The 144,179-nt window shown below is 41.2% G+C and overlaps 1 protein-coding gene across 3 annotated transcripts; it reads right to left on the reverse strand.

Moving 5' to 3' along the window:
- Positions 1-5,419: 5,419 nt before the first annotated feature.
- sncaip (synuclein, alpha interacting protein) lies at positions 5,420-116,755 on the reverse strand. 3 transcript variants are annotated; one of them, XM_069893597.1, is made up of 11 exons: positions 116,563-116,755; positions 114,790-114,912; positions 67,654-67,754; positions 50,421-50,493; positions 41,062-41,915; positions 39,571-39,750; positions 39,163-39,276; positions 33,609-33,734; positions 20,292-20,461; positions 19,243-19,332; positions 5,420-11,738 (listed from the first exon to the last, which is right to left on the reverse strand). In XM_069893597.1, the coding sequence occupies exons 3-11, from the start codon at positions 67,705-67,707 to the stop codon at positions 10,658-10,660; spliced, it is 2,742 nt and encodes a 913-aa protein (XP_069749698.1). In that variant the 5' UTR covers positions 67,708-67,754; positions 114,790-114,912; positions 116,563-116,755; the 3' UTR covers positions 5,420-10,657. The 3 variants fall into 3 exon arrangements, with proteins under 3 accessions (XP_069749698.1, XP_069749706.1, XP_069749716.1); XM_069893605.1 differs by lacking the exon at positions 114,790-114,912; XM_069893615.1 differs by lacking the exons at positions 114,790-114,912; positions 116,563-116,755 and having other exon boundaries at positions 41,062-41,187; positions 67,654-67,740.
- Positions 116,756-144,179: the final 27,424 nt, after the last annotated feature.

A 144,179-nucleotide genomic window follows, 5' to 3' on the forward strand; every position in this document is an offset into this window, starting at 1 on the left:
GAAATTCTCCTCTCACAATTCTTGAAAAATAAGCAGCTTCCCTGAATTTCTAAACATGATTATTTTTAACCAACAAAATGAGCAAGAATCAAATGTGTGATGTTTTCCAAAGAATTTACCTTAAACGTAACATATAATTCATGTAAAATTTATGAAGCTTCACCCCAGAAATGCAAAAACTCTCACTTATTAAAATTCAGGCTGTTGATTACTAACAGTATTCCAGCTTCAAATATATATTTTATCCATAAAATCGAGCACAAGTTGCAGTTAATAGCTCTCAGAAAATTCCATTACCAAGGTTCAAAAAATTTTTCTACACAAGAATGAAATAGATTTCTTTGCCTAAAACATATTTGTGGACCACTTCTCTACCACCAATGTTCAAGTGTTTTCCGGATTTTTTTTGAATCACCACAGATCTATGAACTATTTGGCCATAATAGGTACTGCAACAATTGATTTCTATTTTTTAAAAACTTTTATTCAAGGTAGCACTGTTGTTTTATTCTCTTCCAGGTTTTCCTCCTTTTTAACCCCTCTTCCCTTGCATTTGAAGTTATGGTTATTGTTAAGACAGATTAAAAACAAACATGCTATTTTAGGTTAAAAGTGGTGGAATAGTGCATGCCGATGCTCCTCCAGTGAATAGAATTGGAATTAAGGCTGCCAGAATATACTAGCATCTTGTAACCATCTCCTCCATGCTTTTAACCAAATGCATTCTTCAGCTTAGAATTCTCGAGTTGGTCATTAAAGTGATTAAAGCAATTAGATATCATCGCTAACAAAAATGGCTTGTGAGCAAACTCTAAACAAGATGCATTGCAAACAAAGGAAATCATCTCAGCGATAACACCCTGAAATTAGAGGTTCGATTTTCCCTTCTTTACTCTTTTTATCCCATTCTCCTTGAAGATGCATCATCCACTGTAACCCAGTAAGACAGAGAAGGCAAACTGGCAGCATATTTTCAAAGGTGACCTATTGCTGTGAAAATTTTTAATCTTTGTCTATTAGATGACTCTGTTTCGTGTTTCATGAAAAATAAACAGGCTTGTTATGTGGCTTTAGTTGTTTGCTCTTTCATTATTGATCCAATCCCCCACCCCCCGCCCAAGATATGCCAGCAAGTCTCTGCATTCCATTGTAGATAAACGCAGACACTGAAGTCCAGATTTTCCTGTCAGCTGCTCACCAGGATTTTGAGACCACTCTCTTAGGACGGACTCCAGCATCTACAATGGGGAATCTCCCCAAATATCTGCACCAGGTTAGTCCCGGTACAGCAAAAGTTTCTCTATTTGAATAGAGGCAAGCAGCTGAGGGAGAGCTTTAATCCAAATATTGTTATTGCATCTTAGATGGTATAGAGAGGTTTCTTCCTTTATTTTTATATGTAATACTTTTCAATTTTTCTTAACTTTATAGTAATTTGAATGCGTGAATGGTCAGAACCACTTAAAATATAAATTTTTGTCAACCATTGAAGCTGCGATTTCTTCCTCAGCATTTCAGCGGGCACAGTTGTATTGTGTCTTCAATGTAATGGGATGTTTAAAACCACCTCCTTGCAATGCCTTCCCATTAAAGATCCAAGCCACGTTATGCTACAAGTGAACTCGGGAAATACATGCAAGGTAGGTGTGGACTTTGTCAAAAAGGACTTTCTCAAGCTCAGGTAGCTCTATGCTGACAAAATAACCAAGTACTGTAATTAAAAGTAACACCCCCCCCCCTCACCCCTTCCCAAGTGATTCCTGTTCTGAATGCACACAGAAACATGGCTAAACACGGACATTCTGGATTGGTGTCCAAGGGCTAAACCCTCCAACACATTGACCGAACTGGAAAAATCAGAGGAAGCTGTGTTTATGTCATCATCAATTCATTTTGGTGCGCAGATGTGACGATTATGTCCCAGTCCTGCTCCCCCAACCTTGAACAAGTGTCACCCATTCTACCTGCTGAGGGAGTTCACCGCCATCATCCTGGTCATAGTGTACACTCCACAGCAGGGCTGGCACTGGAGGGGCTGAGCACTGTGATTAGCAGCCACGAGGCAGCACATCCTGATGCCTTCCCCATCTTTGTGGGGGACTTCAACCAGGCCAACCTGAAGACGTCTCTGACAAACTACCACCAACACGTCACATTCACGACCAGAGGAACCAACACACTCAACCACTAATACACTATGAAGAATGCTTATCGAGCCATACCATGACCACACTCTGGCAAGTCTGATCACCTGACTGTTCTTCGACTCCCAGCATACAAGCAAAGACCGAGGACCACAGCACCAGTGGTAAAGATGGTGAAAGTAAATTCGAGGGAGGTAGAGGAGCATCTGCAGGACTGCTTGGAATTGGTGGATGCAAACATATTCAAGAACTCATCCATAGACTTGAATGAATAAGCAACAGGTGTCATTGACTTCATCAAGTCCTGGGTGGATGAGTGTGTGCCTACACGCACATACTGGGTGTTCCCCAACTAGAGCCCTGGATGAATCATAGAATTCGCAACCTACTAAGGGTGAGAACAAGGGCGTTTAAGGCCAGGATTGAGATCTTTCTAAGAAGTCCAGGTACGACCTGTGGATGGCCACCTCCGAAGCAACATGCTAATTCTGGAGGAAGCTAGAGACAATTCATGCCAGCTATGGCAGGGAGTGCAGGCCATTATAGCCTACAAAGTAAGGGCAAACACTCTAGATGGCTGTGATGCTTCACTACCTGATAAGCTGAACACTTTCTATGCCTGTTTTGAGAAGAACCAAACAATGCCTACAGGAATCCCTGAAAAGGCTGAGAATTGTGTGATATCTGAATCTGAGGTCAAAGTCAGAACATCAAGAGGGTGAACCCTCGCAAGGCATCAGGCCCTGATGGCGTACCTGGCAAGGGACTGAAAATCTGCATCAACCAACTAGCCGGAGTGTCCACTGACATTTTCAACCTCTCATTGCTGCAGTTAGATGTTCCCACCTGCTTCAAAAGGGCATCAATCATCCTGGTGCTGAAGAATAGTGTGAGCTGCCTCAACGACTACCGCCCAGTAGCACTAACTTCGACTGTGATGAAATCCTTCTAGAGGCTGGTTAGGGCCAGAATCAACATGTATCTAAACAAAGACCTGGACCCACTGAATAATCAATGAACCAAAGATACTGCCTTACTTTTCATGCACTACTTTTTAAAAAATCTTATTTATAGTAATGTTGTAAGACGGTTATAATATGAATGTTTGCATATGATGCTGTCGCAAAACACTGAATTTCATGAGTTGTTCATGACAATAAATTCTGATTAGGTTTAATTATACTCTCTAATCCTTTATTAAAAAGTAATAGAGACTCAAGTGCAGCTTGATTTTTGCACAAAATACCACATCAGAAATCTTAAAAATGGGGGAAAATTAAGTCAGAGGGAAAGAATACAACAACAGTTTGCAACTTAAAATAAATTTTCCAAATGTTCCACATGATATGTCAATATTAATTTATTATGTCAATATTCACTATAAATATAAATGTCAGAATGGGTTAAAAGATTGTTAATGTATATTTTCTACATTAATATAGTATTTACTTATGAAATAAAAAGTATTCTTCAAAATTGCTAGAAAAAGATTCAATTCAAATTATCGCCCAAATCAAGCTGAAGTGGAGTTTTGTGGGATTGATTATTATATATTGCCATTGAGAGAGACTTTATGATGGAGATGAAAAGATTAGTTCAGAATAGGCATTTTATTGCAAAGTTAATCAAGAATCTACACATTTATGCACTTACACTGGAATCAAATTCCCAAGGTGCCTTTGAAACACACCATACCACAATTTACTTAGTCAGGAACTATAGACTAGAAATATCACTGGTTCTAGAGACCCATCACTGGTAAATTCTTATTTTGATATGTGCAACCACTCCTAAATCAAAAATCCTCAGCTTTTAAATGTCCAAATCACATATTTCTTTTAAAAAAATATAATTGCTTCATTCTTTTCTTAATTCAGATATTGGACGACATAACATTTTCCTTCTAATGCAAACAGCAATAAGATCCCAGCACTACCTTTCAGCTATACGAGTCAGATCTGGTGCTTCTTTCCTTGTTAGGTACATAAAGTTGTTAACCTTGAAGCAATGAAAACTGCATAATTTCATACACCTTCGTTTTAAAATAACAACATGAATAAATTGCTTTGTAAATAACTTACAAATCTATTTCTTGTCCATTTCTAATTAAAGTTCATCATCCTTCAAGGCCAACAAGGTATTCCTGATTTATGCGATCATCAGCTCACCCTTCTTGTCACTGACTTGTTAATAGTCATGGCATTGCTCAAACCCTGCCAAAGTATTGTTGCGAAGCCAATGCATGCAAAAGATTAATTTATTAATTACTTATGGGCTAAAAATGAAGATGGATCTTTTAATAAAGGTTATGTTGAGATACAAATTCTACATTCTTAAGAATTACAATCCCAACTGGTAGATCATGAAATAAATCAATCTCAGTTTTGATTGAGAGACCACAAAATCATTTGTTTTGTCATCCTTTTATTTCTGGTAATTTGATACGAGAAGAATCTGGAGTAAACATGAATTAGTTTTGTTGCATTAGTGGATCATGCATTCCATGAAGTTGATGATGTGTGAAGCATTTCAACATAAACATAGTAAAAGCTGAAGAGGAATAATTTGAAAGTAAATGGACTCAATAACTCCTCCCATTAAACACAGATATTGCAGAACAGATGGACAATTGACATACAAGCAGACATACCTTGCAAAGGAATGTTATTTAAAAATAAGCTTCAACAATTAATTTGTTTATTGTGTTTGACATTCCACTTCCAACGAAAAAGAGTGCTTTATCCCTGGAGCTACCATCATCCAACTTTAAAATGACGGGCATTAAATTAAAACACTTCAATGAACTTGCAATTCAGTTTCCGATCCACAAGCATTCTGAATACAAGATCAAGGGAAGTAGCTTCTTAGATTCCCTCCCCCCATCTGTGTTTGTGAGGCTTTAAAAAAAATCCACACATTTACAGCATCTTCATCTCTGAACGGTGTCAGTAATAACTACAGAAACAAAGAAGGGCATCTGGTTACTAAATATGTTCCAGGTTTCAAACATTCATCCAGAAGAATCTGCTATCCAGTGCAACTTCTACAAAAAAAAACTGCTTTAATAGGTGGTTACCCGATATTTAGATCTGTTACAATTTTATTTCTACAAATAAGAGTGCCATGAAATTCTACAGAAAACAAAAAATGTGCAAATCAAAGTTTTAACAGGATTCAACTCAAATTTTTATCAAACAATAAACAAAATAAAAATTTAAACATGACAATGTTTAAACATGACAAAGACAGACATTTCAGTAAAATAAAATGTGTTGACAAAATGGTTAACATTTGATTGCTGTTTTTTTTTTGCATTAAATAACCCAAAGAAAACAAACTTCTGTTTAATTGAAAATTGGCTTCAAAAACATGCTTTGACAGAATAATTAAATTTTACAAAAGAATTCTATGGTTTATGATATTTTCAGTGATTGAAATTTATAACTTGTGGCAATCCATGTTTATAACATCACAAATAAAAAAATAAAACTGTGCACAATATTTGCATTTATAGTATCTTTAACATAAAGAATGTTTTGAACATTTTAGGGGCCAAGTGGAAAAAAAAAATGTAATTCAGCCAAAGAACGATATTTGTTTGGCTGACTTCATTCCAAGTCAAATAATTCCAGGAATCAAAGAAACCTTGACTGCTTGGATTCGGAATTGGCTTGCCTGCAGAAAACAGAGGATGGTAGTAGATGGAGTGTAGTAAAAACACAAAAGGCTGGAAAAATTCAGCTGGTCAAACAGGGTCCTTTATGTAACAAAGATAACATGACATAACCAACGTTTCGGGCTTGAGCCCTTTATCAAGAGTGTCGATGGGTGTCTGAACAAAAGGATGGATGGGTAACGTATTCTGTCTAGAGGTCAGTGACTAGTGGAATTCTGTAGGGATTTGTTCAGGAAGCCCTGTTCTTTGTGATTTTATAAATTACTTGGATAAAGAAGTGGAGTGGTAAGTTAGTAAGTTTGCAGATGATACACAGGTTGGAGGTGTTGTGGATAGCATAGAAAGCTGCTGTGGGTTACAACGGTATATAATCAGGGTACAAGGTTGGGCACAGAATTGGCAGATGGTTCTCAATCTGATTAAGAGTGAAGCGGTGCACTTTGGAAGGTTGAAATAGAAGGCAGAGTGCATGGTTAATGGCAGGATACTTAACATCATGAAGGAACAGAGAGATCTTGGTCAATAGATCCTTCAAGGTTGCCACTTAAGTAGATAGGGTGGCTAAGAATATGTATGGTGTGTTGACCTTAATCAGTCAGATGATTGAGTTCAATCGTTGTGAGATAATGCTGCAGCTCTATAAAACTCTGGTTAGATCACACTGGTCTGGTCGCCTTGCTAAACAAAGGCTGTGGATGTTTCAGAAAGGGGGAAGAGTAGATTTATCGGGATTTTGCTTGGATTGGAGTACATGTCATATAAAGCAAGGTTGACAGAGCTAAGAACTTTTCCCTATGGAGCAACAATGGTCAAGAGGCAACCTAATAGAGATGTACAAGATTACAAAAGGCTCAGAGAGAGTGGACAGCCAACATCTTTTTCAGGGGTGACATTAACAAATGTCAGAGGATATCTATTTAAGGTGAGTAAAGTTTAGGGGAAATGTCAGAGGGAAGTTTTTAAAATAGTGCATTGTCGAAAATGGTGGTGGAAGCTGGTACAATAGAGACATTTAAAAAAAACCTCTTAAATAGGCATGAACAATGCAGGTTTGTGGGTATGAGTTGAGGAAACATTAGATTGTTGTGAAGTAGGTTTACATAGGTTGGCACAGAAGGACCTGTACTGTGCTGTACAGTTCTAAATAAGAAGGAAGCATCATGAAGGAATATGGTCTATTTAATCCATATAAAAGCATACTTCTGTATTACATAATTATATACACCATACTTGGGAAACTTTGTTGAAAATGGAGGTGTGGGTGTTGCTTGGGAAAAGAAGTCAAGACAAGTGACCTTGAGGGAAGAATCCAGTGAGTAGGACCTGCATACCAATAAGCAGCACATTAATCATGAGACAAAGAGATACACTCAGGGAAACTACAGTGATTATAGGGTTGATAGAGAACAATGACAGAATGAAGTGATTTTTAAAAAATTGAAACTTTAATCTTTTAAAATATTGAGAACCAATATAAAGCAAATTGGATTTCATGTAGGACAAGACGAATGCAGCTGGGAACTGAGAGAGGCATACAAAATATAATTGTACTGGGTGTTCAAAAGCTTCAGCAAGGAAGAGCAAGAGCAGAGATGGGTAATGAGCCAAAGATGTAAATAACAGAACCATTGGAACAGGATTGCAAAATTTTAAACCATCTAATTCAGCCTAAAACACTGGTCAAAGATGAAGGACTGAAACACAAGACCATAGGATATAGGAGAAGAATTAGGCCGTTTGGTCAGTTGAGTCCACTCTGCCATTTTACCATGAGCTGATCAATTTTCCCACTCACCCCCATTCCCCTTCTCCCCATAACCTTTGATACCCAGATGATTCAGATACCGACCAATTTCTGCCTTAAATACACCTAATAGCCTGGCTTCCACAGCCACCAGTGGCAGTAAAATCCTCCATATCTCTGTTTTGAATAGGCATCCTTCTATTCTGAAATTGTGCCCTTTTGTTCTTGACTCCCCTACCAAGGGAAGCAAATTTCCCACATCTGTGCAAGTCCTTCAACATTCAAAATGATTCTATGACGTCCTCCCTCATTCTTCTGAACTCCAAGGAGTACAGTCAAAGAAAGTACAGTCTATCAAATGTTCCTCATATGCCAATTCCTTCATTCCAGGAATAATTTTTCTAAATCTTCATCAAAACCAATGCCAGGAAGTTCTTTCTTAAATGAGAAGCCCAAAACTGAACCCCAAACTAATGAGACCTCCCTAGTGCCTTATAAAGCTTTAACATCACATTGTTTCCCTTGCATCCAATTCATCTAGATATGATTGCCAAAATTGCATTCACTTTCTTCACTGATGGAACTTGAAGGTTAAGCTTTGGGGAATCCTGCACGAGGACTCCCAAGTCCCATCGCATCACTGAATTTTGAATGGTCTCCGCTCTAAATAAGAGACTGCCCTCTTATTCCTTCAACAAAGATGCATGACTGTACTTTCCAACTTTGTATTTCATTTGTCATTTCTTTACCCATTTTCCTAATCTATTCAAATCTCTCTGCATCCTCTCCATTTCCTCCTCACTACGAGGCCCTCCAACTATCTTTGTATCATCTGCAAACATAGCCATTTAGTTCACAATCTAAATCATTACCGTACAATGTAAACAATTGCCATAATCCTGGCCCCTGCTGTACACCACTAGTAACTAGTAGCCATCTAGAAAAGGATGCCTTTATTCTCACTCTGTTACCTGTTGATCAGCTAATGTCCTACCCTAGTATTTTTCCTGTAGTTCCATGGCTCTCATTTTGTGAAGAAGCCTCGTGTGTGGCACCTTCTGACAAACGCCGTTGCAAAGTCCAAATATACAATGTCCCCTGCATCTCCTATGTCTAGCTTGTTTGTGGTTTCCCCAAAAGATTGCAGTTGGTTTTTCAGGCAAGATTTTCCCATAAGAAAACTATGCGAACTTTGACCATCTTGTCATGGACCCACAGGTATTAATTATTTATTTAAGCATAGGTCTATTTATATTGCAGGTGTTTAGTGGTTAATTATTTTTTTTAAATCCCGTGTTATTGACAGTTTGTGACAACTCAGACATTCGCAGGAGGCAACACGGAGAATGTTTCATCACTTGTCAGCTAGAAATTGGAGCCTCATCATTGTCAAAACTGGTTTTGTGTGTGCAGCCTCTAAGCTGTACTGAGCTACATTAAGGCACGGACAGCTGTATTCCTGCTGGTGAATGAAAGACTGCACCTAGGGCCTTGGGCCTTGCTGTGACAGGTAAACAATAATTTTGGTGCAAGGGAATATCTACCATCTTGTCAATTCAATCATGGACAAAGAATCAACATAAATATGGTGAGGCCAACATGAGTGTCAAAGATATAGCTCAATGAAAGACTGCAAAGAATGAAAATAAATAGAGTGAAGAATTCAGGACAGAGAAAACTCAGCAGGTTAGTTTAAATCAGTGGTTTTCAAACAGTTTCCCCCCCCCCCCCCACATTCACATATGACTTTAAGTAATCTTCCTCTGCCATTGGTGCTCTGTGATTAGTAGGAATTGCTTAAGGTGGGATATGAGTGGGAAGGGAAGGTTGAGAACCACTGCTCTAGAACCAATTGTTACTGAAATATTTTGCTTGAGAAAAATTGTCATTGGTCCATTTCCTTTGGAGTAATGAAACTGTGCACATAACGAGTCAATGAGGTACAATTAGAACAGTGGTTTTCAAACTTTTTCTTTCCACCCACACACCACCTTAAGCAATCCCTTACTAATCACAGAACACCGATGGGGATTGCTTAAGGTGGTTATGTGAGTGGAAAGAAGAAAATTTGAACACCATTGATTTAAATTTCAGGTTCTGAATTGTGCTTCAATACAATCAAGTCCATTTACAAAAGACAGTATCAATAATGTTGTGCTCTTTTAATATGAGGATGGAACTGTTGGAGAAATTACATATTTTTTCATCTTATGAGTGGAATCAGTTTTATACTGATTACGAGAAGACGGAGTTTAAAAATTATACCTGACAAAGAATATAGAACAAAATTGTTCATAATTCTTTTGTGAAGAGAAGAAAACTGATAAAACCCATCTCCAGAAAGTAAAAAAAAAGTGATCCCTCAATCCACTGTGTCAACAGTGTATCAAGCAGAATATTTTTTCTGAACTCTTAAATTATGGTTCAGCAAATTTAAGGCACTAAACAGCTAACCCATACAGACCATGCAACCCTGATTTTAATTTGTGCTGTGTTTGTTGATTTTGGTCAGGATAAAATTGAGACTTTATACCTGTATTCAGAATGACCATAGAAGGTTTGCAAGGGAACAATATGATTTCAGTGCTATCCAGCAATGATATGGCTAACTTGCAGGATACAGTCAATGTGATATCCATTACAGTTTGAAGACATTCTCTAGGATGACACCAAGATTAATTTGTTGGTCGAGATATCAGTGCCGCCAGGAGAGGAGGAACAAATATTGGCATAATGGTCCACAAAATTCAATATTTTTGTTTAGTAGTAGTGGTATTGATTTTGTGCAGTATACCAATGTTAACACCATTCACATTCCACTCCCCTACTCTATACAATTTATATTATAAAATAATGAGCATTTATAATGTAGACACAATCACAGTTTATTTGAAAGAAACTTTGGAACTATTGCCTATATCTTTTTATTTTACATTAGTATCTTGTAAAAAAAAAGTAGAAAATGTCAGCATACTTTTAGATTTGTTCAGGTTAGTTTCATCTATACAAATTTACCCAAAATAAAAATTGAGTTTATTTTGTGTTTTAAAAAAAAGTTAGTTTGGCATTTTAGTGATAAATGTTTAAAGAAGATTATTTTGTAGATTTTACCACACTGTCTGCCTTACTATTAACTTTTGTGGGTGTTAAAATACTTGGTTTTGAACCTCCAACTTTCTTCCCTGCAGAATTCAGTGGTAAACTGGGAACATAATCCATATGGACAGTTTGTGAGTTATTGTTGTTCTGGTTTGTGTTTATAGATTCCACTGGTGAATGAAAATGTCCAATATATCTGTTCAATGGCTCAATGATATCTAAACTAGTTGGAGATTTTGGCAATGTTTTTTCACTTTCTGCATCCTTCCTGTTCTCTAAATCACAACCTGCTTGCTCAATTTCCACAACAGGTTCCTCAAAGGTTACTCTTAGTTTTAAATTCTGAGAAGTTCTGCTTTTTGAAGCTGGTGATTTAAGAGCACTTTTGGGGCTGTTTGTCATTTTTTGCATGGTACCAATGTCACTGCTGTCAGCACAAAGCAGAAATGGGTCCTCAGCAAGTTGGGCCCTGATTGGACTCATCATCTGATACTGACAGTCGGAAAATTTATCAAAGCTTTCAGCAACAGGAGAATGGCTTTGGTCCTCTGATGCACCAGAAGCTTTAGGGAACATTCTGCCTATTGCTGAAGTATGCTTTTTAATCATGAACTGAACTTTTACAGTACATTCCTCTTTTTCAACAATGGCCTGTGTTCGTGGCTTGCTATCTCTTTTAATGGGAGAATTCTTCGGATCTTCACCAACATGGGTATCAGTATCTGACTCACTAGAGGATCTCTGAGAATATCGGAGTCTGCTCAGTTTGAGTTCCTTTTTGTCTCTCAGGGATTTTCTTGCAGATCCGGCCACAGCACTTCCCTCCTGCCCATCTTGAAATTCCAAAGAAAGCTTTTCCTGTGTGCACACATTTCCAGAAATCTCTTCTCCCAAAAGTTGACGGATAATTTTGTCTGCTTCTTCGCCTTTCTGTTTCAGCATCCTGATTGTGGTCATCTTTGGTTTTGAATCAGTGCTGGATACAGTTGCGCTCCCCTTTGCATTTACAGCAGTCACCTTTTGATCACCCGACAAATTATTTTTCTTCTTACTGTTTTCAGATGGTGTGGAGGAACTGGTTGTGTGAGAAAATAATAATTAAAAAAAAAGCACAAGATACATCAGAATAAATTTTTAAAAGTTTCTTGGTGCTGTACCAAACATTCACGGAGCTATTCCTGAACCACTCGGATGAGCTAAAAAATTAGAAAGATTATTAATTTTCAATTATAGAAAAGCTTTGGTTTATAAAATAAACATTACATCATTAACAAAGCTGGTTAGATCGTCTTATCAATGCTGATAATTTGAGTTTGCTTTCCATCAGTTTCATTTAAATGAGTTTTAGTGGGGAGATGAGGTACAATCCAATGCAGTTTTTGCAGATCAATTACTGACTAGCACAAATGCGCATTTATAGAAACAGTATTTCTCCAGATTGCTCCAATTCACACCTCAAAACCACAGATGATGTCTGCATAATTACGGTATAACTCAGTGAAGGTTGCACACTCAGGACTTCGGCTCCCAATGTTTCTGGACCTTCAGATGCTATTCTATTAATGCTTTTTATTGAATCCGTTCCCAACATCCAAGGACCTCGACCTCACATGAAGCCGCATGGTCTTCAAAAATTGCTGAAATCAAATGATTCCTTTGTAATGAGATGAAATGCAGGAGCCACCCTTAGCTTTCGGTTGTCTGTCACTTTAATTCATCATCCCAGTCTTGCTTTGGCTTACTTTTCTGTGCCCTACTGATGAGGCCCAAAACACATTTGGGGGAACATCACTCCAAACATTAGGGAAAAAGGTTGTAAAGGGTTTAGAAAAAGTCACACTGGAATGACAAACATTAAGGAAAGAGGCCACTGCTTTGTGTAGACTGATAAAAGATTTGTTAGCCTTACAGATAGACAATTACCATTAATATAAATTAATGCAGAAATATCACACAGGAATGTCAAATGGTAAGGGAAATTTCCTCTGCTATGTGTGTGTGTGTGTGTGTGTGTGTGTGTGTGTGTGTGTGTGTGTGTGTGTGTGTGTGTGTGTGTGTGATAAAGATTTGATTAGCCCTGCGGATAAACAATTAACGTTAGACAATAAGACCAAAAACAAGGCTACAAACATAAAGGTGCTTAATATAATCTTAGAAACAAAATGTTGAGATACGCTTTAAATATGCAAGAAAACTTAAACAAGATTAACTGTTAACGTGAGTAATTGTTTGATGTAATTAATTTACATTCCTAAGAAAAAACCCCACAAAGTCAAATATTAATGAGAAACAGGAACAATCCACCTCAAACAACCTGTGTAAGAAACTTTTGAAAAATTCATTGCCGAAATGAACCATACAAGGTGTGCCAAAATGCTGTTTACTTTGAGTAAGGTTCAGGGCAGGGGAAGAGTGATACTCAGTACTCTTCTTTGCATCCCTTACTCCTGCTAGTATAATAATAATAATAAAGTTGGTTGTATGCTCTGTAGTTCTGCTGTGTGTGTTCTGTTGTGACAGAATAGGCTATCACATTGGTGTAGTCGGCAGGATCTTGCTGGGACAACTGCCACAGATTAAGAGGCCACAAGGAAACCAGGACTTTGGACAGAGTTAACAGTGCACCTTTGAAACACTTGAGCTCCTGGGAACACTGTGTTTCCTCATCTGAGGTTGATCTGGTTCTCTGATGAGATCTGATAAAGACCCTGAGAGTGAAGACAAGAAAAGAATAATAGAATTTTTGCTTGTTGTTGCATGGGTTGGTTAGCCTGGGTAAGTTTTAATTTTGAGAACAATTTTGGAAATCAAGCTAGGAAAATGGGACGATCTATGAACAGAAGTGATAGGGGTATCCCAGTACAACAAGTGTTATTTGTATCCGAACTATGGTAAGGATTACCATCAATTGCAAACAGTTTTGGCAGAGATTAAGAAATGAGGACATGGTAAATTAGGAGTAGGAATTTAATTGGGTAGGTTAGAATGTTTCAAATTGGACAGTGCATTGCACAACTTAGTAAAGAAAGTAGGAATTGATCAGGACCCGAAAAAGGGCTGGACAGGAAAATTTAAATGTTAAATTTTTTAAATAGTAGTTTATGATAATGGAACAGAGTTAAAATGGCTCTCTGGTGAAGGCAATGTGTGATTTGCACCCAGGAGACGAAAAGAACTTAAGAATGTTAAGTGTGACCCTAACAAAAGAAGTTTGGCCCATAGGAGGAACATGGGTACTACGGCGAAGACAGAACAATTAATTTGAGAAAGAGCTGCAAAAAATAAATAAATAAAGGAATGAAAAGCGTATTCCCACAAGAAATGGGAAGAGACAAAAACCGGAGGGATAATGCAAGCTGCAGGGGAATAGCGATATTTACTCAGAATGCAAACTAAAAAAACCTGGCAGGTATTGCAGTCAGAGTGTGACTGGCAAAAGAGAATAGAAAGGGAACAGAAACAAAGGGAGGAACTTAGGACATAGAATCATGTGATTGCAAGGACAAAGTGTAGAAAAAAAGATGTAGTGAAGAAATGGAAAAAAAAATCAACAAATGGAATGATGAAGCAATTCAGAGGAGAGATAAAACTATTCTGACCAGGAATGACAAATGTGAGAGAGATAAGCACAAAAAGCTGCAAAAGAAAGGGGAAAAGGAATAGAGAAAAAGAACATACTTTGGGATCCCATTTGCATGTCAGGCACAGTGACAGAATATAGATGTGTTTTTTGGAGATAAATTGGGGCAGGTTTTTTAGTGTAGGTCATATACAAACACTAAAATAGATCTTAGTTAAAATACTGGAGCTCTGCTAATGTCTGCCTCACAGCCTTTGCAAAAGCTTTGGAGAGTGCCCAAGATACTTCACTAATGGATTGTTGTTTACAAAAAGGCAACAGATGGAAGAACTTGTCAGAGCTGCATTCTGTCTGGAGTGGAACTTGCTGTTCTACGAGGGTCATGTGGTTTTGCAAGCAGAGAGAGTAAAACAGGCTTTCACAGTGTGAGAGAGAGAGAGATCAGTAGATCAGTTCTACAGCCAGCAGCAACTGAAACTGGAACAGGACAAGCTGGCAAACTTGTGGAAAACCCCATTTGGAAGACAGGTTGTGAGTGCTGGCCTGGTCAAAATCCTTGAGGTTCATGCAAGAGGAGAGGATTGGCTAACTAATGTTTCACTTGAAATAAGAGAAACAGAAAAGGCACTCTGTGATGACCTGAAATATACGGTAAATTAAAAAAAAATCCAACTAAGTTATTTGGATAATCTGTAAATCAAACAAGAAGGTGCTTAATGGAGGCTTGCAAGCATCACAACTGGAGCACTGTAGTATGTATTATTCAATAGTGATCGATATTGAAATAAAAATTAAATGGGATATTTAAAAAACCACAAATGGTTAAAATTGAAATAAGGAACATGGTATTCCGATAATATACAGCAATCTAGCAGCATCTGCAGTACATAAAACTGAATTAGCAATTCAGATTAAAGATCTGCTATTTGCTATAAAAACTGAGATTTTTTAGGTAGAAAAAAATTGATTTATTGGTGCACAATTTTATTTTGCTTATGAAACTTTCATACACAATTGCTGTGAGTAAGAAAGTAGATATGATGGGTCTCAGAGGCGGGGACCCTGAACACGGTCTTGTCGTAAATGATTTTATTTACAGGAGACGGGTGTCACAGAGGCGCAAAGTTTGTAGATGAGCATGGGAAAATCGCATCAGGAATGAAACACACGCACAATTTATAGCGAGCTTGGGAAAATTGCACCAGGGATGAATTACATACACAAACAATTTATAGAAGGTGGACCTTTTTTTCCTCTCCTTAGGCATTTAATGCTTTCAGAAGTTTGAATACTTTGGAACTCTTCTTCAAATGACAGTGTAAGCAGATTCTGTGAGTATTCAAGGTAGAGGTGGCTGAATATTTGTTAAAGGGGTGAGAAATTTCATGTCAACTATTTAGAACAGAACAATGTTGATATCAGTCAATCTGTGGGACTCATTGGAAATGCTGCAATGACAATTTTGCAAACTTAGGTTTGGTACTCTTTTTCATTACAATCTTACCTGCATGCTGTAGTTTTATTTGTGTGAGGGCTTTGTCGGGAAATGCCATGGATGAAAAATATTTCTCTATTTGGCTATTTTGACCGAGACTGCTCCAAATGAGAACATTAAGGAGGGGTTCGGATTGAGACAAACATGTGACATAAAATGTGTTGAGAAAACACCGTTTCAAAATGCTTGTTGCAGTGTACATTTGTACTGCTGTTTGTTTAATCTCAGAATATTCACTTTAAACCACCCTTGTTTTTGTTAAAACAACAATTTTCTTTAAGCTGATGTCCCTTTAAGCTCTGATGAAGGGCTCAAGCCTGAAATGCGAGTTATGAATCTCTACCTTTTCTATATAATGGGCATGGTTTGACCTGTGGAGTCTCTCCAGCATTGCATGTTTTTATTTGAACCACGGTGTCCACAGAATTCTGTGTTTTACTTTTTTTTACCCTTTAAGCTCCATTCTCCTTTGAAGCATAAACCTAGTTCAAATGGAGCTTCAGACATTCAGTCATAACCTGTAGTTCCTGCAAACGGTCAAAGCAAGAACATTCCTGCTACTTTAACAAGGTCCTACTATTTCTGAAAGGCTGAATATTTGCATGTTAGTGAAGTGCAGCATCTCAGTAACAGAAGACAAGAAAATGAAGAGGCAAACAGCAAGTTTAGTTGACAAATGTGTCAGTGAGAAAATTAAGAGTAAAAACAAAACATTTATACTATTTCGACTCCTAGAGAGAAGGAGAAAATATGGGAGATATTGTCAAAATACAGTAGATCGCAGTTGAGTTTTGGGATGAATATTTGGAATGAGAGAGTGATGAGCTGTAGTTTTGTCACTAAGAAACATTGCTCATGTTAACACTACATTGTATGGATAAAGTGATCATAATAGTGAATTCGAAAGTTCAAGTATGCAGAAAATTGGTTAAGTTAATAGTACCTGTAATCTGTTGGAGATGCACAAAGTGATACGGCAAAGTGCATGTGAATGCCAATGGCTGAATGACTGTCCAGAGGTGCAAAAGCATTTAGATTTTCAGGCAGTGTACAAGTCTATATGCACTACATAATCTTTGGTTTTCCTCTATTCCCAAAGTTCTGCATAGAGCTTTCCATTTTTCAATATGTTGAATTATTCACTTCATTCGGTCTCCTTTATGCCAATAACATATTGTTGGTAAATGGACACCATGCCAGCAGGGAAGTACCCCTTGCCAAGAGGCCATTTTTCTTGCTAATAATTAAATTTTATTGAATTATCCTCAGTGAATTGCTGTAAACAATTGCTTGGTGATAGTGTATGTTTTTAGTCGCTGGATGGAGGCTATCCCAACCACCAACAATAGCTTTGACTGTTAGTTAATATTTTGTTAAGGGAAATAATTCCCTGCTGTGGACTGCTTGAGGCATTCAGTTCAGATAATGACCCTCACTTTGAAGCCAGGATAAAGGATGGATTATACAAGGAATTGGGGATCCAGCAGTGATTCCACTGCTCCCATTGCCCCCAGCCGGCAGGAATAGTGGAATGTGTGACTGGAACATTAAAAACGAAGCACCGAGTTTTTATACTCCTAGCTATCCTTGTAGATGTACTGTTTTTATGCTGTCTTTGTAAAAGTGTGCTGCAACATGCAACCTCCAGTCATTTTGTGGTTATCATGGAATGATAAAAGGAGGGAATGTAAAGAATTTAGAAAAACTCAAACAGGAATGACAGACATTAAGGAGCCACTCTCCTGTGTACACTGATAAAAGATTTGTCAGCCGTACAGATAGACAATTAGCATTAATATAAACAAATGCAGAAATATCACACAGGAATGTCAAATACTAAGGGAAACTTCCTCTACTTTGTGTGTGATAAAGATTTGATTAACCCTGCCAACAATTAGCATTAGACAGTAAGACCAAAATCAAGGCTACACAAACACAAAGGTGCTTGATATATCCTAAAAACAAAGCCTCAAGACAACAGTTTAAATTTGTAAGAACCGAAACTTAAACGAGATTAACTGTTAACGTAATTGTTCGAAGTAATTAATTTACGTTCCTAAGAAAACAAACCACAAAGACAGATGCTTATGAGAAACAGGAACAATTCACCTCAAACAAACTGTATAAGAAACTTGTGAAAAATGCACCACCAAAAAGAACCATACAAAGTGTGCCAAAATACAGTGCAGGGAAGGAGTGACACCATCTACTCTTCTTTGCATCCCTTCCTCCTGCTCGTGTAATATAATAAAGTTGGTTGTATGTTCTGCTGTGTGTGCTCTGTTGTGACAGCGTGAGCTGACTATCACAAGATGTGTAAGTGGAGCTGAGTATATGGCCAGATCAGCCATGATCTTATTGAATAGCGCAGCAGGCTTAAGGGGTCACATGAACTACTCCTACTCTATTTCTTATAACCTCATTGTTCACCTGGACAGGTTGCAGGCTTCTGGATTCAATATCAAATTGAACAAATTTAGACAATTCTCTGAGTTTGTATGGTAATAGCTGGTTTGGTTTATCGTAATGAATTCAAATTTTTTTTCTCTGCTAACTCTATCTGATTTACTAGGCTTTTCTCACAGCTCTTATTTGCATTTTATAGCTGAATCATGTTCTTCTGCCTGTTTTCTCTCCCCTTCTCTAACTTTTGCCATTGATCTATCAATCAGGTGAGTTCGTGAACAGCAATTCTGATCTCATCCAATCAGAAATATACCCTCGTTCCCATCTATTAGTTCTCCATCCAATTGTTTTCTTTCTTTTGAAGTACACTCCTGGACTGTTGAAAGAAAATTTGGTTATTGTTCATTTCCAGCGATATCCACTGATATTTGCTTGGGAGTTCAGCTTTTGAAGTAATCATTTGGAGATCAACACAAGGGTCAATGCCTAATTTAGCCTATTTAATATTCAGGTACTATTCATGTACAGATTGACTGATAACCAAGGTCTTTCTTTCATTATGTCATATTATTGAACATGAATGTAGAATGACTACAAACATTCCAACTGCAGATGAAACAATGAGGGCTTAAATGTCTTGTACAAAATTAATGAACACCTGTATTTACACAACCAAATTAGGATCTATCCTCAAACTAGAATTTTAAATGTTTAAGAAAGAAAAGAATGCCAAAATATGAATATTTTTAAACTGATTGCTGGATCTTTCAATGCCTCGTCTCTTAATTTGCTTGCATAGTTATTCCTATAGCATAGTTCCCACAATGAAATACTGCACATCTTAAATATTCGGTTCAACTGCCTTTATAAGATTTTCTAAAAGCCTTTGAGATATATTATATGAAACATTGCAAGGAAATCCCCCTTTACTTGCCTCTATCTGATCACATTTCAGCTATTTCAAATTATGCTTGCAGACTTAACTGTGAAGATTGGGCAAAGGATACACTTCCATTTGAAATGCAATTATTGTTATCCATTTATTAAAAACATTATAGTATCTAAATACAGTGTAAGATTTGAAGTCATTTTAAATACCTTTGAGATTGAAGTTCTGATGTTTCAGTTGCCTGGTCTTGTAGGAAATACTGCAGCTGGTTTTGTAAGCTGACCTGCTCCACTGTTTGCCTGTGCAAAGAAACACAAACACACAAATTAAATAAATGTTTGGAATGAAAAAATAATGAGTGATTCCCGAATGCAAAAATGTGCGAGAATCCAGCAAAAGCTGTAAAATGCTAATTCTAACAGTGTAAAACTTAAAAATTTTCATATTTGGTCTGTTGGTAAACATGCAGTGAAAACAGAACATTCTGTGGTGAACCAGCCATGTGCTGAGGATTTCAAGCAGGCAAAATGACATATGAGGACTATTCTCTACAGAAATTACAATGGTCTTCTTGTGATGAAATACAGCCCCTTCAAAACATAAAAGCTTTACAATAAAACTGGAGAATAAATTGTTTAATAACTAAGTTTGCTTCTTCTGTACTTATCACTATTCCAGCAAGAAATATTTGTTTTATGTTTATATCTAACATTACTACCTCAAAGTTAATTTTAACATTATGATGTGGATAGGCTTTTTTCATTGAGAGAAGGAGATTGAAACAAGAGATCATGAGTTAAGGGGAAAAGGTTTAGAAGTAACACGAGGGGGAACTTTATTCAGAGAGTGGTGGCTGTGGAATGTGCTTCTGGGAGAAGTAGTGGTGGCAGGGTCCATTTTGTCATTTAAGGAAAAATTGGATAGGTATATGGATGGGAGGGGAATGGAGGGTTATGGGCAAGGTGCAAGTAGATAGGACTAGAGGAGAGGACTTAGTTCAGTACAGACTAGAAGGGCCAAAATGGCCTGTTTCTGTGCTCTAATTGTTATATGGTTATATGATATTTGATACAGGAAATTCACTGAGAAGAAAAACAGGCAAGTTAAAATTCCACTATCAGAGAAATTCTAAATGAAGAATAAAAGCACAATATTATTAATACTGAAAATATGCAATTATAACAGAAATATACAGGAAGACAGGCCCAGAATATTTTAAACTATTTCTGTACCTGTCTTTTGTGGTACCATGACTTACTCTTTTAGTTGTTTTGTTAACTTCACCACTTGCGAAGCTAGAGACATGCAGGTTTCTACAACTATCAAGTAACGTGAACACGTTGTGTGCCCATGCCGCTCTGCACTTTGGGATGGCTTCTCTCCATCTTGATTCTGTATTGTCACATTTGCTCCATATTCAACCAAGGTCTAAGGAAGCAAAATCAAGTCAGAGTTAAAACCCAAATAATAAAACTATTACAAACACAAATATTCTGAGGGTTAGCAACACAAAGTGTAAGAAAGGAATCATTTAATAATTTCAAAAATATAAAATCCCCTTTTTCTTGAAAAAGTAATCATTTAAAATAGATCTTGGATTCTGTCCATTTGCATTTTAATTTGAATTTTAAGTGAAGAATACATCACTTTGTTGATTTTTGTATTCAATAAAAGATTGTGATGCATGATCAATTACACAAAGACTGATGTTACTGGAACTGAAGGCTTTTATTAGCTTGTATTGCTGGCTCTGCCTGACCCAAACTCAAACTGGGGGCAGAATTGTGGCATGACAGTCTTTATGGGGGATAAAGGGAGGGAGTCATCAGGCAGCCTGTGAGAGCAGGGCCAAACATAAAAGGTCACATCATTTACATACACAATAGTGGTTTCACCACATTCAACTCCTTTTTTAAAAGGAGTCCCGGGAGGGGGGGTTTGGTCAGGTGACCTCATAAGTTCAGTCTGTCCGGCGGCCTCCTTTGGGGTTGTGACTGATTTGCCTCCATCCGAGGGTCTGTGGTGGTCTCTGTCAGGTGTGGCCGCTCCATCCTGGTTGGCCCGGCTGGGGTGCTTGGTTGAGCTGGGAGGGTGGAAGCATGTGTGTCAGCTGCTGGGTTGGCTGAGGAGGTGGGAATAGGAGTCTGAAGCCCTGGAGAACTCCCTCATGTGACAGGACCCAGATGGATAGTGTGTCTTTGCATCTGTCCAGGAATGCCATGTAGGTGAACCGTGGGCTAGCATGGAACAGCTGGATCCTCTCGACCAGAAGGTCAGACTTATGGGTCCTCAAGTGCTTGTCAAGTAGGACGGGCCTGGGGAATATCAGCCAGGTGGGTATGGTAGTTCCTGACGCTGATTTCCTAGGGAATGTAAAGAGTCTCTCGTGAGGTGTCTTGTTGGTGGCTGTTCACAGGAGGGACCAGGTAGTGTGGAGGGCCTCTGGGAGGACTTCTTGCTAGTCAGAGGCCCTTGGACTTTAAGGCCAGTAGCACTGCCTTCCAGCTTGTGCCATTCTCCCGCTCCACCTGGCCATTCCCTTTGGGGTTATAGCTGGTGGTCAGCTAGAGGCAATGCCTTTGGACAGCAAATATTGATGCAGCTTGTCCCTCATGAAGGACAAACCACTGTCGATGTGGATGTAGCAGGGGTGAACAGATTGTTCAGAGCATTTATGACAGTAGCTGCAGTCATGTCCAGGCAAAGGGGAACTGCAAGTACTCATCGATGATGTTGCAATTCGTGGAGGGTAAGGGTTCTTTGAAGTCTGTACTCAGATGTTCAAAGGGGCAAGTTGCCTTGATCAGGTGTGAACTATCAGGTTGGTAGAAGCACGGTTTGCACTCTGCGCAGACTCGGCAATTTTTGGGCCTTGATGAAGTGGGAAAAAAAAACGGGTTATCCCAAGGTGCAGAGGGCATCATGCAGTGCCTGAAACCGGTGCATCTGAGTACTGGCACATGTCCCTTGAGACAGGGCATCAGGCAGCTTGTTGAGTTATCCAGGCTGGTATAGTATGTCATAATTGTAGGTGGAGAGCTCAATTCTCCTCCTCAGGATTTTGTCATTTTTGATTTTTACCTCGCTGCTGGTTGTTGAACATGAAGGCGACTGCCTGTTGGTCAGTCAGCAGAGTAAAATGTTTACTGGCGAGGTAATGCTTCCAGTGCTGTACTGTTTCAACAATAGCCTGGGCCTCTTTCTCGATGGAGGAGCGCCAGATCTCACGGCCTTGGAGGGCGCATGAAAAATAAATGCCACTGGCCTGCCTGTTAAGTGTGGCGGCCAGGGCAAAATTCGATGCATTGCTCTCCACCTGGAATGTGATGGACTCGTCTTTTGTGTGCACCGTGGCCTTTGCAATGTTGACTTTGGTATGGTTGAATGCCTCATGGGCTTCTGCTGATGAGAAAAAACTGTGGCCCTGATGAGGGGATGGGCCTTCTCCACATAGCTGGGTATAATAAGAGAAAAACCCCAGACACCTTTTCAGGGCCTTGAGGCAGTGGTGGGGGGTGGGGAGAATTCTAACAGGGGCGCCTGTGGTCAGGGTCACAGCTGATGACTCCATTCTCTGGAACACAGCCTAGTATAGCCAGGCAACGTGTGGTGAAAACACACTTCCTGGGTTGTACGTCAGATTGAGGAGTTTCGTGTGTGGAGTAATTTTTTGTAGGTTCTCATCATGGCCGCAGATGGCGACGTTATCGAGGTACGGGAATGTGGCTCGCAGCCCATGTTCTTCCACCATCTGGTCCATTTTCCTTTAAAAAAGACACCCCATTCATGACCCCAAAAGAAACTCTAAGGAAATGACCATCCTCCTCGACAGCAGTGCACTGCTGCTCCACTGGGCGAATGGGGAGCTGGTGATAGGCAGACTTAAGGCCTATGGTCGAGAACACCCTACTAGTCAGATTTCTTCGATATGAAGTATGAGAGAAGAAATTAGAGCTTGTGGTGAGGCAAGCAAAAGAATGGCAGAATGGGAATAATTTAAAAAAAAAAATCCTGATACAAGTTTTGAATTGTTGAAAAAAAAGGAAAGAATTCAATGCTGCTAAAAATGTTATGGAAGGTTATGCTTTTGTCTTAAGGTATCTGGCAGTTTTGAAGGTCTTTATTCCAAAAGGGAGAAATAGGCTTTTCATGGAACCTAATGAGGCAAAGATGTATGCAGATTCATTGTTGAAAAACCAAGACAGGTGGATGTTACCTCACTGACAAAAGGCAAAGGAGGAAAAACCCAACACCCAACCCCAACCAACCAATTTTCCCTTGCAACCGCTGCAATCGTGTCTGCCTGTCCCGCATCGGACTGGTCAGCCACAAACGAGCCTGCAGCTGACGTGGACTTTTTACCCCCTCCATAAATCTTCGTCCGCGAAGCCAAGCCAAAGAAGACTTGTATGTATTATCAGATAGAAAAGGTTTTGCTGCAACTACGAGAAAAAAGTAATATTTTGAGAGATTTTCAATGGGAAGGAGGGTTTAAGCTTTGTTATTTATACACATTTTAAATGATCTATGAGAGAATTAGAATCCATGATAAAAATACAAGGGATTGTTTGGTATATCGAGTGAGTTAGTGGGGACCATGAGCCTCACTGCGAAGTCATGCACATGAATGTGATTTGGATCACATCCCAAATAGATTAGGGGAATAGATATATAACATCATGTGCCTTGGGGGGGGGGGGGGGTGTTCTTCTTTAATTCTCATTTCTATCTTTACTTTTCTTATTTTACGCTTGGATTGACTAAGATTATTGTAACATATGCTGTTATTTTAGTAGGAGTGAGAGAAATGGGAAAGGGACGATTAATGGACAGGAGATTTAATATTGCTACTTAATGGCAGGAAAATTGAATTTTATTAGTATTAATATTAATGGAATTCAGAATCCAATAAAAATTTTTTTAAATTGTTAAATTATATGAAAAAGATTAAAGTAGATATAGCATTTTGGCAGGAAACTCATTTGACTGAAATAGAACATAGGAAGTTAAAAAGAGATTGGCTTGGATCTGTATTGACTTCTTCATTTAATTCCAAGGCCAGAGGAGTAGCTATATTAATAAATAAAAATTTACCAATTAAAATATTGGATACAATATTGGATAAAGCAGGGAGATATGATTAATTGTCTAATTTATTCAGAATATTGGACATTAATGAATATAGACGCACCAAATGTGGATGATGGGAAATTTATACAAGATATTTTTATGCAATTATCAAGTGCCCAGGGAAAAATAATAATAGATGGAGATTTTAATTTTACTTTTGATTCAAAACTAGACAGATCAGATGGAAATATTGTTTAAAAACAAAGTAGTTAAAATCGTGACAGATTTAAGGAATGAGATGAGACTTGTTGATAGTTGGAGGAAAATTCATCCTAATGATAGGGACTATTCTTTTTATTCTTTTAGATGCAAGACGTTTTCACGTATTGATATATTTTTAGTCTCTACACAATTACAAACTAGAGTTCAGAAGATTGAATATCAAGCAAGAATATTATCAGCTCATTCACCTTTAGTGATGGCAATTGTGTTGGAAGAAGAACAAAATGTAGGTTATAGATGGGGATTTAATATAGTAATTTTAAAGTGTTTAAAGAGGAAGGACTTTTGTGTATTTGAGACAACAGATAAAGATTTTTTTCTTGAAATTAATGAACTCTCAGTAGCAAATAAATTTATTATATGAAAGCCTATTTCAGAGGACAAATAATAATTTGCTCATCTAAAATAAAGAAGGAATATATGAAAGAAATAGATCAATTAGACAAAGATGTATTGTATTTAGAAAAGGAATTGCATGTTCATAAAAATGAAGAGAAACGAAGATTATTGGAATAAAAAAATTGAAACTTAATCCTATACTATCTTATAAAGTAGAAAGAGATGTACTGCGGACACAAGAAATATTATGAAGATCCCATGAAGTTTTAGCATGGCAACTCAAAGCGGAGCAATTATCAAGAACAATAATAGCAGCAAAAGGAAAAAGAAACTGGTCAAATTACATACAGAACACAAGAAAGTAATGATGATTTTAGGAATTTTTATAAACAATTATATCTGTCCAAATCTTTAAAGGATGAGGAAAAATAGATGAATATCTATCACAAGTTATATTGCCAGAATTAAATGTTGATGAAAAAATGGAATTATCCAATTCCTTTATGGATGTTGAGGAATATGATATTTTGATGTCTTTGCCAAATCATGAGGCTCTGGGAGAGGACGGTTTCTCTCTGGAGTTTTATAAAGAATTTAAGGAGATCAAATAATTTAAGGAGATCAAATAAGAGACTCTAACGACTTACCAGAATTTTTTAAAACAGCAGTTCCAAAAAAGGGAAACATCCTTTATTACCATCCTCTTATAGACTGATACAGATTATAAAATTGTATCCAAATTATTAACTAATAGATTAACTAAATATTTACCTAAATTAATAAATATAGGTCAGACTGGGTTTATTAAACATAGAAGATCCATGAATAAATTTAACATAGTTAAATGTAGCCCAGAAAGAAAAGATACCAACAGTAGCGGTGGCTTTAGACACAGAAAAAACATTTGATAGACTAGAATGGGACTTTTTATTTAAAGTATTGAATGCTTTCAGAATCCCAATGATTTTATAAATTGGATAAGTGGTTTGTATAATCACCCAAAGGCTAAGGTGGTCACAAATAGGCAAATATCTAAACCTTTTCTATTACAAAGGTCATCTAGACAAGGATGCCCATTATCACCATTCTTATTTGCATTAGCTGTAGAACCATTGGCAGAAGTGATAATGAGATCAAGGGTTTTTAATGATAGAAGATAGAGAACATAAAATTGGCTTATTTGCAGATGATGTTATAGTATAAATTACAGAACCAGAAATATCATTGAAGAAAATAAATATATGATTGGCAGAATATGGTGTGATATCAGGTTATAAAGTCAATGTATGAATGATGGGGACTATACATTAAGTAAGCAGGTGATGAAGTTTAAGTGGCAAAAGGAAACAATTAAATATTTAGGAATTAATATTGATAGAAATTTAAATAATTTATTTAAATTGAATCATCTACCATTACAAAAAAAATGATTTAAAGAGATGGAAAGATTTACCAATAACTTTAATAGGAAGGGTAAATTGTATAAATATGAATATTTTTCTAAGGTTGCAATATTTATTTCAGTCATTACCCATTCCCATACCAATTAAGTTTTTTCAAGAATTAAATAAAAGTGTAATAAAATTTATTTGGTGTGATAAAATGCCAAGGATAGCTTTGGGGAAAAACTAACTTGGAAATTTGATCAGGGAGGATTGTGGTTGCTGAATTTTAAAAATTATTATAAAGCAGGTCAATTAAGATTTCTCTCCTCCTGTTATCAAATTGGGGCGAAAACAGCGAGGGTACAGATAGAAATGAATAACAGAAGAGAAACTAATCCAGAATACTTTTTGTATAAATGGAACAAGGAACTTTTGAGAGAAGTACCAATATTAAAACATTTATTCAAGACATGGAATGGAATTCATATACAAAGAGGAATTCAGAACTACCAAATAACTAAGAAGATGCTAAAGCAGAATCCACTTATTCCTCTTAATTTAAACAATCCTTTCTTTGATACCTGTCACAATAACAGGACAAAGAGGTTTCTTTGGTTCTTTTTTCATGACTTTTGAAGAAATCAAAGAGAAATTTAATATACCAAATAAAACTATTTTTTTCATTCTTTGGCTTGGCTTTGCGGACGAAGATTTATGTCCACGTCTGCTGCAGGCTCTTTGGTGACTGACAAGTCCGATGCGGGACAGGCAGGCATGGTTGCAGCGGTTGCAAGGGAAAATTGGTTGGTTGGGGTTGGGTGTTGGGTTTTTCCTCCTTTGTCTTTTGTCAGTGAGGTGGGGTCTGCGGTCTTCTTCAAAGGAGGTTGCAGCCCGCTGAACTGTGAGGTGCCAAGATGCACGGTTGGAGGCGATATCAGCCCACTGGCAGTGGTTAATGTGGCAGGCACCAAGAGATTTCTTTAACAGTCCTTGTACCTCTTCTTTGGTGCACCTCTGTCTCGGTGGCCAGTGGAGAGCTTGCCATATAACACGATCTTGGGAAGGCCATGTTCCTCCATTCTGGAGACGTGACCCACCCAGCACAGTTGGGTCTTCAGCAGCGTGGATTCGACGCTTGTGGATTCTGCCAGCTCGAGTACTTCGATGTTGGTGATGAAGTCATTCCAATGAATGTTGAGGATGGAGTGGAGACAGTGCTGATAGAAGCGTTCTAGGAGCCATAGGTGATGCCAGTAGAGGACCCATGATTCAGAGCCGAACAGGAGCGTGGGTATGACAACAGCTCTGTACACGCTGATCTTTGTGTGTTTCTTCAGGTGATTGTTTTTCCAGACTCTTTTGTGTAGTCTTCCAAAGGTGCTATTTGCCTTGGCGAGTCTGTTGTCTATCTCTTTGTCGATCCTTGCATCAGATGAAATGGTGCAGCCGAGGTAGTAAACTGGTTGACTGTTTTGAGTTCTGTGTGCCCGATGGAGATGTGGGGGGGCTGGTAGTCATGGTGGGGAGCTGGCTGATGGAGGACATCAGTTTTCTTCAGGCTGACTTCCAGGCCAAACATTTTGGCAGTTTCCGCAAAACAGGACGTCATGCGCTGGAGAGTTGGCTCTGAATGGGCAACTAAAGCGGCATTGTCTGCAAAGAGTAGTTCATGAACAAGTTCCAACCCTCTTTACTATTTTTTTCATACTATCAGCTTAAATCATATTTTAAAAATTAGGTGCAAGTTTTATACTTCTGGAACAGAGCACATTTGAGTATTTAATAATTTATACATTTATTGAGAAATGTATTACTAATATTGAAATGAATAAATATTTTGTGAGAATTTGGTAATATTTGGGGAGAATTTGTAAGATTTCGAGTAGGTTACATACACACATACATTTTCAAACAGATTTTATTTGAAAGATTGAAGAAATACTGAAGATCTCTGGAGAATGTAAACACCTTTCACAAGTAGGTGTTAATTGAACTGTTGTCATAAATTGTTTGGAACTGGAGCCAGGATGACTCCAAGTATCTTTCTGCAGGGTGCTTACAGGAAAGTCACACCTGGGTTTTGTTTATCTAACAACAGCTTGAGCAGAAGAAAGAACTTCTGTTGTTTGCTGAAGGTGTTGGGGGTTTTACAAGTGAGTCACATGGGCTTTCTGGAAGCGAATTGGAGAGAGAGGGAGGGAGAGAAGAGAAGTCCTGTCTGCTTGTGTGTGTGTGTGTGGCACTGAAAAGCAGTTGAACAGTGCAAGCCAGGAAGAGCTGGTTGAAACTGATGAAAAGTTCCAAAAGCAGTAGATGGCTGGAAGTGCTATCTGTCTGATGTTTCTCTTGGAATAAGAGGAACAGAATGGAACTCTGTGGTAGCCTGAAGAAAGAGGTTACCATCTGGAAAACCCTGATGGGCAAGTTTCATCAGAAAGACATTGATGTGACTAATGGTGGAAACCCTGGAACAACAAATCTCTCTCTGCAAACCCCACAAGAATCTACATTTACCTTTCAAGCACCAAAGCCTGGTGAACTTTATACATGTTAAATTCTGTGCACAGTATAAGAATTGCCTGCATCCAAAGAACTTGGAAGAAGGAGAAGTGAAATTAAACTGTGAATCAAAGAACTTTTCTTAAATTTACACACACATTACTTACACGTGCGCTTAGAATTAGAAGGGGGTTAATTTGGGTTAGTTAAGTATAGAGCTAAGTTAAAGTTTGATTCTATTTTCATTTTTTAAAGCTGATAAAAAATAACTTTTGTTTTAAAAACCACTGGTCTTGGTGAATGTCTATTGCTGCTGGGTTTTGGGGTCCTTTGGGCTCACATATTGTATGCAAATACAATTACAAGACACAATGGAGAAAAGGGAACTATACAAGTTTTTTAAAAATTCATGATAAGGCCTGGTCAAGATTTTGCCAAGAGAATGTAACCAGTACAATTAATGTTAGATATAAAATTGTACAATATAATTTTTTTAACATCAATTATACTTTTTTTATTTGGCTTGGCTTCGTGGACGAAGATTTATGGAGGGGGTAAATGTCCACGTCAGCTGCAGGCTCGTTTGTGGCTGACAAGTCCGATGCGGGACAGGCAGACACGGTTGTAGCGGTTGCAGGGGAAAATTGGTTGGTTGGGGTTGGGTGTTGGGTTTTTCCTCCTTTGTCTTTTGTCAGTGAGGTGGGCTCTGCGGTCTTCTTCAAAGGAGGTTGCTGCCCGCCGAACTGTGAGGCGCCAAGATGCACGGTTTGAGGCGATATCAGCCCTTGGCAGGCACCAAGAGATTTCTTTAGGCAGTCCTTGTACCTTTTCTTTGGTGCACCTCTGTCATGGTGGCCAGTGGAGAGCTCGCCATATAACACGATCTTGGGAAGGCGATGGTCCTCCATTCCGGAGACGTGACCCACCCAGCGCAGCTGGATCTTCAGCAGCGTGGACTCGATGCTGTCGACCTCTGGCATCTCGAGTACTTCGACGTTAGGGATGAAAGCGCTCCAATGAATGTTGAGGATGGAGCGAAGACAACGCTGGTGGAAGCGTTCTGGGAGCCGTAGGTGATGCCGGTAGAGGACCCATGATTCTTATAAATGACATGGACTTTAATCAAATTATTCTAAAAATGTAACAAATAAACAGGAAATTTATTACATGCATTTTGGTCTTGTGAAAAAGTGTGAAAATTTTGGGAAGACTTGAATATATTCTTGGGACAAATTATGAAGATGCATATACCAAAAGATCCCAGAACCTTTTTGCTTGGTGATTTATATGATATTGATACTAAATTGAAGTTGGGCAAATATCAACAAAATTTTTTGAGGGTAGCAATAGCGGTTGCACAGAAATGTATGGCAGTAACATGGACATCAGATAATTTTATAAGGTTGGATAGATGGCATACGGAAATTCAAAATTGTACACCATTGAAAAAAATTACTTGTAATTTAAAGAATCAACTGGAGAATTTTTATATGATTTTAAAACCATATATGGATTTCATCAGTAAAAGTCCGTCCACATCATCCAAAATACGTACTCCTCCCAATTAATATGTACAAGAGAGAATAATATATTAGGAATATATGAATAGTGAATGATAAATAAATTCAGGTGTTCTTTTTTTCTTTTATTTCTTTTGGGGGAGGTGAGATAAAAAGAAAAACATATCATTTTGTATTGTTTTTATTACATTGTATTGTTATATGATGAAGAATTATATTTATGTATTGATGCAAATGAAAAATAAAATTTTCAAAAAAAAGAACACCCTCTATGTTGGATATTCTGGGTAGTGGGTATGTGTCAAGCCAGATAAACCTGTTGATAGTCTGGGAATAGTCCATGACCATCTGTTATTTTTCCCCACTCTTCTCTACAACGACTTGGGCTCTCCAGGAGCTCATACTTGGCTCTATCACCACCTCGGTGAGGAGGCATCTCACCTTGGACTTAATAAACGCTCTTTCTCCTGCACTATATCGCCGACTTTTTGTGGTGATGTGCTTACAGTTTGGGGTGAGGTTAGCGAATGGGGGGGGGGGGTGAAATCCAGAGCGTGGGGAGGCCTCATATCGGCCGTGGTGATTTGTTTGGGGATGTTCGTCAGCCACGTGGTGAGGGAGAGGTGGGCAGTCCACAAACTGTTCGGTACAGATGGAAGGGAAGAGGGGGAAGACTGAAGTGTCATCATCACGATTGGTGATCTCCATGGTGTGCATGTTCCAGGTCCCCAGAAGTGACTATATTAAAGATGGCATCCTCTTTTCACATGCAGCACTGCTGGGCTTGGGGGCTTGCTTAGACTTACGCAAAGTGTCCCTTCTTCCTGCAGTTGTAGCAGACGGCGTCCTTGGCAGGGCAGTAGTTCCTCGGATGCTTGCCCTACCTGAAGAAATGGCACTTTGGGTGATCGTTAACAGCTGCGGAAGTCAGTTCGAGGTGGGGGGGGGGGTTTGCAATCCCATCTCCCAAGATGGCAGTACTTGTGTTTCCCACGAGGTGGCTGCATGTTTGCTGGAGAACGATCCTGCGTTGTGGATGGCTACTTCCAGAGTGTTTGCCAGTTCAGTTGTTTGTGGTAGGCTCAGTCTTTTCTGCTCGAATAACCTCTGCCTCACATAATCAGAGTGGATGCCTGCTATACAGGCATTCCCGATCAGCAGTTATGTGTGCTGTTCTGCACTCACAGCCTGGCAGTTACAGTCCCTCACAACTTCCTGCAGGGCCCTGACAAAGTCATTGAATGTTTCTCCGTGTGGCTGCCTGCGAGAGTGGAGTACGTGCTGGGCATGGACTTCATTCACCTTTACCTTGTACTGGTCTTTCAGGGTGTCCATGGCATCTCCATAGGTCTGGCAGTTCCAGACCATCCACTGTGCCCGATGTACGAAAATAACAGATGGAGCTTGTCTTCGTCATCCTGGATCGCAGTTTCAAAGGCTCCGAGGAATCTTTTGAAACAGTGGCGCCAGAGCATGAATTTGTCGGCTGCTTCAGGTTCTCTCAGATTGATTTCTAAGTGGTCCAGCTTCAAGTATTTGTCCATGTTCCGAAGAAACAAAATTCATGCACGATCAATTACGCAAAGACAAGCTACTGGAATGAAGGCTTTTATTAGCAAGAGATGGACAGCATTCCTTGTGTTGCTGGCTCTCCCTGACCCAGACTCAAACTGGGCGCAGGACTGTGGCAATGACAGCCTTTAATGGGGGATAAAGGGGAGGAGTCATGAGCCAGCCAGTGAGAGCAGGGTCAAATGTAAATGGACGTATCATTTACATATACAATAGTGGTGCACCAAAGAAGAGGTACAAGGACTGCTTAAAGAAACCTCTTGGTGCCTGCCACATTGACCACCGCCAGTGGGCTGATATCGCCTCCAACCGTGCATCTTGGCGCCTCACAGTTCAGCGGGCAGCAACCTCCTTTGAAGACCACCGCAGAACCCACCTCACTGACAAAAGACAAAGGAGGAAAAACCCAACACCCAACCCCAACCAACCAATTTTCCCCTGCAACCGCTGCAACCGTGTCTGCCTGTCCCGCATCGGACTTGTCAGCCACAAATGAGCCTGCAGCTGACGTGGACTTTTACCCCCTCCATAAATCTTCGTCCGCGAAGCCAAGCCAAAGAAGTGGTTTCACTGCACATTGAAGAATAGAAGTTTATGTACAGTTTGACCTTCAGTGTTCATCTCAAATTGTAATAGTTATAAATGGTTGGGTCTATATTGTCCATTCACTATTGCTTTTGTCTGATTTATGCACCACGAGTGCCAACAAGACACCAAACTTAAACACTGCAGTCTAAATCATATACATTTCATGCCATAAAATCTTAATTTACTTATTGTTACCTAGTTCCAGACCTTATTCAAGATGTGCCATTTTTAATGAAAAATCAATTGAACTGACACCATCATCAGGCTGTATCTACTTTGTTGACATCAATAAGGCAAGTTAAAAATCAGGCTTCAAATTTTAGCGACAAGTGTCCAGCACAGATGAATAACTTAAACAAAGAACAGTACAATGGATAAGGTCCTTTGGCCCACCATTTCTAAGGAACTGAGCAATAACATTCCCTCCAATATTTTTCCTGTGCAATTCGACAGGATTACAATTTCATTAGGAGGAAGTGAAAATCTTTCCCATATATCAGAATGAAAGAAAAGTGAGCTTTACCTAACTTGGATTTCATGCAACAAAAGACAACAAGGCACTTCAAGACAGCATAATCAGGCAAAAGTCCTCTGGTATTATAACACCCAGGTCTGACTCCCACCTCTCTCTCAAACTTTGGAGGCCCGGCTTAACACTTCCGCTTTAGAGAACAAAATACATCCTAGTTATAAATGTAGGTATATTTCCCAGCCTAATCATCCCTTCCACTTCATTATTTGAAGGTGGGACCACCGTGGGAATGAAAGATGTCTTTCTGCAGTTGACCGATGCCTTGATCTAAGAAATCGTTAAATTGGGCCTTGAAAGTTAACAACTAGTAAAAGTTTAGCGAGATACAAGAGCTAAAATGAAGGACAGGATGAGAGTGGGAGATGGAAGGAAATCAGATTTTGGAAGGGTAAAAATCAAAGCTGGTCATGAATCAGGGCAAGAACTTTAAAATGAAGTTAACAATTGATTGCAAGATAATGTGCATCCATGTATTCAGACTGATTAATGAACACAATGGTGCAAGGTGGAAAATGTCTTCACCTTGTGAAATCTTCAATTCAATGCCTATTTGAGCAGGATTGTAAAATGTCAATGCCATCAGTCAGAAGCCACAAGGGATTGTGCTGAATCCACCAAAATCCCTCATTTAGGGCACTTATGGTAGGCTCGAAGAGAGTTACGTGATCAATTTTAAATAATACCTTATTTAAATTATTTTCCATAATACCATCATTAAGCTATTATGGAAAAACAAGTGCATCCTGCTTGAACTCTGCTCAAACTGTATTAATAATAGTGAACCTTACCTGAAGGCAGCTCAGATGACCATGCTGTGTTGCAACATGAACTGCAGTATTTCCACACTGATCAACTTCATCTAATGGTATTCCTTGTTCTTGCATATATTGTAGAAGCCACAGAAGAACCCTTTCCTGGGAAAATATTTTAGATTGCAAATTTAAAAAACTTCAATAAGAAAAATACCACAATTAGATCTAAAGAATTAGATCGAACATTGATATCGAACATTGATTATATGGACTGAATGGTCAAAATTAAATTCTGACAGTGTTCACCTGCTGAGATGCAGAAAAATTTGAGAATTTAAAAATCAAAGATTTAAGCCTTAATTCTGGACAAATTTACCTTATATTAAAACAATGTGTCCAATTAGAGTAAAAATACTGATAAATCAAATTAAATCTAGCTTTAGTCTATAAAATGTTCTGAAATTTTTTTTAGTTTGTTCAAGATTGAAAAAGAAACACTTTTTAAAAATATTTTATTTTTCATTTTCCATAAATACATTCACGCAACCTTTAAACCTTTATACAGATCAAATATATTAAATATCTACAAAATTCAAAATTCCCCCTTCCTCAAATACAAAAATATAACATCACACACCATTATAGCCCTCATTTTTCATAATTCTTTTTCAGAGATATCACATTGTTACCTACACTGAAGGGTCAAATTTATAATAGGTCCCCGACATGATCCAAAAGCAGTTGCCATATCTTAATGAATGTGTCATATTTATTCTGCAAGTTGTAAGTAATTTTCTCCATGGGTATACAATTACGTAACTCCACAGCCCATCAAGCAATAAGGGAACAATTGGATTTCCAAGTGATTGTTATAAGCCAGAACTTCTTTAACAAAGCAAATCTGAAATTTAGTCAGTTGGTAGCTCACATCCATAAGGTAGCCCAGAAGGTACAACTCTGGGTTGTGTGGGAAAGTCACTCCTGTTACTCTTGTTAGTGTTTCAACGATATCATGCCAGAATTATTTTACCTTTGCACACAACCAGGTAGAATGTAAAAAGATTCCAAATTCACAGCCATATCTGAAGCTCATTTCAGATTTTGATATATGCAGTTTGTGTGGCATGAGATATAATTGAAGAAAAAAAAAATTGAACCTGTTACAGAGTTCTGTGTTGTGTATTGACCTATGTGTTGTGTGGTTTTATGTTAAAAAGTGACAGTTTGCCTTAGAGAGCCAAGGTGAAGGTGGTCTGCTGAGAGAGTGGGAGACGGACTGAGCATGTGCAGAAAATGATCTAAAAATTTCTAGACTTGGACTTTAAACCACCACGAAGGCCCAAAGCATGAGTCATGGTCTGGAGGACAGTTTAGAATGTTGGGATTTCCAAAGGCAGCCAGAAGGATCCGGACCAACCCAGTGGTTCCTCTCTCTGCAAGCAACACAAGAAGACAACTTTATTCTCTCTCTCTCTCTCTCTCTCTCTCTCTCTCTCTCTCTCTCTCTCTCACTCACACACACATAAAGATCTTTTGGCTTCAGTTTACCAAACAAACTGAATTTTGTTTATGATCTTTCCTTTGGTTGAGATCGAAGTTTTGTGGGTCTTGTGTGCTTTGTGTCTAAGTTTTTCTGTGGGCTGGTTGGAAATTATAACTTTGACTTTAATTACATATGTTGTATTTAGGCTGGGGAATTTATTGGTTTTACACTGTTATCTTTCTTTTCTTTGGCTTGGCTTCGCGGACGAAGATTTATGGAGGGGGTAAAAAGTCCACGTCAGCTGCAGGCTCGTTTGTGGCTGACCAGTCCGATGCGGGACAGGCAGACACGATTGCAGCGGTTGCAAGGGAAAATTGGTTGGTTGGGGTTGGGTGTTGGGTTTTTCCTCCTTTGCCTTTTGTCAGTGAGGTGGGCTCTGCGGTCTTCTTCAAAGGAGGCTGCTGCCCGCCAAACTGTGAGGCGCCAAGATGCACGGTTTGAGGCGTTATCAGCCCACTGGCGGTGGTCAATGTGGCAGGCACCAAGAGATTTCTTTAGGCAGTCCTTGTACCTTTTCTTTGGTGCACCTCTGTCACGGTGGCCAGTGGAGAGCTCGCCATATAATACGATCTTGGGAAGGCGATGGTCCTCCATTCTGGAGACGTGACCCATCCAGCGCAGCTGGATCTTCAGCAGCGTGGACTCGATGCTGTCGACCTCTGCCATCTCGAGTACCTCGACGTTAGGGGTGTGAGCGCTCCAATGGATGTTGAGGATGGAGCGGAGACAACGCTGGTGGAAGCGTTCTAGGAGCCGTAGGTGGTGCCGGTAGAGGACCCATGATTCGGAGCCGAACAGGAGTGTGGGTATGACAACGGCTCTGTATACGCTTATCTTTGTGAGGTTTTTCAGTTGGTTGTTTTTCCAGACTCTTTTGTGTAGTCTTCCAAAGGCGCTATTTGCCTTGGCGAGTCTGTTGTCTATCTCATTGTCGATCCTTGCATCTGATGAAATGGTGCAGCCGAGATAGGTAAACTGGTTGACCGTTTTGAGTTTTGTTATAGAGATTTGCATAATAACCAGTGGGGATTGTTATAAAATGGGCAGATTTTAAATTAAAGTTTGAAGGTGAATTTTTTGTTAATAAAGTAATTGTTCATCTTTACCCCTGTGTGATATACCTTCTTTGTGGTTGCTGGTTTGATCTTGTAACAAACCAGTCCATATCTTGCATTGATTGTTGATGTCATACTATCCAAACCCCCTTCTCGTATTATAACACCCAGGTCTGACTCCCACCTCTCACTCAAACTTTGTAGGCCCGGCTTAGCACTTTTGCCTTGGAGAACAAAATTCATCCTAGTTATAAACGTATGAGTATTTCCCAGCCTAATCATCCATTCCACTTCATCACTTGAAGGTGGGACCATTGTGGAACCTTAATTGAAGAAAGCAGTCGAAGATTCTATTCGACAAATCACATTTCTGTTTTAGTTGTTCAAAGGACATAAGCAGCCCTTCCTCATAACAATCTTCAATATGGCCAATTCCTTTCTCATCCCAAGAATTTGAAATTCATGGGCAATAATTCATTCTGGCATAGTGGTGCTTTTGGTGATAACCTCACTTTTTTTACCCCAATGCATTCATTAATCTCATGCCAAATTTCAATCATATATATTAAAAAAAAGTTACCCATTTTTAAAATTAATTTAACATTCCATTTGTAAATAAAATCCTTTGCTGCCCTCTCCCTCACTGTACATAATCCTATTTGGATCCATGAGTGAGAGCTATCCTCTTTGAAAAAAGAAGAAAGGAACCTCGCCTGGGCTGCTAGATAATTAAAAAAAAGACACATCTGGCAGTCCCCCCAGTTTATATTCCCATGTCAGTTTCTCCATGGAGATTCTAGGCACTTTATTATTCTAAAGAAATGGTCTTCTGGGGATGAGGGTTTGGTGGGCTCTCTCAATCAGCAATTTTCATGTTCCTAACACTCGTGGAATCCATTCCTCAAAGAACCCCACCAGATCATTCCCTTCTGTTCCTTCTTTTAGCCCAATGATACAGACATCATTCCTTCCACTGAAATTCTCCATAGGATCAATTTATCCGGCAGCAGCTGTTTGTCCAGTGTCTATGCCGTTGCATTTTCTTCCAGGGCCTTCAGTTTTTCCTGAGACATTATCAGGCTATTTTTGACCAGAGTCGTCAGGTTTTCAAGATCCGTCGCCATCACTGATATTTTGTCTCCCACCTCTCTCCACATATTTTCCACCTTAGAAAATCGTCCACTTATTGTTGGCAGCAACTTTTGCAGATCGGGTGTCGACCCCATGTCTATTTGAGAATGTTCAAACATCATGACAGCACCTTCTTCACCACTCCTTTCTAGACTTTGTCGACAATCTCGGTGACTTTTGAACTACTTCAGCCCTAGTTTTTTGGGTCTTATTTTCCTTACCCGCTATTTTCTACTTTTAGCATGCAAAATCTTTAGTTTGATAACTTTGAATCATCATTCTTCATGGAGAGCTCTTCTAACCCATGTCTGACTCGATCTTTCACATGGCCACACCCCGAAAAAGAAACAATCCTAAACAACTGTTCACTGTCATGAATGCAAACCATTTTAGGGGATCGGTAGACACTTAGTTGGAAACCACAGGTGAAAAGTTCTTTAAATTTTACTTACAGCATATGGCAGATTCTGGTCATTTAAAGATGTGCTGCCCAAATACACCCTAATTAACCTATGTTTTGGAAGGTGGGAAGTACCCGGAGGACCTGGAGAAAACCCACGCAGACACAGGGAGAACGTACAAAAGCCTTACAGATAGCCCTGAATTCGAATCTGGGCCCCTAGCACTGTAATAGCTAGGATGCACAAGCCAAACCTTTTAGGCAAGTGGAAGTTTGCTGTCTGGTGCTCAAAATGATGGGATTGTAGAGCACTGATTACATTTAAAATGAAAATGCCATCAGTTCCCTTATGAAAAGGCAGAATTAAATTCTTCCCCTGCTCACAGGGTAGATGTTGTTAAGGGTTGTGCTCTCACGAAGGCCACAAACATCCGATAACATTCTTGACATCCACTACTGCACAATTTCTCCAGTTTCCATTGAGTTGCTTCGTGACATGGTCTACATTGCACTCACTACACTGCTCATGAACATAAGCTCCACACAATAGAATCATCAACCATAACATCCCTCATTCAGCAGTAATCCTTCGGGTAATTTGCCAAAAATTCAAATGTAGTCATAAAAGTGCTACAGAATTACTGCTTCATACAAATGCTTCATCAACGATAAGTCAAAATCACGGAACTCAGTTTCAATGAACTTGAACGAGGAATAAATATTTGCCAGGTTCCGGGTAAAATGATGACTAATCATAAAATTATGTTGTTTCCAAATGTTAATCTTACTGAAATTTATATCCCATGTATTGCTAATTTTATTTTTTCTGTCCTTAATGCACCCTCACTAGAAGGAATGTAGCAATGCAAGATTGCTCATGGGGAACCAGCTTTGTGTAAGAGATGCTAGACCTGCCAGCGATCCACACGTCCCAGGAAATGAGCATCATGCTGTATTTATACTGAATGATTGCACAACAGAGTCATGCCTGGGAGCAACTTGTTTTGGGCAAAAGGTTGAAGCCATTAAAAGCTTTTTTCCAGCACTTACTACCCGATCTCCAACAGAGCAACAAAATGAAACACCTCCAGAAAGTGTTAAGCACTTGTCAAATTATAGCAACAGCAAAAAGAAATCAACCCAACATACAATGATTGGAGAATGTTCTTCCTGCTGCTCACGGTACAGAATAATACCACAAGCTGCCATCACGATTTACATGTATGGTTTTGTACATGTATTGGTAGCTTTATTAAGGTGTACCATGGATCTGGTATCATTCACTCGCGATGTTCCTAAAAGAGCAGGTGTTAATGAATCTAATTTCCTCTTTGTGTCTGTTGGAGGTTGGGAATGAATGGTAGTTCATGTGAAATTTAATGTACAGGACAACCAATAGGACTAATAATGGCATGAGATCACAAACAAACTTTAAAAAAAATTTTTACCACCCAGGCCTACCTGACCGTAGCAGGCTGCATAATGTATAAGAGCAGGGTAACCATCTGAAGGACTCAGTTCAGCAATTGCTTCTGTCTCACTCATCAGCCAACGAAGGCATTCAAGCTTTCCTTCCTAAAGGCATACAGACATAATGATTGGACCTCAAATTACATCTAAAAGCTTTGTATATGTCATTTCTCAGGAACTCAAGACATGTGGTTCTCCAAAATATCTGTATCTTTTCAAAGGTTCTTTAACATGATTATTTTAGACGTGATGATGGATTTGGAGAAGATCAAATATCTTAGTACATGAGGAAATAATAACAAAAACAAGGGACAGCTGCCAATTTGAAAAAAATTTAAAAAAACATACCAACAAGCACCAGCATTTCCAACATTTTCTCTTTTATTTCACATGACCTACCTTGACTGCAAATGAAGATGGTGTTAGCTTCTCATTATTACGCTCTGTCAAGCAGTCTTCTGCCATTAATGTGGCCAGATGCTGCAAACTTTCAAGATGTCCTTGAGAGGCTGCAATATGCAGTAGATTATTTCCATTTTCATCATGGATCTTCTCCAGATTGTCTACTGTTAAATGTGGCTAGTAGTTATATGGATAACAGAAAAAGGAGAGCAAGTTATAATAATGTGGTTATTTTTAAAACTTAGCCTTTGCAGTTAAATTTCATGTCTTTTGTGTTACCCATCACTTTTTTTTAAATCAGATTTTTGGGGTTCACAATTTGATTTTGACTGTTAAAATCAGGAACTATTTGAAAAGAACGTTGATATTAGCCTGATGGGATTTAATCTAAAATTAATTGGTATCAAGCAGTTCAAGTCAAATAGGCAGATTTAACCTTTGTAATAGTGATAATAATTTCTGAAAAATTCATGAGGCTAAATTGCTGGTTGACTGGTAAATGTAGAATCTAAAGATTTGTAAAATGAATGGAGTTGCTTTCTCCTGTGAGCATAAGCAATATTGCTGTCCACGAACATTTCTTACTGAGACTCCAACATTACATAAATACACTCATTGCATCTTGGAATTATGTTTTTACCCCCTTATCAAACTTAATATGAAAGCTGATCAACTTGGTTGTGACAAATATGAAATAATTTTACTATGCATATTAAATGAATATCACATCCAAAAATATTACTCTGCCGTTTTAAATTACTTGACTACAAATCAAAACTGCAACTTTAAAGCAGAAGGTCTATTTCTTGCACTTTCCCTTTGCCCTTTCTTTTGAAAGTTCAGCATGCATCACTTTCTCAACTTTTCTGTTAACAAACCTCCTATTAAACACTGCTTTTGCATCACTCCAGTTAGGTTTGCAAATTATGCCAGTTAATGCCACAACCTGTCAAGTCTGCTATTTCCTTAATCCATGATCTAAAACTGAATGCGCTGATTAATTATCTAGTATATAAGCATATTTTTAGGTGTTATGCTTCTACTTTGAGTGTGCAGCATTTTGTACAAAGGGAAAACCATGGCAATTATAGGAACCAGGTCGACTGTAATTAATATGATTAAAATAAATATCTTTGGTATTATTAATGATCTAAAATGCATCTTTTCTTTTAAATATTGGAAAAACTAAACACATATATGCTACTTCTTCAATTACAATTAAAGATTTAGACACTGATACTGTATGAATAATGAAACTGCTTGGTTTAATCAGCAAATAAAAATGAAAGACAAAAATAAACCTTTAATGGCTTTTCTACAGCAATTGGGCAGAAAAATCCTTGCAATATCGTAAGATTTCACAGCATAAAAAATGCAATCACCTTAGCCCCAAAACTAAAAAAATGTTTAGCAAATTTAATTAAAACATATTACAATTTTTCTCTGTAAGCTGTTCACAGTTTCTATGACATCCAATCATATACTTACCAACAGCGATATCTGTCCTTCTCTTACTATATTTAAAATGCTTTTAACATTTTTTGCTTCATCATTCTCACCAGATCCTCCTATTGTTATCCCATTATTATGAACATTTCCTTCTTCTAGGGCAGACTGCAGAGACAATGTTCTTGTGTGAGAGTTTGATATTGCACTGCCAACTTTTTGTCCACATGGATGAATGAACAAACTTGAAGTCCCACTGATCAAGTGTTTATCCTGGCTTTCAGCATTATGCACAGTGTCACAGTTATTTGGTGACTGAGAACCCTCTAAATTTCCAATTGCTTGCCCTTGTTGGTTTATGGCCATTGCTTTTGCTTTCCTCAACTCTAAACTATTTACTGGTGACAAAATGCAAAACTGTGTCAAGTTGGTTGAAGGGTTCTCAGCTTTCACTGCTGAGCAGGTCCTGTTGCCATCATCTCTCATGCCTATTTGACTCTCCAAGGCAGCCTTTTTGAAAGGACTACATTTCTGTGAAGGAAAGTGGCTTAATTTGATATAAGGCACATCCAAAATTTCATCCATATCTAAATCATAGTGTTCGAGTTCATCAAGCAAAGTGTTGGCCTGAGCATCTTTGATCCTAAAGCACTGCCCATTGACATGGCACAAGGTATTAAACAGGTTTGGATTTTCAGCATCCTCTTGTTTTTTGTAATCACCCTTGAGTTCATGCTCATCAGTCTGCTTGTCATTTTCAGGATTTTCTGGTTGATGTTTGAGAGGTGAAACACGTTTCACGGGCCTAAATTTACTGTACACATCTGTGGAGCCTTTGCATCTTATTCCACTGCCAACTGATGCTGTACCTCCAGATGGCCAATTTGAGCTAGAAACTGAATGTTAAACCAAAAATCATTAGTTCAGAAACTGTTTTTCGAACAAATCCATTTCCACACAAAACAAAAATTAATGATTCTTCCTTTGGTTGGCTCAAGGGAAACAGAGGAGGGATACACATGTCATTTTCCACATGGCATGCAGACAGCAACCAGATCGGTAGCACAGAGATCATTGCTGGGACCCCAAGTGTTCACTTTGCAGGTTACATGAAGCTGCGTGGGAGTGTGAACTATGAAGAAGTTGTAGGAGATATATTTGGATAGGTGGAGGGGCTGTACAAATGCATGGTTGATACAGTGTAATGAGGATAAGATCGTCTACTTTGGTGGTCATAAAAAGACCAATCATATTTTGAACTGCAGTAGATGAAGAAAGAGGGAAGAACAACGAAGTCTGGATGTCTTTGCACACCATTGACTGAAAGCAGGCATGCCAATGTCAAAGGTGCTGCAAATTATACATGGCCCTTCAAAGTGAGTAGACTAGGGAAAAACTCATCAGGCCAGGTAGCATCTCAATTGCTTAAGTAGGGCAAAGGAAATATTTGTAATATTGGCTGTTTCTCTCTTTCCATCAATACAAGATGATCAGTATTTCACAATGTCGTTTTCATTTCACCTTCCAATTCCTGCAATTAGCCTATCACACACTGATCAACACGCACCACCCTGATTTCACTCTATCAGAGATATCCCCCCCCCCCCCCTGTCCGATCCCTTAGTCCATCTTCTATGTATCAAAACTAACTTGTTTACTTGCTTTTCCATTTCTGTCAAAGGGTATTCAACTCAAATTTTCCAATGACGACCCATTTCAATTCCCTGCCCCATTCCCGTGCTGGCACATCTGTCCATGGTCTCATGCACTGTCGGACTGAGGCTGCCCACAGATTAGAGGAACAGCACTTCATATACCATTTGGGTGCCTTCCAACATGATGGTATTAGTAGTACCCCCTCCCCCTCTTCTATCCTTGTTTCTCCCTTCCATGAGCTCCCTTGCTCATTTTCCCTTTCCCTCTATCTCACCTCTTCCAGTTCTGCATTCACATGGCCACCTCTTTCCCAATCAATTCTCCCCTTTGGTCCCCTGTCCTCCAATCCATACCCAGTTATTACCCTTGTCTGTGGGTCTGCATTCCTCACCCTGCTCTTTCTTTCATTCTCCCCAGCCTTTTAATTTGGGCACCTGCCTGCATTTTAACTCATACTTTGAAGTGCTCAGGCCTGAAATGTCAGTTAGACATCTTTACCTCCTATGGACACTGTGAGACCTGCTGAGCTTCTCCAGCATTTCTGTGTTTTTACTACAATCACGGTATTCGCAGACTTCCAGGTTTTGCTCAACTCAAATGCAATTGTTTCTCTTTCCTTTGCACTCTCTTCACTGCCAGTACATCCATTCTTAGATACAGGACCCACAACTGCTCACAATATTCCAATGGTAATGCCTTAGCATCACATCTTTGTTTTTATATTCTAGTCCAAGGGTTCCCAACCTAGGGTACATGTACCCCCAGTGGTACATTTGCACTTTTGAGGGGGTACATTGGGTCTGAGAGAGTAACCACTACTGTACAATACATGGTGTTGTAATCTGCAGTCAGATTGCACAATGTTGTGTTTTTTTTAATCCTTAATTTTTAGGGGTACACGGGACCCTTAAAAAATGCCCAAGGGGTACAGAGGAACAAAAAGGTTGGGAACCCCTGTTCTAGTCCATTCAAAATAAATGCTAACATTGCATTTGCCTTTCTCACTACAGATTCAAGCAGCAAGTTAACCTTTAGGCAATCACAAGACCCTTTGGATCACCATTTTCTGAATTCTCTCTACATCTTTATTCTTTCTACCAAAGTTAGAGCTCAACAGTAACATATCCATCAAGGAAATGGATATTGTTCTTGTGGGTCAAGGGATCAAGGGACAAAATTTGAAGAGAGAATATGAGTTTAGATTATATTTGTACGTCTGAATGGCCTATCCCTGATCCTATTTTCTATGTTTATGTGATTGTGTGAGCTGTACATTAAAGGGCTCATCTAATGTGAAATGTATGTTGATGTGATATCTTTTATTACAAAAGAAAGCTAAAGTACCTTTCCTCTTAAAAGTTATTCTGTTGTCAAGGTTAATTGTGCAATGGATAAGTGATGAAGAACTTGCAAGGCATATGTTTTAATGAATTAATAGACCCTTTCACACTTGCAAAGTGATCCCAGGAATTAAATGCCAATCAGCCTTTAAAGTGCCTAGTATGAAAGCAAAATCAGTTCAATGCCGACGTCAGATGACACCATCTCATGCCAGGGATTGATGGCCTCGACCCCTAGTACAATCCCTGGTGTCTGCAGATGCTGATGTTGCAACTGGGCAAGTGTGAAATGGGTAATTGCATTGTGGGATGAAATGATCAAAGTTTTTGCGCGAGTTCAGTAAAGTTAAGGAAGATTAAACTGAAGGTATAAAGTTTGCCGTGGAAAAGTTGCAGCGGCGGGGTGGGGGAAGGAGGGGAGAGAAAAATAAATAATAAATAGCAATAAAAGAACATTTTTAAACAGTGTGGGGAAGTTGGTAGCGCTATAGAGCACAATTTATAAAGACCAATATGCCATGCGGCAGAGAAACCCCTCCATGAATGCCTCTTACATACAGCTGTACATACAGCCCTTTCTCTGCTGCATGGCATTCTGGGAGGACAGGCCCACCCTCACTTTTTCCCATGGTATTTATAAATTTTATGCGATAGTGCTACCAACTTTCCCATGCTATATAAATTTTGCGCTTATAGCGCTACCAACTTTCTCACCTTGTTTAAAAATTGTCCACTATTGCTATTTATTGTTAACCCTTTCCCACAGTCCCTTATAAAGGTTTATATTGGTCGGCACAACAACAACAGGGGCTGAAGGGCTCATACTGTGCTGTACATAAAGCTTAATCACATTATAATTAGGGATGATTAATTTTTTTCAAATATAAGATCATAATACATTGATCAGGATTAAGGGCAGGTATAACATCACTTGATACATCATGATGTCACTGGTAGAAGGTAGAATGGTCCTAATCCCGGGGATGGGTCCTTGCAAGTGTGAAAGCGTTCAGTGTCCCAGTTAGGAGTGGTCAGGTGTGAACAGCCAAACCCCCATTCCTATCCCAGGACACTGAATGCCAACTTAGTGGAACGCAAATGGAAAGGGGCTTATGAGAAAATTAAATGATAATCAGCTTTTGAAAAATGAGTTTTAACCAAAATACAACTGCAGCACAATAATTAATAATGCTATTTAAATAAATTAGTGGTAGAGAGAACACATTTTAGCAGTTTACATTTGACTTTAATGTATAACTGTACATCAGTATTTCAAGAAAACTTGATTCAAGTTGCAGATGAATTTCATTACATTTCATTAAGCCATCTTATTTTTATTTTATATCATGAAAAAGTAACTTGGATCTTAACAAACAGCTAAAATATCAGTTTATAGGAACAAGGCGAGTAACTTTGCACAAGGAATTCATTGAGCTTTTGAGATCTTCAGTACAAGAGATGACTTACACAGGGATGTGCTTTTAAGTCGGTTTAATTTACATGAGAAATTCCTTCAAAGTGATACTGAAGAGTAGATGCCAGATGGTTTCCAGCTGTTTTATACTGACAGGGATTATTAAAGACCTTGATGTGGACAGATCCTGTCCTAGATTTATGAATGCAATCCCTTTCAAAGGCAAATCTAGATCTTCAAAGGTTGCTAGTTTTGGAGTTTTCAAAACCATTATCCTACTTCACCCTATGTATAAAAAAGAAATCTTAAACATTTCTTCAATTGGAGAATAGCTTAAAATAAAATGTTCAGTGAAGTAAAACTAGCTTGTAATTGCTAATAATTGTTTCAGAGCAAGGTCTTATGGTATAGAAAAATGGTTAATGATGTAAAGCAGGACTGCCACAAGATGGAACATGGTTAACTGGAAGAGCTGTATATTTTTCTTTGGTCCTATATCATACGGTTCTTAAATATGTAACCAATAAGATGATCTCCCTTTCCACCTAAAGCACCACTTAGTAAGGAATTGCTCAAGGTGGTAAGTGGGTGGAAAGAAAAAGTTTGAAAACTGCTGTTTTAATCGTAACTCATTGACTCGTTATGTGCACGGTTTCACAACTCAAAAGGAAATGGGCCAATGACAATTTTTCTCAAGCAAAATATCTCAGTAGCAATTAGGTCTAGAGCAGTGATTCTCAACCTTCCCTTCCCACTCACATCCCACCTTAAGCATTCCCTTACTAATCACAGAGCACCGATGGCATAGGGAATACTTAAAGTGGTAGATGAGTGGAAAGGAAAAGGTTGAGAACCACTGCATTACACTTTTAAGCATTAGCTATTTATAAAATAGTGGGAGGCACGGTTGCCATAGCAGTTAGCGCAACACCTTTACAGCCCCAGCAATTGGGCCCGGATTTGAATGCCACGCTGTCTGTAAGGAGTTTGTTTGTTTTCCCTGTGTCTGCGTGGGTTTTCTCCGGGGCCTCCAGTTTCCTCCCACTCTTCAAAAATGTACCAGGGTGTAGATTAATGGGGTGTAAATTGGGTGGCATGGACTTGAAGGGCTGAATTGGCCTGTTGCTTTTGAAGCTTCTTAATCTTTGCTAAAATGCAGAAAACTCACAGTACATGAAAATTCTGGTCCATGATGATACTATCTTCTATTCTTTTAATGGAATGACTTTACATTTGGCTGACAGCGTGCAAAATTACTCCAGAGAAAAGAATGTTCTTTCAAAAAAAAATCAAATGGTTACATTTCCATTGAACAGAAGGTGGAGTAACTGTACAAGTTTCTTTAAATAGATGAACTAAAGTGACTACAGTATACAACTTCTTTCTAAGTTGGAGAACTGGAACCAGAGCACTACATTTTATTAAGAGGAAACAGGTGCACATTTCACAACAAGTTACTTAATACAAAAAAATGCCTTCACATGAGTTCTTAATTTTTCAAAGGATCTTTGGAAAAGGCATATTATGTGCAGGCAACTTCCAAGTGTTGGGTAAATTCCAATATTATACCTAAACTTGAAACAAATTTGCTTGAGGCTCAGTTAGTTTCAGAGCAGAATTTTCAGTACTAGAAATAGCTCTTTGTCTGGTTCCAACCCCTTTATTGTACCAAGCACTCAGCCATTACTGAATACCACCTGGAGTGAAGAAAATTATGGATGCATTTGTGATTGTGGTCATGCCAAAAAGAATCTGAAATGGATCATCCAGTCATCTTATTTGTCTGCATATATTTCAGCCTCATTTTACCACATTCAACCACCACCATCGAGTATCGAGGTCCTTAGAAATGCCTTCAGATAGCTGTTTAACATTCACCATGAGATGTGGCAAAACTACAGTACTATGATATGATCTAAGCAAGATCGGTTTGTTTTTTCTTGGCCTCCATCAGTTGTGATTGACCATGGGGAACTGCGCCACTGTTAGTCACTTGTATGTTTAGCAGCGTTGACTGTGGGTGTGGAGGCCTATCCTGCAAATATAGAGCATCATTGAATTGCTGTCCGCTGAGCTCCTCGCTTAGCTCTCCGCTCCTCAAACTGACTCAAGACACCCTTTCGCCTCGCTCTCGGTGTGATTGAAGAGTACCTCCCCATTTGTTGCGGTCATCTGCTGTATCCTCCAGGCACTCTGTGTGGATTTTTAAGGCTTTCATGTCGCGCTTGCAGAAGTTCTTGAAATGAAGCTGGGATTTACCAACATTCCTCTTCCCTATTGCTAGTTCTCCATAGAGGATAGCCTTTGGCAGTCTACCATCCTTCATGCGACGATCATAGCCCAACCAGTGTTGTCTTAAAAGTGTGAACATTGTTGGAAGTCCAGCATGGGAGAGGACCTCAGAATTTGGGACTTTGACTCTCCAAGTGATGCTGAGGATGCAGCGAAGGCTGTACAGGTGAAAACTGTTGAGTTTCCTTTCCATCTTGGAGTAGGCTGTCCAAGTCTCGCTACCATACAGGAGGGTGCTGATAACACATGCATTGTACACAGCAGTCTTGGTCTTCGTGGAGAGTTTCTGATTCTCCAAGACCTGCGAGAATTGAGTCGAGCAAGGAGAGATGCTGCTCTGCCAATACACCCATTGATTTCAGCAACAGGGGAGAGAGTGTCACTAACAGTGTGTGAACTCATGGACCACTTCTAGATCGTAGTGGTCGATAGTGTCTCCACTACATTCTGGGCAATGACATTTATTATTCAGGCTGATGGCAAGTTTGAAGTCCTTGCTGTCTTAGAGAAGTGGTCCATGAGGGTCTTTCATCGCTGCTAAGTGTGCAACATCAGAAAAGAGCACATCATGTAGTAAGACCTTTCACATCTTTGTACACTTGTAGGCACTCAGGATTGAACAGCCCCCCACCAATGCCTTCTGTCGACATTCCAATTGTGTGCTTAGTTGTAGATTGTTCAAAATGTAAGGGGTTTACATGTTCACCCTGTGTCTGCATGGGTTTCCACCGGGCACTCCGGTTTCTTGCTACCCTTCAACACATATCGGGGTTGTAGTTTAATTGAGTACAATTGGGCAGCACAGCTTGTGGATGTGGAAGGGTGTTACTGTGCTGCATGTCCAAATTTAAAATGTCACGCCACGTGACACAACATTTAATCCATGTTAGCAGTTGCTCCTTCTCCCCTCCGCCCTGAGGCAGCATTGATCCTCTGAGTCAATAGTGATGTAGCGTGAAGAAACTGTCAGACTACAAGAGTACAGATTGAAGCAGTGTAATACTTCCACTGCAGATCTACAGTACCTCATTTTTGCTCAGATTTGATTTGCTATTCTCTGCCAAGTCTGTCTTATTTAGCACAATTGTCGTGCCAAACAGCTTGATGGAAGGTCAATTTGCTGTGAAAACAGAACCTTTTTTTCCACTAGCATTGTGTAATGGCCATTTCTATCAATGCTGTCATCAGGGGTACAAGTATCCACCTAAAAACAGACTGAAAGAATGAGGTAAGCAAGGTTACCTCCCAATCTGGCAGTTATGTCCTTAGGACTCAGCCAGTTTAGTCAATAGTGATGGTGCCTTGTCACACTTGATAATGGGCTGAGGAGTACAGCTGGAGCAGGTGGCAGTGGGGGTGAAGGGAGGGGGAAAAGAGATAATGACTTGATAAAGATTGTGAGTATAATGAGCGATGTTTGGAAAAGGACACTGTGCCACCAAATTAAATGAGGTGATGTCTTTCAGGTCATGATGCAATGATAAAAAGCAACTCTGTATAGGATTGTTCAAGAGAGAGGAGAGTCTCAACTGGTCACCTGGAAAAGAAAAGTGCCACCTGATGCAAGTTGGTGAAAACATGTTGATAATTTCATTGCTTATTTAGTTTCTTTGGCGATTTAAAAATTTTATAAACTAGCAGAAAGCTGCAGCACAAGTATCCAACATGCCTGGCAAGCAAGTGTGCAAAAGGATATTCAGCATTAAATGTGAACTGTATGCTGCACTGATAATGGCATTGCTCGGGATATGCTCACACATATCTGAAACCCTTATGTTGTTGGTGCAGATATTATTTTAATGAAAAAGACACTTCTTTAATTACATAATTTATCCAATCATGGAGCTCAGTTGAGTTGTCCTGTTGGTTCCACTACTGTGAGAAAGACTGTGTCTATCCCCTTCCCAATGATCTCTTCCCACTTCACGGTTACTGCTGGTAAAGAATTAGTCCTGCATTTAAATGCTATTACAACACAAAATATCCTTAGTTCACTAAATTTACTTACATAGTAATGTTAAATGAAGGTCAAGTTTTTCCTGTCCCTGACCATGATTGACCCCTTGGCTGGAATATGTTAGCAGGTGTAAATTATCCAATTCAACATTTCATCTTGTTACTTTCTCCTGCCTTCACAACCACTCAACAGGATAGATTCGGAGTGCTAAATACAATTATTTCTTTATGTTTAATGCATTGGTTCTCAACCTTTTTCTTTCCACTCACCTACCACTTTAAGTCATCCCGATGACATTGGTGCTCTGTGATTAGTAAGGAATTGCTTAAGGTGGTGTGTGAGTGGGAAGGAAAGGTTGAGAATCACTGCTCTAGACCCAATTGTGACTGAAAGATTTTGCTTGAGAAACATTGTCATTAGCCCATTTCCTTTGGAGTTATGAGACCGTGCACATAACGAGTCAATGAGGTCCAATTAAAACAGTGGTTTTCAAGCTTTTTCTTTCCACCCACATCCCACCTTAAGCAATCCCTTACTAATCACAGAGCACCTATGGCATAAGGATTGCTTAAACTGGGATGTAAGTAAAAAGGAAAAGGTTGAGAACCACTGATTTAATGCACTGATAGGAATGTTGACAATATACTCTGCAAAATTAAAGTAAATTTCAAATCCAATTAATTACATGCACTTAATGCAAACTGACAAAGTTCAAAACATAAACCAAAAATTAAAAACCTACCTCTTCGATCTTCATTTTGCATATCAGATCTTTTATACAGCTCAGGAAGGGCTTTGGCTGCAGAATTGCCAAACTGGAGAGAAACACACATCATAGAGGAAAATTACACACATGAGAACATTATATGCGATGTGTTTTTCTACTAGTGCTGGTGGAATGAAGAATTTTAGGCATTGGGGAGATATCTCATGCTTCAATTTTGTTTGTTTAGGTTCATTTTAAAGTAGAAAACAAACTTTCTTCAGTAAGACCCATTTCACGTCAATAAAGACAGGAAAATAGTGATTAGCGCACCTCTTTACAGCGCCAGCAATTGGGACTTGGGTTCAAATCCCACGTTATCTATAAGGAGTTTGTATGTTCGTTCAAATCCCACGCTATCTATAAGGAGTTTGTATGTTCTCCCATGTCTGCATGGGTTTTCCTTTGGACTCCGATTTCCTCCCACCATTCGAAATATACTGGGCGTGTAGGTTAATGGGGTTTGAATTGGGCAGCATGGACTCATGGGCTGAGAGGGCCTGTTACATGTTATATGTCTAAATTTTAAGAAGACCAGACACTTGGAGCAGCAGCTGTGACAGATTTATCAGAACTGTCCTGCCAATTTCACCTTTCCAACAATACAAGCTACAAGCAGAAAAACAACCATCTTCATAGAACAGCTTATTAAATTAGGCACATTGCTATGTTCATTAGACATTCATATTAATTAAAAGTAAATTTTTAAAAAACTTGCTACATCAACCATAAAGCCTCATGTGCCAATATTTGGCCCAAGTCCCTCTTAGCCTGTCCTACCTAGATATCTGTCCAGATGTCTCTTAAATGCTGCAATTTGACCTGCCTCAACCATCTCCTATAGCAGCTTTTTCCCCCACACACCCACCACCTGTGTAAAAAGTTACCCCTCAGGTTCCTATTAAACATCTCCCCATATTCCTTGAACCCACTGCTCAACAACATACTCCAGATCCCTCTATTTACTGCTGAGTTAAACTTCCCAAAAATGCAGCACCTCATATTTCTCAGTATTAAATTCCATCAAGCGTTCCTGTGCCCACCTGCTCAAATGATCAAGATACTGCTGTAATTTTTGACAACAGTTTTTGCTTTCTATACATTTCTGACATCTGCAACTTGCTAATCGGGCTAATCAAGCAGTGTGAGCTGCCTCAACGACGACTGCCCAGTAGTACTAACTTACATTGTGATGAAATGCTTCGAGAGGCTGGTCATGGCCAGAATTAACACGTACCTAATCAAACCATGTGGCTCACCACCAGTAACAGGCCTCCACCATCACCTTCTGTTTTCTTCCATGAAGCTAACTTTCTATCCATTCGCCAATCTCTCTTTAGATCTGATGCAATCTAATCTTCCAAAGCAGACAAGCATAAAGAACCTTATTTGAATGCTTTACAAGCATACAACGTCTACAGCCCTACCCCCGTCAGTCTTTTTGGTCACATCTACAGAAAATTCAATAAGATTTGTGAAACATGAGCTCCAAATTAAATTCCATGCTGACTTACCAATCACAGACATCAGACACATAGCCAGAGTTTCCTGCAGCTCCCCCTTGAATAGAGGCACAACATTTACCACCCTCCAGTCTCCCAGCACCTCATCTGTACTTAATGACAACTCATAAATCTCAACCAGGATACCTGCAATTTCCTCTAGCTTGCCACAGTTGTCTTCAGTGTGATGTTTCTTTTGTTGTAATAAAGAAACTTGGGTTCTTTGATAACAACTATATTTTTATTAGCTAAAGAACTCATGGAGGCATCCATTTTGAATCTACTCCTAGCTGCAACAACTCAACTCCCTCTAGTGGTCAGGATTATCACTAGCTCTCAATCATTTCATTCCCTTTTCTTGAAATGTTTAATACAGTATTCATTTCAATTTAAAGTTCAACACAAGCATAAACACACACATCAATGGTATAAATTTTTGAAGTGTGCAGTTCTTTTTCTTTGAGAGATTCAGTCTGTCGGGTGCTTTGATAACACGTGTGGATCTTCTTAACACAGGTGCTTGTGTCGACTCTGATGGTCCACTACCGTCTGGCACTGATGGGGTTTCTTCTGTTGTTGTTCAGGCTGGATCCTCTGATGTAATGTTCCTGTAATGTCTCTAGCTTTTTCAGCATGCTCTTTATTTGATCATCCTCTGTTCTGACCATGTAGGATCTTGGATTTACTTCCTCCAGAGCAGTGGAATTTTTGACCCAACTTTTAAAATCTCTGAGTCTGTCATGTTGTGCCAGTGGCCCGAAGATTCTTGCTGACTTGTCAGTTTGCTTTTTGTCTTCATTGCAGACACTTTTATTTCTGTTTGACATCTCTGTACTTGTTTGGGTCTGCAGAGTAGGGAAGTGTAGTGCGTAGTCTATGTCCCATCAGAAGCTCAGCGGGTGACATGCCATGTTCCGAGTGATGAAGTTCTGTAACTCAGTATGGATCTGATTCACTGTCTAGTGCTTTCTTGAGCAACTGTTTAACTATGTGAACTCTTTTCTCTGCTTTACCATTTAATGGTGGATGAAGTCACATGTCAAAAATCATACTCTTCTGCAAAGTTCTGGAATTCTCTACAGCTGTACCATAGACCATTGTCACTGCAGACAATTTGTGGAATTCCATGACTTGCAAAGATCAATATCATATATTCGATCACACAAGCAGCAGACATGTTAGGAAGCAGCACAATCTCTGGATAGTTCGATTATTAATCAATAACCAGCCAGTAATTATTCCCATCCAAGTTTATTCTGGTACAGATTATCTAGATATTTAACCTTTGAGTACCAATTTCTTTTTTTTTTAAAAATCCCAACGCAAATATCCATCAAATGAGGTAAAATTGGTGACTTATAAGAACTTAACAATTTAACATTCTATTTATAAACAAATTGATCCCTTCTGTTCTGTTTAATTCCATATCTGCCCAAGTCAAAGGACTATCAAAATCAAACATTTGATTAATAAATTTTAACTGCCTTATAGTAATTTTTAAAAATTGAAGTTGTAATCCCCCTAATTCATATTTCCCTGTTAACTGGTGAATAGAAACTCTTGCCAATTTACCCTTCCATAAAAATTTCCTAACTATTGCATTCAAATCTTTAAAAAAAAACTTTTTAGGAACATTACAAGGAATAGTTAAAAAATATATTTAAGTCTAGGAATTCATTCATTCATTGAAGTCTAGTACATTCATTTTTTATACAATTCACTCTACCAACTAAAGTTATCGGCAAGTCTTTCAATTTAATTAAATCCTCTTTAATTACAGAAAATAACAGCAAATAATTTAAAGCATATAAATGATTTATATATCTCTTTCAATACCTAAATATTTAATTTGATCGGTCCATTTAAAACATGCTACTCCTTTACAAACAGAATAATTAGCTTCAAACAATGGCATAAGTTCAATTTTATTCCAATTCACTTTATACCCTGATAATTCTCAATATTGTATTAACTTCTGCTGTAAAACTTTCAATGACTCTTGTGGCTCTGTTAAATAAATCAAAAGATCATCTGCAAACAAACTAATCTTAAATTCATCCAATCCTGTTGTAATCCCTTTTATGCTAAAAGTTCAATCACCAATGCAAATAATCCTGGTGACAGAGGGCATCCCTGTCTAATAGATCTCTCTAAATTAAATGATTCAGATAAAAGCCCATTTGTCATAACTGTAGCTTTTGTTTGTTTATATATTGCCTTAATCCAACTTATAAACATTGGTCCAAACCAAAACTTTTCCAACACTTTAAATAAAAAACACGATTCCACTATATCATATCCCTTTTCAGCATCTAAGGGTAAGACCATTGGTAAATTGGATTTCTCCCATGAAATTTAGTTACATTATCAGCAGAATATCTACCCTTAATAAAACCTGCTTAATTAATATGAATCAATTTGGTAAAAATTGTGCTAACCTATTAGCCAAAATCTTAGTCAAAATCTTATAATCAACATTCAATAATGGAATTGGCCTCTAAGACCCAGGATTCAAAGGGTGCTTTTCTTTTTGAAGAAAAACTTTTATAATAGCTTGTCAAAAAGATTCTGGTAAAGATTTTGTATCTCTTGCCTGCTGTAAAATGTCAATAAACAACGGAAGTAATAATTTCTGAAATTTCTTATAAAGAAATCTGTCCTGGAGATTTACCATTCAGCATTGAATTAAGAACTAGCATAATCTCTTTAAAATCGATTGATTTCTCCAATCATTCCTTAATCCAATCATTCAAAATAGGTAAATTTAACTTAATTAAAAATCCATCTATTTTACTTTGATCTTGCTGTAATTCAAAAGTATATAATTTTTTAAAATAAAATTCCTAAAACAACTGGGGTTTATAAGAAATCTTCAAATTTTTATTTTTGCAATAAATGTTCAACTCTAAGTTTGTAACGTATTATATCTCAATTTGTTAGAATCTAATTGTACTTTTATCCTCTGTAACTCTCTTTCCAAAACATTTACATCTTTCTCTAATATATCAACCTCAACCCAAAGAAATTTGCTGAGACATTGCTTGAAATTGTTGGTCAAAATAGTCCTGACATTCAGATAAATGCCGACCCTGAGCTGCATCAAATTTTTCTTGCATTTCTTCTTGTTCACTAAGTTTAAGTTCTTCTTCTGAACTTGCCTCTTCAAATTCTTCCACCGCTCCTGCTCCCAGTTCTTCTGCTTCTACCACTGATACTTTTTTAACCCCCACCCCTGGGTCTTAGACCGATTCCCAGACTTGCTGGACCGACGAACACAAATCCCCCTGGGAGAAAAATACTCGGAATAATGCGCATGAGCGCAGAAGTGCGCGTGCGCAAAGACTCTTCAAATTCTGTGGAGGAACGTTGCTTTGTGACAGCGCCATCTTGCCCAGGACTCCTGGCTGTCCTCGCTGGGAGCAAGGAGGAATATTACCCAAGTCACTTCGATCCAGCTCGAAGGAAGGCCTTACCTTTTCCAAACTCAACGGTGGCTATAAAATCAATTTTTTCCCCATTGTTTGAGCCCTAGTTTTTTTCATAGTTGTTTCAGGTTGTTCCAATAGTTCTCTTAAAATTTATCTATTCAAAGGGGCATTTCAAAACAGATTTTTCACAAATCCCCATCAGGAAAGATGGCTACCCATGTCTCCTACACCATCACGCCACAACCCCCTCTTCCATTAATGTTGGTGGACCTACACATAACTGTGAAATTTCTTGAATCCATATTCCAGACCGAGGCACTTTTTCTCCATCTGTGCATATAGACATTCAGATGAATGCATATGCTTCTGGCCTCCAATCTTTTCCCACAGTCTGAGGTAGTACAGCACCGACTCCATCTTTTGAAGCATCCGTAAATATCTTTGTCCTTCTGAATGCATCAAAGAACATCAAAAGCACTGATTCTCTAGTTAGAATGGTCTTCAGTCGTCCCCATTCTTCCTCATGGTTAATTATCCATTTGATTTCACATTTATCCTGAAACAACTTCCGTAGGTACATTGTTTTGGAAGACAGGTTTGGGGTAAATTTACCAATGAAGTAAATCATTCCCAGCCCTCTCAATGCCTTTTTTGTCAGTGGGTCTGGGCATCTCTAAAATTGCTTCGACCTTGGTCTTGTCTGGCTCAACACCTACCTCTGACAGACCATCTCCCACATAAGTGATTTCCTTCACACTAAATTGACATTTTTCTCTGTTTAATTTTAATCCATATTTCTGGATGCATTGCAGAACTTCGACGAGCCTCTCGTTATGTTGTCTTTGTGTGGATCCCATATTCGTACACACGTACCCCATTTATTCCTTCTATGATATGCTCCCTTGTCCTGTGGAATACTTCCAGAGTTGAGGAAATTCCAAAAGGCATCCTCAGACAGGTGTATCGGCCCAACAGTGTATTAAATTTACAGTATTTTGTCCTATATTCATGCAGTTTTATTTGCCAGAAGCCCTGGGATGCATCCAATTTGGTGAAAAACTTTACACCGGTCACCTCACTTGTAACTTTATCCCTGGTTGGAATCTGATAGTGTTCCCTCTTTATATTGGCCTTCAGGTCTTTTGGATCCATGCACCTGCGTAGGTCACCACGTTTTTCGATACATACCATTGAATTCACACATATTGTGGGCTCCTCAACTTTCTTTATGGCCCCTAGTGCCATCATTCGGTTGAGTTCCTGCTTGAATTTGTTTTTTTAATGGCCCTGGAACCTGCCTTGGGGCATGAACTACTGGCTCTCCATCCTCTTTTAACTGTATCTTAAAGGTGGATGGTAGAACTCCAAACCCCTTGAAGATGTCGGAAAAATGACCCAGTATTTCCTCTACACTGTTCCATTCATTGTTGTTGTTACACCCTCTTGACAAGGCTTATATTTTCACATGCATTGTCAACAAGCAGTGATTCATGTCCATCTGGAACGACTGTGAACCCGAGGTGGTGCTCCTTATCTTTAACTTTCACCTTGAGTTTACATGCACCTTTCATGTCAATGCTCTGTCCATTGTAAGCTTTGCATGAATGTATGGCTTTATCTTCACTGCCTTGATGTTTCGCTCACAGATCAAACTGATCTTTTCCCCCCATGTTCAGCTTGAAAGGAATATTTATTCCATTTGTACGCAATGACACAGTCCACTTGTCCTGCTCTACTCTGATGACGTTTGGTTGTTCACTGTGTTGGTTTATAATCTTTCCGCACCACCAAGCCAACGAGAGCAGTTTCTTTTATAGTGTTTTAGAGTGTGCACACTTTCACTTCTGTTTTGTTTCCCTTTGGAAAAACATTGCTTTGTGCAATGATTCTGCCCTTTGAACTTATTACAGACTTTGCCAAAGGCTGGGCATTGTTTCGGAGCATGTTGAATGCCACGTCATTAACAATTGAATTCTGATTATTTATTTATTTTTTAAACTTTATTTATTCGTTCAGAAAACAAATAATGTATGACATATACAGCAATTAAACATGAACATTTTTTTAATATCTAAAAAGAAAAAAAGATCCCCCCTTCAGCCAACTCTCCTAAGGAGAGCCATAAAAGAAAGAATATTAAAAAAAAGTTAAATATACATATTAAAATCTAATCAATATAAATTGAAATGTAAATATTCTGAGTATAACAACCATTTATTAATAAAAAAATATTATCATGTTAAACATATGTAATTTTTTTCCATTATTAAACAATATCTCATCTCATTATGCCATCTATTAATATCAATCATATTTGTATCTTTCCACGTACTAGTAATACATTTTTTCACTACAGATAATGCTAAATATACAAAAGCAAGCTGAAACTTATCTAATCCCAAGCCTTTCAGAGGTTGCAAACTACCCAATAAAAATACTGTTGGATCTAAAACTATTTTAATCTTATTCAGATATTCTAAAAACGATTGAATTTTCTTCCAAAAAGATTGTATATGTATACATGACCAAACAGCATGAAAAAAAGTTCCAACCATATCACCACATCTAAAACACAAATCTGATTAATTAAAACCATATTTTTTTAAATTTTTCAGGTGTCAAATATAATTGATGTAAAAAATTGTAATTAATCATTACATAATGTGCATTTATCAATCTAGTTACACTATCATAACAAATATCTAACCAATCCTCTTCAGAAAAAGTAAAACCAGTATCTGCTTCCCATTTAATTTTAGATCTATCACAACCCTTTTTATCCAGATCATCCTGTAATATTTGATACATAGATGAATATAACCCTTCTCTGGTACCTTCATAAGAAAAGTCTCAAATTTAGTCATGTAAAATCATATCTCTATCAAACATACATTTTACGAAAGATTGAATTTGATAATAAAGAAATAAATAATTCTTATCAATACCAAAATCTTCCATCATCTGACTAAAAGATAAAAACTTAACCTCTTTAAAACAATCTCTCAAACTTTCCACACCTTTAAATCTCCAATGCAATAAACTTTGATTATGTATTGAAAAAGAAATGTTGATTATTATACAACGGAGTCAAAGCCAACTCAATCCCTTTTTAATTTCACACTTTCCTTCACATTCAAATATGTTTCTTGTAAAAAGACAATATCAATTTTCATTTTCTTAATATACGCCAAGACTCGCTTACATTTAATCGGACTATTTAATCCTCGAACATTAAAAGTAGCAAACCTCAACTTCGACATATCTACTATTATTACTAAATACCAATAATATCTTTATATGAAAACTCAAATCAACGTATATAGGCCCTCCAATTGGAAAAAAAAATCACAAATTAAAAACTAAGAAAAAAGTAAAAAAAATAAAAAACAATAAACCTCCCCCACTCAAAAAAAAACTACCAAAAGGTAGTAATCCCCTTAACAAAAATTGGGTGTGGATCATCCACCAGTGGCTGATGACTAGTAAAGAACTTAGTGCAAATCTCCCCTTCCCCAGCCAAACAACCAGTAACATCCAAGTATCATAATAACAAAAGAAAAAATAAAATAAGAAAATTCTTCTTTTCATCCAAAAGCCTCCAGTCTCAAAGATCCCATTTCGGAATGAGGTGGACTCTTTCCATTCCCATTTTTCCCATTTCTGCCATTTCTTCCGTTTCCAGAACTACCAAATTTTTCTTTAGGAGATAATGGTGAGCTACATCTTTGTCCTCATATCTGGCAATGGGTCAGAAAAAATAATTGCTTCACAATCAATTTCAAAAAACCGAAATTGATAGTCTCCGTAAAAGACCTTCAACACTGCAGGGTAACGAAAAGTAGACTTATAACCTTTATGCCACAAAACTTTTTTAACTGGATTAAGTCGAAGTCGATGTTGAATGACATCTTGACTCAGATCAGGATAAAAATAGACTACTATTCTGAATCAATAATGGGGTTTTTCATATCGCATTTTGTACTGGAAGTCGAAGTATTGCTTCTCTATCCAAATAACTCAGACATCGAATTATTACCGGTCTTGGGGGTTGACCAGCTGAGGGTATTCTTCTTAAAGCTCTATGGGTTCTTTCCAGTGCCAATCCCCCAGAGAAAAATTCTTGCCCTAATATTTGCAGAATCCAGTCTTTAAAGAAACGAAGAGGGTCTTGTCTTTCTATACCTCTGGCAAACCAACAATTTTCACATTATTCCTTCTGCTTTGATTTTCCAAATAATCTATTTTTCTTTCTAGCTCTTTCTCACGATCTCCTTATTCTATGACTGATTTTTCCACCTTCAACACTTTTTCTGTGTTAGAAGTCACTTGTTGTTTACAGTCCAAAAAAGCAGTCTGAATTTTTTAAAAATTCTTCAAAAGATGCATCCACACGTGTCTTAACCATATTTAATTCTGAACTTATACCAGCATTTATTTGAACCATCTCATTCATTAGAGATGTTGAATAACTGCATTTAATTGCATATATTGTGAATCCGTAAATCTCAGCTCTGCTCTCTCTGACATGGTGGGAGAACAAGGTAACTGCAGCTCCTGCTGCAATTCAACAAAAGGCATTTTAAAAGATTTACTGCAGGTCTGGACTCCCAGCGACGTCATCCCGACTTCTTCAGGGAGTCGCCGCTGGTCTCCCCCGCATCTTGTTTCGCGAAGAAAAACTACTTCTTCAGATTGTAATGCTGCCTGATGCATTTCCTTTTCAGCCTCCACAGGCAATCCTTGGGATTTAAGCAATGAAGAAATTGAGCCTGGGGTTGCTTCAACTCATTTAGGTCCCAAATCTTCAGCACTTCAAAAATGTATTTTCTTTTGAACTTGAGATTGTCTTTTTACCATTAGTGGCCATAATAATTCCTTAATACTTTAAACTAAAATTTAAAAAGTTTAAACTTGGAAACAAAGGGTTAAAAAACAGGTATTTAAAAGTCTGGGCAGAGAGGTCGAGATTACACGTCTAGACTCTACACCATCTTGCCACGCCCACCATGAATTCTGTTTATGTTGTTACGAGCCCAGAGGACCCCAAAATCCAGCAGCAATAGATATTCACCAAGACAATTGCTTGGTGAATTTAATTATCCTTAAACATGAAAACAGAATCACACTTTAACTTATCACTATTCACTTAACTAACCTAACTTAACCCGCTTCTAATTCTAAGTGCACATGTGTATTCAGAAAAGTGCTTTGGTTCTCATTCTTCCAAATTCACTGGTTCCAGGCAATTCTTATACTGTGCACAGAATTTAACATTTATAAAGTTCACCAGGCTTTGGTGCTTGAAAGGTAAATGATTACTGCTCAGGAAGGTTCTTGTCGGTTTTCAGAGAGATATTTGTTGTTCCAGGACATCCACAACTAATTCCTTTTTAATCAGCCACTCCAGTGATTTGCTGATGAAACTTGCCCCGTCAGGGTTCTCCAGAGGATAACCTCTTTCTTTCAGGTCACCACAGATTTCCTTTTTGTTTCTCTTATTTCAAGCAAAACATTAGGCAGCCAGTCCTCTCTTCTTGCATGAACCACAAGGGCTTTGACCAGGCTGAACTAAGCACTCACAACCCGTCTTCCAAATGGGGTTTTCCACAAGCTTGCCAGCTTGTCCTGTTCCAGTCTCAGTTGCTGCTGCTGACTCTTGGCCCCAACATGTCTAGCACCAGCAGAGCTCCAGAATTTTAAATAAGATTTGTTTTAAAGTGTTTGTATGTGACCTATACTAGCAAACCTGCCCAATTTATCTCCCAAAAACATTTCTATATTCTGTCCCAGTGTGTGTACGTGTCCAGGGCCTGTGGCTATGAGTATTGTTACAGAGTTCTGTGTTGTGTATTGACCTATGTGTTGTGTGGTTTTATGTTAAAAAGTGACAGTTTGACATAGAAGGTGAAGGTGGATTGCTGAGAGAGTGGGAGATGGACTGAGCATGTGCAGAAAATGATTTTAAAATTTCTGGACTTGGATGATAAACCACCACTGGGGGTCCTGTGGAGTGAAAGGTGGCCCAGAGCATGAGTCATGGTCTGGAAGACAGTTTAGAATGTTGGGATTTCAAAAAGGATGAACATTCCGAAGGCAGCCAGAAGGATCTGGTCTAAGCCAGTTGTTCCTCTCTATGCAAGCAACACAAGACAACTTTTCTGCTCTCCCTCTCTCAGAGATCTTTTGGCTTCAGTTTACCAAACGAACTGAATTTTGTTTATGATCTTTGCTTTGGTTGAGATCGAAGTTTTGTGGGTCTTGTGTGTTTCGTATTTGTTTTGTGTCTAAGTTTTTCTGTGGGCTGGTTGGAAATATGACTTAGACTTCAATTACATATTACCGCCACCCAGACACAGCACATGGCCATTTTACATACCCAGTGAGCTGCACTCCACAGAGTACGATTTTATTTGGCAGGACCTGCCCACAACACCTCTGCAGAAATCTTACAAGGGGCTATACAGGGTTACCCAACGTTCTGGGTTTACGTTCACGCTGGACATCGGCAGCAACCGGGAGCTGTTTACTGTGGATAGGCTGAAGCCAGCTCACCTCGACCCCACCAAACCTTTCAGCTCCAATTTATTAATGTAAGCCTGGTAATCAAGATCCAAATGAAGAGGGAATATAGTATAATTTAACTTAAAACCTATTGCAGAATAAATTGCGAATAGATTTTCTTGAAGATTAAAATGCATCTCGTTTGTTTATTATTGTAATCAAGTGCAGTTATTTAACTATATTTAATTTAGTAAAGAATGAAGTGTTTGAATTTTCCAGCCATTGCAACTATAATGTCTTGTGAGGCCAAATGTGTGTTGGTTAATAGGACACCAAGATTTATGGCAGATATCCTGTGCCAAGGATGACAAATCTCTAGATGAGACTAGTCACTATGTCATTGTGCTTGACAGAGAAAAGAAACAAATACGGCCACAGATTTCTACTCCAAATATTTGTAATCCCAAAGAATCCAAAATTTTAATGTTTTCAGATTTTTCTGCTAAAATGAGAGGTCAGATCAAACATTTCCATGCTATTTTAAATTTTGGATTCTTTGGGATTACAAACCTTAAGTATTCTCTATGCCATCTGTGTTGTGATTAGTAGGTGATTGTTTAAAGTGCTATGTGAGAGGAAAGAAAAAGGTTTGAAAACCATTGTTTCAATCGGACCTCATTGACTCATTACGTGCACGGTTTCAGAACGCTAAAGGAAATGGGGCAATGATCACTTTTCTCAAGCAAAATATTTCAGTAACATTTGGGTCGAGAGCAGTGATTCTCAACCTTCCCTTCCCACTCACATCCCACCTTAAGCAATCCCTTACAAATCACAGAGCACCGATGGCAGGGGGATGACTTAAGGAGGAATGTGAGTTTAGGGGCAGTTTGAAAACAACTCCTCTAGCATTTTGAGAGTTTGTATCCAAACTATGTGTTCCATAAAGCCTTATATTTTTCTTATTTAATGAGCTCAGTGAACTTTGGGGTACTTCCCAAAGGTGAAAAAAATGCCTCTCCACAAAAAGCAGGACAGATTAAATTGAGTTAATTACTGCTCAATTATTGAAGAGACAGACAAATCATTGCAAGTGCACTCAAGCACCACTTAATCACCGACACCTGCTCACCAATGCCTGGTTTGAGTTTTGTCAGGACCACTTGAGCTTCAGACTTCAGCACAATGTTGGTCAAAAGACAGAAGATTTAAACTCACCAATTGCTCGATATTTAGCTAGCATTTGATCCAAAAGCCAATCTGCTGAAGGAACTTACTCAGCGGAGTAGCATCAATGCAAGAGAAAGAATGGTCAGTGCTTTGGGCCAGAACCCTTCATCAAGACTTTATTCTTCTTCTCCCACTGATGCTGCTTGTCCTTCTAAGTTCTGCCATCCGATTATTTTTTGCTCCAGATTCCAGCCTCTGCAGTGGCTCATGTATCACTTGATATCACATCCTGTTCGTGCTTGTTGGAGATCAAGTCTCTGGAGGTCCTCAGAGCACAGTCAAAGTCCAAGCCATTTTCAACTGCTTCATCGTGGTTTTTCTTCCACCATATGGACAGAACTGGAGATATTCACTGATAATTGTGCAGGCCATTTGTGTCTTTAGCAATAAGAAGCATTCCCTGGGCTGCTACTAGACAAGTCACAAAAGTTCCAGGCAATAATGGTCTAGATTTGACATCCAATGTCAAGGTGGCACAGTTACTGTAATGTTGAGTACAACAATGCTTCAGTGCCAGCCATCTGGGTTCAAATCCAGCTATCTCTTTAAGGAGCTCGTACTTTCTCTACACGTTAGTGTGGGTTTCCTCTGGGTGTTCTGGTTTCCTCCTACCCTTCAAAACATATTGGGGTTGGGCAGCACGGGCTAGTGCTTGTTACCATGCTTTATGTCTAAAGTTTAAAAAAAATAGTCCTGCACCATCAACATCCTGATGGTCACCACTGACCAGAAGCTCAAATGGATTCATCTCAGAAATATTCTATAATTATACAAGTGGTTCAGAGGCTGGATGCGATGTGGCAAATAACTCCACAAGGCTTTTGTCCCATGGACAAGCACTGTGATGGCAGAAAACACATCTGCTTTTGTAAATACATCACTAACCTAACACTTGAAAGGTTGAACACCATCCATGACAAAATCTTCTGCTTCATTCATACCCCATTCTCCTTCCACCAATTATTCATTTCTTCCATCACCAGATTCTGGGTATCAGCTACAAAATGCACCACCATTACTTGTCTAAGCTACAGTGACAACACTTCTCAAATCTGTGACCTCTCGAGCCAAGATGAACAAAAGCTTTTGTGCAATGGGAGCACCATCCATGGGTTCATCTTTGTTCTCTCTTGGCATTTTCTACCCAACAGCATTGCACAACTATCTTCTTCAGATGGATGGCAACTCAAAATCCAAAATTCAGATTTACTATCAGAGTATATAAATGACATATACAACCCTGAAACTCTTTTCAACAAGAGAGCTCACCACTTCACAAAGAATGGGCAAGCAAAACAATCTTGGTTTTGCCAGCAATTTTCAAAACCACTAAAAATGATATTAAAAACCCAACACTTGGGTAACATATCAAGATTATTCTATCGTCCATACAATCTTACCAACACATCTTCAACAGGGATTGAAGATAGAATTCTTTTTTTTAAATGCATATACAATTCAAACACAGCAAAGGAGAGAAAAGTCTCAAATACAAGATTGACAATGCTGGTCAAAAGTTTTTGCCTGGAACAAAATTTCATGATTAAAAGAACACTAAACTGCACAATCCAGTTACAATAAACCCAGTAAGTAATCAGAGTTTAAAATATTTATCAGAGGAAATATTGAGTCATATGCAGATATGGAACTACCAAAACATCTGACAAAATATCATCCCGAGAACTCATGCAATTCTTTGGGTTTTCTCTGAAGTTTTCCAAAAATATTTAGCTGACAGTTAAAATTAGTTGGGCTGAATCATCCATCCTGATGCTGGCATTTGAAGCACGATCTTGCCTACGTTTGTCCGCATGTCTCAGGGCAGTGAATCCAACGCAAAGTTTCACAAACTTTCCAATTCTCAAACTGGGAAGTATGAGCTGAGATGCCTGCTACTGATGAAATCTGGTGCAAAACAATGGTCTCATTCAAAGAATTGGAGAACTGGTCTCATCCTTAATATTACTGAAAAATGTAACTGTTCCTTTTCTTGATGTTTTCAAGCTTAAAATAATTCCAAGTGACTGTGAATGTTTTTTTTTAAATTGTCAATGACATTTAATGACAGTGCCAACTTTGAAAGCTGATAAACCTGTGGGCCATCTGTCAGTATAGCAAACAGTCTACTCCAGTGGTTCCCAACCTTTTTCTTTCCACTCACATACCACTTTAAGTATTCCTTATGCCATAGGTGCTCTGTGATTAGTAAGGGATTGCTTCAGGTGGTATGTGGGTGGAAAGAAAAAGGTTGAAAACCACTGTTTTAATTGTACCTCAGTGACTCATTATGTGCACGGTTTCACAACTCCAAAGGAAATGGGCCAATGACAATTTGTCTTGTGAAAAATATTTCAGTAACAATTGGGTCCAGAGCAGTGACTCTCAACCTTCCCACTCACATCCCACCTGAAGCAATCCCTTACTAATCACAGATGGCATAGGGATGACTTAAAGTGGTATGTGAGTGGAAAGAAAAAAGTTGGGAACCACTGGCCTACTCCGATAAAACTGCTTTGCTGCCCTTTGATAAACTGAAGAGCTAGGAGGGGTGCTACGTTTGGGGCCACAGTGGAAAAAAGCTCACAAATGGTAATAATTCTGAGGCTGCAGAATATCCGTCCCTACACATCATTCCTCAATGTACAAAAGCTGAACTGAGTTGATTTCAGTATCTTTATTGTCAAAGAATCTATCAGACAACAGTGATAACTAAAAAAAAGTAATATTTTCAGCAAGTCTTGATTTTTCTCCTCAACTATAATAGTGGTATTTGAAAATTTTAAATGATTCTAAAATACTGTTTTATAAATAATAATATTCTCCTTTTGTTGCTTAATGATAAAAATAAACAATTTAAATTTTATCTTCAATTTTCAAAAAATAAAATAACAAAAATGGAACACCCAAATAATCAAACTGAAGTAAATTGGGCCAATAATAACGCAGACAAAAGACTGAGGGGAACGATAGGCTTTATTAAGCAAGAGACTGCTGGCTCAGGTCTAGGCTAGGAAAATGAGCGGGAAGGAGAGGGGACTCGACCTTTATGACCAGAGGTCACATGGGAAGGATAAAGGGAGGAGCTAAGGTAGGGAGACCCCGGACGGCGGGGTCACCACAGAAATCAAGACAAAATTTCCTGAGATGCACTTTAAATTAAAGGCAGAGAGAGCATCAGAAATTAGCCAAATGTTTCAATTATTTGAAGGATTGATAAACAAACCCACTGTACCCTGATTACAAGCAAAAGAAAAACATGCAGATAACTCTAAACATTCTTGATGTGAAAGTAGTGCAGGTTATTTAAGAATAACTGCTAGCTGGGACACAGAAAAATCACTGTTTGAAAAATCATAATTGGATTATGAACAATTCTTTGAAGTTAATAACCATTCCAATGATGTTGTAATCCTACGTATGTGTTATTGTTGCATAGAACTGTAAGCCCTGCCCTTTGTGAATGCTGAAGTCCTGAAATTTACCACAGTTTAAGACTGTTTTTTTTGCATTCCTATTTGAATGCAGAAGGAATCCAGTGGGGGAGAATAAATTTCCATGGTTTCACAACAGTTAAAGGCTGGAATATCTGCTTCTAAATGAGCAATCTAACTCTTTGACAACCAGCTTTGCCTGGGTTTGTGGCTTCACTGATTCGTTTTATTTCATGTGAAACCTTGGTGTTGTGCTTTGCTTGGGAGGTACGCCATTTTAAAGAATGGAGAAATAAGGCAGTAGAAAGGAAGAAGTGAGCTTAAAAAATGATGGAAGAAAGATCAATATTTTGCACAAGGGCGCTTTCTAAATGCACTTTTGGATATAAAACCATCTAGTCAAACATTTATTTAAATGTAAGAGGGCAGAGGAGTCCAAAGAAAATTACCTCAAAACAGGCCAAGAAATCGGGTTAACGAAATGCTGTGAGCATACGAAAGAACAGCGAGAGAACTAGATGAAGCAATTCAAGGAAAATGAATGGTAATTATTTCACCACTAGAGGTCAGCTCCTCTTAGAATTCTTTTACTACAATGGAGCCAGTTAATTATTAATAATCTATAAAGGCATCAAAAAGAAAAGTATTTTACAATTCAGAACAATGGGAGCAGATAATTAAGGATTTAAATAATATCTGCAATAATTACATCGCATTCACTCCTTCAATTTTTCTGATAGAATGATATTACTGAGTCAGATATTACACACATTTAACAGCTGCCAACTTATCAATGCAAGACCATTGTCTATAAAACATCAATACTTTGCAGAACAACATATGACAATTGGTAGTTTTCCAGTGGAAATAGATTCCAAGGTAAATAAAACAATATTATTTAGAAACCTGAAGCTAAACTTTTTGTGGCCATTGAGTTTGACGATTATATTTAATCCAACATTTAAAAGTTAAAAATAAATTTGAGAACAAAGCTGAATTCAACTAAAGAAATATTATTTCTCTGCCAAAGTTTGCATATTTTGTCTAAATGTCAGAAGTACATCCAATAGTTCGGTATCTTAAGATAAAATAAATACAAAGAAAATCAAAAAAATCTTACCGTATCATCATTAAAATCTATTGCATCCAAATCCAAGTATTCAGGGATATCCATTGTTCATCAAAGCACATTTTGGATCACTGCTTGCCAAGAATGATGATCTGGAAGATTTACAAAAATGCATTGTAAAAATGGGTAACTTGTTCAACATTTCTTGCATCATAACAGAAGTCATTACAAGCAAAAAAACAAATAATCCTAAACATTCTTGATATGAAAATAATGCAGGTTATTTGAGAATGACTGTTAGCCAGGACACAGGAAAAATTATTCATTGAAAGATTGTAATGGGATCGTAAAGAGTCACTAGAAATTAATTACCGTTTCAACAATTTTGTATCTCTACAAATTTCAGATTTATTGTCAGAGCATGTACATGACATCACATATATTGTATTATCTGTGCATGTAACTGTAAGCATTTTGCAGATGACCCAATGGATGGAGGTGTTGTGGATAGTGCAGAAGGTTGTTGTAGGTTTCAACAGTATATAGGAAGGATGTATTGGGAAAAGAGCCTAGCGCGGAATGCCACACTGACCACCGGCTGGTTCGCTGCAAGCTCAACCTTCACTTCAAGCCAAAGCCCAGGAACAATAAAGCCCCCAGAAAGAGGTTCAATGTTGGAAACCTGCAGTCAGACGAAGCGAGAGGAAACTTCCAGGCAAACCTCAAAGCAAAGCTCGACGTTGCAACCCGCCTCACGGACCCGTCCCCTGAAACCCTCTGGGATCAGTTGAAGACTACCATACTGCAATCCACTGAAGAGCTACTGGGCTTCTCCTCCAGGAAAAACAAGGACTGGTTTGACAAAAACAGCCAGGAAATCCAGGAGCTGCTGGCAAAGAAGCGAGCTGCCCACCAGGCTCACCTTACAAAGCCGTCCTGTCCAGAGAAGAAACAAGCCTTCCGTCGCGCATGCAGCCATCTTCAGCGCAAACTCCGGGAGATCCAAAATGAGTGGTGGACTAGCCTCGCCAAACGAACACAGCTCAGCGCGGACATTGGCGACTTCAGGGGTTTCTACGAGGCTCTAAAGGCTGTGTACGGCCCCTCACCCCAAGTCCAAAGCCCGCTGCGCAGCTCAGACGGCAAAGTCCTCCTCAGCGACAAGATCTCCATCCTCAACCGATGGTCAGAACACTTCCAATCTCTTTTCAGTGCCAACCGCTCAGTCCAAGATTCCGCCCTGCTCCAGCTCCCTCAACAGCCCCTAAGGCTAGAGCTGGATGAGGTTCCCATCCTGGATGAGACATATAAGGCAATCGAACAACTGAAAAGTGGCAAAGCAGCAGGTATGGATGGAATCCCCCCAGAAGTCTGGAAGGCTGGCGGCAAAACTCTGCATGCCAAACTGCATGAGTTTTTCAAGCTTTGTTGGGACCAAGGTAAACTGCCTCAGGATCTTCGTGATGCCACCATCATCACCATGTACAAAAACAAAGGCGAGAAATCAGACTGCTCAAACTACAGGGGAATCACGTTGCTCTCCATTGCAGGCAAAATCTTCGCTAGGATTCTACTAAATAGAATAATACCTAGTGTCGCCGAGAATATTCTCCCAGAATCACAGTGCGGCTTTCGCGCAAACATAGGAACCACTGACATGGTCTTTGCCCTCAGACAGCTCCAAGAAAAGTGCAGAGAACAAAACAAAGGACTCTACATCACCTTTGTTGACCTCACCAAAGCCTTCGACACCGTGAGCAGGAAAGGGCTTTGGCAAATACTAGAGCGCATCGGATGTCCCCCAAAGTTCCTCAACATGATTATCCAACTGCACGAAAACCAACAAGGTCGGGTCAGATACAGCAATGAGCTCTATGAACCCTTCTCCATTAACAATGGCGTGAAGCAAGGCTGTGTTCTCGCACCAACCCTCTTTTCAATCTTATTCAGCATGATGCTGAACCAAGCCATGAAAGACCCCAACAATGAAAATGCTGTTTACATCCGGTACCGCACGGATGGCAGTCTCTTCAATCTGAGGCGCCTGCAAGCTCACACCAAGACACAAGAGAAACTTGTCCGTGAACTACTCTTTGCAGATGATGCCGCTTTAGTTGCCCATTCAGAGCCAGCTCTTCAGCGCTTGACGTCCTGCTTTGCGGAAACTGCCAAAATGTTTGGCCTGGAAGTCAGCCTGAAGAAAACTGAGGTCCTCCATCAGCCAGCTCCCCACCATGACTACCAGCCCCCCCACATCTCCATCGGGCACACAAAACTCATAACGGTCAACCAGTTTACCTATCTCGGCTGCACCATTTCATCAGATGCAAGGATCGACAATGAGATAGACAACAGACTCGCCAAGGCAAATATCGCCTTTGGAAGACTACACAAAAGAGTCTGGAAAAACAACCAACTGAAAAACCTCACAAAGATAAGCGTATACAGAGCCGTTGTCATACCCACACTCCTGTTCGGCTCCGAATCATGGGTCATCTACCGGCACCACCTACGGCTCCTAGAACGCTTCCACCAGCGTTGTCTCCGCTCCATCCTCAACATCCATTGGTGCGCTTACACCCCTAACGTCGAAGTACTCGAGATGGCAGAGGTCGACAGCATCGAGTCCACGCTGCTGAAGATCCAGCTGCGCTGGTTGGGTCACGTCTCCAGAATGGAGGACCATCGCCTTCCCAAGATCCTGTTATATGGCGAGCTCACCACTGGCCACCGTGACAGAGGTGCACCAAAGAAAAGGTACAAGGACTGCCTAAAGAAATCTCTTGGTGCCTGCCACATTGACCACCGCCAGTGGGCTGATAACACCTCAAATCGTGCATCTTGGCGCCTCACAGTTTGGCGGGCAGCAACCTCCTTTGAAGAAGACCGCAGAGCCCACCTCACTGATAAAAGGCAAAGGAGGAAAAACCCAACACCCAACCCCAACCAACCAATTTTCCCTTGCAACCGCTGCAATCGTGTCTGCCTGTCCCGCATCGGACTTGTCAGCCACAAACGAGCCTGCAGCTGACGTGGACTTTTTACCCCCTCCATAAATCTTCGTCCGCGAAGCCAAGCCAAAGAGAGATTGGGAAAAGAAGTGGCAGATGAAGCTGAACTCAGACAAATGTGGTGATGCATGTTGGAAGATTATGTGTTTAATGGCAGGATTCTTAACAGTGAGGTGAAACAAAGGGATCTTTAAGTCCATAGATCCCTCAAGGTTGGTGTGCAAAAATCTATCTTTAGCATGGTGAAAGCAGAGTTCAGCCATTGAAACCAGTGTTTCCAATTACAGCAATTAACCCTGTATGTTTTTGGAGGATGGGAAGAAACTGGAGTACCTGAGAAAACTCATGAAAGTCATGGGGAGAACATACAAACTCCTTCTAGGCAATGCCAAATTTGAACCCGGCACTTCTGGTGAAGTTGTAGTGTTGCACTAACCATACCACCCAAGTTGATAGTGTGGTTAAGATATTTTTGTGTGTGTTGGCCTTCATTACAAGGCAGACGATTGAATTCAAGAGACTGGGGTAATGCTGTGGCACCGTAAAACTCATGTTAGCCCACACTTTGTTTGTATTCAGATCCAGTCACTTCATTGGTCTTCTCAGTAGACTGGCACCTTGTTGTGGTGGAGAAGCTTGTGTGGTCCTGTAATCCCAAGAGTGATGCCATCTGGAACTGTGGCCCTGCTAGGGCCACCCATGGTGGTAAGGTCGAGTGAGGTCCCTGACAAAGAACAATCCAACCAACGGTGGAACAGGCAGGCAAAGTTACTTTGAACTCAATGGCTGTAAAGGCAGACACAAGCTGCAACATATCCATCAGCTCCAATCATCATGGTTTTCAAGCCTATGGAATTAGTTGGTTGATTTGTGAAGTATCGTGTGCAACATCAAGTACAGGTTAAACAAAAAGACGCACAGGCATCTTCACTCTGTGGATTAACGGAATGGAGGCCATCATCCTCAACCTTGAGGGATACCTACGACAACCTCATTAGAGGAAGGATGTAGAAGCTTTGGAGAGGTTGAAGAGGAAATTTTGAGGATGTTGCCTGGATTGGAGAATGTCTTATGAAGCACGGTTGACTGAGGTAGGGCTTTTCTCTTTTGGTGGTCCAAGAGTAGCTTGGTAGTATAAGGAGATTTTAGAGCTGCTGAAAGAGAGGTTATTGAACCCAGAATTGCTGTGTTTCAGGCTATTGTAGCTTCTGCCTGAAGGAGGCAGCAAGAAGACATTGTGATCAGGTTAAAGGGGTCATTTAGGATAGCTTATCGAGGCCGTGTTGCACACAAATGTTACATCAAAGTCAATATCTCATAAAGAAATGACAGCAATGTAGGGCATAGTACAAATGAGGAAATTGTAGATGCATGAACAAGGATAAAACAAGTCATGGGGCACAATAATCTAAAATGTTATGAGCCCAGAGGACCCCAAAACCCAGCAGCAATAGATATTCACCAAGACAAATGGTTACTTAAACAAAGTTGCTTGTAATCATCTTTAAACATGAAAACAGAATCACACTTTACTTATCTAACTTAGCTTCACCCCCTATAATTCTAAGCACACATGTATCTAATGTGTGTAAGTTCAGTAAAGTTCTTTGGTTCACAGTCCAATCTCACTTCTCATTCCTCCAAATTCATTGGTTGCAGATAATTCTTATACTGTGCACAAAATTTAACATTTATTAAGTTCACCAGACTTTGGTGCTTGAAAGGTAAACGGTTACCGCTCAGGAAGGTTCTTGTTGGTTTTCAGAGATATTTGATGTTCCAGGACGTCCGTAACTGATGTACTTCCATCAGTAACTTTAGTGTCTTGCTGACAAAACTTGCCCCTTCAGGGTTCTCCAGATGATAACTTTTTTTTCAGGTCACCACCGAGTTCCTTTTCGTTTCTCTTATTCCAAGTGAAATATTAGACAGCCAGTCCTCTCCTCTTGCATGAACCACAAGAGCTTTGACCGTCTTCCAAAATGTGGCTTTCCACAAGCTTTCCAGCTTGTTCAATTCCAGACCCAGCTGCTTCTGCTGGCTGTTACCCTGTGGAAGATCTGTGTGTGTGTGTCTCTCTCTCTCTCTCTCTCTCTCTCTCTGATAGAAAGACAGGTTGACGCTCTTTGTTTGCAAAATTACATTACCCTCTTAGAACAACAAGTTCTCTTCCAGATAATCTGCAGCTCCAACAAGATTTTTCGTCTGTTGCCTTTTGTAAACAACAATCCAGTAGTGAAGTCTCTTGAGCACTCTTCAAAGCTCTTGCAAAAGCTGTGGAGCTGATATGTCTAGCATTAGTAGAGCTCCAGTATTTTAAATAATATGTTTTAAAGTGTTTGTATCTGACCTACATTAAAAAACCTGCCCCAATTTCTATATACTCTGTTGCAGTATATACACTAGACATTAATTTAAATTTATGGATATGAATTTATGCTTTTTGGTAAAATGCTGAGGAAGGTCTAGTGTTTATATAATGAGAAAAAGGTTAATTGAGGATCTGATGGTCAGTGACCTTTGGACATCAGTAATCACAATTTGAAAGAGTTTTATCTAAAGATTGACAGACTCAATGCCCGCAGAGGGTTCTGGACCAGACAGAAAAATGGACAGCAAATTGGCAGATGGAATTTAATGCAGACATGTATGAGGTGTTGCACTTTGGAAGGGCAAACTGAGATAGACATGCACAGCAAAGGTTTGAGATCTGAGGAGTGCAGCAGGGTGAAGAGATCTGGGAATTCACATATATAATTCCCTGAAAGTGCCGTCACAGGTAGATAGTGTCATAAAGAGAGTTTTTGGCACAGTGGCCTTCATTAGTCAAAGTATTGAGTATACGAGTTGGGATGTTATGGTTATGTTGCACGAGACATTGGAGAGGTCAAATTTGGACTATTATGTGCAGTTTTGGTCACCTCACTGCAGGAAAGATACCAATAATTGAAAGAATGCAGAGAAGATTTTCCTGGACCTAGCACACCAATGACATTGTGAAGAAAGCACGTCAGTGTCTCTACTTCCATAACAAATTTCTACAGAGGTGTGGTGGTAAGTGTGCTGACTGGCAGCAACACAGTCTGGTACACCAATACCCCTGAGCATAAAGGCCACCAAAATGTAAGGAACACAGCCCAGGACATCACAAGGAGCGCTGCTATTGGAGAGCAGCAGCAATCATCAGTGACCCACACCACCCAGCGCACACAGTTCTCACAGGAAAGAGGTAAAAGGACCACAGGACTCAGACCACCAGGTTCAGGAACAGCTGCCACCTGTCCACCATCAGACTCTTCAATGGCAAAATCCAAATCATTTGTGCACTTTATTGATTTTCTCTCTGTATTGCAGTTTGTTTACATTTGTTATCTGTTTACAGTTCTTCCTTTGTTTACATGTTTACGCTGTGTATAGTTTTTTTGCACTACCAATTAGTGGTAATTCTTCCATGTCCGCAGGAAAAAAGGAATCTCAGGGTTGTATGTGATGCCCTATATGTATTCTGACAATAAATTTGAAATCTGAGAATATTTACTAGGATGTTGCCAGGACTTGAGGAACTGAGTTACAGGGAAACATTAAACAGGTTAGGACTTTATTCCATAGAAAAATGATGGGAGATTTAATAGAGGTTTACAAAATTATAATTAGTTTACAGTAAATGCAAGCAGGCTTTTTACATTGAGGGTAGGTGAGATTCAAACCAGAGGATATGGGTAAGGGTGAAATGGGAAGTTTAGGGGGAACATGAGGGAGAATTTCTTTACACAGACTGGTGAGAGAAGTGGTAAATGTGGGCTCAATTTTAACATTTAAGAAAAACTTGGAGAGCTACTGTACATGGATGGGAGGGGTATGGAGGAATATGGACTGGGTGCAGTTAGTGGGATTAGGCAGAATAGTTCAGCAGACTAGAAGGGCCTGTTTTCAGAGCTGGATTTTTCTATGGTTCTATTGATCTGCCTGAAACCAACTTTATAAAATGTAGATAAAACAATTAGCATGACTCTCTTCTGGGGAAGGTACCATAGGGATTAAAAAAAAGGACAGGTTACACCTGAACAAGAAGTGAACCATTATCATGGAAGAGAGGTTTGCTGGAGCTTTTGGGGAGGGTGTGTGGTGAATGTCTGCCAAGCTGCCTGACTCTCCTCTGACGAGCCTTGCTGTACTAACATTGACTGTGCATTATCTCTCCTGTTAAGGACACTCCCCTTGGGTATAACTGTATATGCACCTATTGTCTTTCATTATTGTACCATGAGTTTCTGCTATTAAAAGCCATGATTATTGTTTGACCACCTCGTCTTTGTCTACTTCATCAACTGGCACTTCAATTTTATTAGCTAGTTTATTAGCAGGGGAATGGGATCCAGAATGATAGGGAAGAGAATAGAACAGATGGTGGAAAGTTTGATGCAATGTGTCGTGAGATTGTGAGGAATGACTGGCAGTGGAGGGAGCATAAATGTCGTCAGTTCAAAGGATTAAAATGTGTTTACTTCAATGCAAAAAGCACAGGAATTAGGCAGATGAACTTAGAGCACAGATCACAAAGTGGAATTACGACATCTGGCTATTGCAGTGACTTGGCTGACACAAGGACAGCATTGTCTGACACAGGCACTGGGTGTCAGATGTTTCAAAGGGGATAAGAAGAGAGGCAAAAGAGGTGGGATGGGGTGGGAAGCAGCCCTGCTAACCAGGAATAATATCACAGCTGCATAAAGGGAGGTATTTGGGGAGTAAGTGTTCACTGAGACAGGGTAGGTGGAAGTCAGAATCAAGAAGGGAGCAATTATTATTGGCCTCGATTATGCCCTCGCCCAACAAACACTGAACCTCCAACCTGATGAATACTCTGCAGCACAGTATCCCCTGCTCCTGGTGGCCACTAGCTTGCAGTTTGGGGTGAGATTCACAAAGAGGTGGAGGGGTGACCTTGAGGGTCAAAAGCCCATGAGTCATGTGCAGAGGGCCATCTAGGAAATGTTCACTGCAAATGGTGAGGGGGGATGGGGCCCATCGAATTCCAATGCAACTCTTTGCCAGTTTCTGAGTGAATACTGATGAAAAAAAAATTAAGATTTCCCTCATCTCTTTTGGCTCCATACAAAGCCGACCACTCTGATCATCAAGGGGACCAATTTTGTCCCTTACTATCTTTTTGCTCTTAATAAACCTGTAGAAACCCTTAGAATTTTCCTTCACATGGTCGGTCAAAGCCACCTCAAATCTTTTATCCTTTCTGATTTCTTTCTTGAGGGTTTTCTTGCATTTTTTTGTACTTCTCAAGTAGCTCATTTGCTCCATGCAAAGTGTTATACACCTCTCTCTCCTTCCAAACCAGATCTCCAACATCTACGAAAACCAAGGTTCCCTGTGCCTGATAACTTTGCCTTTGATCCTGACAGGAACATACAAACTCTGTACTCTCAAATTTTCACCTTTGAAGGTCCTCCACTTACCTCACATGTCCTTGCCTGAAAACAACTTATCCCAATCCTCACATTCTAGATCCTTTCTCATATCTTCAAAATTGGTCTTTAGAATCTTAACCCAAGGACCAGACCTATCCTTCTCCATAATTAACTTAAAACTAATGCCATTATAATCACTGGACCCAAAATATTGCCCATTCACATACTTTTGTCACCTGTCCTGTCTTGTTCTCTAATAAGAGATCCAGTATTGCACTCTCTCTGGTTGGTACCTCTATATATGGATTTAGAAAACCTTCCTGAACACATTTGACAAACTCCAAGCCATCCAGCCCTTTTACAGTATGGGAGTCCCAGTCAATATATGGGAAGTTAAAATATCCTACTATCACAACCTTATGTTTCCTGCAGCTGTCTGCTATCTCTCTACAGATTTTCTTCTCCAATTCTTGCTGACTATTGGGTGGTTTATAATACAACCCCATGGGTGTGGTCATACCTTTCCTGTCATTCAACTCCACCCATATACCCTCAGTAGATGAGACTTCTGGTCTCTCCTGACAAGCATATCTGTTATATTTTCCCTGGCAAGCAATGCTGCTCCTCCCCCCGTTCTATCATGTCTAAAGCAATAGAAGCCCGGAACATTGAGCTGCCAGTCCTGCAACCAAGTTTTACTGATGGCCACAATGTTGTAGTTCCACATGACAAACTATGCTTTAAGATCATTTGCCTTTCCTACAGTACTCCTTGCATTGAAATAGATGCATCCGAGAACATTTCCACCACGTTCAACCCATTGACTTCTAACAGTGCATGCAATTTTAAACATCATCTTTTTCCTCCTCCACTCCTCAATCTGCTCCAACATTCTGGTTCCCCTTCCCCCCTGCAACTCTAGTTTAAACTAGCAAACCTGTTCACAAGAATATTAGTCCCCTTCCAGTTCAGATACAAACCATCCTGTCAGAACATGTCCCACCTTCCCTTGAAGAGAGCTCAATGATCCGGAAAACTGAAGCTCTCCCTCCTGCACCATTGTCCCCCCATTTCTAACCTTACCAGTCCTGAGATGCTGAGATCACTTCCCTGGAGGTCCTGTCCCTCAACCTGCCCAACTCCCTGAATTCTCCTTGCAGGACTTACTCACCCTACCCACATAGTTGTTCCCTACAAAGACCATGACATGTGGCTGCTCACCCTTCCTCATGAAAATGCCATGAACTTGATCAGAGATATCTCGGATCCTGGCATCAGGGAGGCAACATACCATCCGAGATGGTGTTCCCCCAACTATGGAATTCTCTATTTATGCCAGAGACCTGATGGCCATGGCTTTTGCCTCGTCGGTCATCCCCCTCAACAGTGTTCAAAATAGTATACTTGTTACTCAGGGAATGCCCACAGGGAATGCACTGCCTGCCTGTTCCCTTTCCCTCTCCTAACTGTCAACCATCTACCTTCTTCCTGCCTCCTAGACCTTCCTATTACGGAAGGTCAGCACAAGTCTCTTGTGGTTGGCTGATCCAGAAGATTGTCATATGGGATCCACAGTGAGCTAGTAAATTGGATACAAAATTGGCATGGCTATAAAAGATAGAGGGTAGTCAGGGGAGGTTTGTGACCAAAGGTGTCTCTCATAAATCAGTGTTGGACCACTGTTGTGTTCGAAATAAATAAAGTGGTCTGACTAGTAACCTTGCTGATGACATGAAAATGGCAGAGTGTGGGGGGTGGGGGTGGTGTAGGATCATGACAAAGGTTGTCAAAGGACACAGCAGGACGCAGGTCAGCTGGAAGTTCGGGCAGAGAAATGGAAGATGGAGTTTAATCTAGACAAATGAGAGAGGTTGCATTTTCAGACGTCAACTATTCCACTTGCATTAAAGAGAATAACTCAGGAGAAGATGGGACTGCTCAAACACAAAAGAGGGCATGTGCTTGGAACCAGAAGAAGTGGGTGAAAAACTAAATGAGTACTTTACATTGGTATTCATCAAGAAGTGCATGGAAGATGGTGAAAAGTGGAGAATACTGACATATTGGGGCATGTTGAGATCAAGAAAGAGGTGGTGCCATTTTTTTTTTAAATTGGCTTGCCCATACAAGACAGAGGGTAGTGGTCAAAGGGTGTTAGTCTGGCTGAAGGTCTGAGACCAGTGATGTTCCACAGGGATTCGTACTGGTGTAGAGAATTGTGGACCTCTTGCTATTACATGCAGGCTTACAAAATAGTAATTAAACCCATTAACAGAATTAATGCTTCAATAAAGAGCTTTGTAAGGATGTTTTTAGTAAAATGGCTGACTAGGAAATTATGCTTTGACATGAACCGAAAAGTATATTTCTGTTGATAAGGAAGGACATTGCATTAGCTGAAGAAATATAACACCATAATTAAAAGACTTATTCAGCTTAAACAATACAAGTCTTCAACATCATCTTTGGAATAGACTATTGCTGACAATATTTCATTGTGACAGGAAGATAAGCAAGAACAAAGAGTTTCTCAAGGAACAGCCAATAAAAAAAGCTGACAGAAACAAAAATATTGAACCGCCAATTTGTCAATAATTTGTACCAATTACTAAGTATCTTGAGCCAAGAAACTCAAGAACTGCACATAGACATTAGTCCCAGTTGACTATTTAAATCACGTCTGAAACCTGTATAAACTGTGTGGGTGTTGAGTACAGAAAAAGGTTACTTAACTCTTCCTTGTACTTCCTCACTGCTACCGGCGTCACTGCAGCCAAAGTAGTAAACTGTTTGTATTTTAAACTGGTTTGGTGTTTCCCTGCTGTATTCTTTATTTACAGCTCTAGATGACTTCAACACCTGTACTGGGGCACCTGTCACTTGTAATTTATATTAATGAATTGGATGTAAAAGTAGACAGGTGGGATTGCTACTTTACAGGTGATACAAAAATAGGTAGAGTTGTGAACAATATCAACGACTGTTAAAGGATATACCAGAGATCAGTTACCAATATGGAGAGAGAAATGACAAATGGAGTTTAATTCAGATAAATGTGAGGTATTACATTTTGAAGATTGAATGCAAGGGGAAAGTAAACAATTAATAGCAGGACTCTTCACAACATTGATGATTGCAGAGGCCTCTGAAGTACCCAACTCCTTGAAAGTGGTCACTCAAGCAGATAGGCTTCTGGTATGCTTGCCTTCATTGGTCAGGTGATTGAGTACAAGAGCCAGGAAGCCAAATTTCAAGTAATCAAAACATTGGTTAGGCTTCACTTGGAATATTGTGCACAGTTCTGGTCACTTCAATACAGGAAAGATTTTCCAGGGTGCTGCCTGGAAAAGAGGGCATGAGTTACAGGGAGGGATGGACAAACAATACCAGGGAATGAGAGGGCCAACATGATTACTCTGGGCCTGTACTCGCTGGAGTTTAAATGGATGAGGGTGGGAATCCACATTGAAACATTCTGAATCAATGGTTCTCAATCTTTATCTTTCCACTCACATACCACTTTAAGTATTCCCTATGCCACAGATGCTCTGTGATTAGTAAGGGATTGCTTAAGGTGGAATGTGGGTGGAAAGAAAGTCTGAAAACCACTGTTTTAATTGTACCTAATTGACTGGTTATGGGCACGGTTTCATAACTCCGAAGGAAATGGGCCATTGATAATTTTTCTCAAGGAAAATATTTCAGTAACAATTGGATCTAGAACAGTGATTCTCACCTTCCCTTCCCACTCACAATCCATCTTAGTAATCCCTTACTGATCACAGAGCACCAATGGCATAGGAATTACTTGGGATGTGAGTGGAAAGAAAAAGGGTGGGAACCACTGGGCTAGATAGAGTGGAGGTGGAGGTTTCCAGTAGTGGGAGAGTCTTGGATCAGAGGGCACAGTCTCAAAATAAAGGGATGCTCGTCTTACATTAAACTATCTGTCTCTCAGTGTCAATCAATACTTGAAAAAAATACGGAATTATTCATCAAATCATTATCCAGCAATTTTCTTTTTGACCTTGTGGAATCATGAAAAATTCTTTATTGACTGCATTATACACTAATAATTATGAACAAGGTAGTCATCACAGGAAGAGGTTTGTTAAATTGAAGTTTGAAACACAAATTCCTTTTGTGAATATAATGATCCCAGTCTTTTGATTCTCTCGATGCTTTACAGATGTCCTTCTTTATCTCTGCTGCAATGAATAACTGTTCCTTGTGATTTATTTGGATCCTTTTTCATACAGAGGCAGTGCACTGCAGATTCTCTGCATTCTCTCAAAACATTAAATGCAGTTCATTCATTTGATCACCCACCCTTCATATATGCATGGGCCAACTTGGATAATAGAAAATTTTAGTTTTTTTTAAAAAATAGATTAATTAGTTTGACTGAATTCACCTGGTTAAAAAACACAAAAAACTGTAAATGTAAATAAAAACAGGAAATGTTGGAAACTCTCAGCAGACATGGTAGTATTCAGTCCCAGACCAGAATTCTTTCTCTTTCCATTGAAGTTGGTCCATTCAGCATCTCCAGAATTTGCTGCTTTGTTTTTAAAATCTACAGTTTCATAACTGGCCTCTTGTTGTGCACCTTTCCCATTCCTTCAAACTCAACCTCCTCCTAACGATACCTTAGGGGCTAATGCAGCGAGCCCTAGTATTATTATGAATTTTTTTTTTTATTCTGAAATGCTGATGTTCTTAAAAAAAAAACAACAAAAATAGCTGAAAATACTCAGCAGGTCTGTGAAAGATTCTGAGTTTTCAGGATTCAAGGTTGACGATCTTTGGTCAGAACTGCCAAGGGGGGGAAAAAAATCAGCAGGAATTCATCTTACTGTGAAAATAAAGTAGTGAGAGAGCAAATTAAATGCAACTAAATGCACTCTATTCACTGTATGGTGGAACCACTGTTTGTACATGTACAGGTGGCCCACCCCTTGATGATTGTACCTGGGGCTCCTCCCCCTTGATTCCCCTAATAAAGTTATGGTAGTAAAAGCCTATCAGTCAGGTAACTTCTAATCTTTGGAGTTATTCATAGAGCATCACACTGCTCACAGGGCAACAGCAATCAATTCTAAACATTGATTGGATAACAGCTTTACCAAATACCAACAAACTATTCATAAATGCGGGTTGCAACGTCGAGCTTTGCTTTGAGGTTTGCCTGGAAGTTTCCTCTCGCTTCGTCTGACTGCAGTTTTCCAACATTGAACCTCTTTCTGGGGGCTTTATTGTTCCTGGGCTTTGGCTTGAAGTGAAGGTTGAGCTTGCAGCGAACCAGCCGGTGGTCAGTGTGGCATTCCGCGCTAGGCATGACCCTGGTGTGGAGCACATCTTGTTTGTCACTTTCTCGCACCAGGATGTAGTCCAGGAGGTGCCAGTGTTTGGATCGGGGATGCATCCAGGTGGTCTTAAGGCTGTCCCTCTGCTGAAAAAGGGTGTTTGTAATGACAAGCCGCTGTTCTGCGCAGAGCTCCAACAGGAGGCGCCCATTGTCGTTGCACTTGCCGACGCCATGCTTGCCCAGGATTCCTGGCCAGGTTTCTGAGTCTTTGCCGACACGAGCGTTGAAGTCGCCCAGGATGACAACCTTGTCGGCTGTAGGGGTACGTTGGATGAGGTTGCGCAGGTCGGTGTAGAACTTGTTCTTTTCTGCTGGTTCCGCCTGGAGGGTTGGAGCATAGACACTGATGAGGGTGATGTGACGCTTGTTTTGAAGTGGGAGTCGCATGGACATGATTCGGTCCGAGAGGCCTGTCGGAAGGTTTTCGAGTTTGGAGGCAATGAAGCTCTTGACCATGAAGCCTACACCAGATAGGCGTCGTTCATCCGAAGGCTTGCCAGACCAGTAGAGTGTGTAGCCCGCGCCGCGTTCTTGGAGGCTGCCTACATCTGCCAGGCGGACTTCACTGAGAGCGGCTATGTCGATGTCAAGTCTGAGGAGTTCATGTGCAATGAGGGCAGACCGACGTTCAGGTCGGTGGCTGTCAGTCTTGTCTAGCATGGTTCTGATGTTCCAGCATGCTAGCTTGAGTTTGTGAGCATCTTTTGAGGGGGAGGACGTGGAGGGGGAGGACGTGGAGGGGGAGGACGTGGAGGGGGAGGACGTGGAGGGGGAGGACGTGGAGGGGGAGGACGTGGAGGGGGAGGACGTTGAGGGGGAGGACGTGGACCTGTCCTCGGGCCTGCGCAAAGGAGCTTTTAGGTGGAGTGCAGTGCGCGCAGTACTGGCCCCACCCATTACACCCATGGTTCGTGTGCCGTGGCCAAGCAAAACTCAAAACGGTCAACCAGTTTACCTATCTCGGCTGCACCATTTCATCAGATGCAAGGATCGACAATGAGATAGACAACAGACTCGCCAAGGCAAATAGCGCCTTTGGAAGACTACACAAAAGAGTCTGGAAAAACAACCAACTGAAAAACCTCACAAAGATAAGCGTATACAGAGCCGTTGTCATACCCACACTCCTGTTCGGCTCCGAATCATGGGTCCTCTACCGGCACCACCTACGGCTCCTAGAACGCTTCCACCAGCGTTGTCTCCGCTCCATCCTCAACATCCATTGGAGCGCTCACACCCCTAACGTCGAGGTACTCGAGATGGCAGAGGTCGACAGCATCGAGTCCACGCTGCTGAAGATCCAGCTGCGCTGGATGGGTCACGTCTCCAGAATGGAGGACCATCGCCTTCCCAAGATCGTATTATATGGCGAGCTCTCCACTGGCCACCGTGACAGAGGTGCACCAAAGAAAAGGTACAAGGACTGCCTAAAGAAATCTCTTGGTGCCTGCCACATTGACCACCGCCAGTGGGCTGATAACGCCTCAAACCGTGCATCTTGGCGCCTCACAGTTTGGCGGGCAGCAGCCTCCTTTGAAGAAGACCGCAGAGCCCACCTCACTGACAAAAGGCAAAGGAGGAAAAACCCAACACCCAACCCCAACCAACCAATTTTCCCTTGCAACCGCTGCAATCGTGTCTGCCTGTCCCGCATCGGACTGGTCAGCCACAAACGAGCCTGCAGCTGACGTGGACTTTTTACCCCCTCCATAAATCTTCGTCCGCGAAGCCAAGCCAAAGATTCATAAATGCAATTCTAAGCTTTACTGCTAACCATCTTAATTGTTTGTTCCAGACAGATTTCATTGTTTTGCCTTCCAATGAATCTTGGTTATCATCTTAAGGAACAATAATTACTATTCTGGCAAGCAATTTGTAATGCTTTGATCTGAATACGGATTTAATTTACCAGAGGCTAATCTTAATCTCATTTTCTATTCAGTAGAAAATGCAAGTAATATCGGATAAAAGGATTTTAAAAAAGTAAAACACAAAAGTCTGCAGACAATGTGGTTGAAGTAAACACCAATGCTGGAAAAGCTCAGCAGGTCAAACAGTGTCCTTTATCTTATCTTTGGCTTGGCTTCGCGGACGAAGATTTATGGAGGGGGTAAAAAGTCCACGTCAGCTGCAGGCTCGTTTGTGGCTGACAAGTCCGATGCGGGACAGGCAGACACGATTGCAGCGGTTGCAGGGGAAAATTGGTTGGTTGGGGTTGGGTGTTGGGTTTTTCCTCCTTTGCCTTTTGTCAGTGAGGTAGGCTCTGCGGTCTTCTTCAAAGGAGGTTGCTGCCCGCCAAACTGTGAGGCGCCAAGATGCACGGTTTGAGGCGTTATCAGCCCACTGGCGGTGGTCAATGTGGCAGGCACCAAGAGATTTCTTTAGGCAGTCCTTGTACCTTTTCTTTGGTGCACCTCTGTCACGGTGGCCAGTGGAGAGCTCGCCATATAATACGATCTTGGGAAGGCGATGGTCCTCCATTCTGGAGACGTGACCCATCCAGCGCAGCTGGATCTTCAGCAGCGTGGACTCGATGCTGTCGACCTCTGCCATCTCGAGTACCTCGACGTTAGGGGTGTGAGCGCTCCAATGGATGTTGAGGATGGAGCGGAGACAACGCTGGTGGAAGCGTTCTAGGAGCCGTAGGTGGTGCCGGTAGAGGACCCATGATTCGGAGCCGAACAGGAGTGTGGGTATGACAACGGCTCTGTATACGCTTATCTTTGTGAGGTTTTTCAGTTGGTTGTTTTTCCAGACTCTTTTGTGTAGTCTTCCAAAGGCGCTATTTGCCTTGGCGAGTCTGTTGTCTATCTCATTGTCGATCCTTGCATCTGATGAAATGGTGCAGCCGAGATAGGTAAACTGGTTGACCGTTTTGAGTTTTGTGTGCCCGATGGAGATGTGGGGGGGCTGGTAGTCATGGTGGGGAGCTGGCTGATGGAGGACCTCAGTTTTCTTCAGGCTGACTTCCAGGCCAAACATTTTGGCAGTTTCCGCAAAGCAGGACGTCAAGCGCTGAAGAGCTGGCTCTGAATGGGCAACTAAAGCGGCATCGTCTGCAAAGAGTAGTTCACGGACAAGTTTCTCTTGTGTCTTGGTGTGAGCTTGCAGGCGCCTCAGATTGAAGAGACTGCCATCCGTGCGGTTCCGGATGTAAACAGCGTCTTCATTGTTGAGGTCTTTCATGGCTTGGTTCAGCATCATGCTGAAGAAGATTGAAAAGAGGGTTGGTGCGAGAACACAGCCTTGCTTCACGCCATTGTTAATGGAGAAGGGTTCAGAGAGCTCATTGCTGTATCTGACCCGACCTTGTTGATTTTCATGCAGTTGGATAATCATGTTGAGGAACTTTGGGGGACATCCGATGCGATCTAGTATTTGCCAAAGTCACTATTAAGGGTTTAGATGCCATACTTAAAAAAGAGATAGCATGAGAAATTACAAGACAAAACATCTACTTCTTTGACATGGTTGAAGAGTTTTCTAAAATTATGGATGATAATGTGGTAAATTGAATCAGCAAATCTACAGATGACATTGAATGAGGGGGGGTGGTGGTGTAGAGGACAGTGAGGAAGGCTTTCAAAGCTTGCAGCAATATTTGAACCAGCCGGAAAAGTGGGCTGAAAAGTGGCAGGATGAATTTAGCACACAAATGTGAGGGGTTACACTTTGGGAGGACAACCCAGAGTAGGACTTGTATGGTACTATGGGGTACGGAAGATCAGAGGGAATACAGATACATAATTCCTAAAAATTAGCCTCATGTGGATAGGGTCATAATGACTGCTTTTGGCACATTGGCCATCTCAAGTCCAGAGTTGAGATATTATGTTAAAGTTGTACAAGGCCAAATCTGGAATATTTGTGTGTGCAGTTTTGGTCACCTACCTGCAAAATATACAAGATTGAAAGAGTACAGAATTTTTTCAAGAACATTGCCGGAACACAAGGAGCTGAGTTACAGGGAAAACATGTTGAAGAATAAAAGGAGATTTGAAAGAGGTACACAAAATTATGAGGGGTGTAGACAGGATAAATGAACAGGTTTTTTTCCCCACTGAGGTAGGGTGAGACAGAACTAGAGGACATGGGTCAAGGGTGAAAGGGGAAATGTTTAAAGGGAACATTAGGGGCAACTACACAGAGAGTGGTGAGCATTTGTAGTGAGCTGCCAGTTGAAGTGGTGAATGCTGGCTCAATTTTGATATTTAAGTTTGGATGGGTCCATGGATTGTAGGGGTGTGGAGGATAATGATCTAGGTGCAAGTAAATGGAACGAGGCAGAAAAATAATTTGGCACAGACTAGATGGGCCAAAAGGCCTGTTTCTGGAGTGAAGTGTTCTATGTTTATATATTTGACATTTTCTCCAACTATAATGATTTGAAGTTGCAATCAGCCTTCTGGATCTTACCATGGGAGTTTAATAAGAAACACAGGTCAGAAAAGTTAGAACACATGACCGACTATGTTAAGGATTTGGATCCTGTGGATTCAATTAACATAAGTATGGAGTATGATATTTTAAGTGTTTGACTTGGAGCACAACTCTGGAGGGGGACTTCAGCCCACAAACCTTTGGCTCAGAAGAGTGCTACACCACAGAACATTATTCTAGCTGCATAGTTTAAAATTATGCCCGATACAACAAAGGTCTAATAAAGCACATCGTTGACTGCCAGTATCTGATTAAGTTTGTTAGTAACATCAATTTATTTTCTGACAGAAGTATTTTTTTTCTTTTAAACATCATCTGGGTAGAAGTATCTTTTTTTATAGATATCTTCAATTTATTTGCTTATTCTCCAAATGGTATCTCACTATTAATGTCATTTGCTGTGAATCAAATATAGCAAGGCCAGCAATTTTGTCCTACTGCTCAGCAAGCATGTTTGTTTTCATTTACTTACTGATTATTGACCCATTTATTTTTTAACTTGGAACACACGAAATTGGAGGAGCAGAATGTTTGGCCCTCAACCCTGATCTCAGAAATATCATAATGGAGCTGAGTATATTCAGGTTTGAATATACTCAGATAATCAGAATCCTCAATCTTCTGCGACAAATAATTAGCAAGATTTACAATCCTTGGGGAAAAAATCCTCAACTCTTAATGACCACTTATTTTAAAACTATGCCCCTACTGCCACAATCTTTTCATCGTCTCTTCAATCTGCTCAGAATCTTAAATGTTTCAATAAGATCATGAATGTGTTTTGCATTCTTCTTTGGTCCTTAGATCAAATATGGTTTCATTCTAGTCAATCTAAATTCCTCAAAGATCAATATATTGTTCCTAATTTTTGTACAGGGGTGGGGATGCAACACTGAAATGAGACGTGCCTGATCAAGGATGGCACAGTTACCATAATCATTAGTGCAGTGCTATTTCAGTGCCAGTGATATGGTTTCAAATTCATCCCTCAAAGGAGCTTGTACATTCTCCCCGTGTCTGTGTTGGTTTCCTCCAGGTGCATCCATTTCCTCCCACGTTTCAAAGGTGTACAGGATTAGTAGGTTGTAGCACATACTGTAAAACCTCATCAATGCACTTAAATACCCAGAAATGATATGCCAACCATATCTGAGAATTGTGACAGTCTTAAGTTGGTAGCAAGTCTATCTGCAGATAAAAACCAAAAAATAAAAGAATTTTCCAGAGAAAATTGAGTGCATTTTTCAGACACATTTAAAACACACAACATAAAAGTTCTCTGCAGGTTTCACATGCTGCGCATTGAACCAAAAAAAAACTATCCAATGCCAAAATAAAACCTTCACATGTCTATTCTTTTAAATATGACAAGGCTTTCCATTCCAAGAGATCTCCTTTTTCAGCAAATGTGGCTTCCGCTCAGTGCAGCCCTCAACGGCATTTCCTCCATCTCCTTCGCATCTGCCCTTGCCCTCACCTATCAGCCCACCAGCCACCACATCCAACATTTTTTATCTTTCACTTGCAGCAGGATCCCACAACCAGAGACATCTTTTCCTCCCCTCTCCGCTTTCAGCAGATCGCTCTCTCCTCGACATTTTGTCCACTCACCCCTCCCCATCGTCTCCCTGGCACTTATACCTCTGCGCTCGCACCAAGTGCTAAAACTGCAGCCACACTACTATCCAGATCACCAAACAGTCCTTCTAAGTGACCCAATACTTTACCTGCAAATCTGGAAGGATCATGTGTTGTATCTGGTGCTCCATGTACAGAATTCTTTACATCAGGGAGAAGGGACAGATTGCTCAGGGCACCTTCTCTCTGATGATACAACAGCCAGAATATTCTGGTGGCTCGCCATTTTAATTAAACTTCCCTTTGCTAAACTGAAATTTCTGATCATGGCCCATTTTATTGCCAAACACAAACTGGAAGAACACCACCTCATATTCCATCTTGGTAGTTTCTAACCAGACAGCATCAACTTCTCTGATAACCTTCCCCCTTGTTTTGTACCCTCCATCTCCTCATCTGCCCTAATCCCTCCTACTATTTCCTTTCTCCTGCTCCCTTGAATTGTCCATCATCTACAGCTTTGTTCCTCTGACTCCCAACTTCCTCCTCTACCTTCCATGATCTACTATCCTCTCCTATCAGAGTGCACCTTCTTTAGCCCTCTGCCTCTTCTTCCAGTCACCTCCCAGTTTCTTACTTTACATATAGCATAGCACATTGCAGCACAGTACAGGCCTTTTGGCCCTTGACGTTGTCCTGACCAATAAAAGTCCACTCAACAAACTAAACTTTCCCGATCTCGCACCCATAACCCTCAAATTTTCCTCCATGTGCCTACCTAAAATTCCACTCCACCACCATTTATGGCACCCACTATTCTCTGTGTCATCTAATGTCTCCCCTAAACCTTCCTCCCTCACCTTGTGCAGATGTTGTCTGCATCTGCTGTCCCTGTAAAAAGACACTGGTTGTCCTTTCTATCTTGCCCTCTCAAGCTTGTAAGTCACCTCTTATCTTTCTTCACTTCAATGAGAAAAGCCCCAGCTCAGTTAACCTTGCCTCAAAAGGCACGTTCTCCAATCCAGGCAACATCCTGGTAAATTTCCTCTGCATTCGCTCCATAGTTTCCACATCCTTTTTACAATGAGGTGACCAGAACTGAACACAATATTCCAAGTGTGGGCTAACCAGTTTTATAGAGCAGCAACATGACCTCACGACCCTTATACTCAGTCCATCTGACTAATGAAGGCCAGCCTTCTTAACAACCCTATTGATTTGGTTCCCAGAGTCTCACCCTCTTAAGGATCCTCCCATTAACTAACCTTCAAGTTTGACCTTCTAAAATGTGTCACCTCACTCTCATTTGGATTGAACTCCATCGGCCACTTTTCCACTTAACTCTCCATCCTTTTGCAACCTATGATAACCTTCCACACGATCCAAAACACCTCCAATCTTTGTATTGTCTGCAAACTTACTTCTTTGCCCAGTTCATTTATAGAAGACTCAAAAGCAGGTGTGTCACAGAAGACACATCCCTGTTAGTCATTGACCTCCAAGCAGAATACATTCTATCTACTCTGACCCTCAGATTTCTTCAGGCAAGCCAATTCTGAATCCACACAGCCAAGGTTCTGTGGATCCCATGGGCACTTTGTCAAATGCCTCACTAAAATCCATATGCACCACATCGCCCACCCTACCTTCTTCAATTTCTTTTGTTACTTCTTCATATTCTTCCCTCCCCTGCTCATCTTATCCCCCTCCCATTTATTCTGGGTTTTCCCACTTCTGAGTCCCGATGGAAGATTTCAGCACAAAATGATGTCTTGCCTTCCATGGATGCTGCCTGACCTGCTGAGTTCTTTCAGCATTTATGTGTTGCTTGTGTTTTTTATCCTTTCATGTGTTCTGAAGGCATCTGATTTGGAGTTTATAGAGTAGCACAGAGTCCCTTTGACCCAACTTGTCTCAGGCTGACCAGGGTGCCTTCCTAAACTATTCCCATTTGCTTAAATTTGGTCATATCCTTCAAAACCTTCCAAACTTGCCCAAATGCCTTTTGTTGTAATTGTACAAACATCTATCACCTCCCCAGGCAGCTTACCAGACAATGTGGGAAAAATTTACCTCATTGGTTCCCCATTAAATCTTCTGCCTCAATAGGGCCGCCCTTCAGCTCTGTTCACTCAAGGAAAAGATTCAGTGTCTCTTCATAACTCAAGCCTGTTAGTCTCCAATATCTCACATGTTTAACTCTCATCATCCAAGTTTCCCTAATGTAACTCATTGAGACTTGAACTAACTAATTTTCAGCTGAAACATAGCCCCTTTTCCAGGGGCACCTTGTCCCAGGAATTAACTGGGAATTTACTGGGACAGGTTCCAGTGGAAAAGGAACACTCTCCAAATGCCAGCATCAAATGACATATTTCATTCTGGGAATTAACTGCCTCTACCCTGTTCATATCCCCAGCACTTGCTAATGCCGCCGTGCTGATATAACCAATGGAAAATGGACAGCAGAAAGTTACCCATTTCCATTTGAAGGTAGAACACTCCGATTCCCGGGGATGAGTTGCGTTCAGTTCGTGTCCCAGTTAAGGGCGGCCCAGTGGAAACGGCGCAAAGGGCATCCTATCCTGGGACACTGCACGGCCAATTAACTGGGATCCCAGTGGAAAAGGGACGAGCGGTTTCATTTTTGTCAGATCTACCTTACACATTAGTTCCATTTTAGCTATCCTCCAATTGGAGTGTAATGGAGAAATCTACCGCTTATGTGTCATGGATATTTACACAAATAACAGATGTGAAGGGAGCTTATAAGTGTCAAAAAAAATGCATCAAGATAAATATACAACACAGCAAGAAATAAATTCTATAATCTTTGATGAGACAATGCACCTACCAAGCAGCTTTTCATACTTTTCCCATTTGACTCTTTAGATCAAATGTCAATTTCCATATTATAATTTTCCATGCATTTTAATGTCTGGGCATTGGCTATTTTGACTAATACTGTAGTATACTATATTTCTATATAAAGTGCTGTATTATATTATTGTTTGGTAGTCTTCAACTGATCCCAGAGGGTTTCAGGGGACGGGTCCGTGAGGCGGGTTGCAACGTCGAGCTTTGCTTTGAGGTTTGCCTGGAAGTTTCCTCTCGCTTCGTCTGACTGCAGTTTTCCAACATTGAACCTCTTTCTGGGGGCTTTATTGTTCCTGGGCTTTGGCTTGAAGTGAAGGTTGAGCTTGCAGCGAACCAGCCGGTGGTCAGTGTGGCATTCCGCGCTAGGCATGACCCTGGTGTGGAGCACATCTTGTTTGTCACTTTCTCGCACCAGGATGTAGTCCAGGAGGTGCCAGTGTTTGGATCGGGGATGCATCCAGGTGGTCTTAAGGCTGTCCCTCTGCTGAAAAAGGGTGTTTGTAATGACAAGCCGCTGTTCTGCGCAGAGCTCCAACAGGAGGCGCCCATTGTCGTTGCACTTGCCGACGCCATGCTTGCCCAGGATTCCTGGCCAGGTTTCTGAGTCTTCTTCTCCTCCAGGAAAAACAAGGACTGGTTTGACGAAAACAGCCAGGAAATCCAGGAGCTGCTGGCAAAGAAGCGAGCTGCCCACCAGGCTCACCTTACAAAGCCGTCCTGTCCAGAGAAGAAACAAGCCTTCCGTCGCGCATGCAGCCATCTTCAGCGCAAACTCCGGGAGATCCAAAATGAGTGGTGGACTAGCCTCGCCAAACGAACACAGCTCAGCGCGGACATTGGCGACTTCAGGGGTTTCTACGAGGCTCTAAAGGCTGTGTACGGCCCCTCACCCCAAGTCCAAAGCCCACTGCGCAGCTCAGACGGCAAAGTCCTCCTCAGCGACAAGATCTCCATCCTCAACCGATGGTCAGAACACTTCCAATCTCTTTTCAGTACCAACCGCTCAGTCCAAGATTCCGCCCTGCTCCAGCTCCCTCAACAGCCCCTAAGGCTAGAGCTGGATGAGGTTCCCACCCTGGATGAGACATATAAGGCAATCGAACAACTGAAAAGTGGCAAAGCAGCAGGTATGGATGGAATCCCCCCAGAAGTCTGGAAGGCTGGCGGCAAAACTCTGCATGCCAAACTGCATGAGTTTTTCAAGCTTTGTTGGGACCAAGGTAAACTGCCTCAGGATCTTCGTGATGCCACCATCATCACCCTGTACAAAAACAAAGGCGAGAAATCAGACTACTCAAACTACAGGGGAATCACGTTGCTCTCCATTGCAGGCAAAATCTTCGCTAGGATTCTACTAAATAGAATAATACCTAGTGTCGCTGAGAATATTCTCCCAGAATCACAGTGCGGCTTTCGCGCTAACAGAGGAACCACTGACATGGTCTTTGCCCTCAGACAGCTCCAAGAAAAGTGTAGAGAACAAAACAAAGGACTCTACATCACCTTTGTTGACCTCACCAAAGCCTTCGACACCGTGAGCAGGAAAGGGCTTTGGCAAATACTAGAGCGCATCGGATGTCCCCCAAAGTTCCTCAACATGATTATCCAACTGCACGAAAACCAACAAGGTCGGGTCAGATACAGCAATGAGCTCTCTGAACCCTTCTCCATTAACAATGGCGTGAAGCAAGGCTGTGTTCTGGCACCAACCCTCTTTTCAATCTTCTTCAGCATGATGCTGAACCAAGCCATGAAAGACCCCAACAATGAAGACGCTGTTTACATCCGGTACCGCACGGATGGCAGTCTCTTCAATCTGAGGCGCCTGCAAGCTCACACCAAGACACAAGAGAAACTTGTCCGTGAACTACTCTTTGCAGATGATGCCGCTTTAGTTGCCCATTCAGAGCCAGCTCTTCAGCGCTTGACGTCCTGCTTTGCGGAAACTGCCAAAATGTTTGGCCTGGAAGTCAGCCTGAAGAAAACTGAGGTCCTCCATCAGCCAGCTCCCCACCATGACTACCAGCCCCCCCACATCTCCATCGGGCACACAAAACTCAAAACGGTCAACCAGTTTACCTATCTCGGCTGCACCATTTCATCAGATGCAAGGATCGACAATGAGATAGACAACAGACTCGCCAAGGCAAATAGCGCCTTTGGAAGACTACACAAAAGAGTCTGGAAAAACAACCAACTGAAAAACCTCACAAAGATAAGCGTATACAGAGCCGTTGTCATACCCACACTCCTGTTCGGCTCCGAATCATGGGTCCTCTACCGGCACCACCTACGGCTCCTAGAACGCTTCCACCAGCGTTGTCTCCGCTCCATCCTCAACATCCATTGGAGCGCTCACACCCCTAACGTCGAGGTACTCGAGATGGCAGAGGTCGACAGCATCGAGTCCACGCTGCTGAAGATCCAGCTGCGCTGGATGGGTCACGTCTCCAGAATGGAGGACCATCGCCTTCCCAAGATCGTATTATATGGCGAGCTCTCCACTGGCCACCGTGACAGAGGTGCACCAAAGAAAAGGTACAAGGACTGCCTAAAGAAATCTCTTGGTGCCTGCCACATTGACCACCGCCAGTGGGCTGATAACGCCTCAAACCGTGCATCTTGGCGCCTCACAGTTTGGCGGGCAGCAGCCTCCTTTGAAGAAGACCGCAGAGCCCACCTCACTGACAAAAGGCAAAGGAGGAAAAACCCAACACCCAACCCCAACCAACCAATTTTCCCTTGCAACCGCTGCAATCGTGTCTGCCTGTCCTGCATCGGACTGGTCAGCCACAAACGAGCCTGCAGCTGACGTGGACTTTTTACCCCCTCCATAAATCTTCGTCCGCGAAGCCAAGCCAAAGAAAAGAAAAATATTATTGTTTATAGAATTAATCTAGAGGAGTTTCTATTGAACTTATCCAGCTTTTTGTTGAAACTTAAGGAAGAAAGAAAGGCAACATTGACTGAGATTTTTACTATCAAATTCAAAATGGAAAATAAGCAAACAGAAGGAAGCCACTGACCCTAACCTTGGATGTATCCTCTCATGAAGTTATAAACTATGTTGACAAGAGGTGGATTTTGGCTTTGATGGAAAGGCATTGTAATTGATGAAAATAAGGGATAATAACAGTTTTGGGGTGGGATTGGTGAGAACCAACCCATTTCTATGCTGTACCTTTCTCTGACTCTACATCGGATGGGAATTATAAAAATCAAACTAATGTTTTCTTCTAGCTGAAAATGTATCAACAAACTAAGCAGCCTCAATTATTTATCAAGCTGGTTTCAATTTTTATTTTATTTTAAATTTTTAGACATGCAGCACTGCAACAGGCCAATTCAGCCCTTCAAGTCCATGCCACCCAATTTACACCCCATTAATCTACAGCCCTGTACGTTTTTGAAGAGTGGAAGGAAACTGGAGCCCCCGGAGAAAACCCATGCACAGGGAAAACAAACTCCTTACAGACAGCGCAGGATTCAAACTCGGGCCTAATTGCTGGGGCTCTAAAGGTGAGCGCTAACTGCTATGGCAACCATGCCGCCCTCTATTTTATAAATAGCCAATGCTTAAGTGTAATGCAGTGGTTCTCAACCTTTTTCTTTCCACTCACATCCCACTTTAAGTAATCCCTATACCACTGGTGCTCTGTGATTAGTAAGGGATTGCTTAAGGTGGGATGTGAGTGGGAAGAGAAGGTTGAGAATCACTGCTCTAGACCCAATTGTTACTGAGATGTTTTGCTTGAGAAAAATGGTCATTGGCCCATTTCCTTTGAAGTTATGAAACCGTGCACATAATGAGCCAATTAGGTCCGATTAAAACCGTAGTTTTCAAACATTTTCTTTCCACCCACATTCCACCTTAAGCAATCCCTTACTAATCACAGAGCACCAATGGCATTGGGATCATTTAAAGTGGGATGTGAGTGGAAAGAAAAAGGTTGAGAATCACTGGGGTAATTCAATAGTTTTACGATTATTCTGAAAAGCAAGAAAATACAGAAATATTGTAGGAATATACCTTTATTCTTATTTGAGCAGAAAATAAACAATGGAAAGAAAATATTACTAAATTTAGAATTCAAGCTTTTTTTTTTAAAAAGGTCACTGGTAGTTATTAATACATTTTTGAATTGTTTATATTTTTAAATTATCTTTGCATAGTTAGAATATAGTCCAACACACTAGATCTTTGTTGTCACGTCGATTACACCAGAAAACAGACAATTATGGATCTTCCTTGAGTGTTTTAATGTGGATATCCTAATCCCTGACAAGATCCCTCATGGTAGGCTGCGGGCAAGAACAGTCAATTTATATTCCCACTTCACTGGTCTAGAGCGATGGAGGTAGGGGTTGAAAGATGTTATTCTGGCTGTCACTATGTGATCTACAGTGTTGTTGCAAGGGACTGGTGCTAGGACCCATTTATATTTATAAAATGACTTGGATTTAAAAAGTTAGTAGGTGTGTTAGCAAGTTTGCAGATGAAGTTTATAAAATTATGAGAGGCATTGATAGGTAAATGGTCAGGAACTATTTCCTGGGGTTGATACATGAACAGGAAAAATAGAAGCAAGTAGGTTCATCAAAGCCTACTCTGCAATTCAATAATCTGGCCACAGACTCGGTTCCACTGACCGCCTTTTCCCCATTACCTTCAATTCCCCTACTTTATAAAAATCTCTCAAACATTTTTAATGAAGTCGCCTTCAATTCTTCCTTGGGCAGAAATTCCATTACTCTCTGGGAAAAGCAGTTCCTTCTCATTACCCTACTCCCAAAATCCAAGGCTATGTCCTCTAGTTCTAGTCTCACCGATCAGTAGAAACAATTTTTTTTTGCCTTAATCCCATCATACGTTTTTATAAGATCCCCTCTCATGTTCTGAATCTCAGCGAGTATAATCTGGACAGCAGTCTCTCCTCATAGGTTAACCCTCTCTCATCTCTGGAATTAACCAGGTGAAGCTTCACTGCACTGCCTCCAAAGCCAGTACAGTAAAATCCCTGTTATCCGGAATTCAAGCAACTGGCAAAAACAATGCGGAAAATAAATAGGGAAGAAAGACGAAAGTTCAAGATTGTTTCTCCGCCCCCCCCCCCCCACCTCAAGTGGTTAGTTCACCAATCCATACAACATGCTATCTCAAGCAACCGGCAAATTCACTCATCTGGCATCTACCAATCCCCGTAGGTGCAGGAGACCAGGGGTTTTCTCAAGCAAGGAGACCAGAACTATACACAGTACTCCAAGTCCAGCCTCATCGCTACCCTGACTAGTTGTAGAACCTCCTTGTTCTACAATTCAATCCCTCTGCCAACATCTCATTTACATTCGCGATCACCTGTAGCGCCTGCGATTCCTGCAGAAGTTCTCCCATTCTTTTATATAGTATGTGGCGATCTTTCACCATTGGCATAATAATTTAATTCTGTTTTTCCTTCAAAGTGGATAACCTCACGTTTACCAGTATTGTACTCCACTGCCAGATCCTTGCCACTCATTTAACTTGTGGATCAATTTAGTGTCATCTGTAAACTTAGAAACGATACACTTAGTTCTCTCCTCCAAATCATGTATATATTTTACGAGCAGTTGCGGGACAATCACTACTCCACTCACAAGATTACCAACCAGAAAACACCTGTTAGAAACAGAAGTACCTTCACAGAAATTGCTGGAGACAAAAATTGAGAACAAAGAACATTTATTATAACAACAATGCAAAGTAGGGTGCTTCCCCTTACCCTGGGAATACACACATACACTGGGGCTCACCCAACTTTTATACAGTAAATTTCAGTATCAGAATACCCTCCCCCTTACATTCTTCTGCCCCCTGGATGAGTTTGGCATAGGCAATCCTTCCTGCCTACATGCAGTTTCAGTGGACTTGGAGGACCAGGGGGTATCCTGTCGGTGTCTTCTCATGTCATTATCCCCATTGTCCTTATTCACAACCTTGCCCTTGTCCCCATTCACACCTTTCCAACTCTCAGAGCTACAGTCCCTTCATATGCAGAGTTCGCTAATCCTGTCTAGGGTTTACTAATTTAATATGCATAACTTGATAAATCTGTGTATGGCTTACTAATTATATATGTAGAACTTGGTACTTCTGTCTAGGGCTAGGAGACCCTTATCTCATCCAGACTATCTCAACTTCCTACATTCTATTATTCCTTACCTCTCTTTATCTTATTTATACCGTGGGCTCACTGATCCTGTCAAAAAGACTAGAAGATTCTTATTTTACAGAGGCTGACTCTGCTTCCTGCATTCTAATTTCCATGCTTAGCCTGTCCATACTGGTTTAATCCATCACTCCACATGTCTGCACTAGTTTCCCCATCTTTCATATTTTTATGTCAAGTTTCCTCATCTCTCACACACCCATTTTCCCAACTCTCTGCCTCGTATGGGTTAACTAATCCTTTGTCTATGCTAATATAATACTCCCAAATTCCATGCCTCTTATGCAGCATATGATCAAACACCTTCTGGAAATCCAAGAAAATCCCATCCAAATACGAGGACATGTTTAAAATGAAGAGAGGCACGTTTAAAGATGTGTGGAGTAAATTTGAAAGAGTGCGAGCTGCCTGGAATGAGTATCAGGAACAGTGATAGAGCTGATTTAATGGTAGCATTTAACAGTCTTCCAGACAAACACACAAATATGCAGTGGTTAGGGAGATATGGATCATGTGCAAGCAGTAGAGTTTTAACTTAATTTAGGCATCATGCTTGGCAAAGACATGTGGGCTGAAAGGCATTTCCCTGTGCTGTACTGTTCCACTGCTCTTCTTAGTCATCCCTGTTTCACCGACTACACAGACTGTAGATATTAGCACAAGAGTTAAGGGAAATCCAACAATTTCATCTGAACCAGCCATGCTTGAAGTGGTTAATAAACAATTGAGCATTTTTCCTGCTACCTTTGTTCTCAGGGCAAGGTAGTTATATTAGTCAGCAGTGGATGTGTCTGCATCACCTCCAACTGTATCATCCAGACCATTATGTTTTACTGCATGCTATGTGAATAAACCTAATACTTGTCAACATTTATTAGGTGCAAGGTCTTCTTTGTATTCTTTGGCTTGGCTTCGCAGACAAAGATTTAGGGAGGGGGTAAAATGTCCACATTGGCTGCAGGCTCTTTTGTGGCTGACAAGTCCGATGCGGGACAGGCAGACACGGTTGCAGCGGTTGCAAGGGAAAATTGGTTGGTTGGGGTTGGGTGTTGGGTTTTTCCTCCTTTGTCTTTTGTCAGTGAGGTGGGCTCTGCAGTCTTCTTCAAAGGAGGTTGCTGCCCGCCGAACTGTGAGGCGCCAAGATGCACGATTTGAAACGATATCAGCTCACTGGCGGTGGTCAATGTGGCATTTATTACAGTAGCTCAAAAGGGACATGAATACAAATGTGATGCATTTGTGTTAATATTAATCTTTAAAGTTGAAATGTTATCATATTTCTTAGTAAAGATTCTTTGTGGGTTTGGATACAGAGTCAAACACATAATTCTTGAGCTGGTAGATTGCAAGCCGTGTACACAGTCGAAGCGCCTGGAACAACAGAATAAAAATTAGAATTGAATGCTTCATTCAACTGCTGGAAGCTTGTTTGCTTAAAAAGACTGGGTGACTGCTAATTCAGAGCTGTAAACAGTCATAAAAGTCCTATGACTGCTCTCCATTAAGAACTCAAGAACAACGGGTTGTTGCTTGAAGGTATTTGTGTGTACGCACAGCATTCTGCTGGCAGCTGTTCAAACAACCTTGAGTGACCTGCGCAGACTATCTGGAGGCAGATGCACTCAAACTAGTGGGTAGAGATGTTTTTAGCATACTGATGTGAATTAACTTTGGAAAGGACTTCAAAAGGCCATCTGCCAGGATTCATGCTTTTGGAGAAAATCGTCGTCTTGGTTATTACCATTGTTGCTGGTTGAGTACATAACAACAAGAAATAGGAGAAAGAATAGGTCTCCTGGCCCATCAAGACTGTGCTCCACCATTCAACAAGTTAATGGCTAACCTGGCCGCAGACTCTGCTCCAACTACTTGCCTTTACACCATAACAGAAGGAAGCAAACTTAGCCAGGTCGATCACACGCTTAGACCTCGCACCCACTCTACATCATATTTTTTGCACTAGAATTGCATATTATTTATGTACTTTAGTCTCTTAATTGAATTCAATTAGTTTACAATCATAATGGAATTCAATTAGTTCTTCTTTGTGTAGCTAATCATCTTCAGCAAGTAAAATGTTGTACATTGTACAATGTGTATGCTAAGAAACATTATCTTTAGCATTAAAATTCCATTACTATGCAATAAATCCATCTCTGCCCTAAAATTATTCATGAAGCAGCCGCTTCCTTGGGCAGAGAATACCACAGATCCACAACTCTGGGAAAAGCAGTTCCTCCTCATCTCGGCCTTTAGGTTTGAGAAAATAGTTTTGAGGCCATTTCATTCCACATTGATCAAACCACCAACTCCAGAGCAGCCATTTCAATAGGGGCCACAGAGCCCCATCCAAGGGCCACAGCACAATTTAGGGTGGGGGTACACAGACTGAAATCCTTAACGTTCCTTATGTTTTTTAAGGTAGTTGGTAGGAGAGAAGTACAGAAAAATTAACTCAACCTGATTGCTTAAGAGGGAAGGGGCCCCATAAGCAGAGTCTCATAGCCAAAAAAAAGCTTGAGAATGGTTGATTTAAAGGATTGATAATCTAGCCATAGCTTTGGAAGTGATGGATACAACAACATAGATAACTATAATTCTCTTTTGCTGAACTAAAGTTTCTATTTTTATGAAATCCTTTGAGAGATGTGCCAGAGTTAATTTAATGTCACATTTTGTTCTTGCGCAAAGGAGGCCACTCATGGGATGGTGACCATGGCAGCAGACCAGTGAGGGGCTCCATGTCTGAAGGTCCCACTCAGGTAGCAGGCTGATGGTGACTTGAGACGAGGAACCCATGAGCCGCTGAAGACTGTAGTCAAGGGATTTGCACCAGGCAGTGGACTGCTGGAGATTGCCCCGGAACCGGCTGAAGGGGGACCAGGCCCCGGAACCGGCTGAAGGGGGACCGGGCCCCGGAACCGGCTGAAGGGGGACCGGGCCCCGGAACCGGCTGAAGGGGGACCGGGCCCCGGAACCGGCTGAAGGGGGACCGGGCCCCGGAACCGGCTGAAGGGGGACCAGGCCCCGGAACCGGCTGAAGGGGGACCAGGCCCCGGAACCGGCTGAAGGGGGACGAGGCCCCGGAACCGGCTGAAGGGTGACCAGGCCCCGGAACCGGCTGAAGGGGGACCAGGCCCCGGAACCGGCTGAAGGGGGACCAGGCCCCGGAACCGGCTGAAGGGGGACGAGGCCCCGGAACCGGCTGAAGGGGGACCAGGCCCCGGAACCGGCTGAAGGGGGACCAGGCCTCGGAACCGGGATGTGAGAAAATGCCGAGGGCAATGAAAGTTCGGATCTGGGAGATCGGACGGCTGATCGTTTGGACTGGTTTCTGTCTGGCTGCGGACCCTGCGGGAGCGCTGGAAGAGAATCAGTGGACCCTCAGAGACTCTGGGAGGAGCAAACTCTCTTTTGCTTCTCCATCTCTAACTGCAAGAGGCGCTTCAGGCAATTTCTGCCAACAGCGAATCGGTCTGCCTTACAGCAGACAAAGTAATTTTGTGCAATATGACACTGTTTTATTACATGAATAATAAATTGAATCTTGAAGTCTCAGTTTAAAGTATATGGTGTTAACATTTCTCTATATTTGTTTTCTTCTCTTCAGTTGAACTAAATGTTAACCATTTGAAATCAAGGATATCAATATGTGCCATTAGATTTTCAGCGCTTTTTCACTTGGTAAAATAGTCTCTGAGATATTCTGTGACTAAAATTCAAAATGTGGCAAGAACAATTTCCAGCTTACCACAATCACAAAGGGTCATTAAATTTTCATGCAGTTATTTCTGTAAAAAGTAACAGTTACAGGAAATCTGCTTTAAAGTGTTTTGAGTTCAGTGGACCTTGATGTTTTCCTGGGAAACAATTGTTCAAAAACAGTTGGCACAGGAAACAAGGAAAAATTCTTTGCATTTAGGTTTTTTTTTTAAATATACATGTCATTATCAAGCATCATCTAATAAATAACATCCCCGTTTCAAACTTTTAATATAATAAATTTGAGCAAAAAAATCTTCACAAGTGTTCAGTAGTTATTCAGACTTAGTGCAAGCAAAAGGGATTCTGTCTCTAAATCCTAATATGACATCTGTATCATGGTAATCATTGCTCATTTGTACAAGCTGGTAACTGTTGATACTCTAGTGTTAATGAGTATAAAGAGCAAAATTTAAATTTTCTGAAGAAACAGCCGAAAAATAAATTGAATTAACCCATTAAACTAAAAATAATTTTCATGGTGTGAAACCTCTATTTTAATGATTGTACATACAATTTGACGTCCTGCTTTGCGGAAACTGCCAAAATGTTTGGCCTGGAAGTCAGCCTGAAGAAAACTGAGGTCCTCCATCAGCCAGCTCCCCACCATGACTACCAGCCCCCCCACATCTCCATCGGGCACACAAAACTCAAAACGGTCAACCAGTTTACCTATCTCGGCTGCACCATTTCATCAGATGCAAGGATCGACAATGAGATAGACAACAGACTCGCCAAGGCAAATAGCGCCTTTGGAAGACTACACAAAAGAGTCTGGAAAAACAACCAACTGAAAAACCTCACAAAGATAAGCGTATACAGAGCCGTTGTCATACCCACACTCCTGTTCGGCTCCGAATCATGGGTCCTCTACCGGCACCACCTACGGCTCCTAGAACGCTTCCACCAGCGTTGTCTCCGCTCCATCCTCAACATCCATTGGAGCGCTCACACCCCTAACGTCGAGGTACTCGAGATGGCAGAGGTCGACAGCATCGAGTCCACGCTGCTGAAGATCCAGCTGCGCTGGATGGGTCACGTCTCCAGAATGGAGGACCATCGCCTTCCCAAGATCGTATTATATGGCGAGCTCTCCACTGGCCACCGTGACAGAGGTGCACCAAAGAAAAGGTACAAGGACTGCCTAAAGAAATCTCTTGGTGCCTGCCACATTGACCACCGCCAGTGGGCTGATAACACCTCAAACCGTGCATCTTGGCGCCTCACAGTTTGGCGGGCAGCAGCCTCCTTTGAAGAAGACCGCAGAGCCCACCTCACTGACAAAAGGCAAAGGAGGAAAAACCCAACACCCAACCCCAACCAACCAATTTTCCCTTGCAACCGCTGCAATCGTGTCTGCCTGTCCCGCATCGGACTGGTCAGCCACAAACGAGCCTGCAGCTGACGTGGACTTTTTACCCCCTCCATAAATCTTCGTCCGCGAAGCCAAGCCAAAGAAAGACATACAATCAAGACAAATGATCTTTCAAACAATAATATTTAAGCATAAATATTATATGGCGCAAGTGGTCTATCTGCCTTTATGCTATTCTAAATCAGTAGAAGAAAGGTGTACAGAAAAAATGACCATATTTGATGGCACACAAGACCTCCAGCATACAAGACCCCCCCCCCCCCCATTTCAGTAGGGAATATTAAGAATGTTATTTGGTGCATTTAATCTCACTACAGTATAGCAGAAATAAAACTTGGACAAAACTAGGATAACAGGAAAAATCTTTTTAAAAATTCTTTTTTTTTTTTTCTTTGGCTTGGCTTCGCGGACGAAGATTTATGGAGGGGGTAAAAAGTCCACGTCAGCTGCAGGCTCGTTTGTGGCTGACCAGTCCGATGCGGGACAGGCAGACACGATTGCAGCGGTTGCAAGGGAAAATTGGTTGGTTGGGGTTAGGTGTTGGGTTTTTCCTCCTTTGCCTTTTGTCAGTGAGGTGGGCTCTGCGGTCTTCTTCAAAGGAGGCTGCTGCCCGCCAAACTGTGAGGCGCCAAGATGCACGGTTTGAGGCTTTATCAGCCCACTGGCGGTGGTCAATGTGGCAGGCACCAAGAGATTTCTTTAGGCAGTCCTTGTACCTTTTCTTTGGTGCACCTCTGTCACGGTGGCCAGTGGAGAGCTCGCCATATAATACGATCTTGGGAAGGCGATGGTCCTCCATTCTGGAGACGTGACCCATCCAGCGCAGCTCAACATGATTATCCAACTGCACGAAAACCAACAAGGTCGGGTCAGATACAGCAATGAGCTCTCTGAGCCCTTCTCCATTAACAATGGCGTGAAGCAAGGCTGTGTTCTCGCACCAACCCTCTTTTCAATCTTCTTCAGCATGATGCTGAACCAAGCCATGAAAGACCCCAACAATGAAGACGCTGTTTACATCCGGTACCGCACGGATGGCAGTCTCTTCAATCTGAGGCGCCTGCAAGCTCACACCAAGACACAAGAGAAACTTGACCGTGAACTACTCTTTGCAGATGATGCCGCTTTAGTTGCCCATTCAGAGCCAGCTCTTCAGCGCTTGACGTCCTGCTTTGCGGAAACTGCCAAAAAAATGTTTTTAAAAATAATACTGCTGTAATTTACAAGTAAACAAAAGAAGCTTAGCTGTAGTAGAAAACATTTTATAAAAACAAACTACTGCTGTCGGTCCCCGTACTGGTCCGACTGACCAGCGGGTGGACCAGCAGCTGGCCACTGGGTGGTGGGGGGAGTGAGGTGGAGGGACTAGTGCGGGGACCAGCAGTGGGCTGCTGGAGGGAATCTCACGACAGCCCGTCGCCAGCCCCAACACCTATCCCTCTGCCCCACTTCCCTCCCTCCCCCCCCCAAAAGCCTGCCACAAGCCCCCAACAATAGATGGCAGTGATGCTAGTGAGCCAATGAATGCTGGCAATGTTACTCACCGTTATCACCCTAATTTCAACTTTGCATACAAGACCCGAGGGATATTTTGGGGCCATTCTTGGCGGGGGGGGGGGGTGGAAATGGGTCTAATATGGGTAATGGTCTTCAAATTGCCAAAATAAATCTTCAACACATTTTCATAAAAATGCATTTTTAAAAACAGCTACTCCAAGCAATAAATTTTTTGTTTCTCTTATGTTGTGTTCCACTTTCTGTAATTGTACTTGATCTTTAAATTTTTACCAAGAGATGTATTTATCAAATGCTGAACAGTACTGAAACAACGACATAGCGTGCAACATTTTCCATAGAGTCTATTTGTTGCAGATGCATGCAATGCCTTCAAATATGGTACAGTTAGGAATGTAAGCATTTCCTGTGGAAATTGTGCATTTGCCAACTTTGCACTGCAGCCTTAAAAACATGGCATTTTATGAGGTACAAAGTAACAGCCTGACACAAATTAAACATTTTCGGAAATATCAAAATTTAGCCTTACACATTTGACTGTAAATTCTAAAAACAAAATGTAAAGAACAATATGGTAACTGTTAAACTAAATATCATCTACACAAATTACAGTACTGTGTTACTTTCCATACCTGCCTTTTGCTGAAATAACCTCTGTAATTCATTATTTAACCACAGCAATATTTAGGCACATTGAAAAGCAACAATCAAAAATGGAGAAGGATAACTAACTTTGTTACTTCAAGATCAAAATAACCAGTCAGAAATGAAGTTTAAAAAAACGTGTTTAAGACAGTTACAGCAAAGTTGAGGTGTAATGCAATCGAGTACAATAATGCAAGGATACAGCAAAAGAAACCTGGATTATGTGAATAAGGTTGCCAGTTGAACTACTGTACTGACTTACAAATAAACAAAATAGGCAATGAAAATCAAATTCACAAACAAAATTTTTACTCAGCTTGAAGTACTTGGCCTCAAACTTACAAAGGATTGGACAAGTGCATTTCTTTGGCTTGGCTTCGCGGACGAAGATTTATGGAGGGGGTAAATGTCCACGTCAGCTGCAGGCTCGTTTGTGGCTGACAAGTCCGATGCGGGACAGGCAGACATGGTTGCAGCGGTTGCAGGGGAAAATTGGTTGGTTGGGGTTGGGTGTTGGGTTTTTCCTCCTTTGCCTTTTGTCAGTGAGGTGGGCTCTGCGGTTTTCTTCAAAGGAGGTTGCTGCCTGCCGAACTGTGAGGCGCCAAGATGCACGGTTTGAGGCAATATCAGCCCACTGGCGGTGGTCTATGTGGCAGGCACCAAGAGATTTCTTTAGGCAGTCCTTGTACCTTTTCTTTGGTGCACCTCTGTCACAGTGGCCAGTGGAGAGCTCGCCATATAACACGATCTTGGGAAGGCGATGGTCCTCCATTCTGGAGACGTGACCCACCCAGCGCATCTGGATCTTCAGCAGCGTGGACTCGATGCTGTCGACCTCTGCCATCTCGAGTACTTCGACGTTGGGGATGAAAGCGCTCCAATGAATGTTGAGGATGGAACAGAGACAACGCTGGTGGAAGCGTTCTAGGAGTCGTAGGTGATGCCGGTAGAGGACCCATGATTCGGAGCCGAACAGGAGTGTGGGTATGACAACGGCTCTGTATACGGTTTTTCAGTTGGTTGTTTTTCCAGACTCTTTTGTGTAGTCTTCCAAAGGCGCTATTTGCCTTGGCGAGTCTGTTGTCTATCTCGATGTCGATCCTTGCATCTGATGAAATGGTGCAGCCGAGATAGGTAAACTGGTTGACCGTTTTGAGTTTTGTGTGCCCGATGGAGATGTGGGGGGGCTGGTAGTCATGGTGGGGAGCTGGCTGATGGAGGACCTCAGTTTTCTTCAGGCCGACTTCCAGGCCAAACATTTTGGCAGTTTCCACAAAACAGGACGTCAAGCGCTGAAGAGCTGGCTCTGAATGGGCAACTAAAGCGGCATCGTCTGCAAAGAGTAGTTCACGGACAAGTTTCTCTTGTGTCTTGGTGTGAGCTTGCAGGCGCCTCAGATTGAAGAGACTGCCATCCGTGCGGTACCGGATATAAACAACGTCTTCATTGTTGAGGTCTTTCATGGCTTGGTTCAGCATCATGCTGAAGAAGATTGAAAAGAGGGTTGGTGCGAGAACACAGCCTTGCTTCACGCCATTGTTAATGGAGAAGGGTTCAGAGAGCTCACTGCTGTATCTGACCCGACCTTGTTGGTTTTCGTGCAGGGGAGGGGAGCATCCGATGCGCTCTAATATTTGCCAAAGCCCTTTCCTGCTCATGGTGTCAAAGGCTTTGGTGAGGTCAACAAAGGTGATGTTTTGTTCTCTGCACTTTTCTTGGAGCTGTCTGAGGGCATTTACTAAAATGTTATACACCCAAGTAATGCAAAACTTTCAAACGAAGAGGGGCAATCATTGTACAGAAATATCGCTTATTACAACATATACATTGCAAAGGTGTTAACAACAGGTAACCAAACTGATGGAGTACAATATACAAAAGTGCTGGAGAAACTCAGCTGGTAACACTGTGTCTGTAGGAAGCAAAAAAATACTCAGGCCTTCTTCAATAAATGTGGCTTCCCTCCACTGCCACCCTCAATAGCACCCCCTCTATTTTGTGCACATCTGCCTTTGCACCATCCCCCCCTTCCCCTATCACCCCAACAGCTACCACATCCAACATTTATGTTATGCTGAATTCTCCAGCACTACAGTAGTGTATTGCACGACAATCAGGGCATCTCCACAACTCAAAGTTACGGAGTTATTGACTGCTCGTAAAATGCAAAATTAAAGTGCAGCATCACAAAATTTGAATAGCAACAACTCATGGGAAGCTTTTTAAAAACAGATAAAACTCATAAGGGAAAGGTTTAGGAACATTTAGAGTTGATTCCATTGCCAAAAGAAACATGGGATTGAGCATGGCTTTGTGAGGGCAAGGTCGTTCTTCACAAGCCTAATTGAGATCTTTGAGAAGGTTACAAAATAAATTGATGAAGGTGGGACAGGAGATGTGGTGTATATGGATTTTAGCAAGGTATTTGACAAGATTCCCTCATGAGGCATGGAACCTTGGCTCTGTGGATTCAGAATTGGCTTGCCTGTGGAAAGCAGAGAGCAGGAATTGTCAGGAAGTATTCTGCCTGGAGGTCACTGACTAGTTGAGTTCTCTAGGCCAGGCCTCTGTTCTAGGACTCCCTACTTTGTGATTTTCATAAATGACTAGATGAAGAAATGGAAGGATGGGTCAGTAAATTTGCAGATCATACGAAGGTTGGAGGAGTTGTGGATAACATTGAAAGTTGTTGTAGGTTACCAAAGTATATAGACAGGGTGCATAGTTGGGAGGAAAAGTGGCAAATGGAGTTCAACCTGAATAACTGTGAGGTGAAGCATTTTGGAAAGTCAAACCTGAAGGCTGAGTGCAGGGTTAATGGTCAGATGCTTAACAGTGTGGAAGAGCAGAGGGATCTTTGGGTCCAAATCCAAACACCTCTCAAGGTCACCATGCAGGTTGATAGAATAATTAAGAAGACCTATGGGATGCTGAGCTTCATAAGTCAGAGGAGAGAGTTCTGGAGTTGAGAGGTCATGTTGCAAACTCAACAAATCTCTGGTGAGACCACACTTAGAGTATTGTGTTCAGTACTAGTCAGCTCATTATAGGAAGGATGTGGAAGCTACAGAGAGGGTGGAGGGGAGATTTACCAGAATGCTGCCTGGATTGGCATACAAGTTTGTGAGACAATATGAGCAGATTTTTCTCCCTGGAGCGAAGAAGGATGAAAGGTGACTTAATAGTGATTTACAAGATTCTGAGAGAGATAGATAAGGTAGACAGCTCGCACCTTTTCTCCCCAAGGCAGGAATGACAAACACTAGATGACATCTATATAAAGTAAAAACAGGTGACAAGGTAGGAATGGTTTCATTTTTTTGGTAGGAATGTATGGGTCAGCACAACATCAAGGGCTAAAGGGCCTGTACTGTGCTGTAGTGTTCTGTTGTTGCCCTTGATGTATATTCAACACTCAGCCAGTGCTGTTTTGTCAATTTATTTTAGATCCAGATACACTTGGTCTTGAGAGACTAAAAAGGCTCTAGTCATAACAGTATTAGCGATCAGAGGTTTATAATTCCATTTATTCCTTATGTGCACAGGAATAGTAAACTGTTAAAATTGGTATAAAAAATGCTCATGTGGTACTACCCAACAGTTTTGAATGAACTTTAAAGTTTACAGATCACTTACTCCATGGCACACATTTTTATTTGCAAGAGCATTTTAGATTGAAACAGGTTTTCTAAGGGCATCTATCTTTAGTTAAATTCCCACACCTCCCCCAACCCCCCACGACCACTCATTGGGGTTTTACATCCTTGATTCAACAAGCTGCTTAAAGTAAATGCATCTGTGAGGCATCTGAGACCCAAGTTAGCAGACCAAACAACTGGGTGCCTGCTTAACTAAACAGACTGATGTATATGAAATTAACACAAAGAGCAAGCAGCAAATATCAATCAATGCGTGCAAATTCCATACCAAAATCAAGCAAAGTGTAAAATGGAGACAAGGGAGGAATAGAGGAGTTGAGAGATAAAAAATGTTTACAAGAGAAATTTGAACCAACAATAAACACCTGAAAAGAAAGACCATACTTGGAAAATTAATTTAGAAATTGAATCATACAAAGCATTTTGTAAAGAGACATTAGATTTAAATGAGTTGCATGATTAGTTTTACACAACGCATAACACAACTTTACACCAATTGAGATGCCATATCCATAAAATTAACAATAGAGAATAACCACTTCAGAATTTTTAAATCACTCCTCTACCTTTCAACTGAAATTGTTGTACAACTTCCATGTATGTCAGTCAAATCTCATTAGTCTCACCTTTTACCCAGACAGCAAATTACAGGCTGATATAAAGATAGCTTCACTCAAACCAATTGATGCACTAATATTCTACAGCAACAACACACACATGTTATATCAATGTTTTATGGATGGTCAATTTAATATTCTAAATTTTCAGACTTTAGTGAATGACTCAATCTGTAAAACTAAATCACCGCAAATTTTTTTTAATTGCTAAAAATAGAAGTGATGGCATGCACTAACTTTCTACCAGATGTAAATATTTGAATTTCCGACCATGAAAATAAATCTTAGCCTCAATTTTCAATAGACTCTTAAGACAATACAGTTTAAATGGCGAACCAGGACTACTATTCTAACATACAGACTCTAATAGCAGTGATGGCTGCTGGAATCAACAAACTATTTTTTCTTTTTCAGCAAACTATTCAAGTGTTTATGCTGTTGTCTATTCTTCCATATCAACCAACTCAGATAGTGGGAATGAAAAAAAACCAGGCTAACTGTTGTTATCTTTACAGTTGGGACAAGTTTTAAAAAGTGCATCATCTTGATTTATTACCCTTATAAACTACGTGTCAAGTTTTCTCAGCGCTTCAGTGTATAATCCCTTGACATTCATATGGAACAGAACCAAAGCATTATGCAACAGAGGCTCAAAACTAATCTCAAATGACAAAGAATCCCCAACTGACATTATAAACACATATTGAAATCTCTTACAGTACTTGCCCCTTTTTTGCAACTCAACTGCAACACAGTAGAATTCCATTTACAGGGCATAGAACATCCACATATGTACTTTATTATACAAAACAATTTCCCTTCCTAAAGATGGATAAAAAGACCACATCCACAAAAAACATAAGCAAAAAGTTCTCTACATTTCTGAAGCTACGTTTGGAACAGATTCCAATAAAAGACAATAGAATAAAACAATTTAAAAAGGATTTGTGATATTTCCATTTTCAAAACAAAGACCCTGAAGGTCAACTGTGATAAGGACAATCTCTTGATTTCAACAGCGCATTTTCCATCTTAAGTCGTCTGATTCAAACTGCGAATTTCATCACCTCCATTATACCTGACATTTCTAATCTTCCCGACATGTTTTCTTTTGAACTTTACCTGCATCCTTTATTTTCTTGTATTTAAGCCCTCAAGAAGATATTTTTCATAATATCCATTTGATAATTTTCTGCTGTTGATTCTTTCAGCACCCCAATTTTATTCAACTTTCATGGTCTTTTTGCAGATTCTCTTCAATTTCACCTGACCAGGTTATATCTTCATACCCCAAATTATTTAGAATTTAACCACCCATATTGATTCATATCTCATTTGTTCCAATCTGACAGCTCTGAGGTTGAATTCAATATCAAGTTAAACATGAACAGTCATATGATAAATATTTGCCTGAATTAATTGATATTAAATCATTCTACTTACTTTCCAATTCCATGCACCCTCCCCCCTAATGTCCACTCTTGATCTTCATTGTAGCCGCTTTGTTAAATTAAAACTTCCAAGGAATCAGATAAGCTGTATTCCTATTATTTTCATGCCTCCAAATCTTTCTCTCAGATCCCTTTCTCTTGAATCACTTTCTTTCCCCACAGCTCATCGCTCCTTTTAAGTCCAGCATAAAGCACACAATCCAATGCCTTACCATAGGGAAGTTCTATGACTGTGTGCCAATGCTCAACGAAAGACATGACACCACAGGCCTATGTTAGGAGGATGTATACCTAGTCAGCTTGGAGGAAACGTTATCAATTTTCTGAATGACAAAACAAAGTTTTCACTTTTTGTGTTGCAGCACAATGTTTTTCACTCTTTTACTTCAATATCAAACAAATTACTCCTTTATATTCCATTTCATTGGGATATCTTTCAGATTTCATCTTGCTGTTTTGATAGTTTACTTTCTCAGCCTAATCCAAATGTTCAATATCACAAGTTAATATATCAAGGTACTTGCTGACATATTTCCATAACATCGTTCATAACTAACTACATTTCATCCTCTGCAAGTGATGTTGTTCTGCAATGGTCTTTCTGGCAAAATAGCATCTGAGCTTAGGATGTACACCACTTTCTTGGTATTAGATGAACTGCAAATTTAAAACAACCAATCTAACATTATAAACAACCATTTAAAAAAACTTGTAGTAAATCAAGTTACAGTCACCATCTCGGGTGGTCGGTCACCATCCCAGGCCATCACCCCCACACCTGACGGATAGCGCACGCTGAGCATTGTGGGCTGAGTTTGCCGGAAACATTCAGACCGCCCGCTTTTTCCTCCCCAACCCCTTGGATCATTCCACTACTCCCCTTCCCCTTCCCTGGGAAGGGTGGCACCGCCCACTTTGGGAATGACTAGCCGAAAAGATCCCTCCAGTTTGCTCACGGTTCCAGCATCTACTGTCCCCATGCTTTCCTTTTGAAAGTAGATTTGACAGTTGTCAAATCTTACTGACTTCCCGTATTGTTTATTGTGGGACTTTTTTGTAGTTTTGCACTATAAATTAAAATTTGTCATCAGCAAAGCAAAGCAGTGTCAATTTGGTCCTGGTGCTCATCAGTGAAAAAATCTTGTCAGAATCTAGTAAAAGTCTACTTTGCACCAGCACTAACCTTTTGGTTTGGTTTGGTTGGTCTCAAATGTACCATACCAGATAAAAGGCACTTCAAGAGGTATTGGTCAAAATGCTTGATGGGGGTAGATCAGCATTCTACCTAGCATTCCTTCACCTCTCTGGTATCTCAGATTCCAATGACCTTTTCACACCTCTTCCTCATTCATCTTTACCAGGAATACCCTCTATAATCTGCTCCATTCAATTTTTGCTGGTTCCCACCCTATTACAGACATTTTCTTTCACTTACTGTCTATTGCAATGTTTCTCAACCTTTTTCTTTCCACTCACATACCACCAAGTATTCCCTGTGCCATCAGTGCTCTGTGATTAGTAAGGGATTGCTTAAGGTGGGTAGAAAGAACAAAGTTTGAAAACCACTGTTTTAATCGTACCTCATTGACTCGTTATGTGCACAGTTTCAGAATTCCAAAGGAAATGGGCTAACGACCATTTTTCTCAAGTAAAATCTTTCAGTAACAATTGGGTCTGGAGCAGTGATTCTCAACCTTCCCTTCCCACTCACATACCACCTTAACCAATCCCTTACTAATCACAGAGCACCGATGGCATTGGGAATACTTAAAGTGGAATGTGAGTGGAGAGAAAAAGGTTGAGAACCATTGAGTCTACTACTCCCACTACATTTTCCTGCTTCATTTCCAACTAATGAAAAGTTAGCAACTTAAAATGTTAACTGTTTTTCTATCTACATTCCAGTTTTATCTCAAATTTTCAGCATCTTCAGTATTTTATTTTTATGCAGAAATAAATTTATCCCTTTTGAATAATTCACTTGTAAAATCATTAGGATGGAAGGGAATAGATAGGATGATGTTACCCCTCTAAACGTTTGATAGATGCTGGAACAACTGAATTGTCAAGAGATCAAATTATGAAAGAAGCATTTGTGAAGGATACAGGCAAAGCAAGATCCAAATGTTAACAATATCAAGACAGATTCGTAAGATTTTTACATATGAACGGAATTAATAAATATGAACAGTGCCAAGAAAAAAGAAGCAGAACTGATCACATGATGGCTCTTAGAAGACATTAATTAATCCAAACACGATTCCCTCACCAAGTTAACAACAATTTTCAATTCACAACATGACCAATACTTGAAGTCTTGTTTAAAACAAATTTTTAGGGATCAGAATGCTCATATTAAGGCAGATAAGCCCTTAAAGAAAAAAAGCTGGAGGAGACCCTTCATCCCTGTTCTGCTATTCAGTGAGGCCAGGCTAATTTTTAGCCTCAGCACCACTTTATAGGACCATTCTGATGACTCGTAATATTCCCTTAGTGTCTTAAAAAGAAATACATTGATCTTTATTTTGAATTTGCTTAGCACAGAGCTGCCACTGTACTCTCAGGTTCAGATTCCATTCACAGGATGGGTCTACTTTGAAGAAATGTCTTCATTTCTCTGCCATAGGACGCTCAGAGCTACTGCGCAGATTGATAGTGATGTTAAGAAGGCGCATGGTGTGTTGACCTTCATTAACTATGGGATCAGGTACAAGGGCATCTATACACGAACCCAGTTCGACTCTACTTGGAATACTGTCTTCAGTTTTGCACACCTCACTACAGTAACCATGTGGACGCTATTGAGAGTGTGCAGAGAAGATTTTACAAGGATGCTGGCTGGATTGTGGAGCATGCCTTATTTGATAAGTTGTGGCCACTTAAGTATTTTCTCCTTAGAGTGATGGCAGATGAGGGGATGAACTGATAGAGATGTACAAGATAATGAGGGGTATTGATTGCTTGGATGGTCAGGGGCTGTTTTATTCCCAAGGCTGAAATGGCTAATGCAAGGGGGGGGCATGCAAGAAGCAACGTTTTTTCCCCACACTCAGAGGGTGGTGAGTGCATGGAATGTGCTGCTGGCAACAATGGTGATATTTTATAGATAAATGAGACTGTGGAAAATAAGAGAGTTATGCAGTAAGAAAATTCCAAGCAGTTGTTAGAATGCTTATTAGGTTGAAGGGTAGTATTGTGCTGTTCATGTCGAGGTTCTCAGTAATGAATGCTGACCCTTTACTTTGATACTATGACCCCATCCAGGGTAAAGATCAATTGCAAATCTACCCCCATCAAGCAAAGTAACCACTGTACATTTCTTCCAAACTAGAGAAAACTGTCTCCTTCATCTCTTTTCTCATGATAAACATACCATCATGAGGTTTATCAGGTGAACCTACACTGAATTCCTTCTGTTGAAGTACATCCTTTATAGATTGGTAGACCAAACCAATATTCCAGACATGGCCCACTAGGGCCTTATATAATGAGAGCAAAATGTCTCTATGCTGGCATTTAGATCTTCCTGAACAATAAAAACACCATATTGTTTGCCTTATACATGGCTGTATAGTGCATTTTAAATAAACAGAATGCTCAAAATACTTAGGTTAGACGCAACTGCAGCAAGAGAAACAACACTGATTTTTTAAGTTCAAGACCTTTCATCAAAACTCAGTGTTTGTAATTGTGCTCCAACTATTATTCTTTATTTAGTGTCCCCGATGCTAACAATATTTCAACAGAAAACTTGAATTCTTTTTTTTTTATAAAGTGCCTGGTTTCTTTTGTCGTCCAAAGTCCATAAGTTACAGGCAAAAGATTAGAACATCCTTTACCAGCATCGGTCCAGATGCTTGCAAAGTCCATAAGTTACAGGCAAAAGATTAGAACATCCTTTACCAGCATCGGTCCAGATGCTTGGAACCAAAATTAATTATTGATAAATATGGTGTGCACAACATTCTAGCAACGAACAGTAATGGTTCAAAATTTAAAAAAATTGTAAATACAGTCAGGCAACTCCCATGTTTTGAATTAGTAATAAAGATCTATACCAATTAACTAATCCCCAATCAAACTCTAAAATTACCCCAGACCTTGAGGAGTTAGTCATCATCTTCGGGAAACAAGGTAAATACACAACTCTGAACAGTGGCAGAAGTGGAGAGTGTACCGAGCTTTAAATGTCATTTTAGACACAAACATCGCCCTGGTCCACCCATTTGAAAACATGGCAAAGATAGCATACCAACATATCCAGGAGTGCAGTGCTAATTTTTTGTTAGGTGCAGGAGCTCACCAAAAGCAGCGACAAGGAGGTGCCAGAGTGATGCTCCTGTGGGCCCCTGCAGCGCTGCACCCCTGAACATACTTCCATTTCCTCACGAACCCGAAGTAAATTTGACATGCCACCTCCCAAATTTCATACATGGATCAGAGAAAGTAGTTTCTACCAACCCAGGTTGGTATAGGAACTAGTCTGCTCAAGACTTCAAGAACCTGCAGAGAGTTGTGATGGCAGCATCAACTTCCCCTCCATTGATTCTGCACTTCCCGCTGCCTTGAGAATACATGAAAGGACCCTTGGTCATGCTCTCTTCTCCCTGCAATTTCTTTCCCACTGTAATCAGACTCTTGAACTGACCTCTCATGTGTCAAAGATTATCTTACAAACCCTACCTCATCACAGCTGTGTTTTTTTAAAATCTGTAGTTTCCTTTCTTACCCTAGATTCTGCACTTTTCTTTTATTCTTTGCAACATCTGCTGTACTATGTAAATAAAACCTATTGATGTACTATGTAAATAAAACCTATTGATGGAGAAGCTCAGCAGGTCGAACAGTGTCCTTTATGTAGCAAAGACAAAGATTCATAAACCACGTTTCAGGCTTGAGCCCTTCATCAAAGTGTGAGAAAGTGTCGGCAAGCATCCAAACAAAAGAGTAGGTGGGGGAAGGGGGGGTGGCAAAGGTGGAGAAAGGAGGGAAGGGTCCGCAGCGATGAGGAGGAGGAGGGATGGCTGGGTGGGGTGAGTGAAAGAACTGGAAGGACAGGAAAAGGGGAGAGGGGAAAGAAAAGGCGAGCGGAATCCCAGCAGTTCAATAAAAAACCATGCAAAATATTTTTCCACTCAGTCAGAATAAACACGAGAATAAACAATTTATTTTTTAGTTTTCAGAACAACTTTTGTTATCTCAGCCAAATGTTTCCGATTTACAGAAACTTTAGTTTATGGACAGTTCTCAAAATTCTTACATGTCTGATGAGTGTCTATACTTGGAACAGTTGTCCTGTTAAGAGGAAAATGATCAAGGGAACTTTGTCCTCTCATTTGTGGTCCAGTTCCAGTCAGGTTCCAAGGGGTGCCAGAGAAGAGAGCTGCAACCCATAGTTTGAAAGTAATTACCAGTAATTATCTGACTAAAAAGGCATTAGCTGCAATCAAACATGGAATAAGATAACCAAATAATATATTTTTTTAAATGGTCATCCAGCACAGTACATAAAGTTTCTCAACTTAGAAGGCACACATTTGAATTTGGTGACTCATTCTCCTCCTCTTCCAAAAGCCATTTGAGATTTTCTTACAAAAATATTTATCCTTTCACCTTAAGTAAACAACTAACTCTATCAAATCCTATTTTAACTTACAAAGACAATCCAGGATCTTCTCATGAATAAGGCCATATCACTGGTACCCCTTGGATCTTCCCCAAAGTACTCTCATCTTTTCCAATGTAGGATTTCCAAAATTGGTCACAATTCAATAGTGTTTCCTTCACTATCCCACTTTAAATTAAAGACATGGAACCAGGCAGAAAATTCTGCGTGGCAAAGTAATTAAAACTAAAATTGGAACCACCTATTCAGACTTATAACTTACCCAGGCCAGATCTGTTCTCATCCTAATGAGGTTAGTAATAAGTGATCAATTGGAGAAGAGCCCAGAATAGTCTACATCCTTTTCCACAGTTATAACAAACCTTATTATGATCTTTATAAAATGTCCCTTTACTGATCTCTGTTTTACCTGAACCTTCTCAATCGGCAACATACATCTGCTCATCCTGACTGTGCTGTTTTATAATCACTAGAGAACATTCAGCCCAAAGAATCAATGCTAACTCACAAAACAATCCCATTCTCCCACTTACAACTAATTCTCTCACATGCTTCCTTCATTTCTTCAACACTTTTAATTTATATTAAACAATTAGCCTAATAAGCAATTCACACACACAAAAAAGTCCTGTGTTTCCAGATTTAGATTCTGTCCAGGAGCTAGTCCCTCTTCAGCAGTTTAATATTTACTTTATTCAATCCACCTATTCCCAGCAACCTACGACTATTTCTTTCCCATTTTTCTTTACATTTACATGAAAGCTTACTTTTTTGTAAAAAAAAAGCACATGATTGGCACTTAATTCAGCTCAAACCGTGCCCTTAACTCTGCCTTTATGCACATCCAATGTAAACGTCGGGCTCCAATTCCATCTAAACTTGCCCTCTGTTTATCTCCTTTGCGCTTTGTACAAAATGCTGCACTCGTCCAATTAATTAAACCACCCCAATTGCACAAACAAAGTCCTGGTGAGGACACTGGCCCCCAACAATCAGCCACCACGTCCCACCAGAACTCGCCCCAAAATTAGAGGAATCTAACCCCCACCCACCCAACTTTTCCCATCTCTTCTGGGCAGACACAACTCTTCGGCAGGATGCCCGGAGAAGTCCAGTCAGGGGTGGAGTGGACAGGGCAGGTTCTCCGTCCCCAGTGGGGTCGAATCAAACAGGTCTAACGTGGGGAGGGCGACGGGGAGCGCCAGTGTCCACAACACCCCGCTGGTCAATGTGCCAAAGCCGGGAAAGAGGACACCCGCTGCCGCAGCCCCCCCCCCCCCCCACCCCACCAGCAGGAGGGGACAGCGATGCCCTGCCCACCACCAGCGGGCAAGTTGCCCTCCGAGGAAGAAGCCCGAGATGCGCTGAACCCCACAAAGCCCCCCTTCCCGGACCCTGCGCTCAGACCTGCCGCGGGCATCGGAGGCGCCCACTCCGTGGCACAGTGTCTTCGCTCGCCCGTGGCGATCCGTGCATCGCGCTCGGGTCCCAAGGCGTGGGGTGGGGGTCAAGGCGCTTCGCTTCACCTTGCCCACAAACCCCCAAAGTGCCCCGCGTCCGACCGCTCACACAGGGAAGGTCGGCTCCCGGCCCCAGCCGCGGCAGATTGATAGGCGGCTCCGGCCAACCACTGGCCCCAGCAAATCCCGCCGCCCAATCGCCAGAGAGCAGACGCAAAGGACAAGGTGACAGCGCCCGCCCACTCCTTTGTTTCATGTTCGGTTCTGCAGCGGTGGATCCTCCTCGTCCACGGATCGGCCCTCCTCGTCCACCACGGATCGGGGAAGGCTCCTTATCCCCCTCCTCGTCCACCACGGATCGGGGAAGGCTCCTTATCCCCCTCCTCGTCCACCACGGATCGGGGAAGGCTCCTTATCCCCCTCCTCGTCCACCACGGATCGGGGAATGGTCCTTATCTCCCCATCCACGGAACAAGGAAGGGCCCTTATCCTCCCATCCACAGAATGAAGAAGGGTCCTTATCTCCCACCATCCTTCTCTCGACCACAGACCGGGGAAGGGTCCTTATCTCCCTCTGCACAGAATGGGGAAGGGTCCTTAATAGGCTTTAGCAATAACCATAGAGTCACAGACTGAAGGAACAATAGGCTTTAATACAGCCCTGATCCACGTACAGGACTGCAGGAAAGGGGGAGGTAGCTCAACCTTTATGGCCAGGTCAAAATGGGAAGAGACTGAGGGGATGAGGCATTAGTGGGCGGGCCAGCATCATATATACAGTAACTGGTAAGGGCTATACAATGGAGGAAAACATATCAGTGCATTCACCCTCTTTTTTAAAACAGAACTACCCCCCCCCCCACCACTTTTACAAACACTTAATGCTAGAGGTTCAGCCGCGCCAGCGTCCTCCTTCGCCTGTGGGACCGGCGAGGAGCAAGCATGGAGATGGTCTGCTGTGCTGCCGGATGGGTGTCTGGAGGGAAGTGGCCATCTGTTTGTGTGGGGGACTGTCTGTGCCTGGGTGTTGACTGAAAAAGTATGGGAAGGGGAAAGATTCAGTACCTTGTCAGGGGTCGGCACTGTTGGAGTGTGCTCTAGGAAGGAAGGCAACTTGAATTCCAACGGGTTGAGATGTGAAAAATAGGGTGGTCACGGATGGATGGGGTAGTTCCAGGGTCTCTGGCACATGCCAGGCCAAAGATGGGTACTGGGACCTCGTGGCCATCAGGGTACCTGTAATGGAAGATTCTAACTGCTTTTTTTTACTTTTCAGCTCTTGCTTTTGCAAGGCTGAGAACCTGCTTGTTTTTAGAATCAGCAGATATAAGCTAAATTCCACCGAGGGGCCAGAGATCCTGTTATCAGAAGAAAGGACATCTGTGTACCAAGAACATTTAATCTTCCTGCTTGTTTTGGTCACAGACTGTCAGAGGCTTAGCCTTGATGCAAAATAAACCATTGTATTCAAACTGATAAGCTGAAAATTATTAGAAGCCTAACATGCTAGCTTGCTCGCTTATCTTTCTTGCTGTGCTGGGAATAGGTGCTTGGGTAAGCAGTTTTTGGGTAATATAAGCCATGGTCCCGCTGCTGAAGTTTGAGACTCTCCGAGAGGTGGCAACATCTCTCAGCAAGAAGAAGAAGAACTTATGGAGTCCAGCCAATGTTCCGTTCAGGGGAGGTGGAGAAGCTGCTATCGGCGCCCTGACAACCTACTACAAGTGTGCAGTTGTTGCCTCTCTTCGGCAGTTGGGACCAGTCCAAGCGTTGATAAGTATAGTTGGGAAGGGCTTGCATATTGTAGTGTGAAATCAGCTTTTGAATTTGTAATAAACATTTGTATGATCTGAAATGCTCTCGGTGTGTGTCTATTTTCTTTCGGTAGCTCAAACACTGATTAATCTAAAATGAACAAAATGAGAGGTATAAATTTACCCAAGACAGTACTATATGTAAATGTACAGTGGGTTTGCATGTATGAGGTGCACCTCTTCGACCAACGGGTTTGTCCTTGGTCCTCACATGTTTCGGAGCAGGACCGGTCCCGGGGTCGCCAACCAGGGGGGTTTCGAGGACCTATTCGCCGACTTCCTGGGGAAGGCAAACATACATTCATGTGGGGTAGTGTTCGTGGTGGTGCACAGGAGCGATCGGATAGCGTGCAGAGCTTCTGGCACCATGTCTTGCCAGCGGGATACTGGCAGGTTTCTGGATTTGAGAGCCAGGACCACAGTTTTCCAAATGGTGGTGTTCTCTCTCTCCACCTTACCTCAGGGGTTGTAGTTGGTGGTCCTGCTGGTGGCTTTGCCTCTGACCAGGAAATACTGCCACAGCTCCTCACTCTTGAACGAGGACCCCTGATCACTGTGAAACAGAGTGAAGATGCTGCACAATAAATGTTCCCGAGGTCATCCCGAGGGGATGGCAAAAGGGAACCTGGAGTAGTCATTTATAATGTTAAGGAAAAAGATATTCCTGTTAGATGAGGGTAGGGGGCCCTTGAAATCGATACTGAGTCATTTGAAAGGGTGTGTGGCCTTTGGCTATCCTGGGAAGGGGATATGTGTCCATCTGTGTGAAGCAATTAATGGTTTGACTGTAATCTACAACTGTCCAGGGCTTGCTCACAACCCAAGGACTGGAGTTAGGGGCGATGATCCCCTCTGACAAGAGTCGCCGGACCTCAGCCCAGATGAACACCATATCCTTGGTGCTGTAGCACCTACTTTTGGTAGCTATTGGTCTGCAGTCCGGGGTTAGGTTAGCAAATAGTGATGGAGGGGACACCCGAAGGAGGGAGGAGGGTCAGTAAGTTATGGGTTATACACTGTGAGTGGCAGTTATGGGCCACCAAACACCATCGTCACACTCCTGAACTGACTTTGGAAGTCGAGGCCCAGGACAATCAGCGCGCAGAGCTGGGGCATGACCAATAGGGAAAAGACGTTATAATGTTCCTTCCCCACTCTCAGAGATGCAACACAGTACCCACAGATGTTAGTTTGGTGGTCCTTGGTATCCATTGATATGGAGTCACTCATCGGGCAGACAGGGAGCGAGAGTCCGTGGGCCACATCAGGGTGGATAAAGCTCTCGGTACTGTCACTGTTGAAGATACAGTTAATTTTTTGCCCATTCACCCCTATCTCCATCATGGAGTGGGTGACTGGATGAGGATTGGCCTGATTCAACGTAATCAAGGCCAGGAGTGGAGTATCATCTACTTTGTCAGTGGAGAAGCCCAATGCACAAGATGGCGGCCTCTATGTTGACCATGCAATAATCGCTGCTTAGGTCGAGGGAGAAGACAGAAACAGAGCTTCCACGGGGGCGGAATCGTGGAGCCAGACAGAAGTGACAACAACGAGGCGGGCGGTAGCGGGTAAGATGGCGCTCCTCTCGCTGTGCATGTGTTCGGTACCGGAAGTGAGGGCGGGACATGCTCATCGATCGTGCACGCCATGCTACTTTGTGGAGAGGTCCTGGCTTTACAGACCCACTGATAATGTCCCTTCAGTAAGGTAGCACCTTTCACTGGGCAGTGTCATCACGGGTGCTTCGCTTGCCCACAGAAGTAGTACTTAAAGTTCTCGGCCTCCACGGCCACAGTGGTCGGGTCAGCCATCCCAGGCACCATCACCCAAGATTAGAGGTGGACACTTGATGGACCCAGTTTTCCCCATTATGGATTCCACCTGGCACTGGGACGAGTCCAGGGTTCTGATCAACTGGACCACCCATTTCAGCAGTAGTTGGTCCTCTTCGAGCAGACACTGCCTGATGTAATCAGTCCTCAACCCCAACACACAGGTATCCCGGACCAGATCTTCGAAGCACTGGGCCATCGGCACAGGAGCTGCGGGGCTACCCCAACAGTCTTTTCTCAGCACGAACAGGGCATGAAGGAAATCTTCCATTGACTCTTCAGGCTGCTGTTTTCAGGATGCTAGAAGGTAGCTTGAGTACATCTCATTGAGCTTCGGTTTGTAGAGGGTCTGGAGTTTGGCCATCACCTCTGTGTAAGTAGCACATCTCTTTATGGCCTGGAAGGCTCTCTGGCCAACTCTTGCTTGAAGGACCTTTAGCTTTTTCTCGTCAGAGTCCACCAATTTGGCAGCGGCTTTGAGAAAGTTATCGAAGCAGCTGATCCACTGATCATAGTATTCCGATGGTCCTAGGAGTTGGGTGCACATTTCCAACCGACCATAGCGCAGCAGTTTCTCCATTACCAGAGAGACATGTGTATTAAATTGATAGGCTCTATCAATAACCACAGAGTAATGGACTGAAGGAACGATAGGCTTTAATACACACAAGACTTTAACTGGCCCAGATCCAGGTACAGAACTGCCAGAAAGGGGGAGAAGACAAAGGGATGAGTCTGTAATGGGCGGGCCAGCCTCATATACATATATATATATAATTTATATATATCTATATATATATATAGATATATATATATCTATATATATATATGTTTTTTTTATTATTTGTTTTTTAAATTTTTATATATAGATAGATATATATATATATATATCTATCTATATATATATATATATGTATACAGTAATTGGTAAGGGCTATACAGTGGAGGAAAACATATCAATACATCCTTATATCCCCCCCCTGCACAGAATGGGGAAGGGTCCTTATCTCCCCCTGCTCAGAGCGGGTAAGGTTCCTTATCACCTCTGCACAGAACAAGGAAGGGTCCTTATCGCACCCCCCCTGCACAGAACAGGGGAAAGGTCCTTATCAGCACCCCCCACAGAATAGGGTAGGGTCCTTATCCTTCCTCCTCCACAGAACATGGAATGGTCCTTAACCCCATCCCACCACAGAATGGGGAAGGGTCCTTATCTCCACTGCCACAGAACAGGGAAGGGTTCTTATTCCCCACTTGACAGAATGGGGAAGGGTCCTTATTCACCCCCCTCCACAGAATGGGAAAGGGTTCTTATTCCCCTCTCCACAGAATGGGGAAGGGTCCTTATTCACCCCCTCCACAGAATGGGAAAGGGTTCTTATTCCCCACTCCACAGAACGGAGAAGAATCCTTATTCACCCCCTCCACAGAATGGGAAAGGGTCCTTATACCCCAGTCCACAGAATGGGAAAGGGCGCTTAAACTCGCCCCTCCACAAACAGGGAAGGGTCCTTATTCCCCCCCTCCACAGAATGCGGAAAGGTTCTTATTCCCCCCCCACAAACAGAATGGGGAAGGGTTCTTATTCCCCCCTCCCTTCCACAGAACGTGGAAGGGTCTTTAACATCCCGCCCTCCACAGAACGGGGAAGGGTTCTTAACCCCCCTCCACAGAACGGGGAAGGGTCCTTATTCACCCCTCTCCTCAGAATGGGAAAGTGTCCTTATACCCTCCTCCACAGAATGGGGAAGGATCCTTATTCACCCTCCTCCACAGAACAGGAAAGGGTCCTTATACTCCCACCTCCACAAATGGGGAAGGGTCCTATTCCCCCTCCACAAAATGGGGAAGGGTCCTTATCCCCCTCCACACAGAACTGGGAAGGGTCCTTGAGTGCAATCAGGTCCCGCATAAGACAGACATCTTGCGCTGAATGTCTCGAAGCATGCTCCCAAACACATTCATTTCACCTGCCCGCTCCCATCTCTGGGCCTCCCGTGCTGTCATCTCTACCTCATGCCCCTCTCTCCTCAGCTGTTCTTCTCGGGCCCTCTGCACTCCTAATCGAAAGCACTCCCTCTCCGCATCATCATGCTTCATGGCCAGTAACAAGTTCTTAATTTCCTTTGTCACTCCTTGGACTTTTGTTGCTTTCTCCCTTTTCTGCCATGGCTGGCATCCTAGAACACAGCAACATTAGCAAGGCTGCTCTTTATGGGGAAACATACGATAAAAAATGTTAATCGTATAATCATGGGGCACAGATTCACCATTTTTATTGCTGGCATCTGTGTTCATGCCGCTAAGATCTAAGGCTGTTGGGTAAGGGGTAGCAGCTGGAACGGTCTCAGGGGAAGCTGGATCCTCCATGTTGCTCAGAAGAGCAACCAGGTTTGCAGCATGGCTTGTGCCCCAAATGGAATAGCACAGATGGAAATATGGCAGTCAAACTACCACTCCTGCCATTATATTCCTTAAACCGATAGTAATTTCCTTTGCGAGCTCTTCGATTTGATTGTTATCTACACCTTGTCCCGAGCAAAGCCGCCATCTCTGAGGTGTTGTGCCATCCCTTCTAATGTCAGACCATCCTCTAATGTCCCAGTTAAATGTTGCTTTATTTTGTCCTCTGCTTGGAGGGTATGGACCTCTGTCTCCCCAGTTTGCAGACATCGTTCTGGTGCTGGGCTACTGGATCGCCTTTTACAAAGTCGTGGATTTGGTACTGTTACTACCTCTACTGCCTGCTTAAAGGCAGGACTGAAATGATGATCCCCCCCTCCCCAATTCCATGTTGATAACTTTTACACAGAAGCCATGGCATAATGAAGGCTCAATATTCCTGGATCGAAGTGGCTGTGTAAAAGGGGCTATCGGGAAAGATGGGGAGAAGGGTGGCGGCTAACAGAAAGCAGAGAAGTTGAGGTTAATGCCATCCAGTTAGTGCATTCCCAGACAGAATATAAAGTATTGTTCCTCCAATTTTCGTCCGGCAGTGTACGAGGCCATGGATAGACTGTTGGTAAGAGAATGGTCTGGGGAATTGAAATAGATGGCCACTGGAGGATCCTGCTCTGGTGGTGGACAGAGCCAAGATCCTCAGCAAAGAGATCTTCCAGTCTGCTACCAGTTTCTCAGATGTAGAGACTCTCGATTCCTGCGTCCTGTCCCCTGCAAGGATTTCATTCCTTTTCTCTCAATTCCTCTATCGCATCTGATTTCAGGATGAGATCTTCCATGCCAGATCATCAGAGATGTCCTTCTTCGAACAACATAGCTTCCCTTATACCACCATCAACTCGGCCTTCACCTGCATAACCTCCATTACCTGCACTCTGCCTGGCCCCCTTCGCCCTCATGCAAAAAGGACAGAATTCTTCTTGTCCTTACCTATCACCCTCCCAGCCTCTGCATCGAACTGATTATCCTCTGCTATTTCCACCACCTTCTGCATCACAGGTGGCCAAACATTTTTTTTTGGTTGTGGGCCACATACAGAAAAATATAAGGAGTCACAAGCCAAACTATATAAGCCTGGCAGTTTTCAACCAGTCACATTGCAAGAAAAAATGGTGTTTTGAGACCAGAAAACACCTGTGCCATCAAAAATTAATTTTCTATCAAAATAACTGATCGACACTACTGAACAGTTTAACTGTTGACATTACAGTAGTTACTTATGTGCTTACTTATTACAGTTGGCATTTCTGTATCTGCTGCTCTTAAATTTAATTCAAATGAATTCAATAAAACTCAAATACTCATTCAAAAAGCAGTGCTAAATAAAAATCTGGGTGCAAAATAAGATCAGGAGAAAAGATCAAGAAAGGGACAAAGCCATCTCCAACATTCCTCCACAACTCTCAGTGAATACAGTTCATGTCCAAAATGTCCACATTAATGATTATGATGTAATGTGTAAATATGTAGATAGGCTATTAAAGTTAACAGATTCATTGAAAATCAAAACACACTTCCCCTTGACTTTAGTGAAAAAGTATTTATTTATTTTCCCACCATGTATGAAATTTTCGGCACACCCTTGCTATTTTCTGTCTTTTCAGTTCCACCAAGATTATTCAGGTAAATGTTTGTTTTTAACTGAGGTACATGTTTTTTCTAATGGAGGTAAACTTTTTTTTAACAGAGTTAAATGTTTTCATCGATGGGTAACATTGCAATAGTCAATCTAGTAGTCGTTCAAAATGGCAATGATATCTAGTGTACAATGAAGAAGTGTAATGTATTTTCAGATAAATTTATTGTTAGAGACTATGTTCTAATGGCACATATTCCATTTTATTTTAAAAATTCACTCGGAAACATGTAAAAACATGGAACAGGCAGCAGTTAACCTGGATGCCATAGTTTAGCCACCCTGTACTACATGATCCCACCACCAGACACATCTTCCCTCTTCTTCCCCTCTCCACCATATGCACGTAATGCTCCCTTGTGATTCCTTCATCCATTCCACCCTTCCCACGTATCGCCCCCTTGGCATCTACCACTGTAGGAGGTGATCCATTTGCACCCACACCTCCTCCCTCACCACCATTCAGGACCGCAAACTTTTCTTCTTACTAAATTTCACTTTCAAACCTGCAGGGATCATCTACTGCATCTGGTGCTCCTGTTGTGATCTCATCTACATCGGAGATAGTCAGTCACAGACTATTTAAAGGTGGTTTTGGGAGGAATTGTTAGTGCAGCTTGCACACAAACATTTTAAAACACAGAATTTTTGCAGGACTTTTGCAGAGTCCTATTTTGTAGAAAGCAACAAAGTAGCAACATTCAGCAGCGAGCCTGGGAGAGAATGTGATCTTTGCAGGAAGAGGAGAACAGTTTTGCTCTCAGAGAGAGAGGGAGTGAGAGAAAAGTAGACACAGAAATCAGTTCCAGAGGGACAAGCTGGTGAGCCTTGGAAGAATGTCTGGTCAAAGGAGAAGACGAGCTGTCTGAAAGGTGACCTGAAAGAAAGAGGATCATCTGGAGAACCCTGAAGGGGGAAAGTTTCATCAGCCAGACTGATTGAGAAGGAACCAGTTGTGGATGTCCTGGAAAAGGAATCTCTCTCTGAAAACCAGCAAGAACCCCCCTGAGTGGTAACTATTTGCCTGTTAAACACCAAAGCCTGGTGAATTTTGTTAATGCTAACTTCTGTCCACAGTGCAAGAATTGCCTGCAACCAGTGAGAATGGACTGTGATCCAAATAACTTTTCTAAGTTTATATACACATTACACACACCTGCATTTAGTATTGTTCAAATATAATTAAAAACTACTTTTGTTTAAGTAGTCCTTTGTGTTGTGGTGCATATCTATTGCTGCCTGTTTTCCAGGCACAAGCTTTAAGTTAGCTTGCAAAAATTCCAGACACAATAGCTTGCAAAAAATAAACCTTATTTTGGTGTCTCTCCTCTCTGCTCCCTTCCTCTCTTAGAAAAAAGCTGTTCTCATCTCCCTGCAAAGATCACTGTAGAATGTGGCTACTTTGTTGCTTTCTGCAAAATAGCACTCTGCAAAAGTCCTGTGTTTTAAAATGTTTGTGTGCAACCTGCTCCAACAATTCCTCCCAAACCACCTCTAAATATTCTGTCACAATACAGATTATAAAATTGCTTCATTTAGCACCTTAGTTCAGTCTGCTGTATAGCAGGGTTCTCCCAGTGGCCATCCATTTCAATTCACCACCCCATTCCCTTGATGACATGTCTGTCCATGGTCTCATGCACTGCCTGACCAAGACCACCTGCAAATTAGGGGTACAACACCTCATCTTCCTTCTGCGTGCCCTCCCACCGAATGGCATTAACATTAATTCTCGTTTCCATTAGCGTTCCCCCATCTTTCCTTATGTCTCCTTCCCAGTCGCTCTCTCTTCCCTTCCCTCTGTCTCCTTTACTCCAGCTCTGCACTCACAGAACCCAATCCCTACCTACATCCATTTTCACCTTTCCTTCATCCTGTCCTCTTTTACATGTCCATTTCAACCGGGATCTGATAGATGGAGGGAGCAAGTGTCAGAGCCCGGCTGAGTTACCTCACCAATCACCTTCTAGCAGTGTGAATGCACAACCTGCTCTCACATTAGCCCCTTTTAAACGGCAGCACCTGGGTGGCCCTCCTGGGACCTGGGTGCGATTACTGGGGCAAAGGTGCTGGAAGCACCTTTTAAATTGCTGGGGGGATCTACCCATTAGATAATCAACCCAGAAATTTAAGGGGGATTCCGCCCCCACAATGACATGTCATGCACTCACTTGAAATATAGCAGGGACGAGTGAATACAACTCCCACAATGCCCTGCTCCCACTCTGCAGCACCAAACTACCATGCTCCTGCACCCCATCCAAATGGCAATATCCACCACATGGACAGGACGTACGAGTAATTTCATCCACCTCCTTCCTCCAGTTGCTGAGGTGATGTGACAGTTGTACCTTACTAACTTTGAATGTGGTCATTGCTGTTTTGTTTATTTGCACAGTTGTAAATAGTTCATCATCACCATGGCCCTTCGCAAGTGAAGGTGAACACGGTGCCTTCTGCCCTCACAGAACTTTTGTTCTGTTTTCCATGGAGCTTTAGGCACTACGTGCCGGGGCAAAGACTTGGAGGCGAGTGCTTGTCCAGGACAAACGTCCTCTACGGAGTACAGGAGGTTCTGAGTCTTGACAAAGTGTTACAGTGGTGGCACAGACTGTCGTGGAGGGCCTGGAGGAAGTCAGCATGTGCGGTGGTGCATTGCCCCCGGGGTAGGGCATCTGGGGATCGTTGAGTTTACCTGGTAGGTACAAGGTGTCATAATTATAGTTGGAGAGCTCGATCCTCCATCTTAGAATCTTGTCATTTTTGATTTTACCCTGCTGTTTTGTATTGAACATGAAGGCCACTGACCTCTGGTCAGTCAGCAGGGTAAACCTTTTACCGGCCAGGTAATGTCATTAGTGGCGTACCGCCTCAACAATTGCTTGTGCCTCCTTCTCAACGAAGGAGTGCCAGACTTTGGGACTGTGCAGGGTGTGGGAACAAAAATGCTATCAGCCAGCCTGCCTGCCTGGTTAAGTGTGGCGGCCAGTGCAAAGTCGGAGGCATCGCCCTCCACCTGGAAGGGGATGGATTCGTCCACAGCATGCATCGTGGCCTTTATGATGTCTCCTTGGATCTGGTGAAAAGCAGCCTGGGCTTCTTCCGATAACGGAAAGGCTGTGGACTTAATCATGGGGTGGGCTTCATTGGCATAATTGGGCACCCATTGTGCATAATAGGAAAACAGCCCCAGGCACCTCTTCAGTGCCTTTAGGGTGTGTGGGACTGGGAGCTCCATAAGGGGTCGCATGAGGTCAGGATCTGGGCAATGACACCATGTGCCACAATGCATCCGAGAAGGGCCGGACAATCTGGATTAAAAATACACTTGTCCTTACTGTACATCAAGTTGAGAGACTTGGCCGTACATAAGAACTTTGCGAGGTTAGCGTCGTGGTCCTGCTGGTCGTGGCCGCAGATGGTGACATTGTCGAGGTAGGGGAATGTTGCTGTCAGCTGTACTCCTCCGCCATCTGATCCATAACCCTCTGAAAAGCAGAGACTCCGTTAGTCATGCTGAAAGGCACCTGCAGGAAGTGGAAGAGTTTGCCATCGGCCTTGAATCCTGTGTAGATTCGATTGCTCAGGCGGAGAGGAAGCTGATGGAGAGCCGACTTGAGATCAATGGTTGAAAAAACTCTATATTGCGCGACCTTGTTGACCAAGTCGGCTATCCGGGGTAGAGGGTACATGTCCAACTGGGTGAAGCAGTTGATGGTTTGACGATAGTCAATCACCATCCGGGGCTTGCCTGCCCCTCTGACCATGAGGACCTGGAGCTAGGGGCTATGATCCCCTCCACCAAGAGTCGATGAACCTTGGCCTGGATGAATGCAATATCTTCAGTGCTATAGCGCATACTCTTGGTGGCGATCGTTTTACAGTCCAGGGTGAAGTTTACAAACAATGACAGAGGGACCACCCGTAGGGTGGTGAGACTGCAGGATGGTGCCAGAGACTGGGTGCTTGGTTGGGGAGTGGAGTCCAAGATCTGGTGGTTGTGAATGGTAAGCGGCGGTTGGGATCCCACGAATCCCATCGTCACACTCCTGAACTGATTCTGGAAGTCGAGCCTAGGAGGATCGGCGCACAGAGCTGGGGCATGATCAACAATATGAAATCTTTATAATATTCCCCTCCCCCCCACCATCAGAGATGCTACATAGTAGCATACAAGTCTGTTGGTCCTTCGACGTCATTGAATCCAATCTGGTCAATGGCCAGATGGGAAGAAAAAGTCTTTTAATGCTGTCGCTGTTGAAGAGGCAGTTCGTCTTAAGCCCATTCATCTCGATCTGCATCATGGAGTTAGTGATCGGGTGAGGGCTGGCTTGATTCAGGATGACAGACACCAGGACAGGTATCTCCTTGTCTTCGTCAGTGGGGAGGCCCGATGCCCAAGATGGCAACCTCCATGTTGACCATGCTGCCCTTGTTGGGGAGGAAGGTGGAAGTGGTGTTGTTGTGGAAGGAAGTGATGTTATCGATGAGGTAGGCTGGAGCATAGAGGACAGGGCGGTAGCGAGTAAGATGACGCCCCCCTCCCTACCGTGCACACAGTCGGTACCGGAAGCTCCTTGGTCTCACAAGCCACACTGGTTCTTGACAGGGTTCTGGACCTACAAACCTTCTGATAGTGGCCCTTTTTCCCGCAGCCTGAGCAGGTAGCTCCTTTAGTGGGACAGAGGCATCTGGAGTGACTAACCTGCCTGAAGAAGTTGCATCTGGACGATGCCAGCATCACCGCACCCATGGTCGGGTCAGCAGCCCCCGATGCTGATTCCCAGGTTGGCGGCCCTCGTGCCAGTACATATGTGGTAAGCCCGCTTCTTCCCGCGATTGACTCCGCATGGCGCTAGGCCAAATCTAAAGTTCTGATCAGTCGGATCGCTCTTTTTAGCGGGAGTTGATCCTCTTTTAGGAGACGTTGTCGGATATAATCTGACCTCAACTCCAACACAAAGGCATCTCAGACCAGATCTTCCACACACTGGGTAACCGATATCATGGCCACGGGGTTCCCCAAACAGTCTTTTCCCAGTGTGACCAGGGATTGAATAAACTCTTCAGCTGACTCACCAGGCTGCTGTTTTCTGGACACAAGCATGAACCTTGGGCTTGTATAGCGTCTGTAGTTCAGCCAATGCCTCGGTGTAGGTCGCGCTGCTTTGGATGGCCTAGAAAGCCCTCTGGCTGACTCTTGCCTATAGGACCTTCAGCCTCTTCTCGTCCGAATCAACCACTTCAGCCGTGGCCTCCAGGAGGTTATTGAAGCAGTTCACCCACTGTTCAAAGAGATCGGATGCACCTGGGACTTGGAGATCTACTTCTAGCCGATCGGGGCATAGCAACGTCTCCATTACTGGAGACCTTCAAAAATTGTGTGTAATAAATTGTTGGGCACTATCAGTTGCCCCAATAATCACAGAGTCAAAGACTGAGGGGAACAATAGGCTTTATTACACACAAGACTGCTGGCCCGGGTCCAAGCAGGGAAGGAAGAGGTGGCTTGACCTTTATGGACTGGGTCATGTGGGAGGAGTCCAGGGAGGAGTCTTGGAGAGGATGTCATCAGGCGGGCGGGCCAGCCCGTGCCTGTATTGGCAAGTACATACAACCATATCATAACAGCTGACTTGCTGTGTAAAATGACACACTGACCCTCCAAAGCCGGCTTAATGACGTCTTCTTTATGACAGTTTTGCGGGATTTCTGTGTAAAATGGGCTTATGTCTCCTTTCCTAAAGCTCTGTCTCTCTGTCTGTCTGTCTGTTTGTCTGTCTGTCTCTCTCTCTTCCCTTTTCCCTCTGTCTCCTTTACCCTACCACTGCATTCACAATGCCAAACCACCCCCTTTCCCTTATCAATTTTCACTTCTCCTTTCTCCTGGGCCACTTCAACATATCCAATGTTCACCTTTCATTTGTTGGTCTATTCTCCCCCTGCCATTTCTTTTATTCAGAAGCCTGCCTGCTTTTTCTCGAAGGAGGGTTCAGGCCTGAAATATCGGTAAAATATATATTTACCAGCATCTAACAGCCTGGGATTGTCTGATCATGGAAACTAAGCAGTCACAGGACTGGTCAGTACTTGGAGGACTGAGGAACATCGGGTGCTGTGGGTTTCTGAGAGGGGCACTGGACAAAGTGGCTGCCTTACAGTAGACAAAAGTTAAAGAATTTCATGTAGGTTACATTCTAAATGTAGTATTACGTGACAATAATGGAGCCTTTTACCTTTACCTCCCATGGACGCTGCGAGACCTATCGAGCTCCTCCAGCATTCCTGTGTTTTTACTACAATCACAGCATCAGCAGACTTTGGTGTTTCACCACTTATTACATCGAGGAAGTCATGTCGAACATCTTTGTTCATTCAGCAGCAACTGCAGCTTGTGTTTTGTAAAAGGTCCCCAGGTGCTTCACAGGGGAGTTATCAAAATATGGGACTAAGCCACATAAAAAGGCATCCAAAAGTTTAGCTGCAGATGCTGGAAGTTTGACATAACAGGAAGAACTGGAAATAATCAGTGGTTTCAGTGAAAAGAGAAAAACAGTTAACATTTCAGATTACTAACCTTCCATCGGAACGCTGAAGTTAATAGATAAAACAAATTTTAAGGAACGGGGGGGGGGATGGTGTTGGGGGTAGGGGGGGAGGCTAGTTGTGAGGAGAACTCGAAGGTTGCCAAATGGAGGCCACCAGAGGATCAACATCTTATATTCTGTAATATGAGAGAAATATGATAAAATTGTGTTTTTGCAATGGATTAATGAGGGCACATTATGTTTCCAAAAATTCTGGTTAGAAAATATAGTAAAATGTGACAAGCTTGATGCATGTAGAACAACATTGCACATACAAAAAGGTCTTTTAGTCTGTGCCAAACTATTATTCTACCCAGTCCCACTGACCTGCACCCAGTCCATAGCCCTCCATACACCTCCCATCCATGTCTCTGTCCAAATTCTTCTTAAACATGAAAATTAAGTCCACATTCACCACTTCAACTGACAGCTCATTCCACACTTCCACCACTCTCTGTCTGAAGAAGTTCCCCTTAAACTTTTCCCCTTTCACACTTAACCCATGTCCTCTGGTTTGTATCTCATCCACCCTCAGTGGAAATGACTACGCATTTACTCCATCAAAAACCCTCATAATTTTGAATATCTTTATCAAATCTTCCCTCATTCCTCTATGCTCCGGGGAATAAAGTCTTAACTTGTTTAACCTTTCCCTGTAACTCACTTCATGACATCCTAAAATTTTTTTAGATATACAACAAGGTGACAGGTTCTTTCGGCCCACAAGCCCATTGCCCAAATATACCCAATTGACTTATACCCCCAATATGTTATTTTTGAACGGTGGGAGGAAACCAAAGGAAATCCACACAGACACGAGGAGAATATACAAGCTCCTTACAGACAAGGTGGGATTTAAACCCTGGTCCAGTCACTGTAACTGCATTGCACTAACCGCTGAACTCAGCGATTCTCTGCACTCTTTCAATCTTATTGAAGAGTTCATTAGTGAGTTGATTACTACAACCATCTATAGTTGAGATATTCTACATCTACAGGGTTATTGTAAGGACCTTGAAAGTACATTTTAATTAAACACCTTTAGTCATTTTTGCAATTTACACTTTCAATATGTGTATTCGGGGACCAGAAGAGACTGTGAGTATATATATTGTCAAATGAAAGTCACTGCCTAAATGTGGAATTTTTAGATCAACTAATTTTGGAATTCTTAATTATGCTGATTGTCATACAAGAGGATTCAGGCAGAACTATGTGATATACAAGAACAGGTAGAGGAAGCAAGCAGAATATCCTTTTGTACAGAAAGGACTTTGACAAATTTGAAAGAGTGTTCCATAAGAATGAGCTGAAGTGCAGGCAGGGAGCAAAAGCATGAAAATGAAGATGGTGCAGTTATCTTCCTTAAGAGTAAGCTTTTGGAGCAATATACCAAAAAACCCAGAGATCTTCCTTCTAAGTAATATAAGAAATAAAGAATTTGGACTCGATTTGGATGGAGCACAAAAAAGATTTATTATGATAGCCCTAGCTGTAGCAACAAAATGTATTATGTCAACCTGGAAATTAGAAGACAACTTGAGAATACAACAATGGTACATAGAAATAAATAAATGTATTCCATTAGAAAAAATAACATATAATTTAAGAAATAACATCACAATATTTGAACAAATATGGGAACCATAGATGAAATACAATAGAGAAATCCTACCATGGACCTCCACCACCTAAAATGACAGAAGGAGAAGACAACGAAATGAACTGACTCAGTATATAAAAGTAAAAGATAAAAATTTCTGTTTATTTTTATTAAGTGATGACATTGTTTAACAGGTTTAATGTATCTTATAGATTGAACTATGAATAAATGGGAAGTGGGGAGAGGGAGGGAGGGAAGGGAGGAGGGAAAAAGGGGAGATAATGACACTGAATATATTCAAGAGAAAAATGTCTGTATGTATTTTGGTCAGTATGGTTTATAGTGTGAAAGATAAAAAAGAAAAAAAAAGAGTAAGCTTTTGGCAGGAAAATATCTCATGCCAGAGGCTAGAAGACAATGAGTCATGTAGGTGGAAAATGTGGAGAGGCCTTACTGTGGCTGTTGTGGAAGCCATCAGGCCAGAGAATGCTATTCATGATAACTTGGTGCTTCAATTGCCGCTAAAAAAATGTCTATTGCTTGAGTATGGATTGAGTGTATGTTGAATGAAATGTTCTCTACACCAGCAGTGGCAGTTACCAACAATACATCACAAGCTCACTGATCAATGGAATCAACATGTGCATTGACATGCTGCAAGCCAGCCAGTACAAGCATAAGGTGTTTTTACAGAAAATATTGTAATCACTTTTTGAGGAGACGATGCAAATTGGTGTTAGATGCCTTTTCAGATTAGGCCCCCCCACTCCCCCCCCACCAGGTTGCTGGTGAAGAATTATGGAACAAGTTGCCTAATGTGTTTCTGGGCAGAGCAATTTAATTCATAATTGTGGGTGTTGATTGGATCGTATCACTGGAGCGCAGTGCCTTTAGTGTTTAAAAGTATAGAAGCATTAGGCAGTAACAGGACCCTGAAGGCCATGAGGTGTTGACCCTGCTCAGAAAGACCACTGGTCAGGTGGATTCTAGAGGTGCCAAGAACTTGGAGCTCACAATTGGGCCATACTGGGACCTGATTTAATGAGTATTTTCAACATTCGGTTTTTATTTTGAATTTTTAAGATCCCCTTAATCTTGCTTATGTATTTTCTCCAGTTTCACCATGGTCCTATAATTTTTTTTAACTTCAAAATGTTCATCTTTCCCCTTGTTACTCTTGAATCTACTTCTACCAGTCTTTCAGCTGGTGCATTCAAGATCATAGCAAGCAAACTGTGCAAAAAAAGATGCTTTCTTATTTGGTCATTAACTGTTCCGCCATTGTAAACAGTTTCTCCTTACTTATTCCAAAAATGTAATGATTTTGAACATTATCATGTATTCAATGCATCATAGTTCTAAATAATGATGAAGAATAGTTTCATAATCACGTTGTGAATGCTGAGATAACCATGAAAGAATTGAAGGAAAGGTGGAATACTTCAGAGTTTTCTCTCTGGGACTGACAATACTGACATGGGTCATTGACTGATGATAATTGAGCAGATCAAACTCTAATAAGTGGATTTCACCAAGTTTTTATGTTTTGGAGTCTGCATTCTGGTTCAATTAGTTATATTAATTTATAGTGATCAAATCAGTTTTCATTATACAAAATATTCTCATTAAAATTGCCAATTTCCATATTTAATATAAACTATTAATTAATGGCCTTGGTTGTACCATCAAATCAAGTGAAATATATTTACTTCCAAATAAAAAGTTAAAAATATTTGATCTAATGTTTTATAAAGCTGATAAAAATATGTAATTGCATAGTCTAAATATTATAATAATGATCAGAAACAGAATTTATTGTCCTGAAATTCAGTGTTTTTGTGACAGGATCAGAGTGCAAAAATTCATATTATAACCATCTTGCAACATGACTATAAATAAAAAAGTATAAATAATAGTGGTCAGAAAATAAGGTGGTGTCTTTCGTTCATTGATTATTCAGGAATCTGATGGCAGTAGGAAAGAAGCTGTCCTTGTGCCATTGAGTGCTCGTCTTTAGGCTCCTCTACCTTTTCCCCGATGGTAGCAAAGTGAAGAGGGTATGGCCTGGGTGGTGTTGGGTCTTTGAGGATACAGGCTGCTTTTTAAAGACACTGCCTCATGTAGATGGGGGTGAAGTCTGGTGCCTGTGATGTTAACAACCCTCTGGAGTTTATTCTTGTTCTGAGATTTGGTGCCTTCATACCAGGCAGTGATGCATCCAGCCAGAATGCTCTTCATGGTACACCTGTAGAAATTTACGAGAGTTTTCAGTGGCATATAGAATCTCCTCAGACACCTCTAAAAGTATAGTTGCTGGCAAGCCTTCTTTGTGATTGCATCAAGATGGAGGCTCCAGGACAGATGATGACACCCAGAAATTTGAAGTTCTTGACCCTCTCCACTACTAAGCCCTCAATGAGGACTGGGCCATGTTCCCCTGACTTCCTTTTGAAATCCACAATCATCTCCTTGGTTTTGCTAGTGTTGAGTGCATGGTTGTTATCACCCTCATTGCTTCCTCATTGCCATTTGTGATTCTGCTGACAACTGTGGTGTCATCAGTAAACTTGTAGATAGCATTGAAATTGTGCCTGGTCGCACAGTCATAGGTGTATAACGAGTAGTGCAGTGGGCTAAGCATGCCTCCTTGGGAAGGCATCATTCAATTATGCAGGCCTTTTATATTTGAGCAATTATTCCCTGCATGTATGGGAGAACTCATTTAAAAAACCAAAGGGTGTCAAACTGAGGTTTTGAAATAATACAAATGTAAGGTTTGGGGCAGATTGAAAAGGTGAGAAATTTTGTTCCACTTGCATTAAATCTTGGATTACCACATTTGGTGTCTTGTGAATACTCAGTAAAGAAGGTGGAAATGTACTTGTTCCATCATTAGAAGGAGAGAGACAGGAAAGAGGAAAGATTAACTTGGGTCATCGGAAAAGAGAAGCATAGGCTTTAATTCGGTATAGAAATTCAAAATTGTTTTCAAAAATTTAACATTGAAACTATTGAAATTGTAAAGAGATACAACAAAAAATATTTCACCTCTAGAACTACCAGAATGCAGAATATGTCAACTTAAGGAACAATTAAAGCAATTAAGCAGAAGGTTATTTAAAGAGAAGATTGAAAAGCACACGAGGGAGAAGATTGTAAAAGTATAAACCAAAATAATTGCAGATATTAGAAATATAAATTTAAAAAAGAGAAAATGCCTTGGAGAATAAGTAGATCAGGTAGCATCTGTGGATAGGAGATCTGAGGAAGTGAGAAAACGAGTGGATTTGAAGATGCAGAGATGGGAAAGGGGGAGGAGGATAAAGGAAATATCTGCAGTCAAAGTTGTCCAGGTGAAGCAAATGCTTTTATTTCTGTCCAGGGGGACAGTAGAGAGAAAGAAAATACATGCTTAAATTGTGAGACGTAGAACAGAACAAGTGTTGAAAATCTTGCTTGAAAGGTAGTCTCTGTGGAGCTAGAAAAATGGAGTTATCAATGATAGAGTGCTAGTGATCCTACTGATCACTAGAGTGAGTCGGACACGAGTTTGTTGGCAGCTTGGTCGGATTCAAGATGGATGCCTCCACACCATAGCTAATAAAGTATAGTTGTTTTAAATGAACTCTTTATTACATTAAAAAAAAATCACATGGTAACAGGAGTGTGCATGGCAGCAGGAGTGGAAGAAACACCAGGAGTGTGCAGAGTGAGAATCAGTTGATAATAGCAGAGAAATCAAAAGTGTGAAGACTCCTGATGCTGTAAATTGGACTGGAATTGTCGACTACGAGTGGAAGCTGTTCAAACAAAGATACATGCTGTACCTGCAAGCAATTGGACTTGATGGCAAACCTGATGCATGGAAGATTGCACTGTTACTAATCCCTGTGGTGGGACCTCAAGCACTAGAGGTTTACAACACGTTAGTTTTTGCTGAGGCAGAAGACTAGGGCAAGTTCAACTAGGTTATCAAGATGCTTGATGAAGAATGTTCACCAAAGAAAAATGGAATATTCAAGAGGTATATGTTTTGCTTGTGCATGGAGCTGCAGGGAGGGAGCTTTGATACCTTTTTAAAGGACATGAAATTAAAAGTAAGAACATGCAATTCTGGATCACTGCATGATTCAATGAGGCGTGATCAAATTGTATTTGGGATTGATATGAAAATGAGAGAGAGGTTGCTGCGAGAGACAGACCTTACCTTAGCAGGAGTCGTGAAGATATGCCACACCAGTGAATTAGTTCTGCAACACGCGAAGAAGTGCAGTGAGATTGCAAGAGCCAATGAAAATGAAGGCATAGCCATATCTACAGGGTTTGTCCACACACACATGAACAAACAATGAGACATAGGAAACAGCAAAAAGATGGAGAAACACTAACGTGCAAACAATGTGGCACTCAACATGCACCAAAACTATGCCCAACCTAGGGAAAAGTGCAAAGGGCAGAATCACTATGGAAAGCAAAGTAAATGTGCACACTGTAGGAGAAACTGCTCTCAGTGTCACATTTTTTGTGGGCATGTTGGTGCAGAAAGATTCTAAACCAACAGACACTGAACAGCCAAGTGTGAACAGAGTCGAACAGGATAAGTGGACTGCGTCATTGCATGCAAATGGAACAAATAACTTGGACACAGGGGCAAAAGTCAATTTTGATCTGTGAACATCAGGATCATGAAGATACATCCATGTAAATCCTATACAGCTCAAAGCCTACAATGGACGGATGTATAAAAGGTACATGTAAACTTAAAGAGCACTGGCTCAGGTTCACTGTAGTCCTAGATGGACATGAATCACTGCTGGGTGACAAAGCATATGAAACCTTAAGGCTAGTCAAGAGGGTGTACACACCAGGAAAACCTATTTTGATAGCTGATGTGTTATCCAGGGAATGATGCAGAGTGAAGCACACAATGAGAGTTCCACAGAGACAGATGTGAATCTCCACATGAACCTGATCACTAAATTGCATCCCGTATCTAACATGAAATCCAAGCTGATCACAGCTGAAACAGAAAAAGATGCAGTTCTACAGAAGGTCATCAAGAATCTGAATTAAGGTTGGCCAAGAGGTGAATGTCAGCCTTACTACAACATCAGAGCTGAGCTGAGTGTGGTCAATGGGCTTCAGCTCAGACAGAGCAGAATGATCATTCCTCAATCACTGTGACAAGAGATGCTGAAAAGGGTGCATGAGGAGCACCTTGGAAAAGAAAAATGCAAGAGCAGGGCCAGAACAAGACCAGAGGTGTCGAAAGTGTTGATCTCAAAAGCATCTGCAATGGAGACAAAAAGCTATTGAGGACATGTCAACAATAGGAAATGGCCACTGGCACAACATGACTCAAAGATTCCAACATTCAGGACAAAAAAGCCATTTTCTGGAGGAAATAAATCCAAGATCCTACACAGTCAGAACAGAGGACAGTCAAATACAGAGGAGGAATCAAAAGAGCCTGCTGAAAATGCAAGAGACACTGGAGGAACAGACAAATGCAGAAGATCCAGCCTGCACAGCAATAGAGGAAACACCACCATTGCTGGACAGTAGTGGACCAGCAGAGATGACACAAGTACCTGTGTTAAGAAGACCCACACATGTTATCAAAAGAAAAAAGAACTGCACACTTAAAAAATTTCTGCTGCTGATCTTGTGCATTTAACATTTATGTTAAACTTTATGTTAAACATTTATGTTAAACTAGTGTGTCACGTTGTTAGATTAAACATCTCAAGGAAAGGGAATGTAGTGATAGAGTGATCGTAACCCTCCTGAACACTAGAGGGAGTCACAGATTAGATTGTTGGCAGCTTGGGTTGGATTCAAGATGGATACCTCCACACGAATGAGTCCTATAGCTAATAGAGTATAGTTTTTTGAAAATAACATGTTGCTTTATTACAAACATTACATGTGGATCCATACATCAGATCTGGCTTGTTCTGGCACAAGCAAAAATGGCTGGCTATCTGAAGTTTTTGGATTTAGTACCATTCCAAAGAACTGCAATATTCCTAAAATGAGGAATTCCTAAAGGAAGATGAGATGCTGTTTCTCAAACTTGTGTCACTGACCAAAGACACAGGATGGAATGGGATATGAAATTAAGGTGACAGGTTCAGCATCATCCTTTGCAGATGAATAGAGATGTTCTGCCAAGCAGTCATCCAACCTATATTTAGTTTCCCAAATGAGAGGATGTCATATTGTGACCACTGAATGTAATGCACTAAGTTGGAAAAAATGCAAGTGAAGTGTGTGTACTTTCCTTAACTCTGGTGTTTTGTCTATAACAGTGGTTTTCAACCTTTTTCTTTCCTCTCACATTCCACTTTAAGTAATCCCTATGCCAACAGTGCTCTGTGATTAGTAAGGGATTGCTTCAAGTGGGATGTGAGTGGGAAAGGAAGGTTGAGAATCACTGCTTAAGATCTAATTGTAACTGAAATATTTTGCTTGAGAAAAATTGTCATTGGCCCATTTCCTTTGGAGTTCTGAAACCGTGCACACGATTAAAACAATGATTTTCAATCATTTTCTTTCCACTCACATACCACCTTACACAATCCCTTACAAATCTCAGAGCACATATGGTATATGGAATACTTAAAGTGGTATGCAAGTGGAAAGGAAACGGTTGAGAACCACTGGTCTAGAAGGTTCTATAATCACCTGTCATTTTAATCTTCCATGCCTTTACTGGGCCTTAACTTTGTAGCTTTAAACCTCCATTGCTTCTGGCTTATTTCTCATCTTAACAAATTCTTTCACCCATCGTTCACATTTTCACATTCCACATATCCCCTTGCCTTTGTGAAAACTCCCACAAATCCTTCCTTTTGTCCATTTCTCCTATCTGTGAAGAGAGATAAAGAGGTTACAAAATTAAACAAATATTTCAGTCCATTCCTGAGGGAACAGAGTATTGTCAGGTGATCCACCAAGACATCTTTTACCTGTTAAGGTGATTGTTAAAAAAATTATATAATAGTTTTTTTAAAACTCTCATAATCTCTGCAGTTTATCCCACATGTGACTTCAATCTCACACCAAATGGTTGCATCTTATTGTCCTATTAGGAAAGGAGTGTAAGTACTACCATGTGAAAATGAACAAATGAATAAAGGCCCTATTCTTCCTCATTTCTTGGAATAGATCTCATATAAAACACACAGCAGTTGCTTTGTTAGGTTACAAAGCCAGATTCTGCTGAGTTCAATGACAAATTTTATTAAAGACACCTGATACATCTGCACCATTGAATTTATAGTCCAAAAACAATTACTGAGAATTCTTCTGTTATTAAGCAGTTCTTGTAAGGAAAAGGTTGGAAACTGTTATTTCAGTTTTTAAAAAAATAATCAGGCAGTAAAGACCTTTCAAAAATGATATTTTCGGAGTGACATATAATCTATTAATCAAGTTCCATTCCTCCTATCGAAAGGTACATTACAAGCAAAATCCCAAGTCCATGTTAGCTGTGGTCCAGCACTTAAACAGTGGAAAATTCTGGAGATATTCCCATTTTACTAAAGTTACATTATGTGTAAAAAGGTTTTCTACCATATTCCCAATGAAGTAAAGCCAAAAGGTAAAAACAACCTCAAGAAGGAAGAAGACTCAGAAGGACTAACAATACCAGATTTTTAAAATCACTATAAAGCAGCTCAATTAAGATTCTTGTCCTCCTGTTATCAAGTTGGTGAGAAAACAGCATGGGTCCAAATAGAAATGAATGAAAGCGGAGAACTTATTCCAGAGCAATTTCTGTACAAGTGGAATAGTGAATTACTGAAAGGGAAAACAGAAACACCGATTTTAAAGCATTTATTGAAGGGATCCATGTGGAGAGAGGAATTAAAAATTATCAAATACCTAAAATGATATTAAAACAAAATCAACTTACTTCTTTCACTTTGACTAATTCTTTATTTAATATTTGGTAAAGGTTTACAGAGGATAAAAGATTGTTTCTTAGGATTTTTTAATGACTTTTGAACAAATGAAAGAGAAATATGATAAAATAAAACAATTTTTCATATTATCAACTTAAATCATATTTAAAAATAATACTGAATGTGAATTTAAGACTTCCAGCATAAAGTCAAATTGAATATTTAATTACAGATACATATATTGAGAAGTTTATTACTAATATGTATAGCAAATTGAGAAATTTATTACTAATATGTATAGCAATTTAAGTAATTTGTTACTAATCAAATTGCAAGATACTATGGGAAAAAGGATTTATATAAATCTAAACAAAGATGAGAAAACCACTTAAATATACAAATTCAAGAAGTATGGTCAAGACTATGTCAAGAGAGTGTGATGGTGATGCACTGTGGTGCAGCAAGCAAATACAAAACATGAGAAAAGGCTGTACTACAGGCTTTAATCAGCTCAGACTCTGTCCACACCAGTTCTCATATCTTGATGGCTCCACATGTCCCCAGCTGTCCTCTGCTGGCTTTATGTGTCTGAATGACCCAGGAGGGGCTGGTTCTAGTCTATATACAGGTCGATGATTGACCGCCGACCAGGTGGGACCAACCTCCCAGGTTGTCTACCTGCAGGTACAGTGGTTGCTCCCTGCAGTAGGTTGCCTCCTACAATGGTTGCCCCCTGCAGGTACAGTGGTTTCCCCCTGCAATAGGTTGTCCCCTACAGTGGTTGCCTCCTGCAGGTACAGTGGTTTCCCCCTGCATTAGGCTGGTGGGAGCACGGCCAGTTGTGGTTGCGTCACAAAGATTAATGCTAGATATCAAATGGTTCAATATAATTTTTTACATCAATGATAATACTCCATATAAATTAAATGGTCTTAATTCAAATTATTCTGATAAATGTTTTTGATGTAATAAGGTTATATGAAATATTTTACATTCGGTATGTTCCTGTGTAAAAGTGGAAACATTTTGGAAAGACTTGAGTATATTATTAGGACAAATTATGAAGATAAAACTACAAAAATATCTGAGCATATTTGTGCTTGGTAATAGAAATGAAGCAGATACAAAACTGAAATTGGATAAATATCAAACAAAATTTCTGAGTTTAGCAATAGCAGTAGCGAAAAAAAAAGTATGGCAGTAACTTGGAAAACAGAGAATTTTGTAGCAATAGATAGATGGAACATTGAAACACAAAACTGTATACCATCAAAAAAGATTACTTATAGTTTAATGAACCGGATCGAGAATTTTTATAAAATTTGGGAACCATATCTGGATTTTATTAGTAAAAATCCATCCACATCATCCTCATTCCCCACTCCTCTCAATTAACATTTAGAAAATAAAATAATTATGGTAAGAAAATAAGAATAATAATAAATGTATAGATTTAGATTGTTTCTTTCTTTCTCTTTTCTTTCTTTTCTTCCCTTTGGGGAGTAGGAGGGAGGGGTGGGGAGTAAATATAACTTTTTTTGTATCATTTTATATTATGTTGTTATCTTTCTTTCTTTGGCTTGGCTTCGCGGACGAAGATTTATGGAGGGGTATGTCCACGTCTGCTGCAAGCTCGTTGGTGACTGACAAGTCCGATGCGGGACATGCAGGCACGGTTGCAGCGGTTGCAAGGGAAAATTGGTTGGTTGGGGTTGGGTGTTGGGTTTTTCCTCCTTTGTCTTTTGTCAGTGAGGTGGGCTCTGCGGTCTCCTTCAAAGGAGGTTGCAGCCCGCCAAACTGTGAGGCACCAAGATGCACGGTTTGAGGCGATATCAGCCCACTGGCGGTGGTCAATGTGGCAGGTACCAAGAGATTTCTTTAAGCAGTCCTTGTACCTCTTCTTTGGTGCACCTCTGTCTTGGTGGCCAGTGGAGAGCTTGCCATATAACACGATCTTGGGAAGGCGATGGTCCTCCATTCTGGAGATGTGACCCACCTAGCTCAGTTAGGTCTTCAGCAGCGTGGATTTGGTGCATGCGTACTCTGCCAGCTCAAGTACTTCAATGTTGGTGATGAAGTCATTCCAATGAATGTTGAGGATGGAGCGGAGACACCGCTGATGGAAGCGTTCTAGGAGCCGTAAGAAAAGTGCAGAGAACAAAACAAAGGACTCTACATCACCTTTGTTGACCTCACCAAAGCCTTTGACACTGTGAGCAGCAAAGGGCTTTGGCCCTTTGTGGCTCGGATGCCCCCCCAAGTTCCTCAACATGGTTATCCAACTGCACAAAAACCAACAAGGTCGGGTCAGATACAGCAATGAGCTCTCCGAACACTTCTCCATTGACAACGGTGTGAAGCAAGGCTGCATCCTCGCACCAACCCTCTTTACTATCTTCTTCAGCATGATGCTGAAACGAGTCATGAAAGACCTCAACAATGAAGACGCTGTTTACATCTGGTACCGCACAGATGGCAGTCTCTTCAATCTGAGGCGCCTGCCAGCTCACACCAAGACACAAGAGCAACTTGTCCGTGAACTACTCTTTGCAGACGATGCCGCTTTAGTTGCCCATTCAGAGCCAGCTCTCCAGCACATGACGTCCTGTTTTGCAGAAACTGCCAAAATGTTTGGCCTGGAAGTCAGCCTGAAGAAAACTGAGGTCCTCCATCAGCCAGCTCCCCACCATGACTACCAGCCCCCCCCACATCTCCATCGGGCACACAGAACTCAAAACGGTCAACCAGTTTACCTATCTCGGCTGCACCATTTCATCTGATGCAAGGATCGACAAAGAGATAGACAACAGACTCGCCAAGGCAAATAGCGCCTTTGGAAGACTACACAAAAGAGTCTGGAAAAACAACCACCTGAAGAAACACACAAAGATAAGCGTGTACAGAGCCATTGTAATACCCACGCTCCTGTTCGGCTCTGAATCATTATGTTGTTATAATGTAGTATCTATATACATTGAGTTAATGTCTGTATTGATGCAAATGATGAATAATTTTTTTTAAAAAGGAAGCAGAAGACTCAATATCTCAGTTGATCTCATCAAACTTTCATTTATCTGGGAACCCAGAGTAGTGTGAGCTGCCTCAATGACGACCACCCATTGTGATGAAATGCTTCGAGAGGCTGGCCATGGCCAAAATTAACACGTACCTAAGCAAAGATCTGGACCTGCTGCAATTCACCTATCCTCACAATTACTCCACAGCAGACGCAATATCATTGGCTCTCCACTCGCAGGTCAACATGCTACAAACTCTGGGCCTCTGTATCCCACTCAGCAACTCATTGGAAGACTACAGTCAGTATAAATTGAAAACGTCTCCTCCTCACTGATTATCAACACAGGCGCACCCCAAGGATGTGTGCTTACCCCACAGCCATGGTTGTGTGGCCAGGCACAATTCCAATGCTAATTACAAATCTTCCGATGATTCCACAGTTGTCGGCAAAATTACAAACGGCAATGAGGAAGCGTACAGGAGGGACATAGTCAGCTCGTTGACTGGTGTTAACAACCTTGTGCTCAACATTAGCAAAACCAAAGAGATGATAATGAACTTCAGGAGAAAGTCAGGGGAACATGACCCAGTCCACATTGAGGGCTCAGTAGTGGAGAGAGTTAGGAACTTCAAATTCCTGGGTGTCAACATTTCCAAAGATCTGTCCTGGAACCTCTATGTTGATGCAATCATGAAGAAAT

The sequence above is a fragment of the Narcine bancroftii genome, chromosome 1 (genome assembly GCF_036971445.1).
Source record: "Narcine bancroftii isolate sNarBan1 chromosome 1, sNarBan1.hap1, whole genome shotgun sequence".
In the NCBI taxonomy this organism is placed as follows: Eukaryota; Metazoa; Chordata; class Chondrichthyes; order Torpediniformes; family Narcinidae; genus Narcine; species Narcine bancroftii.

Bases quoted from the DNA above. Each gene is read 5' to 3' on its own strand.
- sncaip (XM_069893605.1), bottom strand. From the start codon at position 67,707: ATGGATATCCCTGAATACTTGGATTTGGATGCAATAGATTTTAATGAT. The intron at 41,916-50,420 runs GTAGGTTTTTAA...TTTAACATTCAG, and splicing joins GCAAAATGAAGATCGAAGAG to TTTCTAGCTCAAATTGGCCA. The intron at 33,735-39,162 runs GTAGGCCTGGGT...ATATTTTCCCAG, and splicing joins ATGCAGCCTGCTACGGTCAG to GAAAGGGTTCTTCTGTGGCT.